General features: G+C 33.0%; 6 protein-coding genes and 1 long non-coding RNA gene across 12 annotated transcripts; 4 read left to right on the forward strand and 3 right to left on the reverse strand.

Moving 5' to 3' along the window:
* Positions 1 to 14,955: 14,955 nt before the first annotated feature.
* On the reverse strand, positions 14,956 to 17,054 carry LOC127724611 (E3 ubiquitin-protein ligase Midline-1-like). Its single transcript, XM_052231633.1, has one exon. The coding sequence runs from the start codon at positions 17,026 to 17,028 to the stop codon at positions 15,091 to 15,093; it is 1,938 nt and encodes a 645-aa protein (XP_052087593.1). The 5' UTR covers positions 17,029 to 17,054; the 3' UTR covers positions 14,956 to 15,090.
* A 7,682-nt stretch (positions 17,055 to 24,736) lies between these two features.
* On the reverse strand, positions 24,737 to 26,850 carry LOC127724583 (E3 ubiquitin-protein ligase Midline-1-like). Its single transcript, XM_052231594.1, has one exon. The coding sequence runs from the start codon at positions 26,843 to 26,845 to the stop codon at positions 24,908 to 24,910; it is 1,938 nt and encodes a 645-aa protein (XP_052087554.1). The 5' UTR covers positions 26,846 to 26,850; the 3' UTR covers positions 24,737 to 24,907.
* Positions 26,851 to 34,677: 7,827 nt separating this feature from the next.
* On the forward strand, positions 34,678 to 47,644 carry LOC127724598 (uncharacterized). Its single transcript, XM_052231617.1, has 3 exons — positions 34,678 to 35,104; positions 42,672 to 42,884; positions 46,669 to 47,644. The coding sequence occupies exons 1-3, from the start codon at positions 34,693 to 34,695 to the stop codon at positions 47,307 to 47,309; spliced, it is 1,266 nt and encodes a 421-aa protein (XP_052087577.1). The 5' UTR covers positions 34,678 to 34,692; the 3' UTR covers positions 47,310 to 47,644.
* A 5,389-nt stretch (positions 47,645 to 53,033) lies between these two features.
* On the forward strand, positions 53,034 to 60,660 carry LOC127724608 (uncharacterized). Its single transcript, XM_052231630.1, has 6 exons — positions 53,034 to 53,184; positions 53,557 to 53,664; positions 54,376 to 54,411; positions 56,735 to 56,811; positions 58,289 to 58,441; positions 59,518 to 60,660. The coding sequence occupies exons 2-6, from the start codon at positions 53,587 to 53,589 to the stop codon at positions 59,684 to 59,686; spliced, it is 513 nt and encodes a 170-aa protein (XP_052087590.1). The 5' UTR covers positions 53,034 to 53,184; positions 53,557 to 53,586; the 3' UTR covers positions 59,687 to 60,660.
* Positions 60,661 to 66,643: 5,983 nt separating this feature from the next.
* On the forward strand, positions 66,644 to 81,813 carry LOC127724610 (uncharacterized). The gene is made up of 7 exons (XM_052231632.1): positions 66,644 to 66,669; positions 73,537 to 73,563; positions 75,407 to 75,433; positions 79,134 to 79,160; positions 79,671 to 79,747; positions 79,924 to 80,076; positions 81,509 to 81,813. Exons 5-7 carry the CDS (start codon positions 79,683 to 79,685, stop codon positions 81,678 to 81,680), a joined length of 390 nt encoding a protein of 129 aa, XP_052087592.1. The 5' UTR covers positions 66,644 to 66,669; positions 73,537 to 73,563; positions 75,407 to 75,433; positions 79,134 to 79,160; positions 79,671 to 79,682; the 3' UTR covers positions 81,681 to 81,813.
* Positions 81,814 to 82,937: 1,124 nt separating this feature from the next.
* LOC127724616 (uncharacterized) lies at positions 82,938 to 86,216 on the reverse strand. The gene is made up of 3 exons (XR_007992604.1): positions 85,843 to 86,216; positions 84,898 to 85,161; positions 82,938 to 84,006 (listed from the first exon to the last, which is right to left on the reverse strand). It is a non-coding gene; the product is annotated as an uncharacterized LOC127724616 (long non-coding RNA).
* Positions 86,217 to 86,893: 677 nt separating this feature from the next.
* Positions 86,894 to 106,465, forward strand: LOC127724584 (actin-binding protein WASF2-like). 6 transcript variants are annotated; one of them, XM_052231599.1, is made up of 9 exons: positions 87,052 to 87,085; positions 88,022 to 88,119; positions 93,526 to 93,623; positions 98,194 to 98,470; positions 98,910 to 99,057; positions 99,546 to 99,657; positions 101,012 to 101,278; positions 101,773 to 102,442; positions 103,228 to 106,465. In XM_052231599.1, the coding sequence occupies exons 3-9, from the start codon at positions 93,618 to 93,620 to the stop codon at positions 103,413 to 103,415; spliced, it is 1,668 nt and encodes a 555-aa protein (XP_052087559.1). In that variant the 5' UTR covers positions 87,052 to 87,085; positions 88,022 to 88,119; positions 93,526 to 93,617; the 3' UTR covers positions 103,416 to 106,465. The 6 variants fall into 6 exon arrangements, with proteins under 6 accessions (XP_052087556.1, XP_052087559.1, XP_052087560.1 ...); XM_052231600.1 differs by lacking the exon at positions 93,526 to 93,623; XM_052231596.1 differs by lacking the exons at positions 88,022 to 88,119; positions 93,526 to 93,623 and having other exon boundaries at positions 86,894 to 87,085.
* The last annotated feature ends 8,044 nt before the right edge of the window (positions 106,466 to 114,509 follow it).

Here is a 114,509-nt window from a genome sequence, read left to right on the forward strand (position 1 = left end):
TTTGGATAGTGCATACGATGTTAAAATGTTCTGGGTTAGAGATAGCAAGTACATAAGTATTTTTATATCCGTCCTTTTTATATGAGGACTTGTCTATCGGGTTCAGAATGTGCACTGTATGTTGGCTGAAATAAGCTACAATGACAATGTCTACTTGGGTTGTTAACAGCCGAAACCGGTTTTTATAGCGTGTTCCCATCCGAACTTCAAGTGCATATTTGTATTTTTCCTGCTTGTACTTATACCACCACTTTACCTCTTTGAGACATGCCCGAACCATTTAACACAAATATATTACCATTTCTGGTACTGATTATTCTGAAATGATATTTAAACAATGACTTATTATAATTGTCAACTTCAAAATATTAATACTGGTATCTATGATGAATTTATATACAACCACCGGTTGATGCCACTGCTGTTGGAGGTTTCCTTCTCGATGGTCTAACCAGCCCAGTATTCAGCCCGTCTTGTGTTGACATGAGCTATCATTGATATGGCCATTATATAAATTAACTGTCTATAAAACATTAAATTTTTCAAAATACAAAGGAGTTTCCAGGTAGAGATTACCTTATCTGTATTTGGCAAACCTTTCAGAATTTTTGGGTCCTCATTGTTCTTTAAATTCATACATTATTTGGCCTTTTTGATATTTTTATTCGATGATTCACTGATGAGTCTTTTAAAGACGACACGCGTGTATGGCCTACAAAATTACAATCCTGGTATATATGCTGAGTTAATCATATTCAGCCGTAGAGCTTACTTACATACCCAACACTGTTACGAAATGACTGACGTGGTTGTAACAAATGCTTATCCTGGAGACTTAGCGTTATAGCGGAAATAATAAAGGAGGTAGAAGGGAGTGTTTAACGTTCTTTGGAAGTCATGGTTAACCTTCTTTTTTTTAACGTTCAGTTTAAATCATGTTTTTTTTCTACTTTTGATATCATAATACTGTTTAACATTATCTAACAGAAAATTTCGTATGTAGTAAATCAGTACCTCAGACTATAACCATAGCTAATTTGGTCGTCTTAAATATATTTTTACTAATACTTATGTACGGTATTATAAAATTTTATCGCCAAAGAGAGGCGAAAGGGATATTTAAACTCATAAGTCGAAAACAAACCTACAATGCCATTGCAATAAGTTATCAAAGGTACTAGGATTATACTTTAATACGCCACACGCGCGTTTCGTCTACATAAGACTCATCAGTGACGCTCAGATCAAAATAGTTATAAAGCCAAACAAGTACAAAGTTGAAGAGCATTGAGGACCCAAAATTCCAAAAAATGTTTGGTAGGCAGATGGGGACCTACTGTAACCATCCTATTTCACTGTCGTTTCTTTATTATTCTGTTTAAGAATCAGAAATTGCAGAACATCATAAAGACCTAAACGAGGTAAAACATCTTGATAGGCATTTACAGGGCATTAGGTGTCACATTGATGTCAACCGAATTGATGAAAACTCATTTGATTTATTACATACAAAAGCGTATATCAGAATTACCAAAATTCCATAAGAAACAATAAGCAAAGAATAGAATCGATATATAGTATCATCAATTTTGATCTGTTTGCCAGCTATTTAACAATCGACATGACCTCCGACATTTATCGATGGCCATGTAACCTCGAAAAATATAAATAGTCAAATACAAACGGATACATATGATTAGAACTTGAAATAAAAAAATAACGATTGTTCTAGTTATCTTTTTTTCATATCATAAGATAACTCAACTAATCGGGTAACTCAGCGTTTTACCTGTTACCTGAATAGAAGCATTTTTGAAGGCCGAAACAGTCATCAAATTGGTTACATAGTTTCATTTTTTTTGCTGACATTTTTTTCAATAACTAAACATGTTGAGCACATATACAAGCAATCTCCAACTACGGCAAATCCTACCTCGCATGCACATAGATGCAAATAAGCTGGAATTATTGTCTTGCAAGTCAATAATTTACAACTGATTATTGTGAGGCTATGGGGATAAAATTTAATCACACTGACTGCTAGAAGCGTATTGTTATCTATAAGTTTTTGTTAAATTGCACTTTTCAAAAAATTGTGCAGAATTTATCTTTGTTTCAAATAAAGAAATACTTGGCATGAGTAAAGTCTTATCCTGTCCAGTACTATAGACAAAATTTAACATTTCATTGCATATAAGAAAAAAACATCACTGGAAGTTAACCAATCAAGTTTTCACCCATTTTTTCCTGCGTACAAGCTTTAGTAACCATGTAACCTCAACTTTCCAAAATATTCTATAGAAACACCAAATAAAAGAATAATGGTGTTTTGAAACACCCAAGATATAGGTTTATGACTCAGAAATTTTTTACTGCATTGAATTGTAATATTAATTTCCTATAACTGTCAAATTCAAGGGAATATTTTTTTCGACCCTTTTTTGTATGCAACTGGATGTGACGTACTATCATTTGGTGGTATTACACCTTTACACTAGTCATTTTGGGGCCCTTTATAGCTTGCTGTTCGGTGTGAGCCAAGGCTCCGTGTTGAAGGTCGTACTTTGACCTATAATTGTTCACTTTTAACACATTGTGACTTGGATGGAGAGTTGTCTCATTGGCACTCATACCACATCTTCTTATTTCTACTAAATAGAACAACCAAAATAATTCGAGGTTACATTTGCATACAGATTTTAAAAATGAACTTTGACCTATAATTGTAAAATTTTTATACATGGTGACTTGGATGGGGAGTTGTCTCATTGGCACTCATACCAGATCTTCTTATTTATATTTGCAATTATAAGGTAACTCATAAATATGTAACGAATAACAGCTAATGACATTCTGCTTTGAAAATTACTCACTTCTAATTTTAGATGTCCCTGTTTTATTTAGACACCGAGAAATTAGTCAAACGAAACAAACTGAAAACTCAATCTGTTAGTCCCTATTATACACAACATAAGTACCAAAACAGCAGCTCCAGAAATGTAGGGATTTTTTTTTAAATCAAGACAAGTACGATTTTTATGAAATATCTGAGTTCAAAGGACTGAAATGTAAATTCGATCTGTAAGTCATTCATCATTTATCACTCGTGTACCAACAAACAATCAATATATGCAGACATGACAGAAAAAAATTAAAGATTACAATAACGAAAAAAAGGTTATGAGTATACCGGGTCATTTAAATGCGAGGGCATATACATGCAAATACGCATTTGATAACAATTAAATCTATCACAAAAGTTTCTAATATCTATTTTTTGAAATTCATGTCAATTTATTTAGTTTTTTTTTCTTTTTATATATTTTCATAGTGTATGAATAAACCATTCAATTTCCAATTTTAAACTACTTGTAAATTAGCAAACGCATGCAAAATTTCTTATACATAAATCAATTAAAAAAAGTATTCTTAATATATATTTGGTCCTTAATATACGGATTATTAAAGTATCTAAATTGAACTACAATAAACAGAAACTGACACTATAAAAGGACGCAAAACAAAGGTGATATATCATCTTGTATATATATATATATATATAGGTTTGAACGTTGTTTTCAATTTAGACTTGTTTATATTTTTTCGTTTGGGCTTGTATTATATTTGCCTTCGGGTTTATATGATCCGTTCATCCTATTTTGACTCCTCAAAATTCAAGAGTCTATCCTAAATTGAGGTAAATTATATGGCCTTCCAAATACCGTTTCGATTCCTTACATCACTGAAGAGACATTAATTGTCGAAATCCGGATATGGTGTACAAAAATCTTTGCACCTTTTGTTTGCGGTATACCATCTTTGTCGCAAGTTTATTGTTTTCTGTTTGGTAATTATTTATAAATAAGATCCATTTATTACACCTGGTGATCCATTTATTTGGCAATCACCAATGGCAGTCGGCAGGGTTTAAGAACATTTGTTGTTCGACCTGTTAGTCAAATGCGTTTTGTTAAAATATACTTTTTCACTTTTTTGGTCTTTTGGAAAATGTTGTTTGTGCTGTATTTAGACCCCTCTAACAAGAAATTTGTTTTGCATGCACACAGTTCAGTGTGGATCCATAAGATACAATAAATGTGCTTCCTTCGACATAGGATAATCCATATACTGGTATACCCGATAAATCCAATGTTCGTAATAGCCTCATTTTCGCAATGTCAACAAACAAAATTTTGTTTTTACTGTTAATCGATAAGGCGACTTGAGTCACATCAACAAACGACAACTACTGAACATCAGATTTCTGACTTAGGACAGGTGCAAGCAATTGCAGCGGGTTTAAACGTTTTAATGGTACCAAACCATCACCCTTATCTGAAACAATAGTGTAACATCACAACATAGAAAGACACACTATAAAATATCAATTGAAATGGCTTACCTCAATCAAAAGACATATTAACATAAGTGAACATACACTGGACGAATAAATTTGATCTATGATACAATGTAAATACAAAATCAATAAAATAAGGGAAGAATAATTAAAGTAACAGTATTATACCGCTGTGAAATGTTAAACAATTTCAGAAAAACAACAATAACCTTAAACAAAAATCCGCCATTTACAATAATATTATACACAGGTAAATGAAAATAATTTTGTTGTTAGGTATACAGTTTAAAAGGAGAAAGGAAATATTTTCACAGAATAAATAATTTTGATGTTCATAGTTCGAAGAAGTGAAAGTTTATAGTCATACCAAACACTTATCAAAGCTGGTATATAGACCAAATATAACCCTGAATAAGTAAACATTAAATAACAAAAAAGCATTACAAATAGTATCAACATGTCAAATTAACAAGACAATACGATTTGAGAGTACTCGCAGTTACTGACAGTTATTTAAATGCTTAGCTGATTGATGATACATTTTGTTAATATGAAATACCATGCAATATTGATAATTTTATATTCTATTTATTATAACACTAGCAATCGTTTACAATTGAATTTTTTTGTCACTATGTTTATAACATTCATTCTGTCGTTTAAAATTGACAAAATAACATCCATGAAGCCAATTGCAAAACTAAATAGCTCCAACTCCAAGTTCTTCTCATAAGCTAACATTAATAATAAATATTCAACAAAACTGATTGCTACTGAGCATTCAGTTTGTTTGATAAAATCCAGCATACTGCATTTGCTTAAACATATTTTGGACTATATTTTGGAGTAGCGCATACTATGTTAAAATGTTCTGGGTTAGAGATAGCAAGTACATAAGTATTTTTATATCCGTCCTTTTTATATGAGGACTTGTCTATCGGGTTCAGAATGTACACTGTATGTTGGCTGAAATAAGCTACAACGACAATGTCTACTTCGGTTGTTAACAGCTGAAACCGGTTTTGATAGCGTGTTCCCATCCGAACTTCAAGTGCATATTTGTATTTTTCCTGCTTGTACTTATACCACCACTCTACCTCTTTGAGACATGCCCGAACCATTTAACACAAATATATTACCATTTCTGGTACTGATTATTCTGAAATGATATTTAAACAATGACTTATTATAATTGTCAACTTCAAAATATTAATACTGGTATCTATGATGAATTTATATACAACCACCGGTTGATGCCACTGCTGTTGGAGGTTTCCTTCTCGATGGTCTAACCAGCCCAGTATTCAGCCCGTCTTGTGTTGACATGAGCTATCATTGATATGGCCATTATATAAATTAACTCTCTATAAAACATGAAATTTTTCGCAATACTAAGGAGTTTCCAGGAAGAGATTACCTTATCTGTATTTGGCAAACCTTTCAGAATTTTTGGGTCCTCATTGTTCTTTAAATTCATACATTATTTGGCCTTTTTGATATTTTTATTCGATGATTCACTGATGAGTCTTTTAAAGACGACACGCGTGTATGGCCTACAAAATTACAATCCTGGTATATATGCTGAGTTAATCATATTCAGTCGTAGAGCTTACTTACATACCCAACACTATTACGAAATGACTGACGTGGTTGTAACAAATGCTTATCCTGGAGACTTAGCGTTATAGCGGAAATAATAAAGGAGGTAGAAGGGAGTGTTTAACGTTCTTTGGAAGTCATGGTTAACCTTCTTTTTTTTAACGTTCAGTTTAAATCATGTTTTTTTTCTACTTTTGATATCATAATACTGTTTAACATTATCTAACAGAAAATTTCGTATGTAGTAATTCAGTACCTCAGATTATAACCATAGCTAACTTGGTCGTCTTAAATATATTTTTACTAATACGTATGTACGGTATTATAAAGTTTTATCGTCAAAGTGAGGCGAAAGGGATATTCAAACTCATAAGTCGAAAACAAACTGACAATGCCATTGCAATAAGTTATCAAAGGTACCAGGATTTTAATTTGATACGCCAGACGCGCGTTTCGTCTACACAAGACTCATCAGTGACGCTCAGATCAAAATAGTTATAAAGCCAAACAAGTACAAAGTTGAAGAGCATTGAGGACCCAAAATTCCAAAAAATGTTTGGTAGGCAGATGGGGACCTACTGTAACCATCCTATTTCACTGTCGTTTCTTTATTATTCTGTTTAAGAATCAGAAATTGCAGAACATCATAAAGACCTAAACGAGGTAAAACATCTTGATAGGCATTTACAGGGCATTAGGTGTCACATTGATGTCAACCGAATTGATGAAAACTCATTTGATTTATTACATACAAAAGCGTATATCAGAATTACCAAAATTCCATAAGAAACAATAAGCAAAGAATATAATCGATATATAGTATCATCAATTTTGATCTGTTTGCCAGCTATTTAACAATCGACATGACCTCCGACATTTATCGATGGCCATGTAACCTCGAAAAATATAAATAGTCAAATACAAACGGATACATATGATTAGAACTTGAAATAGCAAGATAACGATTGTTCTAGTTATCTTTTTTTCAAATCATCGGGTAACTCAGCGTTTTACCTGTTACCTGAATAGAAGGATTTTTGAAGGCCGAAACAGTCATCAAATTGGTTACATAGTTTCATTTTTTTTGCTGACATTTTTTTCAATAACTAAACATGTTGAGCACATATACAAGCAATCTCCAACTACGGCAAATCCTACCTCGCATGCACATAGATGCAAATAAGCTGGAATTATTGTCTTGCAAGTCAATAATTTACAACTGATTATTGTGAGGCTATGGGGATAAAATTTAATCACACTGACTGCTAGAAGTGTATTGTTATCTAATTTTTGTGTCTTATAGTATTAAATAAGAGGATGCATCTTTGAGCAACAAGTGCACACTTATGGACATTTACTTCTTTCAAAATGATCGTTTCATTCTCAATGAGACAACTATCTACCAGAGACCAAATTACAAAAAAATAGCACATTTCATTTTTGTCGTCTGTACTTCCGGTATTTTAGAGATTAGTGTATTTTCGTAATTGATTTCATTGTTTATTCTACCGAGTATTATTGTTATTGTGCTGAATTAGATGAAAAAAGGTAGTTTAAGTATTAAAAAACCTCTTCACATGTTAATTTGCTTATTCAAAGTCAAGGACCATGTCAGTAAATAACTATATTTATATCCAAATGTTTTAATTCTTGTTTTTATAGTGGATGTTTTAATCTACACTAAATCTTTTCAAATTTCTTCTATATTAAGTACTTAACATATGAAACAGATACTTCGATTGATAACTACCATGTTTGACCTCTAGATGTATTGCACATGTTTTTTATGTTGTTTGGTTGCCGGCACCTTGCTTTATACCACACACGCATCTCCATTTAACCAGATATAAATATCTGCATGAGATACTATATCTTTACCCGGACGATTTCAAACTTTTATTAACAAACATATCACTTTTAAGCATCAGAAAAATGACTTGGCATTATAACAAAAAATGGTATATGCTAAAGAACATGGATATCTTTCTCTCACTAGCTATAACACTATATATAAATAGGTTGAATCCACCATTTTCTTCTGGAAATACCTGTCTGTCCAAGAAATATGAAAGCTGTTTTCCAGTCGTTCCATTGGTAGGTATAGGGCTTTCTAGGAACCCACTTCCGAAAGCCCGAATCTGACTTAAAAATTGCAACTAAAAACGCTTAATTCCCTTGTTGGAAAGTATGACGATAAATTTTCACTTCTGTCCTCGAATTATGAACGACAAATTCATTTTTTAAAAAATGTTTCGGTTCTCCTAACAACAAAATTATTATATTCAAATTTACCTGTGTACGTTACTTTATTTAACGCCATTTTGTCATTGGTTAAAGTTGTCTTTTTGGCATTGATATATCTTTTTTATTTGTATTGTGTCATAGATCAAACTTATTCGTTCAGTACATACTTACTTGTTTCTGTGAAAATGTCTTTTTGATCGAGTTAAGCCATTTCAATTGATATTTTATTGTGTGTATTTTTATGTTGTAATGTTACATTACTGTTTCGTGTTAGGGTGAAGGTTGGAGCCTGTTAAAACGTTTAAACCCGCTGCATTTTTATGCATCTGTCCTAAGTCAGGAGCCTGTTGTTCAGTGACTGTCGTATGTTGGTGTGGTTCATAAGTGTTTCTCGTTTCTCGTTTTTTATATAGATATATATAGACCGTTTGTTTTCCTGTTTGAATTGTTTTACACTAGTCATTTTGGGGCCTTTCATAGCTTGCTGTTCGGTGTGAGCCAAGGCTCCGTGTTGAATGCCGTACTTTGACATAAAATTATGACTTGGATGGATAGTTGTCTCATTAAAAAGAGAAATTCGAAAACGAGACCGTTTTAGAAAAAATGCCCTGAAATATAAAAGAGAATCGGATGTTGCGAAGTACAAGAAACAGAGAAACAAAGTTAACAATTTAAAAAAGATCGCTAAGGAAAGATTTGAAACTTATTTAGATAATATTATATTGAGTAATGCTCCAAATTCAAAAAACTATTGGAAAATAATGAAAATGTTAATTAAGTCGAACAAGAGTTCAAATAATATTCATCCTCTTCAAAACATAATAAACGATGAGGATTTCAATGACATAGTTTATGAGGATAGTGAGAAGTGCGACCTGTTGAACAAATATTGTGGTTTGATATCCAAACTCGAGGAAGAAAATGTTCCTGTTCCAGAATTTAAAGTAAAAACTAATACTAATATTCAAGATATATACATAAATCAAACTGAAATAATTGATATTATCAAAACTATTGATCCGAATAAGGCATCGGGACCAGATTTGATTAGTCACAGAATGCTGAAAATTTGCCCTAAGAAAGTGTCGGTTCCTTTACAAATAATATTAAATAAATCTCTTCAACAATGTAAGTATCTTTCTAGCTGGAAGATTGCAAATGTTATTGCTATTTTTAAAAAAGGTGATTCGTCATTACCTTCAAACTATAGGCCAATCTCTTTAATAAGCTGTGTAGGTAAAATCATGGAACGAATTGTTTTTAAACATGTATATAATCATCTACATATGAATAAGCTAATTTATGAATATCAGTCTGGATTTTTGCCAAAATACTCAACTGTACATCAGCTACTAGAAATGTATAATTGTATTCTTAACTCACTAGAAAAGAAGGAAATAAATTGTTTTGTCTTTTGCGATTTTTCTAGAGCTTATGACAAGGTATGGCATAGAGGGCTCTTACATAAAATGAAAGCTTACGGAATACATGGTAATTTACTTAACTGGTTTGAGAGTTATCTTTGTGATAGGAAACAAAAAGTTGTGATTAATAAATCATCATCCTCATTTTGCAGTCTTTCAGCTGGAGTACCTCAAGGACCAGTCCTTGGTCCCTTATTATTTATAATATATATAAATGACATTGCAGAGAAACTCACATCCCTGACCAGACTCTATGCGGATGACACTTCGTTTAATTACTCCGGGCACGACGAAGAACATATAAAAAATGTTATTGGTCGTGACCTCGAGGAGCTGAACGAATGGTCAAGAAGGTGGCTTATGTCTTTTAACCCAGACAAAACAGAAATAATGATTTTTCAAATAATGACGCTCCAGATCTAAAATTCTGCTTAAATAACAAAGAAATTCCTATTACAAAATGTCACAAACACCTTGGGGTAACGTTTTGCTCTGATGCTCGGTGGAAAAGCCATATAGACAATCTCATTATTAGTGTAACGAAACATTTAAATATACTGAGAAAACTCAAGTATCAACTTTGTAGGAAAAACTTAGAAAAACTCTATATAGTATTTATAAGACCAATTTTTGAATATGCAACTGAGGTTTGGGATAATTGTGGGATAGGATATGCAAATAAACTTGAAAGTCTGCAGCTAGAAGCTGCTAGAATAGTTACTGGTTTGCCTATATTTACAAAATCTGAAAATCTGTATGAGGAAGTTGGGTGGGAAACTTTAGCTGACAGGAGGAAAAGACGAAAATTACAAATGTTTTATAACATTCAATATAAACATGCTCCGGATTATCTATGTAATCTAGTTCCACCCAGTGTACAGAGCACAACTGTATATCCCTTGCGAAATCGCAATGATATCATTGTTCCTTTTTGTAGATTATCCCTTACTAAAGAATCTTTTATACAATCAACTATTAGACTATGGAATCATTCCGATTTGTCCCTTCGAAAATCAGACTCTATCTCAAAATTTAAAATCCAATTAAAAAGGCTAAATACATGTATTATAAATAAAGATGTACCGAAGCACTATTTATATGGACCGAGGAAACTAAATATAATTCTAACACAATTCAGATGCTATTCATCTTTCTTGAACTATGACTTGTTTAGAGTCAATATAATTGCTGACCCATCTTGTTTTTGTAAATGCAACATTGAGACTGTACACCATTTCCTTTTCGACTGTTCTTTATATACACACCAGAGAGAAATTCTGATGAACAATCTAAGATGGCTCCCTGGTGACCTTATATTAAATGTTAAGTTACTAACATCTGGTAATCCGAACCTTTCGTATGAACAAAACGTCAATATATTTAAACATGTATTCGAGTTTATTAAAAGGTCTGAAAGATTTCTTGTTATATGATACTAATAGTGTATTTGCGGTACATTCACGTCATCATCCTCATCATCATTACCAATGTTTCCGTTATTATTATTTTATCTTTTTTTTCAATAGATAGACTCTTATAGTATTGTATATTCTGAATTATTGCATGCTAACATTAATATTGTATTGTAATTTATTGTTATTCGGAGCGGACTTCATAAGTATGGTTTACTTGTGTCCAATCCATTTTACTTTGAGTAAATAAAATATGTTTAAACTAAACTAAATCTCATTGGCACTCATACCACATCTTCTTATTTATAGGTTTAAATACTGGTTCGCTGCAGTGCAGAGCAACGGTGAATAATCATCTTTATAATCGAGTTTGATTACGAGTATGCTGTATATAAGTATACCATTAATAATTTTTATACTTATATAAACCGAATATCATCTTTAAATCAACATGGATTTAAAACCGCTAATCATTGACTCTTCAATGAACCTCATTGCCGCGACCTGAAAAGGTACCAGGTATAACCAACTTCAAATTATAAATTTAGACACTTTGTGATGCCGGAAATGAGGTTCTGGAAAGGGCTATAGTAGAGCTTTTGATTTTGTCAGGTTTTATAGACTTCTCCTTTTTTTTAATTTACTTTGCAGTTCGTTTTTTTTGTTAAACCATTTCTATTTGATTTTTTGTTTGCTTACCCTGTGGTTATAAGGCTATTTTTTCATGAAATGATTCTTCCTTCATTTCACTGAGCTTGGTGAAGAAGCAATCAATGACAAGTATAAAGTCTTTGACCGGTTCGTGTATCAGATCCACGACATCCCCTACTCAAGGATAGCAAGCTACCACGATTCATAAAAAAATCTTTATTTTTATTTTAAAGTTGCTATGTCCTGTCTCATCGTATCATCTAAAAGGCGAACTTTATATAGTAATGGGTACTTGAAGTCCACTTCTCAGAATAAAAACTTAACCTCTTTTGAAACAACCAAAAATCAGCTTCTTTTAGAGTTTAACTACAACAAAATCCAGCTTAAAGCGCCTGCTATGCTTACAGTTCACGTTGCACATAAAAAAATACCAATATCTGATATCACTTGATATTTTATGTCAGATTGTCCAGACTTTAGTTATTTTTCAATACTTTCGCTGTGGTTGAGTGACTCCGTCTGTTTCGATCATAATCTTATCTTCCCAGCGACTTTTTGCACCAATCGCTTTAATTTGGCGGCTTCATGGAAACAATTTTACTTATAAACATGATAAATGTTTCACACTGATTTGAGCGTTCGAAATATGTTTCTAGATAGCCTTCATCAAGAATTATTAAGCCCAACATTTAGATATTGTTATTGGTACCAACATGAAAAAGTATAACAGAATGGCCAAAATTCCTTTAGGTCACTTTTGCATTATGATGATAATAGGTGAAAATCAATCATACACGAGAGCTCTGTAGTACGTTACGAATAACCGATAGTGACATTCTTTTGTGAAAATATCTGGCTTCCAACTTTCATTTATCAGTTATATTTAATCAACAAAAATCGACCAAACGAAACAAAACTCTTAACAAGTGCTTTTAACAAGTTCCTTAACTACTATCAAAGAGCTTATCATAAACTATTGTAATAAAATATATGAAAATAGTGGAATTAACTATTTTTGGAGTGTAAAAAAATCTTTGGATGTTTTAGATAAATTACGTGCTTTTGATGGTCCTTTTGATTCTGTTGACAGTTTTGACTTTTCCACTCTATACACTACACTTCCACACAATATCTTATCAAACACAAAATTGACTATTCAATTAAATGGTCGTTTGGTAAATTTGAATGCAAATATATTTGCTGCAACTCATTTAAAGCCTTCTTCTCTAATGAGAAAGGTAAATATGCTAGATATACTTACTGGAGGTGTGATGAGATGATTGAAGCTGTTAATTTTCTCCTTGATAATATGTATGTACGTTTCGGCAACAGTACAAAGTTTATCGACAGGTTGTAGGTATTCCTATTGGCACTAATTGCGCCCCTTTAATAGCAGACTTGTTTTTGTACTGTTATGAATCACAGTTTATGACCAAACTCAATAAAGACCCGTCTTAATTGCATTTAATTGATAAATTCAACAACACTAACCGTTATCTTAATGATATTTTTTCGTTAAATAATCAAGAATTTTCTCAATAAACTGCCGAAATTTAATCAAATGAACTTACTTTAAATAAATCGAATTTAAACGGTAACAACTGTCCTTTCCTAGATTTAGATATTTCGGTTTTACACGGGAAACTCCACACTAAAATTTACGACAAAAGGGACGATTTTTCGTTCCCTATTGTTAATTTTCCCTTTTTGGATGGTGATGTTCCTTTGGCACCATCTTACGGTATTTATATTTCACAACTCGTTCGCTATGCCCGTGTCTGTTGTGACGTTTTTGATTTTAACGAACGTAATCTATGTATTACTGGTAAATTATTAAGCCAGGGATTTCGTTACCACAAATTACTTAAAACCTTTACTAAATTCTTCCACAGATATAAAGATTTGGTTTTGAAGTTTGGTTGTTCCTGTAGAAAACTTATTTCAGACGGGATTGCACATCCTCATTTTCACGGCAATATTGTTAACCGTGCCCGGAAATTTAGAAACGACCCCGGTAAACTTATCGATCCTTTAAATAAACTTATTCTAAAAGGTTACCAATTCAACACTGTATTTAGATCATTAAATATTGTTTTTATTGGTACTAATATTCATTTTTTTATCAGTAAATTAAAAGCAAACTAAATATTATTGTTATTTACATATACACATTCATGGATCTACAATCTGTCGATACCTGTATCTTGACATTGCACAAGGTCATATTTTGCTCTGACTGTTTATGACGTTTTGACACTAAAACCATTGGATGTTGGATGTGAACGGTTTGATAATTTAGTCTTAGATGCATGATTTTTTTATTAGTTGTTAGTGGCTTTGAACTAGCTGTCAGTAACTGCGAGTACTCGCAGATCTGTACTTAGTGTCCTTTTGTTGTTTGGATGTACAAGTACCCGGCCACGTCCACTTGTATTTGTATTATTTGTATTTTTATCCATCTGATGAGTTAAGCCTCTTTCAACTGATTTTTATAGTTCGTTCTTATGTTGTACTGTTTCACCACTGTCCCAGGTTAGGAGGAGGGTTGGGATCCCGCTAACATGTTTAACCCCGCCACATTCTGTTTGTATGTGTCTGTCCCAAGTCAGGAGCCTGTAATTCAGTGGTTGTCGTTTGTTTATGAGTACATATTTGTTTTTCGTTTATTTTTTGTACATAAATTAGGCCGTTAGTTTTCTCGTTTGAATTGTTTTATATTGTCATTTCGGGACCTTTTTTAGCTGACTATGAGGAATGGGTTTTGCTCATTGTTGAAGGCCGTTCGGTGACCTATATTTGTTAATTTCTGTGTCATTTGGTCTCCTGTGGAGAGTTGTCTCATTGGCAATCATACCACATCTTCTTTTTTATATCTATCTGTAATCACCATTATACACATAGGTATCAAACATAGCTTCAAATATGTAGGAATTACAAAATTTTGCGATTTTTTAGGACATTTCTGTGTCCAAGTGGACGTAATTCCTTCCAAAGTCTAACAACCGAAACAAATTAAGACAGCAGTAGTTTACCAATGTTCAAATCTCGTAATGATTAAGAAGAGATAAATCAATGTAACAAACAAAAACTGAGGGAATTTCATAAACTCCAATAGGAGCGAGAACGGATACGTCTTCAGGCTAAGTGTCTCCTGCTAAGCTTGCATCACCTGCAATGCGAATCCACACTTAGTCAAAATGTTAAATCGGGGAAAGGACATAATCGGTAAAATAACAGATCAGTTATAAAACGGAAAGTCAATCTGTGTTTCATTTATTAGCATGTATTTCTTTTCATTCCAACTTGGACAACAAATCAAGGATTTTTATTTTATTTATAAGCCAGGAGAGGGTAAAATTGGTAGTAAAGCAATGTATATAAATATAACAGTAATATAGCGTTTTCAATCAATTTCACACAGTACAACTTGTCCTGAACCACCACATGTAACGACAAATTTATTGCTGTTGGGAGCAAACCGTATAGTCCATGGACTCAAAATTCCAAAAGTTTCGATCGGAATTACTCGTATTAATTTCCCATCATTCGTAATTTGGTGAATATTTTGTGACCAGTATCCAGCAATGTATATATTACCCTCAAAGTCTATTCCAATTCCTCTAGGGTGTTCAAGCTCTGTATTTGTGTACGTGAACTTGGTTGCGTCCCCTACTACACGTGATAATGACTTATCTCCATCTCCATATATATAATCTTTCATATCCGATGTCGAAACATAAAACGATTGGCCATCTGTTGTTTTCTGTTTCAATTTCTTTCCTGATGAGTTTACCCATGTCAATGTGGATCCATGAGATACAATAAATGTATTTCCTTCGACACAACATAGTCCACATACTGGTATACCTGATAGATTCAATGTTCGTAATAACTTCATTTCCGCAACGTCAACAAACAAAATTTTGTTTTTATTATCAATCGCAATAGCGACTTGAGTCTGATTAACTTGTGCTATATCCCGTGGATAATTTTCTACAGCTAATAATTGTACTAATTTACCATCAAGACTGTATTTTTCAACATTACTTTTGCTAAAGCTCACTATAACTAAGTAATCACCGGTGAATATTGCACTTGTGGCACCACTTTCGAAAGCATAAATTTTGTGCAAAATTTTAATGTCGCCGCTGCGAAAATTAACATTTTCTCTACAACCCTTCACAGACAGCGTCCCTGTATCCTCGTCTTCTGCTATATTAAGGCAACCAAATGATTCTGCACTCGTTTTAAAATTCGCAATGAATTCAGACGGGATGAAGTTTAAAGCTATTTTCTTCATCTTTTTCGTTTCTTCTTTCATTTCGTTTTCAAGAATTGTCATTTTAGGACAAATCTTGTTGACTTCCATTAAACACTGTTGGTCTGATCCTTGTTCTATAGACCCATTAAGGACTGACTGCCAGTTAGCCGATGTACTTTTATAACTCGAAAAAGTATTAACTTCATCAGTAAATTTCATGAGCACATGCCTCTTTGATGAGGCCACTTCGACCTTAATTTTCTCTTCTAATTTGTTTAAATGATCTATTACCACCCTTTTTAATGTTGACACTTCTTGAATAATGTTTTCTGATGTGGTTTCAAATTTAGTCATACTATCTTTCCGATTCTCAATTATTTCATTAAGTTCCTTATTCCTTTCGTAAAGTTTTTTAACCAAAGTAGTTGTAAGTTTGGATTTCTTTATACCTTTAGCGGCATTTTCGATTGAGGTCACGTTTTCACATTTGCGATGTGAAAGGGTTGCACATAAGGTACAACATGGCTTTGAATGGTCCACACAATAAACCTCCACAATCTTTGCAGGATGTTCTTCGCAACTGAGGACTTCAGAAATTTTCAAATCGGAATTCCCTGACTGAATTCCATTGATTGAAATAAGTTTATGCTTTGCTAAAAATTTGAAAGATTTGTGACATTTATCACACTGCTCACAAAACGCCTCTTCACAAATAGTACACCAAGATATAGCCGTTTTCATTTCATTGTTTATCTGACAGGAGTTGCACACTTTTTCAGACCTTTGAATTGCTCGCTTATCCAACATTGACATCACAAAGTGGTTCTTTGGTAGTGTGGATGCCCATGTTTCCGGTTTTTCTGGTGTTTTACTGCATGAAATAAATTTTCGACATACCGGACATTTGAATCCCTCGAACTCCTTTTCTTTTTTCGTAGATGTTATAATGTAAGTTTGTAAACAAGATTCACAAAAAGTATGAAGACATGGCAAGTATTTCGGAACTTTGAAAGTTTCCAGACAAATTGTACACGTTAATAAATCGTCAAAATGTTCCGTGTCCTTTGTAGATGTCGCCATTTTCAACATTAAACTTTTTATCCTTCCTTGTGATATCTTTATATTAGATACATGTATAAATAGGTTATAGATTGTGTCGATAACTTAAATTGTATTTTTAAATTGTCAAACGATAAGTGCGTAATGCTCCGTTCTATTTAATTTTCCATTACACTGTGTTGTTATCTGGGTGGCCACTGATGTAATATATGGTAGACCTTGACCTATAATGGTTTACTTTTATAACTTGTAACTTGGATGGAGAGTTGTCTCATTGGCACTCATACCACATCTTCCTATATCTAGATATATATTTTATGTTTTTAAAGTATCGAAAAACGGTTCAAGTGTACATTTATTCTTTAGCTCATTTACAGTAAATTTAAAATAAGGCCGAAATCTCAAATACAAAATATCACACCAAACTCCATAATTCAAGCTTTCGGAGAAGTATTAAGAGTTAAAACTCGAATTCTAGAATTCATTTTAATATGTTAAAGATTTTTTTACCCATGTTTAATACAATGTCAAATTAAAGGACTCGTTCATGGCTATCAGGATATCATTATCTGAAATCTATTCTTATTAAAATGATTGCAATGATTTGAAGTCAAGAATTCGAGGTTATAAACTGGTTCACGATATTTAAGAATGTTTTTACCACCCAGAAATTGACTTCATAAGAATGATCCTAAAATTCAATTTAGAAACCTGACCATGGTTAATGAAAACTAAAAACGTAGGTAAACAGACTGATTATCGTTCTGTCCTAGAATTAGGTGCGTGTTCACAGTGGGGAAAGATATAGATCAAAATATGAACTTCTGTTATAGTTTTTACTACTACTTACTTACTTTGACGGTCCCTCTGGTATCATTCGCCCCTCTTTTACAACTAAATCTGATCATTTTGTTTGAAACCCAACAGAAACGATCATGTACATCTGTTGTCATACAGTATAAGAAAAGCCATTGTGTATTTTCTTTTTATTTCTTCACTTCTTGAATGAAAAAGGCTGTTAGTTGTTTCAGTGTACTAAATTTCATCGAAATAACTAAACAGAATGTTATAATTAATTATAAGGTATAATTCCCCTTGTTTTAAGCTATTGATTTCAATTATAAGTCCATTTAGTCTCAAACAAGGTAAAACAGAACTCCAATTCATTAAGATAAAATCAGGAAATTAGATGAAATACATTCTGAATTCCTGACGCGTTCTTCAGGTATACAGGGTCCGTTTGGCTTTAGCGAAATGATACAGTCGATTGTACGGTGTATTTCAATTTCAAGGGATCAACCTTTCATATTTTTACAATAGTCTAACTGTTGTATATGATGTTTCAATGTAATGTTAAAATCGGATTCATGAAAGCTGTTTGCTGAATATGGTGATGGCGAAGTTTACTTATGACATAAGAGAGATTTGAAGAATATGTTATTGAGAGAGTAGACACAAAACACGAAATCAAATGACATGTAGAGGTGCATTTAAGGCCCTCAACAATTGACAGATGTCAAAATCTAAATCGCTCAGAGTTTAATATAAATTTGACCATCAAAGATTTTCCATCGACACAAACTTCCCAAGATAACAAAACATTTAACAAAAGCCACCAAACTACTACTAGGATGGCACGTTGAACTTGCGCGATCTTACATTAGAAGCAACCGTAGCTTACAGACGTATAAAACTAATCTTATTATCTCAAACCTCCTTATTCTCTATCAGCGAAATATCAAAAAGGACAAAAATAAACAATAAAAAGGTACAATTTTATATATTAAAACGCAATTACCAGTAAACAAATTAGAAACATGACCATTCCACAGAATGTTTGCAGTATCTGTAAGCAAGCTCAAAGTACTTAGCTTGCTGATATGAATCATGCGGTGCTAGATTCGAAGATTTTGGATCTTTTGTAGGCCCCCTTGGTAATATAGTTCTTAAAAAATAATCATTTGTTAATTGAAATCGACACTACCCATATATTTTTTCAAATTATTTTTTAATATTATTTACAAAATACCTGGAGGTTTCAATGGAGGGTTCATAAAATAGAGCATACTAAATATAGATATTTTGACGGTACAAATAGAAAAGCATAAGAAGAGATTTTGTAAAAAAAGGAATAGAAGAATAGAACTAAAGTGAAATGGACTTATTGTTTTTATATCAGTTTTATTTGTTCATATCATTTAGATAGGCAAATACTACTGGTAAATTATTAAGTCAGGAATTTTGTTGCAAAAAATTACTTAAAACTTTTACTAAACTCTTTCATAGATACACAGATTTGGTTTGCAAGTTTGCCTGTATCTGTAGAGAACTTATTTAAAACGGAATAGGACATCCTAATTTTTACGGTGATGTTGTTTACCTAGCTCGGAAATTTAGATACGATCTGGGTAAACTTATTAATCCTTTAAATAAACTTATTCTAAAAGGTTACCAATTCAACACTGTAATTAGATTTATAAATATTGTTTTTATTGGTATAGATATAGTTATTGATTTTGTTATCAGTAAATCTAAACCATACTTTATATTATTTTTATACACATATGCACATTCACGGTACTACGATCTGTCGATACCTATATTTTGGCATTGCTCGAGGTCATGTTTTTTTTTCTTACTGTAAATGACGTCTTTACACTAAATCCTTGTAATGTTGGATGTGTACTGATTGATATTTTAGTCTGAAATACATGATTTTTGGTTGTTATCGAGTAAACTCAGATCTGTCCTTTGTGTCCTTCCTGTTTTCAGGGATGTATAAATACCCTGACGTGTCCTATCTGTATTTTTTTGTATGATGTTTTTTCTGCTTTGTATCGATCTAATGAGTTAAGCATTTTTTTCAATTGATTTTAAGAGTTTGTTCTTGTGCTGTGCATGCAGTTGCACCATTGTCCTATGTAAGGGAAGGGTCGGCGCTTTCAAACATGTTTAACCCCGCCACATTCTATGCCTGTTCCAAGTCAGTAGCCTGTAATTGAGTACTTGGTGTTGGTTCATTTCTGTCATATTTGTTTTTCGTAAATTGTTTTGTTATAAATTTGGCGTTTAGTTTTCTCAAATGAATTCTTTCATATTTCTCATGTAGGGGCCTTTTTGGCGACTTTATGGTATGGTTTTTTTTTCATTGTTGAAGATTTTTTTGTTGCCTAGAATTGCTTGCATCCACCGCATTTTAACTTTGGTGGATAGTTGTCTTATTGGCAATCATACCACATCTTTAGCACTCAAAACTGATATAATCCATCAGTATGTGTGCCTATACCAAGTCAGGCTGTTTGTACCATTTGTTAATTATTATTATGAGCCTTTGTTTGTATCGCTATCTTTTTGGGTGTGTGTAATTGGTAGGGTCTGGTTTTTATAATCTCCTGGTATTCCTTAAATGTATTGATTAATAAAATTTAAATTTTACAGCAATATTGGTGTTCATTCATTTATGATTTTGTAATGTATTGCAAATTATCAAATGTACTTTCACTGGTTCATCTTTGAAAACCATACATCAAACACCATGATGAAGAACGGCGATAAAAGCGATGTTTTTTTTTATCATGAATTGGCTTTTGCCTTCACGTTCATTAGGTATTTTTCTCATTTGTATCCACTTACTATACTCTTTAGTGCTAAATAAACTATAAGAATATTTATTTTCCTTTGCTCAATACATACACATTATATATCAGGCAGCTATTGTAAATGTATATTCTTCCATACATATATTACTGTAGATCAAAGTACACAGATTGAATGATTTAGTGATTGTTGGTTGCTTAACGTCCAGTGGCAAAATAAAGGCAAACAATACTAGAGGGACATTCAAACTCATAAGTCGAAAATAAACTGACAACGCCATGGCAAAAAAGAAAAAGACCAAAAAGACAAACAACAGTATACAAAACACAACATAGATAACTAAAGACTGAGCAACACTAACCCCACCAAAAACCGGGGGTGATCTGCGATGCAAATATTTCATGCACGTTCAGGACGAGAACAAATTGACATTGAATACAGGTAGGTCCTGTAATAGAGGCCGTCCGGGATGAAGGTCAGGGAAATTTGGACTGACATTGGAAGATGTGGGTATATTCCATAGGGACAGAAATTTTGCCGTACAACAGGCCACCTACCGACTCCTCAAAGAGTTGTTTCAAGATTCTTAACGTGCAGAGAGCGTGGCACTCTCTCTACACGAGGCATCGGATTTAACATCCCTATTCTGACCAGACGTGGATGCGTTCTTGTACAGCCAAACGCACGCCCAACTTTGGCCAGGGTTTAACTGCCGGTCGGAAGAACACCAAGAGTAACGATATTTCTATTCCCAAGTCACCCTTGAGGGGGTTTTAGCTGGAGAAGAGAGTGGATATGAAGTATCAATCATATCATTGTTCCTGAAAGAATATGGTTTTTGAGAATGTAAAATTGTTGTCGGAAATTGTAAATGGAGACCTACGTGATTATATGCATCATGACAGCTAATAAGATCTGATAACGATGTATTTTAACAATTTAAGCACAAAAGAAAACTTTTATTTTTATTAAAATTTCGTCCATTTAGCTTCAATTAAGGTACTTGGTGAATTTCTTTGGTTAGTATTAATCGTTAATTGCCAGTCATAGCAGTACTTTTAGAGTTTATTTATGGCATTTTGTAGTCTTGTATGTGAAGTTGACAATACTACTAAATCATCTGCAAAACTTTAGCTAACATTTCAGATTTTTGAAGGACTAAAGGTTTAAAAGAACAACCAAAATTGTTTAAGGTCACTTTTGCATTAGGATGATAATAGCTGAAAATCAATGATATATGCGAGTTCTGTAATGTGTAACGAATAATAGCTAGTGACATTCTTTTGTGAAAATATCTCGCTTCCGACTTTTCATTTCTCAGTTCAATTTAGACACCGAAAATCGATCAAACGAATCAAAATGTAAACTCGACCTGTAATCCCCATTATATTCATAAGTATCAAAACTCTGTTCCAGATATGCAAGAATTATAAAACGTCCAGATGATTGCGATTTTTATGACATTTCTGTGCCTAACGGACGTAATTCCTCCAAAAGTATAACAACCAGAACAAATTAAGGCGGTAGTAGTTAACCGATGTTAAAACTTCGTGATGATTAAAAGAAGGGAAAAATCAATGTAACAAACACAAACTGAAGGTATCGAATGAACTCCAATAGCAAACTCCGAAACAGTGGTGACGTTGCTTCGCCAAACTATCACGTAGTCACATATATATCAAAAAATCAATACCTGCAGCCATTATAGGGAAAAGGTAAGTGGATAACACAGTATACCCCGGTCACTTAATTGCGAGAGCATAAACATGCAAATATGCATGTCATAAAAATCCAATCTAGTTCAAAGGTTCAAAGATATTTTTTACTTTTACATTCAAGTCAATTCATCAATCCCTAAATACATAATGTTATTTACCATAACTTTTATATTTTGCTTTGATAACCTGAAAAAAATTTCTGATACTGAACTTAATTTGATTTACAATAATATACAAATAAGGAGATTTGGTATGATTGCCAATGAGACAACTATCCACCAAAGGTCAAATAAAGTGGATGTAAGCAATTATAGGCAACCGTACGGCCTTGAACAATGCGAAAAACCCATACATTATAGTCGGCTGTACAAAAAACCGACATGAAAAATGTGAAACAATTAAATTGAGTCTGTTAATAATGAATAAACATAATAAATTGACACAAAGAGGACACAAAAAAGTAATATATACATGCTCTTGCAACTACAGTATTTTACAACTTACAAATTTTCAATTATTCATTTTGATGCAATTTTCCGATATATCAGTATCAACGAAACATTAAATAAAAGTAATTGTAAAGAACAGTTTTGATTCATTTTTCTTAATTGTTTGTTTTAGGGGCAAGGAGGGAGAGTCAGCGATTTCTTTTCATTGCAACTTTAAAAAACAAATTTTGGATTTGATTTTATTTGTAACCAGAAAAGGGTATAATTGGAAGTAAAGCAATGTATATAAATACTAAAGTGTTTCAATCTATTTCACAAAGTACAACTTTTCCTGAACTACTACATGTAATGCATTGCTGTTAGGATCAAAACGAATTGTCCATGGACTTTGAAACCCTAAAATTTCAACCGGAATTATTCGTATATATTTTCCATCATACCTAATTTGGTGAATCTTCTTAGAATAGCATCCATCAATGTATATATTGCCCTTCAAGTCTGTTCCAATTCCTCGAGGGCCGTTAAACTTTGCATTTGTATACGTAAATATGGTTTTGTTCCCTACTTCACGTGATACGGAATTATCTCCATCTCGATATATATAACCTTTCAGGTCTGATGTTGAAACATAACACGATTCGCCACGTGTTGATTTTTGTTTAAGTTGCTTCCCTCATGAGTTAACACAAGTCGTATCTAGTAATAGATCAAATTTACCACTTTAAACATGTTGAACCCGTTTTATAACCACTGTAGACATTGTGTGCTGTGTGAACATGATTTTTTTCTCTCGATGAAATGACCAGATTCTTTTCCCTACACCATGATGTTCTTCAACGGGATCTTAAAAAAGTTTATCGCGAACTTTATTGTTGTGAGAGGCATTTTCGAAATTTTCTAGACAAATTATTAGAATATGAACGTATATCGGACGCAATATTTACGTCTTCAAATCACTGATGCTTTTTTCACTATCCACATTGAAATCAATTTAACAACAGTAAAATGTAGCCACATGAGAGCAGCACAAATTGAAATCTTAATATTATAAATTTTGAATGTCCCTTTGGTATCCTTCGCCTTTCTTTTAAATTCATATTTATGACAAAACTTAACCATGATCTAGGTTATGAATTTGTTATAAAAAAAAATATATTTAAATTTGCCAAAAAGTATATGCAGAGACCTGGAGCATCACCTACCGATTATACGATTATTTTGAAAATAATTTGATTTTTAAAGAAATTTACTCATGCAAAGCTCTATTTTATTGTGCGGATTTGTCTACACTTTAAGACAGTTTTTTGTGTTTGATCAGCTCTAACTTCAACGTTTGTATGAATTTCGGTTTTTCAAATATTTTGGCCTCGAACATCACTGAATAGACATTTGTTGTCGAAATGCACATCTGATGCAATACAATTAGTACCGTTAATATAAATATAGATAAATAAGAACAAAACAATAAATGAAAATATAGAATAGTAAAATTGTATTTGATATTTTTGTATTCGGTATTAAATTTGATCGCTGTTTGTGTTATCCTACGTTTATCTAAGATAATAGATCTCACGTACAGGTGAATCAACATTTCTACATTTGAGGCATCAAATAGATATATCAATTAAATAGAAACTCATTAAAATACACACCAGTTTTGCTAAATTAGTATAAATAATAAACAGATGTAGATATTCATTCTAAAACCTAAGGGGTACTGTTTTATTATTCAAAAAACGAAAACACAATTGTATTTTCATACTAAGATAGTATGACTATTCTGATTCTTAGCTTTATATATTTATTCTGAAATCTTTCTATTTTCAAACGTTTCAAGCATTATAGATATATCAAACGATTGTCTGTCAATAAACTGTTATAGGAAAAGGATCGTCCTACAATTGAATGTCACAAGAAACAGCAATGCACTTTTTTTTAACTCAAGTTCATATTAAGAAAAACAAGTTTCGATTGTGCGTATTTATTGAATTAAAAATATAGTACTGGGTTATTCAAAATATATTTATGCTTATTTACAAAAAAATATGTGTACATGATGCTGCAAGCAGCAGTTATGTATAAATTAATTAATTATTATCTAATTAGATTTTTTTCCAGAAGATATTATACTGAACTTCAATCGATCTCGCACATTACAACTTGTCCTGAGCCACCACATGTAACGACAAATTTATTACTGTTAGGAGCAAAACGCATTGTCCATGGATATTGAATTCCAAATGTTTCGATCGGAATTACACGTATTAATTTTCCATCATTTGTAATTTGGTGAATGTTCTTAGAATGACATCCAGCAATGTATATATTGCCATCAAAGTCTATTCCGATTCCTCTAGGGCCGTTCAACTGTGCATTTGTATATGTAAACGTAGTTGTATCCCCTACTTCACGTGATACGGAATTTTCCCCAACTCCATATATATAATCCTTCAGATCTGATGTTGAAACATAAAACGAATGGCCACCTGTTGATTTCTGTTTCACTTTCTTCCCTGATGAGTCAACCCATGTCAGTGTGGATCCATATGGTAAAATAAATGTGCTCCCTTCCACACAGCATAATCCATGTACTGGTATACCTGATAAATCCAATGTTCGTAATAACTTCATTTCCGCAATGTCAACAAACGAAATTTTGTTTCTATTATAAATAGAAATAGCGACTTGAGTCCCGTCAACTTGTGTTATATCCAGTGGATACTTTTGTACAGATAAAGCTTCTAGAAATTTTCCATCGAGGCTGTATTTTGCAACATTACTTTTGTTATAGCTCGTTATAACAAGGTATTTAGCAATGAATATTGCACTAGTTTGACTATTATTAGCAGCATTAATTCTCTGTAAAATTTTAATGCCACCACTTCGAAAATTAACCTTTTCCCTAAGACTTTCAACAGACAGCGCACTTGGAAACTCTTCTTCTACTATATTTAGGCAACCAAACGATTCTGTGCTCGTTTTAAACTTCTCAATGAGTTCAGAAGGAACAAAATCAATATTCAGGTTCTTCATCATTTTCATTTCTTCTTTCATCTCCTTCTCCAGTATAGTGATTTTTGGACCAATCTTGTTGACTTCCATTAAACACTGTTGGTCTGATCCTTGTTCTATAGATCGATTAAGGACTGACTGCCAGTTAGTCGATGTACTTTTATAACTCGAAAAAGCGTTAACCTCATCGGTACATTTCATGAAAACACGCTTCTTTGATGAGGCCACTTCGACCTTTATTTTCTCTTCTAATTTGTCTAAATGATCTATTACTTCCCTTTTCAGTGTTGACACTTCTTGAATAATGTTCTCAGAGGTGGTTTCAAATTTAGTCATACTATCTTTCCGATTCTCAATTATTTTATTAAGTTCCTTATTCCTTTCGTCAAGTTTTTTAACCAAAGTAGTCGTAAGTTTGGATTGCTTTATACCTTTAGCGGCATTTACGATTGATGTCACGTTTTCACATTTGCGATGTGAAAGTGTTGCACAAAGGGTACAACATGGCTTCGAATGGTCCACACAATAAACCTCCACAATCTTCTCAGGATGTTCTTCACAACTCAAGACTTCAGATATTTTCAAATCGGAATTTCCTGACTGAATTTCATTGATTGAAATAAGCTTGTGTTTTGCTGAAACTTTGAAAGATTTATGACATTCATCGCACTGTTCACAAAATGCCTCTTCACAAGACGTACACCAAGATATTGCCTTGTTGGTCTTATCGTTAAACTGGCATGAGTTGCACAATTTTTCAGACCTTTGAATTGATCGCTTATCCAACATCGACATCACAAAATGGTTCATCGGTAATGAGGAAGCCAATGCTTCTGGTTTACTTGGTCTATTGTCGTATGATACAAATTGTCGACAAATTGGACACTTGAATCCCTCGGACTCATTTACCTTTTCAGTAGATAATATAATGTAAGTTTTAATACACGATTCACAAAAAGTATGGAGACATGGCAAATACTTCGGAATTTTGAAAGTTTCCAGACAGATTGTACACGTTAATAAATCGTCAAAATGGTCCATATCTTTTGTGGATGTCGACATTTTAAAAATTATAGACTTTATCCTTCCTGCTTACGTGTTTTTACATGTCAATTGATATCTGATTTAAATAGGCGTTCATAACCACTGTATGTATAGGGCCCTGCATGAAAATGATTTTTTACTAAGTAAATGTCCGGATTTTCCGTAGAATCTAGATTTTTTTACGAAGAGATCTTGAAAAAGTAATGGAAGCGGACATTGTCGCCTTTACAATTTAGTGCATGTTTTATAAACAGTTACACGTAATGACATTTAAAATTTATTAAATAATTTAGAAAGACTATGATAATCAACTACCGATTGAAAAATAGACTTTCAAATAGAGGGGAAAAAACGATAACGTTTAGGTCAAACAAAAAAGTATTGGAAATAAATACATCTTTTCATAGAGGCAAAATGTTATCCTATACTACAAGTAAATCAAGATTTCGAAATTTTATGAAGTAATGAATTAAAGTATCTAAATAATCTAAACATACATTTTTTTTTCATTGTATTTAAATATCAGTCTTTACAAGAAACAATGCAAAACTTTAAAATCAAAAAATCAAAAAATCAGGCACTATTATGTATATCAAGTTAAAAAGTATATGTGTGATAGCCCGATGAGCAAGTTAACAAACGACACAAACACCAAATACATCTAGAGGGCAACATGTACATTGTCATGCAGTTTTCAGCAATCATGACTGGTGTTGTGACTGTATATTTGTTCCGCATAATATAGTTCCACATGGAACAAAATAGTATATTTTACAAAAGTTCCTGACAACTAAAATTACATGATGTTTATTCCTTCTTCATAAAATAAATTCCTGCCGGAACATAAAGCCCTATAAAATTTGTTCCTAGAATGACTGAACATAATACAATAGAGCGTTGTTTAAAGGTCATAATAAAAGATGCATGTATATCATGTGATTGTTTACACCTGAGTGCATTAAAAAGTAATTAACCTTTAAACATTAATGATTCTGATAACTTATCCTATTTTTTTTATTAATATGTGTATTTTTGTGTATCAGTTAAAATAAATATTCTTGCAATTCTGTGACATAATAAAAATTATTATAATAACATAATTATTATTCCTGGACATTCGGTTACATATATAATCGTGATAATCATTATTCAAGGAACTTCTCTTATATAAAAATCACACCTGGAAGTTCTATTACATAATTATTATTTCAGGAACTTCTCTTACACAGAGATTATTCCTGGAATTTCTATTACATAATTATTATTCCAGCATTGCAAAATATCCTATAGTTATTTTCGGTTGCCTTACTGTGAAAAGTTGATGAGTGATGCATCTGTAGGCAGCATTTGCAGCGTTTTTCATCACACGAACGACATTCTCCAGAAGTACTTCTATTATCAGACACTTCAGCCCGCACCAGCAGGTTCCGCAGACCATTGGGTTGCCTAAAATCTATCATGGGAGGCTCGGGAAAAATCTTGGATAGTTTGGAATTCTTTTCAAATGTTTTCCAATGCTCACGAATGACACCGGAGCTGTTTTTGAGAGATGGGTGGTAAGTAAGAACACATGGAGTCCTTTTATCTTTCTTTTTATATTTGTATTCTAACAGTTTACTCCTTGGAATAGTTTCCGCTTTCTGAAAACCTTTTTGGATAGTTCTGTGTTTGTAGCCCCTTCTCTTCAAGCGGGTTTCGAGTTGACGTAGTTGTTTTTTAGTTGTTTCTGTGTTGGAACATATTCGCTTGACTCTGATTGCCTGACTGTACAGGATGCTCTTAGTACAATGAGCAGGATGGCAACTTTTAGGGGACAGATATTGGTGAGTGTCAGTAGGCTTAGAATATAGATCAGTGGATATGGTGCCATCTGTGAGCGAGCTGGAGGTATCGAGGAAGGTGATTTTGGATTTAGATTTCTCATGAATAAATTTGATACTTGGATGTATGTTGTAAGCATGAGTGATGAATGTTTCTAAATCCTCGTCACTTTTATTCCATTTCATATCCACATCATCTATCAATCTAAACCAGGAAAGCGGTTTTTCGATGGAAGATTCAAGGAATTGTTTTTCTAATGTGCCTATAAATATGTTGGCATATGATGGAGCCATATTGGTGCCATTAACTTGCAGATATTGATCTCCATCAAAAGTGAAGTTGTTGTTTTTTAGTACCAGCGTGAGCATTTTGACCAGGCATTCAGTAGGTGGATATTTCACTGGTCGGGAATTCCAAACTTCTTTACATGCATCAATGCCATCTGCATGTGGAATATTCGTGTAGAGGGAGGTGACGTCCATAGAAACAAGTGTCGTGTCGGAGGGGAGTGGATTTAAGGCCTGCAAATTTCTAAGATGATCGGTAGTATCTTTGATGTGAGATGGTAAGTCTTCAACATGTTGACGAAGATGGAAGTCAACAAATTCCGATATTGTTTCCGTCGGATGACCGTTCGCTGAAACTATAGGTCTTCCTAGGTTATTGGCCTTATGAATTTTAGGTAAAAGATAAAATCTGCCCGGTTTTGGATTTTCTGGTTTCAAATATTCAAGAGTCTTTTCATCGATGAAACCATCGTTGTGCAATTCTACCAAACTATCAGTTATTTCTCTGCTAAAAGATGTTGTAGGATCAGAGTCTAGTTTTTGGTAGAACCTTGCATCGCCAAGTCGTCGTTCAGCCTCTTGAATATAGGCAGATTTATCCATGACAACCACTGCACTGCCTTTGTCTGCAGGTTTAATGACGATATTGTCGTTAGATCGTAAGTTTTTCGGTGCAGTTAGTTCTTCATTGGTAAGATTGTCAAAAGGTTTAATGTTATTTCTAGTATTTCTAATAATGTCCGACTTAAAATTGTCAATAAATGATTCCAAGGTGGCATTTTTTGGTCGGTTTAGGGATCCAAGTACTCTTTTTTATAAATTTGTAGTTGTTCTCGTCTTCTGAAATTTCTGAGTCGCTATCCGAGCTTCTGTTGTTATTCTCCTTCGACGCGAAATATTCCTTAATGCGTAGACTTCTGGCAAAATTGTCAAGGTCTTCCGACAATTTAGTTTCATTGACAGGGGCAGGTAGAGGACAGAAATGTAAGCCTCTCGAGAGAAGAGATGTTTCAGCTTCCGTTAACTGGTGTTTGGAAAGATTGACCACAATGTTGGAGGGCGAATCAGTCTCTAGTGACCTACGTTTAAAGCGTCTTACTCGTTTTCTCTTTTTTCAGACGGTAAAGAAGGATGGATATGTTCGATGCCATCCCTACGGAATTTTCTTTTCTGCCTTTCACTCAAATTTTTAACGACAACTTGGCGATGCAAGGTTCTACCAAAAACTAGACTCTGATCCTACAACATCTTTTAGCAGAGAAATAACTGATAGTTTGGTAGAAATGCACAACGATGGTTTCATCGATGAAAAGACTCTTGAATATTTGAAACCAGAAAATCCAAAACCGGGCAGATTTTATCTTTTACCTAAAATTCATAAGGTTAATAACCCAGGAAGACCTATAGTTTCAGCGAACGGTCATCCGACGGAAAAAATATCGGAATTCGTTGACTTCCATCTTCGTCAACATGTTGAAGACTTACCATCTCACATCAAAGATACTACCGATTATCTTAGAAAATTGCAGGCCTTAAATCCACTCCCCTCCGACACGACACTTGTTTCTATGGACGTCACCTCCCTCTACACAAATATTCCACATGCAGATGGCATTGATGCATGTAAAGAAGTTTGGAATTCCCGACCAGTGAAATATCCACCTACTGAATGCCTGGTCAAAATGCTCACGCTGGTACTAAAAAACAACAACTTCACTTTTGATGGAGATCATTATCTGCAAGTTAATGGAACTGCTATGGGCACCAAAATGGCTCCATCATATGCCAACATATTTATGGGCAAATTAGAACAACAACTCCTTGAATCTTCCATCGAAAAACCGCTTTCCTGGTTTAGATTTATAGATGATGTGGATATGAAATGGAATAAAAGGGACGAGGATTTAGATACATTCATCACTCATGCCAACAACATACATCCAAGTATCAAATTTACTCATGAGAAATCTAAATCCAAAATCACCTTCCTCGATACCTCCAGCTCGCTCACAGATGGCATCATAACCACTGATCTATATTCTAAGCCTACTGACACTCACCAATATCTGTCCCCTAAAAGTTGCCATCCTGCTCATTGTACTAAGAGCATCCCGTACAGTCAGGCACTCAGAGTCAAGCGAATATGTTCCAACACAGAAACAACTAAAAAACAACTACGTCAACTCGAAACCCGCTTGAAGAGAAGGGGCTACAAACACAGAACTATCCAAAAAGGTTTTCAGAAAGCGGAAACTATTCCAAGGAGTAAACTGTTAGAATACAAATATAAAAAGAAAAATAAAAGGACTCAATGTGTTCTTACTTACCACCCATCTCTCAAAAACAGCTCCGGTGTCATTCGTGAGCATTGGAAAACAGTTGAAAAGAATTCCAAACTATCCAAGATTTTTCCCGAGCCTCCCATGATAGCTTTTAGGCAACCCAATAGTCTGCGGAACCTGCTGGTGCGGGCTGAAGTGTCTGATAATAGAAGTACTTCTGGAGAATGTCGTTCGTGTGATGAAAAACGCTGCAAATGCTGCCTACAGATGCATCACTCATCAACTTTTCACAGTAAGGCAACCAAAAATAACTATAGGATATTTTGCAATGTTAACTGCAAAAGTATGAATGTAATTTACATTCTAGAATGTTCGGTTTGTGGCCTCCAATATGTTGGTGAGTCAAAGCAGCCTTTCCACAAACGCCTCAATGGCCATAGGAGTGATATCTCTAAGAAGCCACTTCTCCCAGTTTCTCAGAATTTCAGACAGTCTGGTCACAAACTTGATGACTTTAACCGCATGAAGATCCTAGTGATTGAACAGAACATTCACTGGAGTGATGCCCAGCGACAAGTTCGGGAAAGCTTTTGGATAAAGGAACTAAATGTACATCATCCAAACCATTTTTTGCAAACGGCATCAATAAAAAATACTAAGTTTTATTTTTCACTCATTTTGGGATGTAAATATACACAGTCATGTATATTTGAGTATTGAGTTTTGTTTTATATTATGATGTTCAGGATTTTGGATTAAATCACTAGACCAAAACTTACCTGTATTACTGAGCTATTTTTATACATATAATCAGTATTGTTAAAATTATTGACACTGAAGAAGGCTATTTGTTAAGCCGAAATATTTGTCAACACGATTTAATAACAACATCTTCGTATAATACCATCTTATATTAGTTTCGTTGTGCAAATCTCTAGACTTATATAATTTTTTTTCTTATCTGCACAGTATCGTCTATTCTAGACGATCCGGTACATAGTAAATTTGCTGGTTGGTCCTTTTTATAGACTTCTATATATATATATATATATATCTGTGTGTTCCAAAGAACTTTTATTATATAACAAAAGTTCCAATAGGAACTATCATTATAGAATATTTTATCCAGACTGTAAGAAATTTTCTTATGGCAATGTATAAGATATTATATGGTGAAAGTTCCGATTGGAACTTTTGTTATGTAACAAAAGTTCTTTGGAACAAATATTATGGTGGAACTTAAATTCTGTCACAGTGTGAATAAAAAACAAAAACCAAGTCAAAATGTATTTGCATTACCTTGTGTCTTGTCTTCACGAATTTCACTCAATGTAATATTCGCAAGTCTCCTCAACTGCTAAACATTAGAGAAAACTTCGATTCCTAGATAGTATACGAAGTATCAAAAAACAAAACGAAGTCAGCAGCCGGCATGTTATCTTAATGCAATGCTTATTTATATTGAAAGATCCATAATTTATAAGAAACTTTAATAACTTACAGTGCTGTATATGATTTTTGTATTATTTTGTAACTGATTTTTTAACATATTTTTATATTGATGATTGTATATGTACACCTATGTGTGTCTTCGCGTTTCTTTGTAATAGCAATCTAGAAATCTATATACATGCCAGTCTGTCCCTATTTTATTCCTTCTTCAAAGCATGGAAGTAATATTGAAAGGAATAACAACAACGCCAGTTCAAAGGTTTCATCTGCGTTACCGCCTATCTTTCGATTACTCGTTAATCAGTTTACGATATGGAATGGTAGTTGCTTCTCCGCATGTGATCGATCAAATCACTGACACTTTTCGGTTGTTTTCGTGTTCACGGAAAATTACGAACAGACAAGTTGTTGTCGTATATACGTGCGAAGTAACCCGAATAGTCCACTCGTTACATTCCGCTGATGTACGCTGACGAATAGAGTAATTCGTTCAATGTTGATTTTAGTCTAATTTTCCTATTTCTGTTTATTTCGATCTTTTAAAATAGTTTAAGCCGACAGCTAGCACATATGAAATTGGAGAACATGGGTGGATCGTTTTCAATTTTAATATTTACAGACAGTTAAATATTTAAGAATATGAGTGTACAAAAAATATGTCCCCCTTTTATCAAATATGAATAATCCAAGTCATGCGTGTATACCAGTCAATTAAAATATTCACAAACGTTTCTATTCTTTAAACTAACTCGTATAAATGAATTTGCGGTTAGGCAGATAGGGTCCAGCTCATTTTGTCTGTTTTTTTTTGTTTTTTTTGTTGTAGCGTGTTATATTAACTGTATTAAAACACTTTTTTAAAATAGATATTAATTTATGAACTTATTATCCCGATTTTAGTTGTCCAGTTGCAATAATGTAATCAATGACATTTATTACATATACATAAATTTAAAATATTTGAAGGTAAATATCCTTTTTTAAATCTCGATAAACTTTGCACATTAATATTTCAACAGTAAAAAAATCTATGTCTTCATTTGTCTTCATTATTTTGTTATACATCATGTGAAACCTGATCGCATCATCGTTATTACCTGTTTTACTCGGGATCCGCTTTCAATCGGAAAATGCTTTTAGATCAGTTTAAAACGAAAGGTAAAAAGCAAAAATATGCAAAAATAAATACAATTTTCCATGTTTAATTGCTGTAGTGTAAACAATTCTCGTCCGTTTCTCAAGATTTTTACATCATTCGATTTCTTTTTGAAGGTAGAAGTTTTATATGATACAGCGCCACCTTGTTAATTAATAAACTAGGATTTCCCACAGGTGCTTTATAATTACCGTACTCGATAAAATCACATGACTGATAAGAAATTCCAGATGCCATTTTACAAACGCGGTATCACAGATAGTAACCAAAGGGGTCTTGCCGCTCAGACTATAATTGGATAAAATCATATGACTTTAGTACAGAGCTCTGCATGCCATTAATACATGCTAATAAGTCGTTGTTATTCCTTTTAAATATTCAAAGTTCAAAGTAAAGAAGAAAATGTGCTGACTACCGATTTGCTTTGATTTATTTTTTATCATTTTTGGCTTATGAATTCGAAATTATTGATCGCGAATGTTAACAAATGATAGGCAGTTCCTTAATTTGGGATTGCAGAGGAGTATTGATGAATCGAAACTGTTAAATCTTGATTTTGAACTAGACATTTTCTACTGAAACTTCGTACTACATAGTAGTCTCAGGTTTCCGACGTACTTAGTGTTTTTATTGTTCTTATTAAAATGATGATATAATAAGATTTACCCAACCCAGGGACATATAATATGTGTATTGAGATATTTTAGTATATTTGTCGTGTCTGAAATAGTCAGGAATGTTTCAATTTAGTTTTGTGATGCATATAAATATTGGAGGTGCACCAGTTCGATGCGGTGGAAATACTATACACGAATAAGAACAACAATACCCGTTTCTTTCCCTCTCATAAAACATACCTTTTCAAGAATGAGAATTTCTATACTACATAAAGTCTTTCTAGGATATCAGAGAAAGTATTCGACCTGTCAAGATAAACAAATATGGGAAATTATGAAGAATTCTTTGGATGGATACAGAGATATTTGGTTTATGCCTCTTCGCCTGCAAGATTTCATGTTAGGGGCGAATTTTTTACATGCATCTTTGGATGTTGATCAGTATTTTAGAGATTTATGTATCGAAGATTTTCGAGATCCACAAACAGTAACAAACAATGACACACATCCAAGAATTGTGAAACCATACCTAATTCCATTCAAATCATTGTTTCATAGCGGATTTGATGCTTTACAAAAGAAAATTGATAAAAGTCACATTGATTCATCCTTGCTCTCATATGCAACTGAAACACTTGTTTCTGGGTTTTTATATAGAAAAGGTAAGTATCACCTGGTAATTTCATTCATCCTGGCCAAACCTCCTCTTTGCATCAGTAATTCAATCCATGAACCCCTCATACCTGTCAACCTATGACAATGAAAATGCAGGTGATGACTGGTAGGTCTTTTCACCAACGAACACCGCCGAACACCACCGCACACCCCAAAAATTATTTTTTTTTATCTCTTATTGTTATAAATGTGACCTAAATATAATTTTTAAGTTATTAATTCAACCACCTGGTAAATTTTATAGGTCAGATCCGGCCTTTAAGAGAACAAATACATGTATCTACATCGAACAGAAAAGGAGAGTCTATAACACCACAACTCTGCAAACCACCACTGGACACCTCAAATAATGTTTTTCTTCATTTTTTTTCTTCTATTATTAAATAGTTGTACCAATAATAAGAAAAGAGACATGAACAAATATTAAATATTTCGGATAACTAATATCCTTCATCAGTAATTGATGTCAAATGATTCTCATACACACACAATGTAATCCGGAAAAATAGTCATGAATCCGGAGACGTTTTTCTTTATATTGATTATATTGATAATCGTCTTTAACAGAAAAATGATGCACATAAACATCTAAAAATTTGTTAAATTAGATGTAATTTAATTGATTTTACCGTCTTATTGTATAAAATCACTGATTTTCTTAGTGGTTGATGGTTTTTTTTGGGTGTTCGGCAGTGTTCGGTGGTGTGCCGTGGTGTTCGGTGGTGAAAAGACCCACCCGGTGATGACCTGCATAGAAGAATGAAACCTCAGGTCATAACGCGTACAAACTTTTTTGAGCAGAATTTTAGTATTTAGGGGACATTTTTCTTATAATTTATATCAAAGTTCGAAAACATGTCCACATGGTTAAGTAATTTAAAATTGTACATTTTATTATTTCATTGCACTTACATGTAGAGGCCATTGATAGATTTGTGTTTCTGTTTATATTCAGTCTATGACATACAATGTGCCGATTTGTGTTTTCTTTGCATACAGTTGTGCAGCTCTTAAACAGTAAAACATATCAGAGGTTGATATTAGAGTATAATAAAGTAAAGTTAAACAATTAAAGGAGGTATAGATGAAAAAAGTAATTTTCAAAAAAAATTTATTTTTTAATTGTTCTAAGGTAGAACAATAAGTAAAAGTATTATTCTGATATGTATTTGCATTCAATTCATATTAGATTTATTCTTTTTACAAAAAGTTAAAGGAGTATATTGTGAATTGACAAAAAAGGGGAAGTAACTCAAATTGTTTTTAAAAGAACTTTTAAATACACAAATTATTTACGACCTAAAGCTAAGGTAATTGGTGTTAATTAACAGTGTGTTTGACACCAAAGCTGTAAAGTGAATCCATGCACTGAAATGGGTCACTTGAGCTGAGTTTACACAGCTAGTTGAACTTCTTGTCCAGGAAGAATTACGAATTTGTGAAAATCTCGGGTCACACCTGCAGGATCCGGGTCAGTTGACAGGTATGACCCCTTTTTAGCGCTGAACAGGACTGAATTACTGCATACATGTATGTGCGTTTTCTATAAACAAAGAATATATCAATCAGATTGTTAATTAACTGTTGATTCATGATGTAAATCAATAATGATTGGATTTTAATTGCTATATTTTTCTGAAAGTTGCATTTTTTATGAATTGAAAAATTATTTTCAATATTTGTGGCAATATAAACATGATAAATATTTCCCGCCATGTGACAAGAAATGGTGCTATCCCACAATGCATCATTCTAACATCAAATAAACAAATACTTGTTTTGTATTCTACCTAGCTTATACATATAACAACACAAACATACTGAATCAAAATACATACCTCAAAACAGAGAGCATGAAGATAAAGGCCGGGTTTAAGTAGCTGCATATCATGCATATATAAAAATGCATAGATACATGTATATGGAGTCAAATTGAATTACATTCAAAGAATTACTGGAATTGTTAAGCACAACTATAAAACATGCTTCAATTGAAGTTCAACTAAAATATAGAGGATAATTCCAACCTAATTTTTGATGTTATATATAAACCAATTTGCACAATAATTATTACTTATCAATACAACAATATACGTACATGTAACAATATATTTTTTAAGTCGAAAATTAAAAGTTTCATAGACTTTATAACTGATCTTTCTATATCAAATTTGGTTCTGTAAATTGATTAACAAACTGAGGGAAATTATGCATAATTAAATGTAGATTTCTGAAATTTGATTTCACATTTCATTAGAAACTAGGGATATTTTTGATTAAAAACACACTGTGGAACTGATTTAAAAAATTACTCACTTTCCAGAATGTTTAGTTTGAATATTTTGATAATTTATAAACACATATTAATTTTACTTCATATTTTCCCTTTCATTCAAGAAACTTATACATGTAGCTGTCTGAATTGATAAAGTTGGATTTTGATATGAAAACTCTGTAAGTTTGGTTTTTTTTTTCACCCAAAAAAATGATTTTCATACAAAACTCTTCAATCAGTCAGAGCTCTGACATAAATGAGTCAGAATTTTTTATTATGGAATTTACATGATTTAGAATATTTGATGTCATGAGTTACCTCCCTTCATTTTAGAGAAAAACTGACTTCAGATGAGAAATTAAAGTCAAAAGATAGTCTATAATGTCTATTTTTTTGGTCCATATAAAAAAGGAGATGTGGTATGATTGCCAATGAGACAACTCTTCACAATTAAGCAGTCAGGGGTACTACTTGTACAAGTTATTTTTGTTTACATGAAGAAGTAAATATTAATATACTTGCATAAGTAAATTTGTAAGATACTTATATAATTATACAAGTGTATTTTATTTACTTGTATAGGTCAATTATATTAATGGCTTAGTTATGTCCCTTTGACATACAGATTTTTTATAAGACCAGCAAAAATTTGTGTTCGTATATTGCTATCACGTCGTCCTCGTCGTCCGAAAACATTTGCTCTCCGGACATTAATTTTAGTTTTAAGAGTATGGATCTCTATGAAATTTAAACAAAAGGTTCAATACCACAAAAGGAAGGTTGGGATTGTTTTTCGGGGTGATGGTCCCAACTGTTGAGGAATTAGGGGCCTTTTAAGGGGCCCAAAACAAACATTTTTCTAGTTTCAGGACAATAACTTGTGTATAAGTATTTTGATTGCTCTGAAATTGTACCACACGGTTCAATACCACAAGTAGAAGGTTGGGATTTATTTTGGGGGTAATTGCCCAACCGAAAAAGGAATGAGGGGCAAAAACAAGCATTTTTCTAGTTTTCAGACAATAACTTGTGTTTAAGTGTATGGATGTCTCTAAAATTGTACCACATTTTACAAAAAGAAAATTTCTTCAATATTGTTTTTTTTTGGAGGGGGGGGGTAAAAAAAATTTTGTTGGGGGGGTCAATTTTTTTTCCTTTTATTTTATTTTGCTAATACTTTGTATATAGTCTGAAAACAGATTTACTAAGTATTGCGCAACAGCACAGTGTATTGCACAACAGCACGAAATCTTCAATTGAATATAAATTCAAATCATATAACCAATTTCAAGTTTTTTGACTACATTTATTCTGTGTCAGAAACCTATAATGTGTCATATATTTAATTACAATCCAAATTCAGACCTGTATCAAGCTTGAATATTGTGTCCATTTTTGCCCCAACTGTTCAGGGTTGGACCTCTGTGGTCGTATCCAGCTGCGCCCGGCGAAGCACATTTTTTATTTATACAAGTAAAAAAGTCATTCTATCTTCTTTTCTTGAATTTCTAAGGACTTCTTTGCTCTAATAGAATTTTTAATTGGCGGTCCTTTGCAGATGTCTTTACTAATCATTTAAGTGTAATTTCATGGACAATGAAAATCTCAGTTGTCTGTTATCTTCAAAACACTGCTGATTTACAAGCCCCCAAGGGGCAATTTTTGAAGGCCTTGTGCAATTGCTTAAGATATTTGCGCAATTAGTTTCTTTGTTGAATTAATGAGATGAAACGTTGAACTCTTGTAAAAAATTATGAGCTAACCAGAGAAAAATTGTTTAAGGCATGTTTTTACATCCCAAAACTTGAGAATTTTAGGGAGTGTAAAAAAATTACTTATACAAGTAAATTTTTGGAGAAAATTAAGAGGAGATTATTCATACCTTATAAGAAAATACAAATATAACAAATTTTCTTATATAATTAAGTATATTATCATTTACTTCTTCAAGTAAATAAAAATAACTTATAATATATAATAAAAAAAAACTAACTTGTACAAGTAGTACCCCTGACTAACAAGAGACTAAATGACACAGAAATTAACAACTATAGGTCACCGTATGGCTTTCAACAATGAGCAAAGCCCATACCGCACAGCTATAAAAGGCCCCGAAATGACTAATGTAAAACAATTCAAACGAGAAAACTAACGGCCTAATTTATGTACAAAATAATGAACGAAAAACAAATTATGTAACATAGCAACAAACGACAACCACTTAGTTACAGGCTCCTGACTTGGGACAGGCACATAAATACAGAATGTGGCGGGGATAAACATGTTAGTGGGCGCCCAACCCTCCCGGGCCCTAATCCTGGGACAGTGGTGCAACAGAACAATGCAAGAACTGTACAAAACAGTAAACAAACAACACATTTGATCAACAGAAACAGACAACAACCATGTTCATATTTAAAAGCTGAATGTCTACATGCACATGACATCACAACTTCATTTTATCTCCCAAAAATATGAACAAAAGCTTAAAAAAACAGTCATGCATAGTTTACCTATTTATCATGATCATGTTTATGCAATTGTGTATTTGGGATCAATTGTGAAAAATGATTCATGCATGTAGATTTACATTAAAATAAGCATGTAAAGATGGATTTTTAGATTGCTAAACATCATACAAATATCAGAGCTGTCAAATCTCAAGCAATGTCATACAATGTGCATGAGACTCACGCACTTTCATGCTTATTTGACAGCGTTTTCCTTTGATCTATTGTTTTTTCTCTTTGATCATAACAATTTTTGCCAAATCTCACATATTTGCTTCATGAAACTTGACAGCCCTGCAAATATTCATGGTTATTTATTGAATACATATATGCATGTAGGTTAACAAATCTTAAAAAAATGAAAATTTCAAGATCCATTTGAACAAAATATGATCTATACAAGTCCAGCTTATTCTGATTTTATATTATTAGTAAGTCTGAAAATACTATTAACTCTATGTAAAAAGGCATAATCTGACTACTAGTAATGCAAATCAAATCAAATATTTTATTATAGTCTCACCTCTCTACATGTACAATACAAACATGAATACAATATCTACAGCATGTTTTGATTAAAAGTACAAAACAATCTTAAAAACATTCGAGAGCCACTCTCAAAAGAGTTATGAGAGACTTTTACATAAAAATGTCCAAATCGATAAAAATAAAAAACACTTTTTTTTTTATCTATATAAAACATTCTTCCTTTGAATTAAAATATCATGGCAGATTTTGGCAGAATAAAAGCACAAATTTTCATTTGTAAATAAGAATATAAATTTTTATACGACTGTCGTATATTGGTATCACATCGTTGTTGTTGTTGTCGTGTGAAGACATTTGGTTTCCGGACAATAACTTTAGTATTAGTAAATAGAAATCTATGAAATTTAAACATAAGGTTTATAATCACAAAAGGAAGGTTGGGATTGATTTTGGGGGTTATGTCCCAACAGTTTAGGAATTAGGGGCCAAAATAAGCATTTTTCTAGTTTCATTACAATAACTTGTGGAACTGTGTATGGATCTCTCTGAAATTATACCACAAGTTTCCATACCACAAAGGGATGGTTAGGATTGGCTTTGGGGGTTATGGCTCAAAACGTTTAGGAATTAGGGGCAAGAAATTGAGAAAAAACAAGGGTGTCCTGGTTAATGGACAATTACTTAAGTACAAATTACAGTGTAAGGGAGGTAATTCAAACACAACTTTGAATTACCTCCCTTACACTGCTTTTAAATTATGTATAAAGAATTTTTTTATTGTCTTGAGGTGATTAGCTGTCAATTCATTTTTAGAAGTTACTATTTTAATAATTTTAAAAATGCTGATTAAGGTAAATTAATTTTAGCTAAGATTATGTATGTCATTTTCTATTTTAAGACTTTTATGATGTATTTAAATGGGTTATTATGGTTGCAAACTCCATTGGAAATTTGAATTGAAATTATGTCCATGACTGAGGGAAAGATTTTTTTTTTTGAAAAGAGGAGGGGGTTAAAAAAAATTGGGGGGGGGGGGGTAAAAAAATTGGTGGTGGGGGTTGGCGGGGGGATAATTTTTTCTCAAGATTACAGAAATCAAAAAGAAAATCCTTCAAATTTTTTTTTTTTGAAAAAAAGGGGGGGGGGGAGGTCAATTCTCAACAACATACTGTTTGGCACAAAAGCAAAAAATTGAATATAAATTCAAATCATATAACCAATTCTAAGTTCTTTGACTACAGTTATTCTGTGTCAGAAACCTATTATGTGTCAAATATTGAATTACAATCCAAATTCAGGCCTGTATCAAGCGCGAATATTGTGTCCATTTTTGCCCCAACTGTTCAGGGTTTGACTTCTGCGGTTGTATCAGTTGCACTCGGCGAAGCAATTTATTCATTATCAATTAAGTCTAAAAAAACACTTTTAAAAGAAACTGCTCTAGTAAAAAGCTCTTGTCTTGCATGTGAATATAAAGGGCATTTTAGTAAAACATGGTTCTCATCTTCAATGAGTTTCTGTTGCATACATAAATCATTAAAACAAAATCTATTTTCACATGAAACCCCTTCATATCTGCCTGTTTCAATTCTAATTGGCGCCATAAGTCTTCCAAGATTTAAACTGGATTATGTCAGAATGTTAGAATATATAATGCAGTTTTGTTCATTGTAATCTTTCAAACTATTTCAACAGATCACCTTTTCATACCATCAATGAATTTTGATTATCAAACAGCCAACTCACAACATATGCACAATAGGGAGCCCTTCAATTACATTTGAACTCTCATAACTTAGTAGTATTAATTATAAAAAAAAACAGCAATTTTAAAAGTGTTTGATCGCAAGTAGAGGCTCAGATTTGGGGTACCCTTGATTCTAAATACTCCATTTTAGTATCATATGAAATTAAAGATTGTTCAGTGGTCATGGTTGATTTTTTTTTTTTTTGCAAACATGTGCAGGTACTTTTTTTTTTTTGCAAACATGTACAGGTACTTTTTTTTTTTGCAAACATATACAGGTACTTTTTTTTTTTTTTGCAAACATGTACAGGTACCACTTCCCTAGTATTGAGGGAAAAAAAATATTTCAGGGTTTTGACAAATCCTACATTTAACGATATTTATAATTTATTATACCTATGAAATCATACAAACAACAAATCCAAAATATAGACCATAATAGTGCTTACTGCTCATACTCCTTTATGTAATCTTAATATGTATAGACTTAAACAAGTAACAAAGTATGAGACAACCAATTATTTCTATTTCAGACTATCATGAAAGCTGTCTTCAAGCTGTTTTACGATTACAGAATGAAGGCCATATTAGTGTTATTATGTCGAATCACTTGTTCTCAAGATTGACTGCAAACTTTGGAAGAAATCATTTTGTGACAAATAAAAAACTGAGCAAATGGGATCTTGTTACTTGTCCTTGTTCTAGGAACTGTGGAGAGGAAATAGTTTATGATAATATTGGAATAGGTAAACTTATATTTTCTGATACTGTAAATTCAGAAGCGATTGTGAGGATTTTTATTAATGCAAAAAATGCAACTGGGTGAGTATCACAGTAATAAGAACTTGCATTCTCTGATAACTGAAACATAGATCTGTTTGCAGATTTTTTCGAAATCACAATACATTTTGTATTTAAACTCTCATTTTTATCCATTCTTGAAAAACACAATAGTCAATAATAAATGCACGCAATAAAATAGCTTACTGTAAATTCAGAAATTTCTAACATTAAGAAAGGCATCAATTCAATTTTAGAGGCAGACTTAGGAGAAGGAGGGGACCTGGACCCCCCCCCCCCCCCCCCCCCCCCCCCCTTCTCATAGAGCTACATATATGGTTAATTCATAAACTTTTAACAAGTTCTACTTCTGATAACAATGTCTTGTCAGTGTTGACTTTAAATTTTACTTGCATGAACACTCTGTAAAATTGAGAAACTTCTACATTTGATCTAATACTAGTATAAAATGCCAAGATGATTTTCTTGCATTATATAAAAAAAAAATCATGGTAAAAGAAATTTTTTAGAAAGTAATATTGTCCAAGACGTCTCACTATAAACATGATAAACATGATAAAAGGCATAATGAAAAAATTGTCTATTAAATTTTTTATTGTTTTGAACATGCATGAAATATTTGCCGCGGGACATAAAGCAAACAAAAGTCATCAATTTGCTAATTTTACTTTTAAGTATTGTTGATTCATATATTTTCATGGATATTTGATTTTGTTATTTTGTCTGAATACAAGTTTATAGAAAATTTGTACTTCGTTGTACATTTGATTTGTGGTTAGACTCTTCCAACCAAAATCCATGTAAACTGGTATCTCACAAATAATAAGGAATCCACAGTAACAGTTGAAATCCTGTGAAGACATTATCATTTATAATAGTTTTATTGGATCTTTGTTTTTTAACAAATCTTTGGTTTATTTACTGGTAGTAGGATACATACTTTTGTATCAAAATAAGAAAATTTGATGACATTTTGACAAGGCATGCATTACAAAAGCATGCTGCAGTTTAACAATGTATTGCAGCGAACTACTAGTATTTGTTAAACATGTTAAAAGGGATTTGTATTTGCATTAGCACCTCTGATTTCTGTGGAGATTATATTAGTTCTTTACCTGCCTTCTCATTTATAGAAAATTGATTTTGAAACTTATCCCTGGTTTGAATATGAATTTTGTGATTAGAGCTGATAAAGAGGAACTAGTAAGAAAAGTAAAATTAATAATAATAATTGGTTAGCAGTTGTATAACCATTGGCGCATCTCATTTCCATTGTCAAAGTGATGAATTGGATTAGTCTTCTCTGACATGGTCCATTGAATTTGAAACTTTTTATATAGTTTACATGCTAAAATTTGTGATAACCACAAATGGTTAGTCCATGATGTTTGTTGCATTGCCATTTAAAATAAAACAATAGCATCATTATCTATGGACATTACAAAGAGATCAAACATATCTGTTGCAACAGTTTATTTTTAGATTACCAATTACCACATGATACTCTTTTGTACAGGCGAAGAATACAACATAGATAGTAGTCTTGGTTTTTTTCAACATTGCTGAAGAATAGTGATCTTTTCAATTCAAACCACTGTAAAAATAGTCTCTTTTTTCAACAGTGATGAAGAATGATGATCTCCTTAAATCATTATCATACCACTGTAAAAAGTTTTACTGAAAAATAGAAATTCAAGAAAAAAGGGAAAATTGTCAGTTTTAAAGAATTTGATAATAAAGAAACACAATAAATAAAAGATGTGTGATATATAATTTATATGAAGAAAAGGAGATGTAGATTATGATAGGACATTGACCCAGTAACACAAAAAACAAAGAAGACATTGGGAAGTAAGCATATGGTCTTCGACAATAGACAGGTGTCAATACAATTTGTCCAGGTCCAAATTTTCTTCAGTCTAAAAATGCTGTGAATGAACTTAACAGAGACTAAAACTTTTGTTGGAAATTAGGGAGTTACCGGTACATGTATTTCAGTAACTTTAATTAATTTTAAATAATAATGACAACTGTGTTATTAAGAAGCATCAACATTGATTGTAGATATGATGGTGGCAAATGAAGATTTATTGGAGACTTTTGCTGATTTTCTGAGAAATTCTCTTTAAAATAATGCACACTATAATTGTCTAGAGCTAACTAATATAACTGATATAATGGAACTCCTTATCGAAATATTTGATTTTTGTCGAGCCTGCGACTTTTGTCGCAGAAAGCTCGACATAGGGATAGCGATCCGGCGGCGGCGGCGGCTACGGCGGCGGCGGCGGCGTTAGCTAACTTCTTAAAAGCTTTATATTTTAGAAGATGGAAGACCTGGATGCTTCATACTTTGTATATGGATGCCTCATGTTACGAAGTTTCCGTCAGTCACATGTCCAATGTCCTTGACCTCATTTTCATGGTTCAGTGACTACTTGAAAAAAAAGTTCAGATTTTTTGTAATGTTAAATTCTCTCTTATTATAAGTAATAGGATAACTGTATTTGGTATGTGCGTACCTTGCAAGGTCCTCATGCCCGTCAGACAGTTTTCACTTGACCTCGACCTCATTTCATGGATCAGTGAACAAGGTTAAGTTTTCGTGGTCAAGTCCATATCTCAGATACTATAAGCAATAGGTCTAGTATATTCGGTGTATGGAAGGACTGTAAGGTGTACATGTCCAACTGGCAGGTGTCATCTGACCTTGACCTCATTTTCATGGTTCAGTGGTTATAGTTAAGTTTTTGTGTTTTGGTCTGTTTTTCTTATATTGTATGCAATAGGTCTACTATATTTGGTGTATGGAATGATTGTAAGGTGTACATGTCTAGCTGGCAGGTGTCATCTGACCTTGACCTCATTTTCATGGTTCAGTGGTCAAAGTTAAGTTTTTGAGTTTTGGTCTTTCTTTCTAATACTGCATGCAATAGGTCAGCTATATTTGGTGTATGGAATGATTGTAAGGTGTACATGTCTAGCTGGCAGGTGTCATCTTACCTTGACCTCATTTTCATGGTTCAGTGGTCAAAGTTAAGTTTTTGAGTTTTGGTCTTTTTTTCTAATACTATATGCAATAGTTCAACTATATTTGGTGTATGGAAATATTTTATGATCTATATGTCAGTCACGCAGGTTTTATTTGACCTTGACCTCATTTTCAAGGTTCATTGCTCAGTGTTAAGTTTTTGTGTTTTCGTCTGTTTTTCTTAAACTATAAGCAATAGGTCAACTATATTTGTTGTATGGAAGAATTGTTAGCTGTACATGCCTGCCTAGCATGGTTCATCTGACCTTGACCTCATTTTCATGGTTCATTGGTCAATGTTTAGTTTACTTGGTTAATGTTAAGTTTATGTGACAGTTGTAATAAAGCTTTATATTTAGGACTATCAACATAATATCAATGATTAGTAAAGAAGGCGAGACATTTCAGCGTGTGCACTCTTGTTTGAAAATGGTGGGAAAAAGCTGACTGGGACTTTTACCTTATAATTGGCATTGGTATTATTTTGGTCTCAAATCATAAGAAAAGAAATCTAGAATCTGCTTAAATTTTGGTAAACAACCTTTTATGAGCTATCAAAGTCTTCTATGAAAAGAAAAGTGGGTGATATGGGGCAAACTGTATCGTAGGAAAACACAAAAAGTCCAAACATCTGACAAAAATTCCTAAAAATGACATAACTACATCCTTTATGAAGAAATATTCTATTTTATTTTCAGGAAGTGAGTATTTATGGTATGGATGTCCAGACATAATGATGCTTCCCTATGGTGGAGTATGTGGTATTGTAGTACCAGAAGATTCAAGTAGCGAGGACAATGAATTAAGTTCCAATCTTGAAACAAATCTGAAAACATTTGTAGAGTACAGAGACACTTCATCTCTTCGTGGAGAAAATACTGTAGAAAGGATAATATCTATGGCCATTACATTTTCTATGTTTCAAAAAATTTCAAAACCAATATTAAATCTTGAACAGACTCAATCAACTTCCATGGTTCCAATAATTGCTGCCAATGCAAGACATTTTGACATTTATTTGTACGATTCCAAGTATGATATTCTTTTGCGTAATAATGGACCACCTATTCCATTGTGGGAGGATGAAACAATAAGAAAAATTCCTGCAAAATTAAACCTATCGTCAGTTCTACAACTTTGGATGACCATTAATTATTTATCGATGCAAATGCAGCTTAGAAAAGAGGACACTGTGATTTTGTCTGGAAGTTGTGGCTTCCTCTCAAAATTGACAAAGGACAAATTAGAGGATATTGAAGCAACATTACAGATGGCAAAATGGTTTTATCCACCAGAGAAAAAAGAATTTGAATTGCACTTCCAAACTCTTTCCCCCTGAAATATATGCATCATCAATCAAAGTCAAACCAAATAATAAAATCATTAAATGCAATTTCAAACATCATTTCTTTTAAAGATGGAAGGATACTGTTTCATATCATTGGCACTTTATCTAAAAAGTAAAAACTGTTTTTAAAAATGCACATTATCAGACCAATACATACTGTTGATGCTCTAGATTTGAGTAAAGAGTGACAAATCTTTTGATGATGTTAATCATCCAGTTTAGATCAGTCATTGCTTTCTTATGACAAATATCAACTGATTATTGCATATTGAAATACTTGTAGATATATATGAATGTTGAATATAAAAATGTAATTCTTGGTTCAATGAGTGCTCATAAGAAAACTGTATAGTTTTTTGTCACGTTAATTTCTCACTTTTTAGCTCACCTTGCCCTAAGGGCTCCATGTGAGCTGATGCGATCACTTGGCGTCCATTGTCGTCTGTCGTCGTAGTCGTATTAAACTATTTCAAAAATCTCATGAATCTTCTCCTCTGAAATGTTCCTTAGGGTATCTAGTTTATAAAATGTATCCGAAGTTTTGATCCATCAACAAATATGGCTGCCATGGTTAAAAATAGAACATAGGGGTCGAATGCAGTTTTTGGCTTATATCTCAAAAACTACAGCAGTTAGACCAAAAGTGAAAGGAAGTCAAAGTGATATATGGGTCATGATCTATCTGTTACGAAATTTTCAGACAAGTTCAACAACCCATTGTTGGGTTACTGTTGGAAATAATTTATTTTTATTAAATTTTACTGCTTTTGGTTATTTTCTTTAATATTATAATAGATAGAAAGAAAGTATAAATGGCATTAAATGTTCAGCTAAATAAGATCTACAAATAAGTCAACATGATCAAAATAGTCAATTGACCCCTTAAGGAGTTATTGCCCTTAAAACTTTTTTTTAACATTTTTTGTGAAAGTTTATTTACTTTTTCAAAAATCTTCTTCTCTGAAACTACTAGGCCAGATACTTAAAATTTTACAGTTTTGGGTTATTTATTATCTTTCAATATTATTATAGAAAGAGAGAAAGTGTAAATGACAAAATTGTTCAGCAAAGTAAGATCTACAAATAAGTCAAATGACTGAAACTGAAATTACATGTGAGCAATATGAGGCTCTCATGAGCCTCTTGTTGTGAGAAATATGATAACTATATTTGGTATATATGGGATCCTTGCAAGTTCTACATGTATTTCATACAGGGTTTACCTGACCTTGACCTCATTTCAAAGATGATTGACCAAGTTTCAGCTTTCATGGTTGTCTGTATCTCAGATACTATAAGCAATAGGTCAACTAAATTTTTGTGTAAAGAACGATTGTAAGGTGTACATGTTTGACTTGCTGATTTTATCTGACATTGACATCATTTTCATAGTTTATTGGTCAATGTTGATTTTTAGTGCTTTGGTACATTTCACAGATACTATAATCAACAGTTCAACTATATATGGTATGTGGAATGTCAGATTGTAAAGTGTACAAGTTTGTCTGGCAGGTTTTATCTGACCTTGACCCCATTTTCAGGGTTTATTGGTCACTGTTCAGTTATCGTGATTAGGTCTGTTTCTAAGATGCTATAGTCAATAGGTCAACTAGATTTGATTTAAGGAAAGACTGTAAAGTGAACATGTCCGTCTTGCAAGGTTCAACTGAACTTGACCCCATTTTCAGGGTTTATTGGTCACTGTTAGTTATCCTGGTCAGGTTTGTTTCTATGATATTATAGTCAATAGTTCAACTAGATTTGGTATATGGAAAGACTGTAAAATGAACATGTCCTTCTGGCAAGGTTCAAATGACCTTGACCCCATTTTCAGGGTTTATTGGTCACTGTTTAGTTATCCTTGTTAGATCTGTGTCTAAGACACTATAGTCAATAGGTCAACAAGATTTGGTATATGGAAAGACTGTAAAGTGAACATATCCCTCTGGCAGGTTTCAACTGACCGTGAATTCATTTTCATTGTTCATTGGCAAATGTTACGTTTTTATGGTAAAGTCAGTTTTCAGATATTATAAGCAGTAGGTTTTTTGTATTGCATGATTGTATGGTGTACATGTTCGTCTGTCAGGGTCCATCTACCCTTGACCATATTTTCATGGTTCATTGGTCAACATATAATTGTCCTTGTTATGTTTGTTCCACAGATACTATAAGCAAAAGATTAACTGCATTTGGATTATGCAGATATAATTTAAAGAATGTTTTACCAAGTGTTTATACTTTGGTTACGATTAAAAGTCAAATATGACTTCAGTGTGCCAAAAAATAGGGTCTTTTGGTTCAGTTCTAACAATTGGAACACGAAGCTTCAACAGGGGTGTTTCCGTGCATGTCTGTAACAATTATTGTTACAAACATCGTATAAAAAATACTGGGAATTAATTTTGAATTCAGTCTATTTAACGGGAGATGAAATGAAATGAAATGAAAACAACCAATACCTAAATGTTTTTTAGAAGGAAATAATCATATGTGAGTACCCTGGTTCTAATTAAAAGTTAATAAGTCAATATTTTGCAAAGGAAAATCCCAAAAGTCATTAGAATTAAAATAGCTAAACAAAATATGCTGACTGATACGATTGCATCTGTGAAAATTCAATTGAATTCCAGTTAGTGGTACAGGAGAAGGTTCGGATAAAAAATGTCTGCCTCCTTACTACACATTTTTTCAAAATCAATGTCGGGGAAATCCAAAAGTCAATTCGGGATTAAACCTGCACAATGACATATAAACATATAAACATGCGTAATTATGTTATGCAACACGAACGTTCACTGGAATTTTGTTTGAGGTAACAAGTAACAAAAACAAATCAAGACATATAATAAATCATATTATAATAACATGTAATATCCATCAATCACTTCCTCATGACAATGATAATGTTTTGCTTGGCTACCACATAATTAAACAAATGTGGTGGTCCTCTGCATCCTTTGGTATTTACCTATTTGTAGAACGTAGAATGTACATGTAACAATGATTGGATCATCCTTTATTGTAACACTCATTATTTTGACAAGGAAGGTCCTTTCTTTTAGATATATTTATATAAACAAATTACTTGGAATTTGATTCGTTTACTAAGAATTATAGATATATAATATACATGTACGCTCATGAGAAAACAATTTACCCAATGACACAAAAATCAAAACAAAAGACACCTAGACGTTAACATTAAAATTTTGCTGAATTTTTTCAATGTGACATAGGATTTCTAGAGAAAACTTGTTAGAGACCACATAAATCGGGAACAATTAAATAAATAAAATAAATACTAGGCTTTTTTGGACGGTGATATGCACCGTCTTACGGTGTTTATATATATCCCAACTTATTCGCTATGCTCGTAGTGACGTTTTGGATTTCAATGAGCGTAATCTATGTATTGATAGTAAATTATTAAGTCAGGGATTTCGTTACCACAAATTAATTAAAACTTTTACTAAATTATTCCATAGATACAAAGATTTGGTTTGCAAGTTTGGCTGTACCTGTTAAACTTTGTGATGTTGTTAACCGCCACGGAAATTTAAATACGATCCGGGTAAACTTATCAATCCTTTAAGTAAAATTATTCTAAAAGGTTACCTATTCAACGCAGTTATTAAATCTTTGAATATTGTTTTTTATTAGCATAAATATTGATTTTGTTATCAGCGATTTAAAACCATACTAAATATTACGCACATGTACTCTCACGGTTCTACAATCTGTTGATACCTATATTTTGGCATTTGGACGTCTTTTCACTAAATCCATTGGATGTTGGATGTGTACTGATTGATAATTTAGAATGAGATACATGATTTTTTTATAAGTTGTTATTAGCTATGAACTGGCTGTCAGTAACTGTGAGTACTCTCAGATCAGTACTAAGTGTCTTTTTTGTTGTTAGGCATGATGGATGGATATATAACCTGCCACGTCCTCTCTGTGTTTTTGTTTGAAGTTTTTCTATGTATCGATCTGATGAGTTGAGCCTTTTTCAATTGATTTTTAAAGTTTGTTCTTATGTTGTGCTGTTACACCACTGTCCCAAGTTAGGGGAGGGTTGAGCGCTCACAAACATGTTTGTGTGTCTTTCTATGTTGTGATGTTATACTATTGTTTCAGAAAAAGGGAGAAGGTTTGGTACCATTAAAACGTTTAATCCCGCTGCAAATGTTTGCACCTGTCCGAAGTCAGGAATCTGATGTACAGTAATTGTCGTCTGTTTATGTAGTTCATACGTGTTTCTCGTTTCTTGTTTTTATATAGATTAGACCGTTGGTTTACCCGTTTGAATGGGTTTATACTAGTAATATTTGGGGCCCTTTATAGCTTGCTGTTCGGTGTGAGCCAATGCTCCGTGTTGAAGGCCGTACCTTGACCTATAATGGTTTACTTTTATAAATTGTTACTTTGATGGAGAGTTGTCTCATTAGCACTCATACCACATCTTCCTATATCTATTAACCCCGCCACATTCATGTGAAGCGAACTCAAATAACAGATATACCTTTGTAACATATCTATTGAATATAAAACTTATTTCAATTCTATTACAAATGTTTTAGTGTGATCAAAGCCTTATATTAGCTGGCTCATAATTGTATCCTTCATCATATAAATGATAAAGATCTTTGCACCAAAGTAATTGGAAAATTCTGTTGCCGATTCGTCTAAGTAGTTCATCTACAGTATCAGCTCTGAGATTGTGATTTCGTACCCCGAATGTGGCATTTGCGTTCGACTCACATTTTGATAGTATAGGATTTTCAGTTTTCCTGTCGAAAGTCGATGTTTCTCTCCAGGCGCTCCTTCTTCCTACGCCAATTAAACCTGGCCACCACGATAAAGCCAAGTGTGCTAGAAGTGGCATTAAACACCAACTATCAATTATTAAAATTAGTTGATACGTATTTAGTTAAAATGACCATTTTGTAATGTAATTAATAATATTCATTTTCAATTTTGAACAGCAATTTTGCCTAATGCGATAGTTTGGGCTAGGGCACTGGGCATAGTTCAAGTAGTGTTGCCACGATGTCACAGAAGCATGGGAATATATGTCGTAAAGTTGTCACATATTTAGTCTTCAATAATAAAACAATATTGGTGTGACTGGATGATTGGTACTGCCATCCTTAACTACATACTGCAAAAACAGCCGATCTGCAAGGCATACCACCTGCTTGCTACAATACATCATGTACTGTGTTACAGCCCTAGATAAAGCCGACGAGAAAATGCATAACTTGACTATTAACGTAGGCTATATTTTCGGCTACATTTTTTTGTAATAAACCGAATGGTATATGGCACTGGGACAATATAGGCGGTGTTGCCACGATGCCACAGAAGCAGGGATTTGAATCCCGCTAAGGGAAGAACAAAAACTTGCTAACGCTTATTTGCAGATATGAATTTCAGATAATACACTATCAAACTTGTCTGATATAGTCAGTTTACATGATTTAAACAGAAAAGATAAAATATATAACGTTAACATGTATAACTTCGTTGTAAACTAAACGTGTGGAATTTTACCTTGTCTAAAAGACAGTCAATATTGTTAATATTCGACGCGAAATGTCTTTTTGGTCACACACATTTCATACATAGGGTGTTCCAGTCATGTGATATCAATCGTCATATTTAAAAAAAAAAAATGTTTACGTCATTATTTCGAATACAAAATCAACATAACTTAATTATGTCACTTGGGAGGTGAAGTTGAGTGATCTTTTGTAGTACATGTATCTTTTTTTTTTTGAGAGAGAGAGGTATATATACAAGGAAATTGTCATTTTTAGTATTATGCATATTACATCGAATAAGGAGTATTTACCTAAATGTAAGTTTTATTTATATATATCATGCATTATTATATGATTATATGTAGATATTTATAGAAACATGTTAATATAGTATATACATACAACATGCATATAATTCTAGAATCAAATTAGCATTAATTTTCAATGTTTTGCTTAAAAATTGTTACCAGAACTTGTAATGTATGATTATTCACATTATTTAATTTTTTTTTTTTTTTGCTTCTATTTAATGATTTAGAATGACTGCAGTTTGATAACAATAAAGACAGATTTTAAATTAGTAAAAAAATCTAAAATCATACTTCAGAAAAGTAGCAACATTGATTGAACGAGGTAAAACATACGAGTCTAGTTTTCTGTTCTCATCATGTTTTTTATTTATTTTTCAGAATTCAGAAATTTTGCCATAAGAACTTATCATGCGCTGCAGTATTATTTTAGTTATTCTGACACTGGTTTCTATCAGCGATGCATGGTTTTTCCGTCGTAGTAAAAGTGTATGTAATAATTAAACTGTAAAAGGGTTAAACATTTAAACTGTAAAAGTGTTTTACACTAGTAATTTTTGGGGCCCTTTATATCTTGCTGTTTGGTGTTGAAGACCGTACTTTGACCTATGATGGTTTACTTTTATAAATTTTGACTTGGATGGAGGGTTGTGTCATTGGCACTCATACCACATCTTCTTATATCTAATTAAAGAATGTATGCAGTAGTCACTTTAAGATTAAACAGCACCACAATAAAAGAAAGACTACGTGAAAGGCATCTGGAGTGTCTTTTGTGGCCTACTTGACGAAATAATTAACGCCTTTTTTTATAATATATATTTTCGTTTTGGCAGTTGATAGTTACTCTGTATACTACAATACCATGCAGACAATCTTGTCAAAGAGAATATTTCCTATTTAGGTAAATCTGGATGTAACAATATCTGGAGCAGACGTTGTTATTCTTTTTTTCATTAAAAAAAATTACAAAAATATACTTAATGGGACATCTTGGTGGGGTTCTTGTTGCTCGGTCTTTAGTTTTGTATGTTGTGTTTTGTGTACTGTTGTTTGTCTGGTTTTGTTTTTTTTTCTATTCATAGCGTTGTCAGTTTATTTTCGACTTATGAGTTTGAATGTCCCTTTGGTATCTTTCGCCTCTCTTTTAAGAAATTATATTAATTTCTGTTATAACAATTCATACAATCTTATTTTTAGAAATCTAGTGGATCAGGAGGATCGATTAATAGAAGGGTAAGTAAATGCCAATAATGTTACAAGATAAATTTTCAAATAATGGAAGCTAAATACAATCTATATGTAATGAGGGTACAAAGTATCCAACGTTAATGACCTGTTATCGCTAAGAGTATTTAACTTTAGGCACTGGCTACGGTTACCTGCAAAAAGTCAAAATAAGAGATCATTATTGGTTCTTCCGAGACTAATTGCCGAAATGTATTTCCGGAGAGGGACCCAATTTCATACGGAAATTGCAGGTAACAATAATATAATCTTTTATTGTTACCTGTAGTTATTGTTGCCCGCAAAATATATCAAAAATGTTTGATTTGCGAGAAATCTGTGAAATAGATTTAAACAATTAAATTATGATGTAAACACATTAACATGGTTAAACTTCCAGATATATTGACCAATATGACGTTCGATTTTGCTATAGGGGGTCGATTAAAACAACTAACTATTCTTAAGTATGGATTCAAATGAGCAAGATGTCCAATTTGTGGTCGGTGAAAAGTTTATATCTTTTCAAAATTTTAATGCTAAACTTCAACAATTCCAAGATGCAAATTTTATTCAATTGTATAGAAGAAGTTCTTGTGAAATAGAAGCACAGTCCAAAATAAAAAAAAAAGAGATCAGAAATACAGATTTAATTTATTCTGAATTAAAATATTCATGCATTCATGGTGGCAGAAATTTGTCCTCCATATTTTACTCCGCAGAAACGTGTGCATTCATTTAATGTATACAATATTTTGCAATCGTTTGTAAGTTTTCTATTCCTGAATTCATAGCAAATATTTTTCTTTATTCTATTTCAACCATGCTAGGTTGAATACTGTGCTGGATGGTTTGCTTATCATTACCTCATAGGAACAATTTCTTTCATTTGAGAAATTCCCTATGAAATTGCTTGACGAGAACATTAATCTTAATTGAATCATAAAATATTTTTCCAATGAGTCATGGGAAATGCTAAAAAACCAAATGTCGCAGAAGAAGGACATAGCAGAGTGGAACTGCTTAGTGTGTGGTATTGACGTTCATACATATGAATTTATAGTTTGCGACGAATGTCTGGAGTGTATACCACCTAAAGTGTGTTGGCCCCAAAATGTCACATAAGGCTACATACTGGATGTGCAGGAAGTGCCACCGAAATTAATAGCTATAATACTTCTTATTATATATAAATGTTTAAGTTTTCATTGCTATGTCCATTAAATAATTTTCTGTTCATAAACATTTTTTTTAAATATGTAAACCGAAGTACAATGACACGAAGACAGTGCAAAATTTCCCGATGCTACACACAAAAAAGACGTGTTTGCAAATATAAGATTTTGCGGGTAATAATAATTGCGGGTAACAATAAAAATAATATTATTGTTACCTGCAATTTCCGTATGAAATTGGGTCTCACTCCGGAAACATATTTCGGCAATTAGTCTCGGAAGTAACAATAATTATTTCTTATTGTTACTTTTTGCGGGTAACCGTAGCCAGTGCCTTAACTTTACCAGTACGGTATTGATTTACGGCCTCGGTTTCATTAATTTCTGAAACATATAAACTCAGAATTTTGTCTGTTTCTTATGAAAAGATTATTTGTTGTGATCACCCTTTAAGCCAATTTCGAAATCAATCGACAAGGCAAGACTTAACCACAAGAGTTGAACTGATACTCCCAAATTAAACTGACTCTCACGGGGTCTAAAACTGACTACAGGTAGTTCACATATTTTATATGTTTATATATGAACTGATATGCAAATACCCACATTTAAATTAGTAAATACGTCTATTAATATACGTTTTGATAACACGAATTTCGCTTTCGTACTTTTTTATGGTGCAAAGTCTGTTCCCAAGGGGAATGTCCACACAGTAGTCTCAGTGCTAGCTTTCTTTAATAGATGAACTATGTCTGTAAATTTTCAGTCCAGTAATTGTTCTTCATTGCTAAAACCTCAATCAGGTTGACCTTGAACAGTTTATGTCGTTCTGTTAAGGCAATTTTGGTTAAATGCTCTCGAACGATGTATTTTTGTAACTCTCTGAATTTTTGGTATCTGGAGTGCCTGATTAGAATTATTTCAGAGACAATTTTCGTGCGCACGAAAATCTGTTTCTTTCTGCTCCGCGCAAATACATGTAAAACTTCAAAGGCCATATAAAGGCGAACCAAAGTTAAACAGCACGTTAAACATCTTGAACCCCAGTTTTCAGTACCACGATATGGAACTGTTTGTTTATCATTTTGCATGCCGGTATTGTTTTATATATCAATTTCATATAATACTTTTCATGCAAATTAAATTTTTTTGTACAGCTTCCCCATGATATGAACAAGAAAGGTCTTACAAAACTGTACAACAGCAAAGTCACGAAAGTTGAAAGTTATTCAAGGTATGTCATCTACTAAGACAAAGAAAAGGATATGATATGTACCAACTTGGGAAAAAGAGATATCCTTATACATGTAATACCTTTTGCTGTAATTGTCACTTAGTGTTCTGGTTGTGAAGTGTAATAAATAGTTTTCCATTGATGTAAATTTAGATAGAGTTATTTTCCTTGGCCGCCATATTGGAGGTCAAACAGGTTGATTTTCTTATTTGACTAAACATGTGATACAAGCAAGTCAAATTTAAGATCCATTCCAGATCGTAGTAATGGATTGATATAAGAATAGACAAATGTAATAACAAAATTACCGACGAACAGATTGTAAATTCAGAAAGTTGGAAGTCCATGAAAAATTATAAACCTCACTCTCAACTATACCAAAGAACGGAATGAAACTAATAAGTCAGATTGTTTTGAAACAACCCTTTCTTACGTCTAACGTCTGCCTAAAAGCCTTATATTGAGGGGTTGGGCTTTTTGACTGTACAGGATGTATGAATAAGTACCTACGTCATTACCGAACCCCTTGGCCTGTGCTGCTAGATTACTTCGAATCTACCTTCAGCCAATATAATAATAAGGAGATGTAGTATGATTGCCAATGAGACAACAACTATCCATCAAAGGTCGAATGAAGTGGATGTAAGCAATTATAGGCAACCGTGCGAACTTCGACAGTGAGAAAAACCCTGACAGGTCTATTTGTTTTTATTTGCAATGCAGGCAAAATTTGCTTTCTATGGACATTACTACGGTATGGAATGGATCTTGAATCTGTCTTGCTTATATCACATGTGTAATCAATAAGAAAATAAACCTCTTTGACCTCCGATATGGCGGCCAAGGAAAATAAAATGGATGTAAGCATTTATAGGCAACCGTACGGCCTTCAACAATGAGATCATTCATTTTTCTTCCTATCGGGCATCCATTTTTCAGTTGCATACCAAATTTATAACCGGTCGTCTTGATCGAAACTAATGATTTTCTCTCTGTGTTGAAGACCCATTGGTGGCCTTCGGCTGTTTTCTGCTCTTTGGTCGGGTTGTCTCTTTGACATATTCCCCATGTCCATTTATGTGGTTTTTTTTTATTTTGCTCATAATAAATATGCTAAGATAACGATAACATTGTTCACAAAACAACGTTTTGATCGGTTACAGCAACCATCTTCCATGTAGCCACAATAAAAAAATAATATCAACGATTCAGAGTTTTGTTAAAAAAAAATAAATGGGTGAGACAAAGGACAAATTCAGAATTTTTTTCGTTTTATGAACGCCATGTGTTTGAAGCATAACTGATTATCTGAACCCTAGAATGTGTAACCCCCTTTGCTGAAAGTTGAATCGTTACAGAGATAACACTGAAAACTGATTCTTTGTTCAATATAAGTTCCATTTATTGACTATTCGTTAACTAAGTTATACGACTTATATATATTTACAGATAAACTAATGGAATCATTTTTTTCCAGACCACTTAACGGATTTCTAGGGAAAATTGGAATAAAACATACTGGAGTTGTAGCTACTACTAAAAATGGTGGCAAGTTTCTAGTCCACAAAGGCCCTGGTTATGGGAAGTCTTCCAGTACAGTCGTTGTCAATGCCAAACATATGTCTAACAAGTAAGAAATATACAGTACCATTAAGATTAACATGCTTATTAAAGTGAACTAAAATCTTAACACTTAAAATTTATAAATCGTTTTTATTAATTATCTTATATCATTTAAGAGATTTTCAAGGAACGTGCTTTGCTATCACCGTAGTTTGTTTTTATTACATTATCAATTTGTGTTTCTGGATATCTGTCCATGCAATTGTCATTTAGCAATTTGACTTATCACCGTTCGTTTGCATGCAAAAGGGTCTTGATGGAGGAGTCCCTTAAATCTATAAACTTTATTTTTTTAAGCATTTTTTTCTCTATTTTTTATATTTCAGCACCCCATTTTCTCTAGTCATTATTTTTTGGCCTATATTTTTGGCCCTTTATTCTGCACATTTTGTCCACTATTCTCTCTTCTGTAAACACATCCAGACCCTCATGCAATGAGTAACACGACGGTTGTCATTAGTAGATCAGGACCTACTTACCCCATTCGAAACACTTGAGTGAAACATGGTTTTTTGGTAAAGGTCTTGTTGCTCAATCTTTAGTGTTTGATTGATTGCCTTAGCACAAACGTCTATTTCGCGCCGTGGGTTCTTTTGTATAATGATTTTTTATTGATGTTAATTGTCGTTTTTCTTCTTGATCGTGATGTTGTCTATTTTATAAGTTATGATATGAATATCAGTTTAGAGTTTGCATAAGCAGAATATGTCTGAACTAAATGCATGATAAAGCGAAGTATCGTAAAGAAATATGCTATTCCCTTCATTTAAGTATTTACAGATATTGTAAATATAGCGTCCTGAATGCTGGTTCAACATTGTCCTCTCACTCAACAGAATCAAAGGGAAAATGCTTAAGCATGAATGAAAGATTACACCTCTTAAAATATTATTACCCGCTCAATCTCTTGCAATATTGTACACTCGTTGACTGGTTATGATGAAAATGATATGTTGTTGTTCCCGATTTGATACCAACTATTTTTGTTAATCGTGATATCTTTAAAGTTTATGGGGGAGAGTTTCATCTGCTAATGCATCAAGTTTACTGCATCACTTTGAAAAATAATGTTTTGTATTTCAGATGGACAAAAACAGGAGAAAAAACAGCATCTGGTCGAAAAACAATTTCTGATGTCATGAAGGATGGCTATGTCAACAAAAAGTATGGCTTTGGTCTAAACCAAAAAATATGCTGGGGTGCCTCTAAGAATATAATGAAAAATGCGGATCGGCACAAGCGAAGTTGTTAGAATATACTCTGAGTTGTTTCTTTTTTGTATGCATGCTAAATATTTTATATTAAAATCTATTTATGAATGTTAAAAACTGCCAAAATATGATTATCTTGTACTTGATTTTTAGATATGTACTCAAAAATATTTTTTGCCTAAAATATGTTTTAAAGAAAGATGTAGAAGTAACTAAAATATCTGTTGAGGTAAATTCAATGGTCATATACAGTTTTGCCAAAAACTATTTTTTTAAATACCAGGTCAGGTCACATAAGAGTATTACAATATCTGAAGATGGTGAATTAAAGTACACGTTTGAAAAACAGTACAAAAACGTCAGATGTAATGTTATTGTATTATCATAAACACGTCGATATTCAAACTACTAAATATTTTTATTTCCATGCCAAAACATTCTTATATCTTGAAGACTTTTCTCTTTGTAACCGTTTTCTAACAAACTGATCTGAACGAGCTATGCAAACAATAGTGACAGTTATAGAATATGATCTTGTATTTTGCAAAATATAGGGAATTTTGGGTCCTCAATACTTTATGCATACTTTATTTGAGCTTTTAACTCTTTTGATTCTAGAATCTTTAGTAGACGAAAGTGCGTTTCTGGCGTTCATCATTTTAATCGTAGTATATATGATGAATTTATTGAATATTTAACATTACTTTGACTTTAAAGCAAGATATTTGAGCAAACTTAATATCGTACATGTATTATGCGAGCTATTTTGTTTTTCCAAAGTTTATCGACAAAAAGTCAGCATTTCGAAATCCATCCCTTGGTCCCTAATGGTCTTATTTCTTTTTGCAGTACATTGCCGTTATTTTTTTGCTGTGTGCAAATTGTGCATGCAAACCATGCAGTTATTGTAATAATTGTTATGTTGTGTTTATATTTTCATTCGTGTCTCATTAGAGCTTGTTTTGCATAATTTTCTAAAAAGAGTGCCAAATCAAAATAAAACTCTTGTATCTTATCTGATGTTATCTTATCTATTCTTATCAATACTTTCTTACTTCTAATTGATTTCACGTTATCGGCAAAATGCTTCAAAGACCTATCAATCCCCACCTCGCAAAACGTCTCTGAAGACAACGTAGTCTATTGGATAATAGACTGAAAACCTTATCACCTAAGTTTAGTATTAACAAAATTAATTGTATAATTTATTATGCAATCTAATCCCTTCCTGTAGCTAGGTTAATTTAATGAATATTTGCTATTCTGACCCAGGGCGAATGTCATGATTACACATTACCTGCACTTCATTGTCTTAAATAAATGGTTTCTTATAAAGAATCTGTTAGATTGACGTTTACCTGAAAATTTTAACTCGATACCCAAATGTCACAACTGTCAAAGTTTCGATCAGCATGCAACATTGTCCAAACATATGACGCTACATCAGGTATTCTCATTCTTAACTTAAATGTCAAATTGAAAAAGTTAGTGAAACGCTGTTCATAAAAATGTCCCGTCAATGTAGTTAGAATGCACTACACCGAAGATGTTTTGAATAATTTAAAAGCATTCACTTTTGTTTTGTTCACACATTGTTGTCAATATAATGGAAATCTATGCGACTGTCATACAAGTGAGAGGTTAAGCTAGCTATAAAACCAGGTTTATTCCACCATTTTCTACATCAGGAAATGCCTGCACAAAGTCAGGAATATGACAGTTGTTTGCCATTCGTGTGACGTGTTTGAGCTTTTGATTTTGCCATTTTATAAGGAACTTTACATTTTGAATTTTCTTTGGAGTTTGGTATTTTTGTTATTTTACTTTTTGAAATTTTGTTTCATTGCTTTTCTAATTTATACCTATATTAGATAGCACACGCACGATAGAAGTAAAACAAACAGTTTTGTTTCTGAGATATGCCGCTTGGTCCGATAAAAACTAATGGAGAATTGATATTCTGACAATTTTTAATTTTTCGTCGTCTCCAGCAGTCTCAAGCTGCCTTAACATAATTATCTTTACAAGATAAATCATGAAGAACGTTTCGTATTGCGAACAAAATAGGAAAACAATAACAAAACAAAGGAACAAAACACACACACACCATTAAAAAACAGCTAGATACAATTTTCTAAAAATTTTAAAATGACAATGCAATTCCTATATTTGACTAGGTAAAGCTGTGTTAATCCACATGTCTGGACATTTTATTAATTAATGTGATGCTAACAGCACAAGTAATAAAAACAACTACTTCCAGTGAAACATATAGTTCTAAACAAGGAAAACGAAACAGTGTAATTTGGTTGATGTCTCATTTTCGTACATCCGCATCTCTTTTCATATCTCTGGGCTACATAATTACTAATGATGGTCGTTCGAATCATGATGACACAACTTTATATAATGGTAAACATTTTTAGACTGAAATGTAAAAACAAAATAAAGTATGATCGATATCACTGCGCTTTCGTCAACATCTAGCTATTCCGTCTCAATAACTGATTTGTTGTACTCTGTTGTACTTAATTGTGAAAATACACTGGTTCTACTAGACGCCGTTACGACTAGATTTACCCCTAGAAAACTAATGTTTTATTGAATAATCACCTATATGTTCCATTTGTTCTTTTGCCCCTTTCTGGCGTCTAGCGTACACAATTTAAATCCTGGTATCTATGATGAGTTTATTCCTTATGTATTGATATTACTTACTTGCCCAGTGTACTTTGCTTCCTTCACCATAATAACACACTTCCAAACATTGCCTTGGTGTTGCGTTAGGGATTGTCTATGGTGGTTGGTCGTATATAAGTTAGTGACACATCTCCATTAATCCTCTGTACACTAGCAGTTCTCGAGGGGCGATTCGCCGAACGGAGGAATTTACGTTCATACATTATATATACATACAGGTTGCATTTTTGTAAATATTGACAATGCAATTTCCCATAGGAACTCCTGTTACGGTTAAAACTGTACCACTTTTACTATGAAGTTTTGAAAAAAATCATATCCTAGAATGGAAAGTTCATATGCACTACAATTTTTTTCAAAGGTCAAAATATAGGGCTGTGCGGCATATTTTCAACGTTTATATGCCCCGAACTTCTAAGAGTTTAAACTAACACTAAATTTCTTAACTATCCCTACCTTGACTGTAGGATTACCACAGATTTCAGTATAAACAATATGCATATGTATATTTATTGGTAACATTCCCAAGTTATGTCTCTATGAGATGAAACATAGAGATCATAACTGGGAACCAGTATGTAAACAAAATTAATTATCTATGAATATACTATATCTCCCCAAAAGAGGCGTGGTTTGAGAAACAGCTGTATTTACAAAGTGCAACCTACAAGGCACCCCATGATTCAAATTATTGAACGCATACTTTTGTTTATATAATCAACATATATATTTTTTCATAAACATATATTTTTATTTTATGTACAAATATTTTATTTTTTGAATACATATTTCGTTTTTTGAATACATATTTTGTTTTTATTAATACATATTTAATTTTTATGAACAATTATTTTTTTAAACAATATTTTGTTTGTGAACATTATATTATATTTATCTGCTACGCATATATATTTCATTTAATGAAAATTTATGTATTTTTATGTATTTTTATGCATATATATATTGTATTTTATGAACACATATTTTGAATTTTTAAATAGATGTTTTTTTTTATGAATATATATTTAATAATATGAACAATTGTTTATTTTCATGAACATATATTTTATTTTTCGTGAATATTGCAACGTTTGACACCCCCATAGGTATGCGTAGGAACAATTGTGTTCTACTTTCTTGTATGTTCTTCCAGATCGGGCCCGAAATAGTGGTTCTATACCTATAAAGTCATATGTACAGGCTACCGAGAAATTGATTGAGCGAAATATTTACTTATAATGAACTGATGTACTGTTTTAAAGCAGATTAATAGAGTGTCTGTGCCGAAACTCACAGAACCCATTTTTTCCGGTCTTGAATCTTTAAAGTACTAGAGCAGTCATCTTATCTTCGATTTGTCCGAAGTTTTATTATTCCCTTTCGATACAGTATGATAGATTTTGGATTCGCATTTATAGTTCATGTGAAGCAATAGACGCTTGACCTATCGACGCGCCCGGTACTGCACTGCTCGGTGGTCATAAGATTCCATATGTTTGAAATCTTGATTTGTATATTAAAAATGGATTCACGAGTTTTGAATATCGGTATACTACTGTTCCTTCTTACTTGTAACTGTAATGTGTGCGTTTTGCTAAATACATGTTAAGTAATACTTCTCAGTTACTAGATACATTTGCAATTGTACATATTTTATTAGTAGCCAGTAATCTGAATCACGTGTCTAGGTAGATTAGGTTGTAATTTGTCACCAGCAGTCGTATTTAATTTTTTCACAGATTTTGTCACTCTTTTGTTTAAACTCTTAGAAGACAAGATTATTTGTAATTTTTCATCTGATTTTGTTTGCAGTCACATTTAGGTAAACATGGTTCTTTTGGATCGGAATGACCTTTCAGTATCTGCGAGTAGTCAGTGAGTTGTACTTAAAGATTTTGTCATGTTTGTAAGTTATTTTTCTGCTTATTACAAAGATGATGAGCCAAGCTCTTTTCAACTGAAATTTCAGTTCGTTTAAAAAGTTGTGTGCTGCGAGACCAGAACCACAGGTTAAGGGAGGGTTCAGTGCTCATGATCATAATCACGTTTCACCATGCCACATTCATGTTCTTTGTGTGAATGTCAGTTTAAAGGAGCTTCTTGTCCGGTGGTTGTCGTTAGTTGCCTTCTACAAAAAATTCTCGTGCAATATTATCCGCTCAAATCAGACTGTTGTTTCTATCATTCGTTATCCTGGTTCTATTAATGAATAACTATACGGTATAATTTTTCTTTTTCTTCAAGGACTTACGGTGACCTATAGTTTTCTACATCCTTATTGATTTTTCAAATAAACATCTTTAAATCAATTACAAATCATGATGTTACTTGATATGTATACTTTAAAGTTATTGAGATTTCTTTACAAGTATAACATGCAAAAAGAGAGAATTTAAGTATTTGAAAATGTTTTTAAGATAAGCAATATTCCACTACTTAAGGTTCTCAACTAACCACTTTAATCAAGTATCTTATCTTGAAGTTGAGGATAATGTAGATAGAAACAAATTTACAGAATGGTACAAACATCCTGGTTTCTTATGTACTTATTAAATTAGTGCAGGGTCATCTTGAAATAACATTGGACCTCTGAAGGTCGGATTAATATGCACAAATTGCACTTTTCACAATTCATTTATTGTTAACTTTGTTCTGGCTTTCAAAGCAGAAATTCAAAAACCGTAAAATGATATAAACTAGAGGCTCAAAGGATCCTGAAATATAAAACAAAATAAAAGCATTTTGGATTGTAATTTATGATTTTGTTGCTTCCATTTACAGTAAACTCATCATAGATACCAATATTAAAAGTGTGTACGCCAGACATGCGTATTTTTAATTAAAGACTCACCAATGACGCTCGAATCAAAAAAGTAAAAAATGTCAAGTAAAGTACGAATTTGAAGAGTATAGAGGACTTCTGCTATAGGTCCCCGGGCGTATCACCAGTCCATATCACCAGCCCAGTGGCTGTTTTTTTTTTGTCCTGGCACGAATACAGGGATACTTAAGCTTGCTGTTATGAAATTTTGTAAAATATTATGAATTAAGGAATGAACATTCCTCGTGTATAGCTCTGATTCCCGTCTCTGGAATTATTATACTTTTGTTAATGGTTTTTTTTTTTTGCTTCAAATGCTCTTCAGCGTTTCTATCAGGATTTGAATTTTTAAATATCTTTGACTCAAGCATTACGCAAGAGACATTATTTGTCGAAACGCGCATCTAGTACAGCAAAATTGGTATCGTTAATGTTATTTTGATCCCTGTTTTTCCTTTAAAAAAAGCAGTGTTTCAACACGGAACATAATCTCACAACTCACTGCATATATCATATTTGTGTTTAGGTTATTGTTTTGTACATAAATCAGATGGTTGGTTTTTCTTGTTTGAATTGTTTATATTTTGTCTTGTACATTTTCCTCGTGATTAAAGGCTGCACTGCTGACATCTACGTCGTTTGGTCTCTGGTTGGTAATTGTTTCTAGGTAACCATATCCATCTTCGTATCGTGTGAATAATTCGGATGAACTGCATACATGTAACTATTTCCATAAATATAGGAATGAAAAGTAGTACACTCAGAAGTTATATCAGTAATTGCAGCAAATGTACTATGTTGTTCAGAAATCTGTAAACAACTTGCTTACTTTTAAACTATCGTATTTCTAAACTCTCTAGAAGTGAACATGTTTGGAAACTTCACTTCACTGCAATGATCAGCGAATGCATTTTTCAACTTTTTTCTTTGGTGGCGGAATCTATATAGATATTAAAACAAAACATTTTCCTATGGAATAATACCGGATAAAAAGTTCGCTCATTTTTATTTTTTATTTTTTTTTACCATGATTTGTATTTTCTAAATGAATTTGTGAGAAATGGACATCAGGAAACTACTGATAACTCAAATTGATAAAAATTACAATCCATTCTATAAATAACAAAATTATAGATAAGAAGAGCAGATGCATATGGTAGATTAAAAAAATATTGTTTCTCGTAAAAGATCTGAACAAACGACAAATTATACAAAAAAAAGTAAAATTACAAAAATACCGAACTCCGAGTAAAATTCAAAACGGCAAGTCCCTAATCAAATAGCTAAATCTTAATGAGTACACTGGTATTGAAATAATGTCCGTTTTACTGAACTTCCTCATTGTAAACGTCGAATTCCCTCCCAAAGTTGAACAATTTACCATAAATGGTTTCTAAAATCATATTGGCACTTGTATTTGAAGTGGTTTTTCCCCTGGTGTATATATAAAGATAAGTTTTTCAAAGACGCTTCAAAAACCGACACATCATATATGAGTTGAAGGTAAGTGCATGAATATGAATTATATACATATATACATATTTGTGTGTATTGTTTGGTTTTATTTTTATGTATTTGGTCGTGGTTGCTTTATTTGTTTATTTTTTCCTGTTTTTTGCAGTTTTTGTTTGTTTTTGTAATAATTACAGCACATTAAGTTCGTCGACTGTTTTCGCAACCTTACAACTTTTGATCAGTTTTTACTTAATTTCTTATAATTGTTTTTAGTAAAGACAGTCACAAACCAATGAAGAGAAAGGGAAATATGACCCGAACGATAACGTTGTATGGAGTTTGTAGGGACCAATAAGTCAAAGTTAAAGCTCATGCATTTAAAGCTCTTGTCTGACAAAAATTAAAGTACTGCTCAACCATTTGGGATCCACATAAAAAACAGCAAATTTCACAAATTGAAAAAGTTCAGTGAAGAGCAGCCCGCTTCACATGCAACCGCTCCAATAACACCAGCTCAGTTACTGAAATGATGACAGACTTAATTTGGTACCCACTTGAAATTAGGCGTTTAAGATACAGAATTGTTTTCTTCTACAAAATTATACACGAAATTGGTGCAGTCCCTACATTTAACCTTTTCATCCTACTAGACAATAGAACCAGACATAGCAATCCACGTTCATTTAAGCAAATACAAACATCTAAAGACAGTTAAAAATATTCTTTTTATCCACGTACAGTTATAGATTGGAATAATTTGCAACAACAAATAGTTTCATGCAGTACAGTACAGGGATTCAAGAGTATGATCTCAGAATCTGCTCTAATCCCTATTTTCTACCTGTTATCAAATGTATATAGTTTTATCTAAATGTAACTTTTCAAATGTACATACACTATTTTGATTTGTGATTTGTCATTTTGTTTCTATTTTTTTCTGCTTACCTTGTAAATTATATATAAATTTTACAGTCAATCTTCAATAAATGAAGGATAGATAGAAACTTAAAGAAGTTTTTTTTTGGCTCAAGACAACTTAAGGGGGTGGGGATAATATCATGTTTAGAGCAAACAAACGATGGTGGCGAAGTAATTTGTTAGGTTGAATAAATATGTCGTTAAGTTTTACAATCGAAGAAAATTTTTTTTTCCAGTTTTGTTATCCTTTCGATCGAGGTCTCACGTCCAACTATTATATTTAAAGCATCGCTCTCAATCAATACATGCAAATGCCTAATTCTTATACACCGTTTTGTTTGATATTTATTAACTATAATACAAAACAAGTTAAATTAGATTATTTTGATTTTTAGAAACAAGCAGTTCAAACAAAGCAAAAAGTTATGTGGTGCACGTTCCTTTTAATTTTACTTGTGATGGTTTGTAAAACTGATGCCTGTGGAAGAAGCGGCGTATGTATATTTTAATGTATGACACAATTGACTTATAAAATAAAATTGAGAATGGAAATGGGGAATGTGTCAAAGAGACAACAACCCGACCATAGAGCAGACAACAGCCGAATGCCACCAATCGGTCTTCAATGCAGCGAGAAACTCCCGCACCCGGATAGTCTACTATCACACCTTATAACCAGCAATCAGTACGACAAATGCAATCGGTAACACAGATCTTCAAGGGACTGTTTTTCGGCATGGCAGATAGATAAATATATTCGCATTTTCTACTGTTTGCAAAGGCTTTATTGTAAGACTTTTTTATTTCACGTTTTGGCCATGTAATAGGTCACGTTACTGTCAAAAATTAAATGGAACTTCACTTATTTACAAAAATATCAATAAATCAAGTCGTGTTTTCAAGGTGTTTTCCATAAAAATTGTCAATACTTACAAATTTCTTAAAAACTACAATGTGCAAGGTATAGTGAAATATATGTAGAACCAGTATGACCTTCTTGTGAAGGAAAACCCCTTTATTTTATTTAACTACTGTATTATAAACGATTGCATTGTTCAATCAACTTTTTTAGGCTTTTGTGTACAGCTGTCGGAGACAAATTTCCAAACGTGTTTGCATATAAAGATACGCAATTGTGGTACCATTGCATATTCTGGAAAAAAAAAACTTTTGTGTAGCAGCACTATAAACTTCTATTGAAAATGTCCATAAGTTAGGAAAGCTACAGATTGATTAAGCATTTTTAAATTGATTAATGACAAGCGTATGGTGGAGGATTCGCGGTTATCGGAAGATTTTTTTAGTCTCAAAACAACAGCAATAAATAATAATGAATATTAGCATCTATTTTTTTACCATTGCCATCTGTCGTCATTGCTTGACGGATCTGATATACATGATAGCCACAACATGATGATTGACCAAATTCAATTAATCAAATAAAAGAAATTCTTCTTTTTGGGAAGGAGGTCGTACACGCCCTAACTTTAATTTCTTATATTTATATTGCGATTTGCTAGTTGAATTCTAAAAGAAATTTGCCATTATTAATGGCAGTTCTTGAAAACGAGAGAACGTTCAACTTGATGCATTGCTATTTTTGTAAGTAAAAAGTGGGTTCCTTTCTCCCTATATGAAAAACAACACGACCTCTTATATTAGCAATAAGTAAAACATAACATATTACCATAGAAGTGCTGTAAACACAAGACAATTGGAATATAGCTGACAAAGTAGTATTTAAATTCCAGGATTTAGGTTGCTCTTTTTTGTACCAAGGACAATGTGTCTGACACTGTGATTGGACAAAAAATACAGTATTTACTGAACACAATTTCTCAAGCTGAGGGATGAATCAAGACAAATATGTAATAATTTTACATGCAGGTGAAAATGAATTTTTGAGGTCTTTTTTAAGTTTTGTATTCACTGCATGATAAAAGACCTAAACATGCCAAAGGCACTATTGGCCTTGGGTTTATTAAGATAGCAGAAAAAGTAAACGGTCAAAAAATGTCCAAAACATTTCAATTTATCTTTAATTGTGAACTTACTGAAGCAGAAAATATATCTCATCATATTAATCAGAGGTGACGCCCCCATCTACAACAAAAAAAATTAAACAACAAATAGAAATTAAGTGTGAATAAAAGAGGGACGAAAGATACCAGAGGGACAGTCAAACTCATAGATCGAAAACAAACTGACAATGCCATGGCCAAAAATAAAAAGACAAACAGACAAATAATAGTACAGATGATACAACATAGAAAACTAAAGACTAAGCAACACGAACCCCACCAAAAACTGGGGGTGAAGTGAAGATAATCAAATACTGACAGTGCACCCTTGTAATCTTATTCGTTAAGACGAAAAAAGATTTAATTCTTGATATTCTTGTGGTTTGGAACAAAACTCAAATTTATAATTTTACAGATTCAACTGTAACCGGAGAGCATGTTACTACAAAATACTAAGAGCCGGTTTGTTTCTGGCATCCGGTGTAGGTGTCAGACCACCAATTCACTCCCTTCAATTTAGAACGTATGTAAAAGAAGTCCTACTCTGACACAAAATAGTGCTTTTGATGTCATTGTTTACTTAACTAACCAACAAATTTGCAGAAATGAAACTTTTGGTGAAAGAGAAACATATTTAAACCATTTTGTGTCAAAAATTACTTGTTTATGAGTTTGCATTAAAATTGAGGATTGATGCGCTCAATAGTAAACTAATTTAAGATTTCCAGAATACCAGGGATTATTTTTAGTAGTGCTTGTCTTCCGAAAGGCAGTTCTTTCTTAGAAGACTTTAAACATGGGTTGAAAATTGGCACGTAGAAAGGTGATACATTTACAATTCAGAACATACCTGGTTTTTATGAAGTTAAACTTTAGGTAAAATATTAAGAAAGCTGTGAAAATTGCAAAATTTGGTTGAATAGACAGGATTTTGAAATAATGGTCTGACACCCTTAAAGAGAAAAGCGGTGAACCCAAAAAATCAGAGAACAATTGATTTTTTTTTTGTCTTAACTGATCATTTGAAATGCAAGTAGCTACATTTCAACCTTTTTGTTGTCAAAAAATCACATACTGCAAAATTAGAGCCTTAAACCTGAATCTGTGCTATTTTAAGCTTTTCCCATCCTGACAATATGTATTCATATAAAAAATGTCCTAAATTGTCATGAATGCACAGTAAGTTGTTTCTGTGGTATTAAACATTAAACATATGTTGTTTACAACCAAAAAAATTTTGTCGGCATGAAGATCTTATGAATTTATTTGATTTTTACCCGTTAAATCATTGCGTCATTCCAGGTATTTGACAGATAGAATAACCTAATGTAAACACTGCATGAACTCATCACAATCCAATTGATTGTCTCAAATGAATGGTTTCTACCTTAAATTTTATTGACTGATAGTAAATAAAAATTGTTTCATGACCATAACTGCATTATTGTCAATTAACCGTCCATTACTGACACCTGGTAAAAAAAGACAGATCAAAATTCCTTGACACTTCCAATACCTTTGATTTTCTACTAAACTCATTGTAACAGTTGTGGGAAGTCTTTAAAGCTGTAGCACAAACAAGGAAAAATCAACCAAAATTGAGCTTGATATTGAAAATTTATGTTCCTGTAGTCTGAAATTAAATTTTCAAGTATTTTCTATTAAAGTCATACATTACAGTCAGTTTAAATTGAGCTGTGGATTTTGCAATATAAGTCGTATTATGCTCAGATAGGATTTTATTTGACTACAAATTGACCAAGGATTAAGAATAAAGCAAAACAAAAAAATTCTGATAAACTTTTATGTCTCTTTAGGCGTCAGAACACCAATTCACTCCCTCCAATTTAGAACGTATGTAAAAGTAGCCCTACTCTGACACAAAATAGTGCTTTTCATGTCATTGTTAACTAAACTAACCAACAAATTTTCAGAAAAGAAACTTTTGGGGAAAGAGAAATATATTTAGACCATTTTGAGCAAAATTTCCTTGTCTATGAGTTTGCATTAACAATTGAGGATTAATGCGCTCCATAGTATACCAATTTAAGATTTCCTGAAAACCAGGGATTATTTTTAGTAGTACTTGTCTTCCGAAAGGCAGTTCTTTCTTAGAAGACTTATACATGGGTTGAAAATTGGCATGCAGAAAAGTGATACATGTAAAATTTAGGATATAACTGGTTTTTATGAAGTTAAACTTAAGGTAAAATATTACGAAAGCTGTGAAAATTGCATAATTTGGTTGAATAGATGGGATTTTGAATTGGTGGTCTGGCACCTTTAAAGTGAAAAGCGATGAACCAAAAAATCAGAAAACAATTGATTTTTTGTCTTAACTGATCATTTGAAATGCAAGTAGCCAAATTTCAACCTTTTTTTGGCAAAAAAGTCACATATTGCAAAATTAGAACCTTAAACCTAAATATGTGCTATTTTGAGCTTTTCCCATCCTTACAATATGCATTCATATAAAAAAATGTCCTAAATTGTTATGAATGCACAGTAAGTTCTTTCTGTGGTATTTAAAAACATTAAAACATAGGTTGTTTACTACCAAAAAAAATTGTCGGCATGAAGATTTTATAAAAATTATTTGATTTTTACCCGTTATATCATTGCGTCATTCCAGGTATTTGGCAGATAGAATAGCCTAATGTAAACACTGCATGAACTCATCATAATCCCATTAATTGTCTCAAATGAACGTTTTCCACCTTAAATTTTATTGTATGATAGTAAATAAAAATTGTTTCATGACCATAACTGAACTATTGATCAATCAATAGTCCATTACTGACACTTGGTGAAAAAAAGGGGGGGCAATATTCCTTGACACTACCTTTGATTTGCAACTAAACTCATTGTGAAAGTTGTGGAAAGTCTTTAAAGCTGTAGCACAAACAAGGAAAAATCCACCAAAATTGATCCTGATATTGAAAATTTATATTCCTGAAGTCTGAAATTAAATTTCAAGTATTTTCTATCAAAGTCATACATTACAGTCAGTTTAAATTGAGCTGTGAATTTTGCAATATAAGTCGTATTATGATCAGATAGGATTTTATTTTACTACAAATTGACCGAGGATTAAGAATAAAGCAAAAAAAAGATTTCTGATAACTTTTATGTCTCTTTAGGCGTCAGACCACCAATTCACTCCCTTCAATTTAGAACGTATGTAAATGTAGCCCTACTCTGACACAAAATAGTGCTTTTGATGTCATTGTTTACTTAAACTAACCAACAAACTTGCAGAAATGAAACTTTTGGAGAAAGAGAAATATATTTAGACCATTTTGAGCCAAAATGTACTTGTCTGTGAGTTTTCATTAAAAATTGAGGATTAATGCGCTCCATAGTATACTTATTTAAGATTTCCAGAAAACCAGGGGTTATTTTTAGTAGTACTTGTCTTCCGAAAGGCAGTTTTTTCTAAGAAGTCTTCGAACACGGGTTGAAAATTGGCATGTAGATAGGTGATATATGTATAATTTAGGATATACATGTACCTGGTTTCTATGAAGTTAAACTTAAGGTAAAACAAAAAGAAAGTTGTGAAAATTGCAAAATTTGGTTGAATAGATATAGGGATTTTGAATTGGTGGTCTGACACCTGTATACCCGATGCACCCGGAGCAACAGGTTTTTCGTTTAAATTCATATATACTTTTAATTGGAAATTATAGAGTGAGGCTAGAGATACGAAAGGGACAATCACAATAAATAAGTCGAAGAGAAACGACAAAAAGACTAACGACAGTCTACAAAACGGTATAGGAAACTAAAGTGATCTCAGGTGTATCGGAACGGTAAACAGATCCTGTTCCATCTGGGGCACAAGTCATGTTATTCATGGTTGGCGAAAAAAGTTGAGCAGTGAAATTGTGTGATTTCATAATCGAGAAAAATAGGATGTGTTTGTGGCTACGATAATTGGAACATATTACTTACATATGCTAACATTTCATTTCAGGGGTCATCAAGCTCAAGGTCAGGATCGGTAGGTAGTACAATATATCATAAGTTTTGACAATAAAAACTCAAATTTATAATTAACCGATTTAACAGCATGTTACTAAAATATCATAAGAGCTGGTTCTTTTCTGGCATCCGGTGTATACCCGATGCATCCGGAGCAACAGGTTTTTCGTTTGTTTCAAAAAAAAAAATAACACCGGATTATAGGGGAATGCACCGTTTTAATTTGACCGACGATTCGTTTCCAAGATAGCGGAAAAGTTGTACGTGTGGTTAAATATGACTGAGAAAACTAAAATTTTCTGATTTTTGGGATACGGGATTTTAATATTTTGATAAAAAAGCTCATAAATGACATATATATCAAAGACCTACAATTTTAACACACACAATCATTTTCACAGAATCAGTACTGCGATTATATGTAACGAAATAAAATCCACATAAAACTAGCTAGCCGGCTACATGAAATAAATATGAATGGGTTTTACCTTTTTAATCTGCAATAGAAATGAATAGGTTGGGTATACATGTACTTTCGGGGTAACACCCCCACCCCTGGTTTGCATATACATATAGAAAATATGTTATACTTATGTAACTCGAGGTACTATATTTCTTTAAAAAAAAACGGCAAATCCACTGAAACACAAGTTGCCGCACAAATAGCGCTACAATCGGTCGGTTCGTTCTTTTTACAGTTGATCCGGTGTAGATCGACCACGTGGTCGGTTTACACCGAATAGGTAAAAAAACGGACCTACCCTTTGTTTCTACGGGACTCGAATTTCCGGGACCTCTGCAATACAAGGCAGCGCCCTAACCGACTGAGTTTAAAAAGTACTTCCTTAGCTCAACCGCTTACGACCTGTTAAGTATTTACCACTGAAGGGAGGCAATTCTTTCACACGTCCACCAACTCAAGAGTCTTCATAGTCATACCTTTGTAACTCTAACAACACATACCCTGGCTAGAAATCCTCTCTATCAACCATGGGTGTTCAAGTTGGGCGTCAAATGTAACTGGAGAGCATGATTTTTATTGGAGAATCACATTGTGTCGACCGGGACTCGAATCCGGCAGGGACATCTGTGTTTCAAGTCAGCGCTTTAGGCGAATGAGCTAAAGAAATACTTCCTTATCTCAGCCCAACGGCTTACATCTGGCTAAGTATTTAATTCTGATTTGAAGGAAAGTAATCACGTCACATAATTTATTAAACAGATGAGTAAAAAAAATGAGATGATATGTTGAAGGTTAACATTCTGAAAATTCATATCATGTTGTGCATGTTCGTTATCGATTCGTATCGTAATTTTGTTTAGGGGCCAGCTGAAGCCCGACTCCGGGTGAAGGATTTGCTCGCTGTGTTGAAGACCCATTGATGGCCTTCAGCTGTTTTCTGTCCTTTGGTCGGGTTGTTGTCTCTTTGACACATTCCCCATTTCCATTCTCAATTTTGTTTTATTGAAGCCTTGTGCTATATGAGGAGGTTGACCACTTTCCCGGAAATCAACGAGAAACAATAAATTCATATATACTTTTAATTGAAAATTCTAAAGAGAGGCTAGAGATACGAAAGGGACAATCACAATAAATAAGTCAAAGAGAAACTACAAAATTGAAAAAACGATCAAAAGACTAACGACAGTGTACAAAACGGTATAGGAAACTAAAGTGATCTCAGGTGTACCGGAAGGGTAAACAGATCCTGTTCCATCTGGGGCACAAGTCATGTAATTCATGGTTGGTGAAAAAAAGTTGAGCAGTGAAATTTTGTAATTTCACAATCGAGAAAAAAGGATGTGATTGTAGCTACGATAATTGGAACACATTACTTACATATGCTACCATTTTATTTCAGGGGTCATCAAGCTCATGGTCAGGATCGGTAGGTAGTACAATATATATAATGAGTTTTGACAATAAAAACTCAAATTTATAATTAACCGATTTAACTGTAACCGGAGAGTATGTTACTACAAAATCATAAGAGCCGGTTCGTTTCTGGCATACGGTGTATACCCGATGCATCCGGAGCAACAGGTTTTTCGTTTGTTTCTGAAAATATAACACCGGAATATAGAAGAATGCATCGTTTTAATTTGACCGACGATTCATTTCCAAGATGGGTGGAAATGTTGTACGTGTGGTTAAATTTGACTGACAAAACTAAAATTTTCTGAATTTTGGGATACGGGATTTTAATATTCTGATAAAAAAGCTCACTAATAACGTATATATCAAAAACCTACAATTTTAACACACACAATCACTTTCACAGAATCAGTACTGCGAATATATGTAACGAAATAAAATCCTCACTAATCTAGCTAGCCGGCTACATGAGATAAATATGAATGGGTATTACCTTTGTAATCTACAATAGAAATGAATAGGTTAGGTATACATGTACTTTCGAGGTAACACACCCACCCCTGGTTTGCATATACATATATAAAATATGCAATAAAGTAACTCGAGGTACTATATTTCTTTTAAAAAATACGGCAAATCCACTGAAACACAAGTTGCCGCACAAATAGCGCTACAATCGGTCGGTTCGTTCTTTTTACAGTTGATTCGGTGTAGATCGACCACGTGGTCAGTGTACACCGAATAGGTAAAAAACGAACCGACCCTTTGTCTCCACGGGACTCCAATTTCCGGGACCTCTGCGATACAAGGCAGCGTTCTTACCTACTGATGTTAAAAAGTACTTCCTTAGCTCAACCGCTTACGGCTGGCTAAGTATTTACCACTGAAGGGAGGCAATTCATTCACACGTCCACTACCTCAAGAGTCATCATAGTCATACCATTGTAACTCTAACACCACATACCCTGGCTAAGAATTCTCTCTATCAACCATGGGTGTTCAAGTTCGGCGTCAATTGTACTTGGAGAGCATCATTTTTATTGAAGAATCACATTGTTGCCACCGGGACTCGAATCCGGCAGGGACATCTGTGTTTCAAGTCAGCGCTTTAGGCGAATGAGCTAAAGAAATACTTCCTTATCTCAGCCCAACCGCTTACAGCTGGCTAAGTATCTAATTATGATTTGAAGGAAAGTAATCACGTCACATAATTTATTAAACAGATGAGTAAAAAAATGAGATGATATGTTGAGGGTTAACATTCTGAAAATTCATATCCAGTTTTGCATGTTCGTTATCGATTCGTATCGTAATTTTGTTTAGGGGCCAGCTTAAGCCCGACTCCGGTGAGGGATTTTCTCGCTGTGTTGAAGACCCATTGGTGGACTTCGTCTGTTTTCTGTCCTTTGTTCGGGTTGTTGTCTCTTTGACACATTCCCCATTTCCATTCTCAATTTTGTTTTATTGAAGCCTTGTGCTATATGAGGAGGTTGACAACTTTCCCGGAAATCAATGAGAAACAATAAATTCATATATACTTTTAATTGGAAATTATAAAGTGCGGCTAGATATACGAAAAGGCAATTACAATAAATAAGTCAAAGAGAAACAACAAAATTGAAAAAAACGACCAAAAGACTAAAGACAGTCTACAAAATGGTATAGGAAACTAAAGTGATCTCAGGTGTACCGGAAGGGTAAACAGATCCTGTTGCATCTGGGGCAAATGTCATGTAATTCATGGTTGGCAAAAAAAAGTTGAGCAGTGAAATTTTGTGATTTCACAATCGAGAAAAAAAGGATGTGATTGTGGCTACGATAATTGAAATATATTCCTTACATATGCTACCATTTTATTTCTGCGGTCATCAAGTTCAAGGTCAGGATCGGTAGGTAGTACAATATATATAATGAGTTTTGACAATAAAAACTCAAATTTATAATTAACCGATTAAATGTAACCAGAGAGCATGTTACTACAAAATCATAAAAGCCGGTTAGTTTCTGGCATCCGGTGTATACCCCATGCTTCGGAGCAACAGGTTTTTCGTTCGTTTCTAAAAAAATTAACACCGGAATATAGCGGATTGCACCGTTTTAATTTGACCGACGGTTCATTTTCAAGATGGCGGAAATGTTGTACGAATGGTTAAATTTGACTAAGAAAACTAAAATTTTCTGATTTTTGGGATACAAGATTTTAATATTCTTATAAAAAAAAACTCACAAATGACGTATATATCAAAAACCTACAATTTTAACACACACAATCATTTTCACAGAATCAGTACTGCGATTATATGTAACGAAATAAAATCCACACTAAACTAGCTAGCCGGCTTAATGAGATAAATATGAATGGATATTACCTTTGTAATCTACAATAGAAATGAATAGGTTGGGTATACATGTACTTTCGAGGTAACACACCCACCCCTGGTTTGCATATACATATAGAAAATATGTTATACTTATGTAACTCGAGGTACTATATTTCTTTTTAAAAATAAGGCAAAACCACTGAAACACAAGTTGCCGCACAAATAGCGCTACAATCGGTCGGTTCGTTCTTTTTACAGTTGATTCGGTGTAGATCGACCACGTGGTCGGTGTACACCGAATAGGTAAAAAACGAACCGACCCTTTGTCTCCACGGGACTCGAATTTCCGGGACCTCTCCTCAAAGTACTTTCTTAGCTCAACCGCTTACGGCTGGCTAAGTATTTACCACTGAAGGGAGACAATTCTTTCACACTTCCAGTGACCACCACCTCATGAGTCATCATAGTCATACCATTGTAACTTTAATAACACATACCCTGGCTAGAAATCCTCTCTATCAACCATGGGTGTTCAAGTTGGGCGTCAAATGTTACTGGAGAGCATGATTTTTATTGGAGAATCACATTGTCTCCACCGGGAAACGAATCTGGCAGGGACATCTGTGTTTCAAGGCAACGCTCTATGCAAATGAGCTAAAGAAATACTTCCTTATCTCAACCCAACCGCTTACAGCTGGCTAAGTGTCTAATTCTAATCTGAAGGAAAGTAATCACGTCACATAATTTATTAAACAGATGAGTAAAAAAAATGAGATGATATGTTGGAGGTTAACATTCTGAAAATTCATATCCTGTTGTGCATGTTCGTTATCGATTCGTATCGTAATTTTGTTTAGGGGCCAGCTGAAGCCCGACTCCGGGTGAAGGATTTTCTCGCTGTGTTGAAGACCCATTGATGGCCTTCAGCTGTCTTCTCTCCTGTGGTCGGGTTGTTGTCTCTTTGACACATTCCCCATTTCCATTCTCAATTTTGTTTTATTGAAGCCTTGTGCTATATGGGGAGGTTGACCACTTTCCCGGAAATCAATGAGAAACAATAAATTCATATATACTTTTAATTGGAAATTATAAAGTGAGGCTAGAGATACGAAAGGGACAATCATAATCAATAAGTCAAAGAGAAACGACAAAATTGAAAAAAACGACCAAAAGACTTACGACTAAAAATGGTATAGTAAACTAAAGTGATCACAGGTGTACAGGAACGGTAAACAGATCCTGTTCCATCTGGGGCACAAGTCATGTAATTCATGGTTGGCGAAAAAAAGTTGAGCAGTGAAATTTTCTGATTTCACAATCGAGAAAAAAGGATGTGATTGTGGCTACGATAATTGGAACATATTACTTACATATGATACTATTTTATTTCAGGGCTCATCAAGCTCAAGGTCAGGATCGGTAGGTAGTACAATATATATAATGAGTTTTGACTAGAATAAAAGAAAAGAATGAAAAAGGGGAGGGGTGTCGCAGTTATGTTAAAAAAAGACTTGTCATAGCAAGAGTAAGCCTGAATAAGTCATTCAGCATGATTACTAAGCATTCTAGCGATAAAATCATTCAAGAATTAGGTTGAAAACAATCGTTTTCTTGATTTTTCATATTTTTGGGGGGATGTCTTTGATGAATGGTGAGGATTTAACAACATTTTGCAAGGAAGAAGTTTAAGTTGTTGTTAATGGAGATAACGGTTGTTATCTTCAACTAAAAGAAGTTATTTAAAAAATATTAAAAAACAAGGTGGTCGACATGACAGTAATCACGACAAGCGACTCATGTAATACGTACATGTAGCATAGTTTATGTTTTGTAGAAAGGTTAAGGCGATAAAAATATAAATATTACACATTCTTGGAACAGCATTAATTTTGCGGTTTCGGTATAATTTGTTTTTATATAACATTTCAGTTTTCCTATGACATGAACAAAAAAGGTTTGAGGAGACTTTACAACAGTCCAGTTACGAAAGTTGAAAGTTACTCCAGGTAAATCTTACAACATTACAACTTCTTTCCTAGAAAATGGCGCAAAGCTGATAAAGCACTGAAAGCTAATTCTTGTTCAATCTAAACTCAAAATATTGATTATTGATAAGTTACCTTAGATCTACCGCTTTTAAATATTGCAGTTTAATAATGAAGTATTTTTTTTCAATTTTCAGACCACTTGGAGGATTCCTTGGGAAAGCTGGACTAGACCATACTGGAGTTGTAGCTACAACTAAAGATGGCGGCAGATATCTGGTACACAAAGGAAGTGGTTATGGGAAATCTTCCAGTACAGTCGTAGTTGATGCTAAGCATATGTCTAACAAGTAAGGAATACTATCATCACTCAGTGGGCAAACATGGCATAGGATCTGTATATTGGAAATTTTACAAACTCTCAGTACTTACTCATTCGGAAAATTAATCAAATATCTTTTTATACGCCCGTCAAAATTTTGACTGGACGTATTATGGTATACAAATGTCGTCTATCCGTCTGTACGTCTGTCTGTCCGGCGTAAACATGTCGCACCATAACTTGACAACGACTTATCCAAATTTCATGAAACTTATTACAGTTGTTTCTTATAATAGTCAAACGATCTGTATACTTTTTGGTGAAAATAAGATTAAAACATTTTGAGTTACAGGACTGAGTAACTAAAACAGGTGTGTGTTTTTTCACATGTCGCGCCGTATCTCAAGAACAATTTATGATTATTGCTTAAAACTTTACACACTTCTTAGTTATATTAATCTTAAGATCTGTATACTTTTTGGTGATGATTCAGAATTTTATTTTTGAGTTATTGAATATTTTGTAAAAAAAAAAGGGGGAGGGGTTTTTCACATGTCGCGCCGTATCTCAAAAACGATTTATGATTATTGCTTAAAATTTTACACTCTTCTTAGTTATATTAATCCAAAGATCTGTATACTTTTTGGTTTTGATTAAAATTTTATTTTAGAGATATTGATTTTTTTTTTTAAAAAGGGGGGTTTTCACATGTCGCGCCGTATCTCAAAAACGATTTATGATTATTGCTTAAAATTTTACACACTTCTTAGATATATTAATCTTAAGATCTGTATACTTTTTGGTTTTGATTCAAAAATTTATTTAAGAGATATTGAGTTTTTTGTAAAAAAAAAGGGAGGGGGGGTTTCGTATGTCGCGCCGTATGTCAGAAACTATTTATGATTATTGCATAAAAGTTCACACACAAGACGACGGGCGTATCATGCGCTCATGGCGCAGCTGTTTATTTATTATCACATAGTTTTGTTAATATATATATAAACATATACTGAACTCTTTATTTCTTTTGTTAACTCGTAGTTATGATTCTCTGTCAAGTTGTTGTTTATCGCTTTGTTAAAAAGGATTGTCGAAAGCAAATTCTAGTAACCGTCTCGGTGATCTCTTTCACTTTTACGTGTTGGAATCAGAACACTTATCTTATAAAGCATCATTACCGATTATTCTAACAGTAATTTTATAATTAAGTTGCACATTATATGTGAATAAAAAGGAAATTTGAGGAAAACCTAAATGAAACTGCATGAAACAACCATACAAAAAAATGATCAACATTTTTTGTATCTTTTCCATGTGTTTTGTTGGAAGTTTGCTGTTATTCGGGGGGAAATCCCTAGATTCCACATCATATCCGAAATAATTCAAATCAGATATGCTCTGAGGACATTGGCTGTATTTAAATCTTTCGATTTCAATATTGTAACGGAATCTTTTTTCAGATGGTCAAAGACTGGAGAAAAATATACAAGTGGAAAAACAATATCTGATCTCATGAAGGATGGTTATGTCAACCAAAAATATGGAGTAGGACCAAACAGGAAAATATGCTGGCAGTCTTCCAACAACATAATGTACAAGTCGGGTCGCAAAAAGAGGCGAGCATGTCGTTAACCAGTAAAACATTCTAAAGTATATATTAAATAAATAGATTCCAGCTGTCGATTTGAGATTTCATTAAATGTTTTAAATTGTTTGTAAATATTGTAAAGAAACATGCAGAGAATAAAATTTACACACTGTTAAACTTGACTTCCTATCAACAAGAGGTACCTTGTCGGTCTTTGAGTAAAATACGTTTTTAGTGATATTTGTCGATATTTTCATCGACCTAAGCGGCTAAGCGGCATTCTGTTTTAATCAATATATATAAAGGTCAAAGCTACACAAACATATATATATCTCCTGAGTCACATTGTATCAGCAGCAGATTTGGCCTACCTATGTGACAGTTTACTTAACGGGAAATTATCAGTATTTTGATTGTTCTCAAAGTTCAATGATAGGGAGGTATGGCCATTTCCCCCGGAATGTATTTCATTTAATTTCGGTGTATCATAGTCAGAATATATTTCCTTTTTTATGAATAATTCTTGGTGATTTCTATAAAAAAAAAAGTGACGAGGTCTGATGATAATACACACTAAGAAAACATTTTTGATGTTTCAACCGGAAAATATGTGAAAAAAAATATTAGGAGGATACGTGAATGAGACAGCAACCTAAATACGCAAACAATCCCAAATAAATACATCAAGAAGTCAATAACGGGCGCCGTGTTGAAGACCGTACTTTGACCTATAATTGTTAACTTTTTATACATTGTGACTTGGATGGAGAGTTGTCTCATTGGCACTCAAACCACATATTCTTATTTATATTTACCAATAGACGTGTCTAAACAATAGCTCTCAGACTGAATCACTCCGAATTTAATAAGAATGGCGAATAAATTAAATCAAAGATCAGTCATTAACATCACACTTTCTAAATGATAAAAAAAACATTACATTATAACAATAGATAACCAGTGATGAATTTCCTGGCTTGTGACATGTACATAAAAATGTAGCAGAGCTGGAGGAGAAAAAAAAACAACTAGCAGCAAAGGAATCGCGCTTTTATTGCTGTTCTTCATCTCAAAGTCACAGCGAGGCTTTTAAGAGTGCATTCCTTATACGTAAACAAGATGTACCCTCTAAACTACGTCTATTTCCTTATGAGTCACGCGTTTTTCTGAACAAAATCAAAAACTCGTTTCTTTAGTATCATAGGTTGTTGGTAAATGTAAAAAAAAAAAAAACATTATCACATACGACAAAATTATGAGTATTTTGCTAATTGTCAGAAATACATAAACAGAGACATTGATTTGCAACAAATCTTGTTTATTCAATGACCATAACATACAAAACCTTATACCTACTTATATTGATAATATATAGAACATAGTGTACGCATGGCGAGAATAGAAACAATTAAAATTCGTAATAAGTTTACCAGATGTAAATGTTGAACATAATTGACCTTCGTCGAAGGTTAGATACCATTCCAATAACCATAGAGGTTTAGTTAGCTATAAAACCAGGCTTTATCCACAACTTTCTACATGAGGAAATGCCTGTACCAAGTCGGGAATATGACAGTTGTTTTCCATTCGTTTGATGCGTTTGAGCTTTCAATTTTGCCATTTGACAAAGGCCTTTCTGTTTTGAATTTTCCTTGAAGTTCGGTATGTTTGCTATTTTACTTTTTACCTACGTATTGTAAATCTCAACACCATTTAAAACCGAGGGTTTATAAACTTTATGAAATTGCTGAATCATAGTCCTCCACTGGGCATATAAGGAAAAGTTTTGCTAGTTAATTAAAACTATAAACAAATGTACGCTTGACTGAGATATCTAATAAAAAATATTGTAGGTATAGATATTCAGTATAAAATTGTGAAAAACAAGCGTACAGTTAGCCTTACTTCAAAACTCACCCTTAACAAATTCAGACTGTAAAAGTTCGCATTTGTGCCCCATCGCCCTCAATTCAATACATTTTCATTTTATGTTCTTTATATTAACCATTTAATGATATTTGCCCCAATATGACTTTTTGTTTTGCTGGTGTTGAAAATACCAACTATACATGAACCAAAATATACGAAGTGAAAAAAATGTAAAATTCACAATTCATGGTTTTTTAAAATACAAGAGTATTCAATAAAAATAAAATACTCTGACAGTTATCTTGCAGTACTGATTTATTTTTGGTTGTTTATTTCAGCTTTTAACAGTATCTTTCAATCATGTTCCACATTCCGTTAGCTGCTGTTTGACAGTTTGGGCCTAACAACCTATAATCATAATGTATCCTTGCTGCCCTGAGGAAGTCATTCACTGATTTTTTACAAGCGCCAACACCTCTTGATTTTGTTCGAGTCCATGTTCTGTTTAAACATAAATTATGAATTAACAAAAATACAAAAAGACTGTCATAGCTTCTAAATCATTTTGAAACGCAAAACACTTCCAAGAATTCGCATGCCCCTCAAAAATGTAAATACTGGTAGATCACATTGAAGAGTTATCCTCTTTTTTTTTTTCTTAATCGAAAATCGATACAATTTGAAAATTTATAAATGATGATAATGCCTTAAGTATAATGTGCTTCTTGCCTCCGGGTTCGGGATTTTCTTGATGTGTAGAAGACCCATTTGTGGCATCGGGTCGTTTTTCCTCTTTGGTCGGGTTGTTGTCTCTTTGACACATCCCCAGTTTCCATTCTCAATGTTATTCTGTTCTGGTTTTACTGAGTTGATGAGATGCTTTCTCACTGACGTCCATACAACGTCTCTTTTTATTAACGTGTAAACATTTTTGTTTTGGAGTCAGTTATTCGTACAGTATTCAGTACTAATAAAATGACACGTTTATGTTTCATGCGTGCGAAGCGCTTTTCTGGATATACCTTCATTAGGAACGCTCAAAGGCGAATATTTGAAAACCAAGGATGTATAAGAACCTAGTAAACAGTTGAAGAGCTATATTACCAAAAAAGACATAAAAAATAGCCAAATCCATCTAAGGTCAACTTTGCCTGAGGGAGTTGAAACATTGGTTTCTAATAATTTCAAAATTTATCAACGGACAATTCTTTTTAGAAAGGTTTGCTATAAATCATGTCAGTACCGAAGTACTGGTGTTGTGCAATTTTTGTTTTCACGTTTAATTTGGCTATGAATAAGCATGCAAGATAAAGCATCATTCTTCTACTAAAAAAGTTAAGCGTCTGATTAACACCACATTTGCGTTAAAAATATGTTATAAATAACACTCACCTGTTGTCCATATTTTGTGCGTCTGTGATAACGGTGTCCCATTTATCGCCATAGTCACTTCCTTTATGTATTAGCCAACGATTTCTTCCAACAACATACCGATCGATAGTGACAACCACACCTGCATGATGGAGATGGTAATCCAAGTCTCTCTTCCCAAACCACCTGCTAGATCTGGACGAAGACCGTCGTCGCCAGAACCACCCTCCACTAGAAGAACCAGATGGCTTTTTAGACAAACCCGAAGAACTGGAACCAAGTGGTCTACAGTAAACACAGAAATAAGCTATAACTGCACTGAATTACATAAATTATTGAATTCAGATAAGTGATTATTTGATTTGCTTTATGTCGCCTAAATCCTATATATTATATACTGGTGTTACATGTGGAGCAGGATCTGCTTACCCTCCCGGAGCACCTGAGACCCCCCCCCCCCCCCCCCTTTTACAGTTTTGGTGGTGTTCGTGATGTTAAGTCTTTAGTTTTCTATATTGTGGTTTGTGTACTGTTGTTTTGTCTGTTTGTCTTTTTTATTTTTTAGCCATGATGTTTTCAGTTTATTTTCGAATTACGAGTTTGAATGTCCAAATTGGTATCTTTCGCCTCTCTTTTGTGACGAGATCTTATAGATATCACAAAAAAAGTGTTGTTTAAGAAAAATCAAAATATTAGTAATATTTGAGTTTAATACGAAATGTCAGACTTGTAAACAAAAAAATCTTAATTGGACTATGGTTATAAAAAAGCAACATAGCACATATTTAGACTGAAACATTTTCCAATTTATCCTAAAACAGAAACAATTTCCAGTTGATTAGTCTGTAACGAAATTAAGTTTAGATTTTATATGAAGTTGTTCAGTAATTAATGACCAAGTAAAAATATTATTTGTTTTCTTAAGCATTTCTAAATTTTACAATCAAATAATAAAAAAAAACATACCTTGTATAATATTCAGCACTTAGTACTTTTGAATTGTACAATCGAGTTAAACAAGCCTGAGTAGGACAATCTGCACTATCTACAACAGAATGGAGACAATGGACAAACAGCAAGAGAAACAATTCTTTCAAAACCATTGCATGTATCGGCCCAGAATGATCGGTTAATATGCAATGGATTTGTTTTTATTAGGAACTGGATGTGTTGGATAATGTATTGAAAAAATAATGTTTCCAAGAATATGTTTTCTTTTAGCCAACCGTTTCAAAGTTTTCAATGTCATTTTCATGAAAAAATCCAATACTCACAATCTAGTACCAATATTCGAAAACATCTAAAATTACATAAAATATCAATAAACATATCACTATAAATTCATAATAAGACGCAAAAAAATTGATGAAAAAGGTAAAATTCATTTGTATAATTATTGAAAAAAGTTTATATTTTGAACATTATTTAAATACACCAAACTTTACATATAGAAAATTAATAACAAAACTAAGAATTAGTGACCTTTATTACAGCTCTTCTATGAAAGCATGCAAAGCAAACCTTTGATCAACTTGCTTGCTATGTTTGTTTGGATGTTTGTAAACAAAAGATAAAAAAAAATTCTGCTGAAAAAAGAATGGTGTTTTAAATTAAACTAAATCCGTCAACACCAATCACAGGTAAATAAATTATATATATATTTAGTGCATTTGTGTTTTTAAACGTTGTCCTTTCCAAAATGTTACAACAAAGGTATATATTTACAGTATTGAAGTGTAGTATTAATGACAAGAGACTTCAAGTAACCTGTTAAGGGTTTTGTTTCCGTTGGGTTTATTTTCCGGCAGTATAGATACCTTAGGGAGCTTCCTGTAGTAGCAAGCACATTGTGATCCTGCTTTCCAACTTATGTACCGGAATTTATTTCTCTGTTTAAGTAAGCGGTCACCGTGTCGATAACTGAACTGTTTAGATTGTTTGTATGTGTGTGTGTTACAAAAAATAGTATAGACGAGCAAAAAAGGGGGTTACACACGTAACAGTGGTTTAACTCCACATAATTTTGTGTCTGTACCAAGTTAGGCTATCTATAGGCATTGTGTTGAACGTTGTTATTTGTCTTATAAAAATGAGAAGATGTGGTATGATTGCCAATGAGACAAATCTCCACCAGAGACCAAATGACATAATAATTTGTTTTGCATGCCTGTTTTTTGTAGGAGTCGGATGTTGGTGGTTGCATGATGTGGTATGTCGTACTGTGCTGTATTATTGTCGATTCTTGTCATACCTTGTTAATGTTTTATTTATGTTATTGTTTGTAAATCCACGATAATGTGATATTAAACAGTTACCAGAAATGTTTATATATGCTTATGTCAGCCCTTTTTAACCATAACTAAGACAAAGGATATCAAATTGTTCCCATGATAATTACTGAAGAGACCCTGTCAATCCTCTACCCGAAAGACCAGGTGTATATTTTGTAACAACTTGAACGTTAAGTGCATGTGTTATTCGACATTCTTTTACATGTAAGAGGGTCTGGATCGTATTTTAGAACAAAGAATAATCGGCCAAATCTACAGAAAATGGACCCAAAAAAATAAAGAATAGAGAAAGACAGGGCATTAAAATAAGGAATAGAAATGATTGACATAACAAATTGAGAAAAATAACTTTTTTTTTATTAAATACAGAAATGAAGGACCCCCAGCCAGACCCTCATGTAACCAATAATACAAAATATTAAACTTTATTCAGTATTTACACATAATTACTAGATAAATCTTAATATAACATGTCCCATCTTTCTTTTGAAGTGCCTTATTTTATCTTAACTTTTTCCGTATAATATGTATCGAATATTATTTTAAGTTAGATTTTCAAGGAAAAATTTTGATGAATGACTTTAAAAAATAACGTACGTGACGGCCAACATTACCGACTTTGTACCAGGTCAGCTGACAAGATGTAAAATGTGGTAAATGCTAAAACAGTGTTGATCGGTATTTAAATTGCAGTCTTAAATAAAGAAATAGTTTGACGAATAATTGACGTACAAATGTTTAAAAGAATTTTTACACAGGTATTAAAGGATCATTGATCCTGACCGTTAAACAGGTTATTTACAAAACAAATGAGATGCATAAAATGTGTAATATATATCCGGTTACTGTTTAAGATGTTTAACAAAGACGTGGAAATTGGTACTCGAAACTAACATTTCACAGAAAGTTCATTTTCCTTGTCATATTGGTAAACCAGGGGTTGGAAATGGATGTAAGTATTTATAATTCAGTTTTATCATTTTAATCAGTTACTGTATGTTATAAATATTATGTAAACCGTTATACATACAGACGAGAGTCTGTCAGATTGACAGCAAACCGGATTTTCCTGCATGAAAATGATATTTGCAAATCTGGACCCCAAAACAGGATCAAGTAAAAAAAAATTAATGAATTGTTGTAGGTTTTGGAAATGGTAAGGCCAAAATCAATCTTAAGTATCACACATTGTTGTCAATATAATGGAATTTTATGCGACTGTCATACAATTGAGAGGTTAAGCTAGCTATAAAACCAGGTTTAATCAACCATTTTTCTACATAAGGAAATGCCTGTACCAAGTCAGGAATATGACAGTTGTTTTCCATTCGTTTGATGTGTTTGAGCTTTTGATTTTGCCATTTGATAAGGGACTTTCCGTTTTGAATTTTCCTTGAAGTTCGGTATTTTTGTTTTTTTCACTTTTCGCTACTTAAAGGTCTACAACTCAACAACGATAAAAGCCAATATCATGACAATCAAACTTGACCTTCATAACGTCACAGGAAACAACATATCTAACTTTGAAAAGGTTTCGTCAAAGCGTTTTCAAGTTATTGCACGGACAACGCTCTAAGCATCACTGTTCTCTACTTAAAGGTCTACAACTCAACAATGATGGAAGCTAAAATCGTGAAAATCGAACTTGATCTTTATCTTGTCACAGGAAACAACATATTTAAATTTGAAAAGACTTTTTTAAAGTGTTTTTTTTTTAAGTATTGCACGGACAACGCTCTAAGTATCACTTTTCGCTACTTAAAAGTCTACAACCCAATAACAATTAAAGCTAAAACCTTGAAAATCGAATTTGACCATCATTTAGTGACAGGAAACAAAGTATTTAAATTTGAAAAGATTTCCGCTAAGCGTTTTCAAGTAATTACACGGACACAGTTAGGCAGCTGCCCGCCGTACATCACCAAATTAATAACCGATATTTTCATTTGGAAATTCGGTTAAAAATCTGACAGGACCAAACGTCCATTTAAACCAAAACTTTATAAAAGTTATTGCCCTAAAATGAGGATTTTTCTCTTTTTTTTCGTTCGTGCTTATAATCCTTTAAAATTATAATAAAATAAATATCAGCAAGACAAGATCTACAAATAATGCAAGGTGGAAGAATTCTTCAGTGAACTCCTTATAGTAGTTATTGTCCTTAAATGACGATGTTTAAGGACGATCTATAAATAGGCCAACAAGACCAAAATTGTCAGTAGACTCCTTAAAGGATTTATTGCCCTTAAATGACAATTTTGAACAACTGTTTTGTGGGTTTTTAATTTGTCTATAATCTTGAAAACAATAATAAATAGAGAGAAACTTTTAATGGCAATAATGATCAGGTGACAAGGTCACGGTTAGGATTAACATATTAATATATTTCATGAAAATCAATCATGAAATTATTTAACTTTGTTCATTTTGAAAATTGTTGAAAACAAAATTTTATGACTTAACTGTTGCATAAAATACTTTATATCGATAAGCCCTTTTTAATCGTTGACGATCGTTATTCAATATGCTAGGAGAAACGGGTAAATGATTTACCCGTTTCTCCTAGCATATTGAATATTAATGGGTATAAGTTAAGATGGTACCAAAAACCTTGACTAAAATTAATTTGGCTCGTTTAATTTTGACAAAATATTTACTTTGACCCTTTCATTGACAAAAATATAAAAAAAGACTTGAACCGCACACTTTATCGGAAAAATTTCATTGGCTATATAGCAGTTTGACAAACGTTAATTTTGATCATTGAGAAGCTTATAAATAATATCTCCTTAACAATAGAACGTGATTAAAACGTTCAGCTGATTTTTACAGAGTTATCTCCATGTAGTGTTATGTACCACCTTAAGAAATCTACATTACATAACTACTCAATAGTTGGTAAAAATATGGAAATGCACAATTGATTTAGATCTAAGAACTGAAACTGTAAAATCTCACGGATGTTAATCTTCCCTTATCATTTCGATAAACCAGATTTGATTTTTTTACCACAAATGTCCATATAGTGATCACATTTCAAGAGGAAGCAACACACTGAATAACATTTAAAATAAAACAAATAACACATCTCTTCTTTTCGATATCAAGTAAAATTCAACTTACATCATATTGATTGATTGGTTGATTGATTGATTGATGTTAAACGCCACTCTCAGCACTATAATACGCTATTTCGTGGCGGTCTGTTTTTATTTGTAGAGGAAGACAAAAAGAATCATCGACCTTCTGTAGTCAAAATAACAATCCTAGTCAATTAAGATTGGAGTCAAACTCGACTAACCTCAGTGTTGACAGGCCATTCTAATGCAACATCGTTTGTAACGTTCATTTTGATTGGATAACGTCACCAAATTTCATGGCATCAATTCACAATTGATATGCCCGTGTCTGTAGTGATGCTTTGGATTTCAATGAACATAATCTATGTATTACTGGTAAATTATTAAGTCAGGGATTTAGTTACCACAAATTACTTAAAACATTTACTGAATTATTCCATAGATTTGGTTTTCAAGTTTGGCCGTGTACCTGTAGAAAACTTTTTTCACACGGAATAACACATTCTAACTTTTACGGTGATGTTGTTTACTGAGCACGGGAATTTAGATACGATCCGGGTAAACTTATCAATCCTTTAAATAAACTTATTCTAAAAGTTTACCAATTCAGCACTGTAGTTAGATCTTTGAATATTGTTTTTATTGGTATAAATATTGATTTTGTTATCAGTAAATTAAAACCATACTAAATATATTATTGTTATATGCATATGCACTTTCACGGTACTACAATCTGTGGATACCTATATTTTGGCATTGCACAAGGTCATGTTTCTCTCTGACTGTTAATGACGTCTTTACAGTAAATCCATTGGATGTTGGGTGTGTACTGATTGATTTTTTAGTCTTATATACATGATTTTATTTCTTTAGTTGTTATTGGCTTTGAACTAGCTCTCAGTAACTGCGAGTACACTCAGATCTGTACTTTATTTCTTTTTTGTTGTTAGGGATGTATAAATACCCTGCCACGTCCGGTTTGTATTTTCGTTAGATGTTGTTCTGCTTTGTATCGATCTGATGAGTTAAGCCCTTTTCAACTGATTTTTATGGTTTATTCTTATGTTGTGCTGTAACTCCACTGTCCCAGGTTTGGGGATGGTTGAGCGCTCACAAACATGATTAACTCCGCCACTTTCTGTATGTGCCTGTCTTACGTCAGGAGCCTGTAGTTTAGTGGTTGCTGTTGGTTTATGTCTGTCATAATTGTTTTTCGTAAAATGTTTTGTTATAAATTAGGCCGTTAATTTTCTCAATTGAATTGTTTCATATTTTTCATGTCGGGGCATTTTATAGCCGACTATACGGTATGGGTTTTTCTCATTGTTGAAGGCCTTACGGTTGCCTATAATTGCTTACATCAACTTCATTTGAACTTTGGTAGATAGTTATCTTATTAGGAATCATTCAAAATCTCTTTATTTTTATACGAAAAGCCAACTTTAACAAAAACGAATTGGAAACAATGCTGACAGCTATTCAGCAGAAAGAAATGCTGCTACTCGGGACATTTCCGCTTCTATAATCATGGAAAATCCCACGATCGTCCAGGAAATCCAATGGCTTTGTTCGATCTCTGAAGATCCTTTTCGATATCCTATTTTGTTCTTTTGAACGCACATGCAAGAACATTGCAAGCGCCATTTTGTCAACTAAGAGAGAGATAGGGGTGCCCCTGACCACTCTTAGAATTTTCTGTTAAGTTTTCAGTAAAAAAAGAATGCTGATACACTTAAAATTTGCTAAGAGTAATCAATGACGATCTTAAGTGGATTATCGACGTTCGAGATACCCAGTCGATAAGATTGAAACTAAGAGTGCGTTCCGAGAAGGATAAAGAGTATTCTTAGGGTTGCGAGTGCAACATGAATTTTAAGGGCTGTCAATCATTCTAAGATTACTTCAAGATACACTCTTAGCAGATAAGATGATCTTAAGATGATCTTAAGCACTAAGATTGCTTCATGATACCGGCCCCTGCTTTCCAACTTATGTACCGGAATTTATTTTTCTGTTCATGAAAGTTAGCGGTCCCCATGTCGATAACTGCACTGTTTAGACTGTTGTGTGTGTGTGTGTTACAACAAATAGTATAGATGAGCAAAAAGGGGGGGTTGCACACGTAACAGTGGTTTCACTCCACTTTATTTTGTGTCTGTACCAAAGTTAGGCTATCTATAGGCATTGTGTTGAACGTTGTCATTTGTCATTTGTCTTATAAAAATGAGAACATTCGGTATGATTGCAAATGAGACAACTCTCCACCAGAGACCAAATGACATAATAATTTGTTTTGCATGCCTGTTTTTTGTAAGAGTCGGATGTTGGTGGTTGCATGATGTGGTATGTCATACTGTGCTGTATTATTGTCGATTCTTGTCATACCTTGTTAATGTTTTATTTATGTTATTGTTTGTAAATCCACGATAATGTGATATTAAACAGTTACCAGAAATGTTTATATATGCTTATGTCAGCCCTTTTTAACCATAACTAAGACAGAGGATATCAAAGTGTTCCCATGATAATTATTGAAGAGACCCTGTCAATCCTCTACCCGAAAGACCAGGTGTATATTTTGTAACAACTTAAACGTTAAGTGCATGTGTTATTCGACATTATTTTATATGTAAGAGGGTCTGGATCGTATTTTAGAACAGAGAATAATCGGCCAAATCTACAGAAAATGGACCCAAAAAACAATGAATAGAGAAAGACAGGGCTTTAAAATAAGGAATAGAAAATAATGGACGAAAAATATAACAAATTGAGAAAAATACCCTTTTTTTAAATACAGAAATGAAGGACCCCCACCCAGACCCTCATGTAACCAATAATACAAAATATTAAACTTTATTCAGTATTTACACATAATTACTCTATATCTAAATATAACATGTCCCATCTTTCTTTTGAAGTGCCTTATTTTATCTTAACTTTTTCCGTATAATATGTATCGAATATTATTTTAAGTTAGATTTTCAAAGAAAAATTTTGATGAATGACTTTAAAAAATAACGTACGTGAGGCCAACATTACCGACTTTGGACCAGGTCAGCTGACAAGATGTAAAATGTGGTAAATACTAAAACAGTGTTGATCGGTATTGAATTGCAGTCTTAAATAAAGACATAGTTTGACGAATAATTGACGTACAAATGTTTAAAAAAAAATTTACACAGGTATTAATGGATCATTGATCCTGACCGTTAAACAGGTTATTTACAAAACAAATGAGATGCATAAAATGTGATATATATATCCGGTTACTGTTTAAGATGTTTAACAAAGACGTGGAAATTGTTACTCGAAACTAACATTTCACAGAAAATTCATTTTCCTTGTCATATTGGTAAACCAGGGGTTGGAAATGGATGTAAGTATTTATAATTCAGTTTTATCATTTTAATCAGTTACTGTATGTTATAAATATTATGTAAACCGTTATACATAGAGACAAGAGGCTGTCAGATTGACAGCAAACCGGATTTTCCTGCATGAAAATGATATTTGCAAATCTGGACCCCAAAACAGGATCAAGTAAAAAAAAATAAATGAATTGTTGTAGGTTTTGGAAATGGTAAGGCCAAAATCAATCTTAAGTATCACACATTGTTTCCAATATAATGGAATTTTATGCGACTGTCATACAAGTGAGAGGTTTAGCTAGCTATAAAACCAGGTTTAGTCAACCATTTTCCTACATAAGGAAATGCCTGTACCAAGTCAGGAATATGACAGTTGTTTTCCATTCGTTTGATGTGTTTGAGCTTTTGATTTTGCCATTTGATAAGGGACTTTCCGTTTTGAATTTTCCTTGAAGTTCGGTATTTTTGTTTTTTCACTTTTCGCTACTTAAAGGTCTACAACTCAACAACGATAAAAGCCAATATCATGACAATCAAACTTGACCTTCATAACGTCACAGGAAACAACATATCTAACTTTGAAAAGGTTTCGTCAAAGCGTTTTCAAGTTATTGCACGGACAACGCTCTAAGCATCACTGTTCTCTACTTAAAGGTCTACAACTCAACAACGATGGAAGCTAAAATCGTGAAAATCGAACTTGATCTTTATCTTGTCACAGGAAACAACATATTTAAATTTGAAAAGACTTTTTTAAAGAGTTTTTTTTTATTACGTATTGCACGGACAACGCTCTAAGTATCACTTTTTGCTACTTAAAAGTCTACAACCCAATAACAATTAAAGCTAAAATCTTGAAAATTGAATTTGACCTTCATTTAGTGACAGGAAACAACGTATTTAAATTTGAAAAGATTTCCGCAAAGCGTTTTCAAGTAATTACACGGACACAGTTAGGCAGCTGCCCGCCGTACATCACCAAATTAATAACCGATATTTTCATTTGGAAATTCGGTTAAAAATCTGACAGGACCAAACGTCCATTTAAACCAAAACTTTATAGAAGTTATTGCCCTAAAATGAGGATTTTTCTCTTTTTTTTTTCGTTCGTTCTTATAATCCTTTAAAATTATAATACACTAAATATCAGCAAGACAAGATCTACAAATATCGCATGGTGGAAGAATTCTTCAGTGAACTCCTTATAGGAGTTATTGTCCTTAAATGACGATGTTTAAGGACGATCTATAAATAGGCCAACAAGACCAAAATTGTCAGTAGACTCCTTAAAGGATTTATTGCCCTTAAATGACAATTTTGTACAACTGTTTTGTGGGTTTTTAATTTGTCTATAATCTTGAAAACAATAATATATAGAGAGAAACTTTAAATGCCAAAAATGATCAGGTGACAAGTACACGGTTAGGATTAACATATTTATATATTTCATGAAAATCAATCATGAAATTATTTAACTTTATTCATTTTGAAAATTGTTGAAAAAAAAAATTTTATGACTTAACTGTTGCATAAAATACTTAATATCGATACGCCCTTTTTAATCGTTGACGATCGTTATTCAATATGCTAGGAGAAACGGGTAAATTGGTATAAGTTAAGGTGTACCAAACCCCTTGACTAAAAATAATTTGGCTCCTTTAATTTTCATAAAATGTTGACAAAATATTTACTTTGACCCTTTGACAAAAATATAAAAAAACACTTGAACCACACATTTTATCGGAAAAATTTCATTGGCTATATAGCAGTTTGATAAACGATAATTTTGATCATTGAGAAGCTTATTAATAATATCTCCTTAACAATAGAACGTGATTAAAACGTTCAGTTGATTTTTAGAGTTATCTCCCTGTAGTGTTATGTACCACCAGTAGAAATCTACATTACATAACTACTTAATAGTTGGTAAAAATATGGAAATGCACAATTGATTTAGACTTAATAACTGAAACTGTAAAATCTCACGGATTTTAATCTTAAGTTTCCTTATAGTTTTGATAAACCAGATTTGATATTTTTACCACAAATGTCCATATAGTGATCATATTTCAAGAGGAAGCAACAAACTGAATAACATTTATAAAAAAAAACAAATATCTCATCTCTTCTTTTCTATATCAAGTAAAATTCACCTAACATCATATTGATTGATTGATTGATGTTTAACGCCACTTTCAGCACTATTGCGCTTTTTCGTGGCGGTCAGTTTTTATTTGTAGAGGAAGACAAAGAGAACCATCGACCTTCGGTAGGCAAACTGACAATCCTAGTCATTTAAGATTGGGGTCAAACTCACTTAACCTCAGTGTTGACAGGCCAGTGATACAGTAGTTCTACTACTTAGACCACTCGGCCACCGAAGCCCTACCTAACATCATAAAGGGATTCCGTTTAAATGTAATATTACGTTTAATCACCACCCATTAATTTTGCTTAATATCTTTCAAAACTGATATTTTTAAATTAAAAATCCGAAAATCAATTTACTTTACGTATTTCAACTGACCACGACATTCTTAATCTGTTTGATATTTAGGTTTCCCAGCTTTGCATACATTAGACAAATGCTGCGTGTGAAAAATTTGAGCATTTATCCTTGTTATATCTCATCTGATTTTTCACTGAATAAACTGATTTCAACACTCTGCATGTTAATCGTGTATACATATCAAATACTGTTACTGTTTTAATATTTATTATATCATACATGTACGATGAAAAAATCATCAAGCCAATAAATATTTTCACACACACCATCAGGCCTAATTGATCGCTAGCTTTCTGGTCCTTATCGTGATCCGTGTTGGTCTCTAGAATTGGTCGCTAGCTTGGGTGTTCGCTAGACAGTGGCAGATTCAGAGGAGGCTGGTGAGGGCGTACGTCTCCTTTGATTGGAAAAAAATCTATTTTTTAGCATAAAATCGTCTAAATGATTATCGCCTCGCTAGGCTCGGCGGTATCGGCGGTATTCCTTCATTTTAATGATATCAATAACATGACATTACAATTGTACTTGATCTTCACTACTTTTGGCATACCTCAGTAGATTATGCAGAAGGGTAACGAAATCTTCCGAGGATTGTCTAATGTATCTTAACTGATCAAAATCGGACCTTGCTTATGATGCCATATTTAATTCATAAACTGTACATAACTTTTGACACTTCGTTTCATTCGGATTGTGAACGCACCAGTTCGATGATGTCCGGAATTAAGAAAAATTTAACATGAAATTAATTTAAAACCCGAGCAAAATAGTACATGTATGCAACGTGTCCTGTTCTCAAATAATATAAATAAAAGGAGATTTCGTGATATTAGCTCAACGGACTTTTTCACAAGTTATTGTCATGTAAGTATTAACCTATACATACAAGTCGAAATTTTTTAAATAACTTTTTTGTGTTTACAAATACTTCCCTTTAATTCAAATAGTTCATCGATAATTGAATATAGTGTGGTATATATTCAATAGCCAAGGTAGATGTAAACGAGGAAGAAATATACACACTAACTAACCTACTTTAGTTGTCGTATTCATTGAAATTTGTATATGTATTGGTGATTAAATTACACTGAGTAAGTTACCTACTAATTTGTTAAAAACTTCACAAACGATAGTAAATAATACTTAATTTATTTTTCGTTTTCCATATTTTCACAAATTTGAAGAAAATTCATGTTATAACTGGCAAAAAGTCATACTAATAAACATTTCAAATCTATATCTGATGACACTAATGGGTGGCGAGTGTACGATTTTCTTAAGTTTATTGGATTCTTCTAATAAGTTTATCAAAACATTTTCAAAGCAAAGAAAATAAAAACTTTTAAAACGGTTTGATTAAATTCGACCTCTATGCACGATAGAGTACAGTGGCGGAACCAGGAGGGAGGGGGGTTCCGGGGGTTGGAACCCCCCCTTTTTTGACGATCAATGCTTTTGAATGGGGACATATGGTTGGAACCCCCCTCCCCCCTTTTTAAAAATGGCTGGATCCGCCCCTGGAGTAAGAAACATTCATACCATTCCTTCGCATCCGAACCTGAATGATTTTCAATTAACTTTTTTATTTGTGTATATATTAATAATTGTTATGGTATTTGAAATGATTCTTTATCTTCCTAAAATACAATGTAACGATGCTGTGCAATGCTGTGTTTCTATTACAAAGCAAGCATATGAAAACGGATATGTGAGGTATTACTCATCTAGACAGCATACTAACGACACAAAAAGACATCTAAGTTCTTTGCCGCCAAGCATGTTGTCTACACTTACCGATGTGTGGACTTCATATTTAAAAATATATTTGTTTGTGTTACTTCTCGTTTTATTATATTACATTTTTTTATGATTGTTTTTTTTTTATTGGTTCCTTGGGTTTCTGTTACTTTGTGCGTCCAAATAAATTTGCTACAGTCCGTTTGTGTCGTTCATGTGTAGTTCCTTAGGCGTATAAATGTCATCTCCAGAGCATTTAAGTTGATTAGGTAATAAAAAGCTAAATAATACAGCAATTCAATATAATTAATAAGAAAATAACTTATTTTCAGTCTATGCCTTTTGTCAAACGGAAGTCGGATCCGGTCCGAATAAGCCAGGTGGAGCTTCATAAAGATAACAACATCCGGGATGAACTCGAATGCATATCTAACCACACCCTCTGTGGAATAATACAACAGCTTAGTAACCTTAACCATCATGCCTCGGACATGTTCGACGACCTGTTTACAGAGACTTTAAATGTTGTCAATAGATCAAACAAACTTAAAGACAAACTCAACGAAATGAGAGAAAAATATAAGAAATGGAACAAGAAAAAGATTGGAGGTAAGAAAAAGTAGATACAAAAATATCGATTGCATATTGAATTGCTAGGACATTCCTGTTTCATTTCAAATATAGTGTTTTTATTTATGTATATATCTTATTTACTATTTGCATGATTATTCTTTAAAATTTAGGACCTGTTTTCACATGAAAAATAGTTAGACAAAATAAATTGGAAATAAATTCAATTGTTTTATTAGTTTATTTTTCTAAGAATCACGTACCATGTTTTATCTATTAATTGATTTTATCGTTTTCATTTTAGTTTAAACATTTTTACGTCCTTGTCTCGTTTTTTTAATATGTACATTTCATTTAAAGATCTAATTTGTAAACTTTAACACACTATAAAAAATATCTCTCAATTATATATTACTTTTATTATATATTACTTTTGTATATTTATATATTACTTTTGTATAATTTTTCTTGACTACAGGTTCTTTGAATGACATTGAAAATGAAAAAGCGCTTTCGCAGCATTTTGATCAGCAAATCTTCAGTGTGAAAAGCAGACCCAATGCCATAGTGTACATGTACAAGGCTGCTAACTTTCCTCCGGCTATATCAAAGACTGATCAATTCAGGTATATTAGAATTGAAGGAATATGCTTAGTTATAATGTTCATAAGATGGATCGGGAACTTCCACTGCAGCAATTTTAAGAAGGCACAATTCAACATAGACAGAAGATAGAGTAATGAAAGAGGGTCTTGATGGGGTTAACAGAATAGAGAATATATAAACATAAAGAATAAAGAATAATGAGGTGCTAGAATATAAAGAATAGAAAATAATGGGCAAAACATAAAGAATTGGGGAAAATGGCGTAAAAAATAAAGATTAAAGAAATGAAGGAACCACCATCCAGACTCTCGTAAAATGTCACTATTTTTACAGGACAAATCATTGAATAAATAAAACAAAAGTTACTTTTTCATACACCAAACAATCTTTCAAAAGTTGGTGTCTAGCACTTTATAAACTGTTTTTTTTTTCTCTACAAATTTAAATAACTTCTGAATCACTTGTTACATGTATTGCTTTAATTCATTTTTCATAATTTGAACTGTAGAGAAGATGGGAAAAGTGGATTAAAACTGTATACCAACCCAGACTTTTTCTTTGCGCATTGGTCTTCACAGATGGAGAAAAAGGAAACAGATTATTCCCACCGGAAGACAAAGGTATACATATGATTTTGTTTCAGTAATTTTGCAGCAGTCCTTTTGCGCCAATTGTTATTTTTGAGATATATGATTTTGCATCAAATATTATTTTTCAAAGGTATCAATTGCACCAATATACGGAATTAATTTGCGCCAATTCACCGGTACACATAATTATTTAACCAAATAATCATAAATAAATTATGATTATTATAAGATAAATAAGATATGTCAAGTCAATGCACTATTATTGTCTATTTATACTAACATAAGTAACACGACGGGTGTCACATGTGGAGCAGGACCTGGTTACCATTCCGGAGCACCTGAGATCTCTGTCAATGTTTGGTGGGGTTCGTCCTGCTTAGTATTTAGTTTTATATGCTGTGTTGTGTGTACTATTGTTTGTCTGTTGGTTTTTTTTAACCATGGCGTTGTCAGTTAATTTTCGACTTATGAGTTTGAATGTCCCTTTGGTATCTTTCGCCTCTCTTCTGAAATGAATATATAACTATTTGTTTACATCTAAGTCTATACAGTTTTAAGATGAATAATACCAAACTATAATTTGTATAGTCAACTATTTTTTCGTACAGTTCTTAACGCGATGATGTGTTTGCATGGAAATGAACATAATTTTAGAATTGATGCATAAATTCGAACGTACTCTTCCTCTACGGGGTATGAATACTAGTACGTGAAAGATGTCCTTCTAAAGTACATTAAAATGAGGAAGGATCAAGACGATTGCATTTGTCTTTCCAGAGAAAAACAATATACAGTACACATACAAATATAAATATTTATATGATTATCAATAGAATAGTATTGGTTATAATTAAATGTACTCATTCGCAATTTGATAGATGCATAAGGCTTATGTTACTCTCTTTTCATATTGTACTTTTTTGTACTTTCTTTTTTTAAGAACTGAAAATACGCTTTTGTTTTTACTGTATTATGTATACAAAAGCTAAAAGGGACTGGGTGTGTACTTTCTCTCAGTGCTAGAATCTTTTTTTAAACTTAACATTTAAGTTAATTTATGATTTTAAGATATTTAACAAGAAGATTTTTTTTTATATATTGCACAACACAATGAAGGCAGGAAACTGATTCTTTTGCATTTCTGTGCAATGCTAGTACTGTAAAATTTTGTTTGTATTATATATAATATATTACTGTTATAGTTTTAAAAAAGTAGCTGTGTACTGAACTATAATACATCTTAACGAAAAAATGGGTATCACCTCAAAATGAAAAATTCAAGCGCACAAGTGAAACAAGGCCCTCCAATAAGAATAGGTTATGCTCTCTATATTATATGCATACCAATCTTGGCTGTCACTAAGATGTTGACATTTTATTATAGAGAGCAGAAAGAAAAACTCGGCGACAGGATAAAGGAGAAGGTCCGAGACAAGTTAGGAGAATACAAGATAAAATGAGAGACAAAGCAAAAGGTGCAGAATTTAGCACACAGTTTGTTCAACAGAGTCACGGGAAAAGTAAGAAGGAGAAAAAGAAAAAAATGGAAGGAATTTCTAGTAAACAATGGGCAAAACAGCATCCTAACGAGAAACTTGAAAACGTAGAAGAAAAAGACGAAATGGAAGAATCAGAAAAAATACATGATAAGGTATTTTTTTATTGATGGTTTTTGGCGTACGCAATAACACATTCTTTACATTGGTTCGAGGCAAATGTTGATTCTTTAACCCAATCGGAGGGGGAAGGGAGGGGGGGGGGGATGAACAAATCATAAGATCAAGTAAGACCCACAACATGGACAAAAATGAGAAAAAAAGCAGAAAAACAACAGTCCATAAAACACTACACAGAAAACATAAGATTGGGTGAGCAACACGAATTCCACCGAAACCGATGGTGATTTCATGTGTTTAGTAAAGGTAGGCAGTTACTTGCTGCATCAGTTGCTCATGTCAAGAATAAATCTGATTACAGTGACGTCCTGAGGAGGAAAAGAGAACGGTTTTGACAATTTATACATTAAATTACATATTATTATTACCGGATTTTCGTATAACGTTGGTAATTTAAAAAAAAATCCATCAATCTAAGACAAAATATGACGTAACTTTATCTTCTGGTATAAAATTCTGTAACTTGTAGGACGAAAATGAAAAGGTTGACCCAGCTTGCAGTATACATGCAGGATTGCCTGAAGAAAATGATGCGCCGCCACCTGTACCTATGCGTAAACACAGCTTCATTTCAAATCACACTAATTCGGCATTACCACCACCGCCTGACGATCGATACAGTAATTTACCGCCACCACCTCCCGATCCGCCTGTTGCCATGACGAATGGACCTAGCCAAAGTGTTGCATTGCCGCCTGCTCCTCACGATTTTTATCATTATGAAATAGAAAACTCGGCAATGGACGAGCGTGATTCTTTTTTCCCATTGCCTCCACCACCCGATGATCCAGACAATAACGAAGGAAGGGACAGCATAATCGAACCTCCTCCTCCACTTGAAATAAATCCAAATCTGCTGAGAACCTCTCAAAAGCTCAAAGCCAATAGAATTAGTACATTTGTCTTTCCATCAGCCATGGAAAATGGCGACAATATTAACAGCAGAAAACATATTCCACCTCCTCCTGTTTTCCCAAACACTGAAAAAGCTTCCGCTCCAAATGCACCGCCACCACCACCGCCTCCACCACCTCCGGGAATAGCTCCTGCACCAAATACGTTGACGACAGCGTCTGCATCTGTTAGTGTTGAAACTCCATCTGCAACAGGGATGTTTTCAGAAAATTCATTACTTGCAAGTAAGTATTTTACACAGTTTCAGTAAATAGATATAAGAAGATGTGGTATAAGTGCCAATGAGACAACTCTACATCCAAGTCACAATTTGTAAAAGTAAACCATTATAGGTCAAATTACGACCTTCAACACTGAGCGTTGGCTCACACAGAACAGCAAGCTATAAAGGGCCCCAAAATGACTAGTGTAAAACCATTCAAACAGGAAAACCTACGGTCTAATCTATATAAAAAACGAAAAACGAGAAACAGTTATGAACCACATCAGCAAACGACAACCACTGAACACCAGGTTCCTAAATAGGACAGGTGAAAACAAATGCAGCGTGTTTAAACGTTTTAATAGGCACCAACCTTCACCCTACCTGAAACAATAGTGTATCATCCCAACATAGAAAGACACACTATAAAATATCAATTGAAATGGTTTAACTCAATCAAAAGACATATTAACAAAAACAAGTGAGTATACACCGAACGAATAAATTTGATCTATGACACAATGTAAATACAAAATTAATAAAACAAGGGGGTTAGATGTAAAACAATATCAGAAAGACAACCATAACCTTAGACAAAATAACTTTAATCTTTTTAAGGGGTGGGAAAGTGAAATTGGCAAATAATGCCAATCATACAATTTGCTAGTCCTTGAAAAGAAATTTCGTGTACTTTTAAATGTAAAGCTGTTTGAAGTCTACAACTTTTTTTAGTAGAGACTTTGTACTTTGTACTTAATCAGTCAATTATTCAATATACCAAATATCAATTGCATTTCACAATTTCAGTGAAAAAGAATTTAAAACAGTCAAAAGACAGAAAAACACCAACACAGCCAGTCAAATCTAATTCGAATCATATGGATGTTACAACCATAATGAACAGAGCATTAGAGAGTCGCCGAAAGTTCACAGAAGACAGTTCCAGTGATGACGATGATTCCGAATATTCTGACAGCGATTGTGAATGGGATTGATAAAAACAATTATAATTGAAACTAGTGTAAATGCTTCGACCCTGCTATAGAGTTTGAAACATGGGTTGATATAGTCTTTTCAAAAAGGGAAGATGGACATTTTTCTTTAAAACTCAAGAAGCCCTCCCAAAATTTAGTGTAGTTACAACTTTGTATTGGTCCAGTGGGAAGGGGGAACTAATTCCTCATAAATAGAAATAAGTGACTTTGTTGCACCCGTAGATAATCAGCATGCCGTCGAAATACCAGGTGCGGGCCAATTTGTTTGAAATTTCAATATAAGATTCGATTTTTTCAATGTTTAAATGATTTATATAATTGAACTGTGTATATCAGCTTTTTTGTTTGTTTTTCATCTAGAATTTATAATTTTATGATGTTATAGTTTTGAAAATTTTTAGGGAATTAATAGGATTATTCCTGCATGGAAAAAGAAATATTTCCTAGATTCGGGGAATATAAAACTTGACATACTGCTCGTGTTTATTGTTGAAGACTGCATGTTGACCTTTATATGTTTTTGATTTTTGTTTGTTGTTAAGATCGAACAAAAAAAAAGTACTAAATATTCTTTCATATAGGCAAAATTAAACCCTATATTACAAGTAAATCAAGATTTCGAAATTTCAGGCGGAAAAAGATGAATTATTGAATCAAAGTATCTAAATAATCTAAACATACATTTTTTTTTATTCAAATACATGATTAATGAAACGTATTATATCAGTCTTTTCAATAAACTTAAAAATAAAAAAATAAAAATACAGGTACTATGTTCCGATTATCAGGTTGTCTGCATACTGCTATTGTAAAATATTAGCTGCAAGTCACAATATGGAGCTTTTTGTAGAGTGAGCGCAGTGAATGAGTTCAAAAGTTCAAAAAGTCTTCATATTGTGTCGAGCAGCTGATATTTTACACTATCAATACGAAGAAACGGGTCAATTAAGGTCCGGGTCAACGTCAGCCGTGCTATGCAATATTATGAAGAGCTGATCAGAATGCTATAGATTGATTGATTGTTGGTTGCTTAACGTCCAGTGGTAGAGTTATATAGACAGTGGGAACACCGATAAATATGTATATCAAATTAAAAAGTATATGCGTGTAAAACGTTTTATTTCGAAACTGTACTTTAATCTTATAAAATACAAATCTTAAACTATTATCTTTTTATTTGACTCGTTATAATATTGCTGATTCTATATAAGAACCTTTATTCCACTTCATTTTGAATGGTCATTAATTTTCAGTTACAGTGAATTATTTAGTCGGGACATGGAAAGAAAACATAGACCTGTACGTAATATGTATGCATAAAAGGAGAATCGGGTAAAACCCCGATGAGCAAGAAAAAAAAACGACAAAAACAATAAATAAATCTGGAGGGCAACATGTGCATGCAGTATTCAACAATAGATATGTGCAACTGTATATATATATGTTCCGGACCATATGAGTATCATGACCATGTGCGTATACTCATATGGTCCGACCATACGCTTATAGTTGGACCATATGAGTAATATACTCGTATGGTTATTAACGGACCGGACCATATGAGTATTTAGACCATGAATGGTATTTTTCGAATAAATTGTAGCTTCATTCGGAGAAACACACAACTCATTCTCCGAACTTAAAACAACACAAGTTACTAACTGAATTCCTTTATCTTTTACATATTGTTTGAAACTATGAATATACTGTTATCTGGCCTTCGCTAGAGTCATTTGTGTGCGACTTTTTCTTGTGGGATATTTCGTCTGTAATGAAATTACAGGCGTTTGAGATTTTGACCTTGTTTTCTTTTTTAGTAGTGTTTAAATTATTATATCAGGGAAAAAATGTCTTCTTATTTCTACTTATATTCATTTAATTATTGTAAGATCGTATGAGTAGGAGCAAGAACTCATTAGATATATAAAACAATTAAAAAAAAATAAGAAATCTTAATTTAATGAAAACAAATTTAAACACCAAAATAATTTCCAAAAAAGAAAAGAAAGACGGTTAAATGCCCAGAGTACCTGTGAGTCAAACAATTGACTCTTTGTTTAAAAGTTTCTTTAGATATTTCTTTGAAGTCATTTTCCCAAGTCGACATATTGTGTTTCGTATATAGAAACTCTTAACTATGCGACACCTTTTCAATGTTCATCATCAGTTAATTACCCGGACCATACGCGTATGTTCCAAATACTCATATGGTCGGGAACATATACACTACATCAACATTTAAATCATCCCAAGGTCATAGACATCGGTCTAATGATGGAGACTGAATGTTGCCCTCTACAATCCCTTGAATAAAAAACAAAAACCAAGGCAAAATGTACTTGCATTACATTGTCTTCACGAATTAAATTATTTTTTGTAAGTCTCCTCAACTGGTAAACATTAGAGAAAAAACCACGTCCGGACTGGTTTTGTTACTATTACTTGTTTTTCTGCTTTGTATCACTCTGATGAGTAAAGCCCTTTTTAACTGATTTTTATAGTTTGTTCATTTTTTGTGCTGTTATACCACTGTCCCAGTTTAGGGAGAGGGTTGGGAGCCCGCAAACATGTTTAACCCCGCAACATTCTGTATGTGCCTGTCCCAAGTCAGGAGCCTGTAATTCGGTGGTTGCCGTTTGTTGTTGTATCATATTTGTTTTTCGATCGTTGTATTGTACATAAATCATGCCGTTCGTTTTCTCGTTTGAATTGTCTTACATTTGTTATTTCGGGGTCAACCAAATTACCTTGGTCGTTGAATTAATTTCTTTTATTTTGGGGTATATATTGATGTATATTATGACATTTTTTTACGATCTTTATTTCATATTTAAATTCTTCCTTGACCGCCGAGAAGGCCAAATGGTTGTTCCGGTTATGATAATATGATAAGGGTTTTGTGTATATTCATTACATGTTAATCAAACATGTTTCAAGTGTTCATTTCCCATATAACTTAATTAGATTATATAGTTCTTTATGATGTCTACAGTGTCTATTATGCGGAGAGTTCTTATAACTTAGTTAATTACATACAGTGTATATTATAAGGATTGTTATATTTATTTACTAAAAATTGAAATATAAGAAATTATAATGTCAATTTGTCAGAGTTGATGTAGATATGGAATATACGTGTATTTTATATACCATTGATTTAACTAGGTGCCACTAGTGGAGCAGAATCTGGTACCCCCTCCGAAGCACATGAGACCCCCTCGCCCGGTTTTTGGTGGCGTTCGAGTTGCTCAGTCAAGTTTTCTATGTGGTGTTTTATGAATGTTTTTGTCTTTCAGAGTTCTTTTTTGTGCCCCACCTAGGGGCATTATGGTTTTCGGTCTGTGCGTCCGTCCGTCCGTCTGTCCCGCTTCAGGTTAAAGTTTTTGGTCAAAGTATTTTTGGATGAAGTTGAAATCCAATCAACTTGAAACTTAGTACACATGTTCCCTATGATATTATCTTTCTAATTTTAATGCCAAATTAGAGTTTTAACCCCAATTTCACGGTCCACTGAACATAGAAAATGATAGTGTGCTTGGGGCATCCATGTACTATGGACACATTCTTGTTTTATCATGCCGTTGTCAGGTGCTCTCGAATTCGCGTTTTGAATGTTCCTTTGGTAACTTCGGCCTCTATCTTTCAAGTTTCAAGTTCAAATTTATAACATCATGGAAGTACAAATAAATTAAGGTTAATACTTATTTCCTCGTTGTATAGATTATTATAGATTACAGGGAACAGCACAAACTAATATCATTAGGGTGTGCAAGTGCAGTATGCTATTTTCTCAGATGTGAACACAAATTCAAGTTCATAGGGGCAAAACTATTATTATTATATATAAAGAAAGGAGATGTGCCAATGAGACAATTTTCAAACAGAGAATAAGTGACTTTGATATTAGCAAGTACAGATCGACGAACAACCTTCAACAATGAGGAAAATCCATACAGCATAGCAAGCTATACAATATAGCTTATTTCACCATGATAAACAACAGCACAAACATGATACACGTAAAGAATATAAACACAGAAAATCACATGCATACTATAGTTATACAGTATTACTCGGGGACAAAAATAACTGAAATCCGTCAGGAAATCTACAAACACATTATATCTATATTTATGTCACCAGGCCCACAGTACAAACATAACTACCAGAGTTACCTATTTTTAGGTTATTTCCCCATAAAATAAAACCTTAGTTCGAGATTGATTTGACGTCTGGTGTCCTTTTCTGACTTGTTTGATATAGGTCGTGGGACGTCAGAGCAATCCGGCACTAAAAGAACCATGTTTGGTATATTTATAGATTATTTCCTCGGGGAACAACACAAAGGTATAACATCAGAGAACTTATAGATTCAATAACTCTTTATCTATAGCTGTGTTCCGTTTGTAACATGCTTTTAATAACAAGGACACTACAGGCACAAAATATCTATCGACTATTTCCTTACGAACTTCTAATCCCAAGGACCTACAATAGCGTATTTCCTCAGTGAGCAAGACAAATAACAAGCTCAGGGAGCTACACCTGTGCGATGTTTATAGATAATGTTCCGGTTCTTATTACATACCGGTATACCTGAGCCTATGAACCTAAAACCATGGATTATTTTCTGAGGAAACTGCACAAACGCATTAACAAACATCATGTAGATGCATTTATAGAAATTTTTTATTGAGAACAACACACCTTTATAGTCTTATGAAACAACAAGCATATATTGTACATTTCATATGAGTTTCCATTGTTTCCTGATGTTTTTGTTGTTTACCGGGCGAAGTTAATACGGTTTTCATTTGTCTTCCTAGTTTTTTGGTTTTATAAAGGAATGTGGTACATGTATATACCAGCGTGTTTCTGTTCTTGTTATCTTAGGAAATAATTGAAAGATATATCAGTTTCCGCTGTGTAGGTCCGTATGTTTGTTTTACTTCCCCGAGATATGATAGATATCTAAGTTTGCATTGTTCCATAGGGAAATAATGTTCACAACCCGGAGTTTGCATTTGTTTCTATGGAAGTTAAGTTCACGAAATTGCTTTCTTAGGAAATTTTTTCTCTGTTCAAACACGTCTTTTTCCGTTTTTCTGAATACCCATCTTGTTACTTTAGATTTGTCCCTCTCGTCCTCTGAATTTTTTATCTTATTTTTTTACCTATCCACTGAATTGGTTCTTTATTCTCTAGTTATTTATCAAATTAAAAAAAATGAACAACAATATAGATTTAATATGTCCAAGCCCCAATAAAAGGCAAATCAGGGGCGAAGGAGACCCCCCACCCCCCCCCCCCTCTTCCCCCCAAAAAGAAACAACTCTGTGGCAAACAAAATATTGAAAAATGAGAGAAACAGTGACTAACTTCTAGACTATAAGTTGTTACTTTTTTGGTCTGTCATTTTCAAAAATTTACCCTCTCCCACTTTTCAGTCTACTCCTACGCCACTGCAAATTTATTCTTTCCGAGTTTTGTAGAGAAATGTTGATTATTTCCGACATAATTTTTGATCACTGAAAATAGAATAAGATTTCAATTGGTTATTTTTCTTTCGTAGATTCGTATTTTTTATTTTTAGTTTGCATCGTGATCTAGACAGGCAAATGGGGAGGGGGTGTGCGCCGTGATATAAAACTGGTTTAACCTAAGTACATTTTACCGTTCAAGCTATCTGCACAAAGTGTTGTTTGTACATTTTGTCGGAGGAGCCGGTTGTTAGTGGTTGATGTCGTCTGTTGTACTGTCTAATATTTTTTGTTTTGCTTTTCGTGGTATCTTTTTTACGTACTATTTCAAAATGAAAATGCTTTCTAAACACACAATTTCTCCAAAAATGTCATAGAATTTCCGTATAGGTGTCATCAAAATGTTTGAAATTATTCTCATGACAAAAAAACTAATTAAGAAATGAAAAACAAAACTTTTTTTTTTCGATATCATACACAGGAACAAGAATTTTTTGTAATCAATGTTGGTATATTTTTTTTACTGATTTTCCAATGGAAACAAACTTTTTTCATTCAATTTCCTTCTGAAATATTTTTTTCCAAGAACATTTAGAATAAAAAAAAATGATTAAACAAAAACATGATGTCCACCCCAAAAATAAACCATTTAATTGAACATCATTCGTGGCACATAATTTATTATTTTAGATGCAAAATGAAACCTCAATATCAGAACCACGTGACATTTACAAAAATGAAGATGTTACAATGTCGCCGGTTCCTTTGCGTCATGACAATGAAATATGCCATAATACACAGTCTGTCTTACCGGCACCACCTTATGATAGATATAGACAATTACCACCACCGCCGCCAGACGACAGATATAGCCAATTGCCACTTCAACTACCACCACCACCACCGCCACCTATTCTCACAGACAATGACCAACAAACTTATCTCAGAAAAAGCGTGGCTTTGCCGCCCGATTCTCACGATTTTTATCAAAATGACAAAGAAAACTCTGTTATTTAAGATCGAGACTCTATGTTCCCTTTACCGCCGCCACCAGATCTTTAGAATTGGATAATGATGAAGAAATTGTCAGTTTAATGGAGCCACCTCCACCACTTGAAATAATTTCAAACATGATTAGAATATTAAATAAGCTCAAAGTAAAGAGGATAAGTACATTTGTCATGACATCCGGAATGGAAAAGTGCGACAATATAGATGGGCGGCAATGTACCAAACTCATAGATTATCCGGGAGCTTCTAATGCACCGCCACCACCACTGCCACCTCCGGTACCAGGATTACCTCAACCAAATGGATCGGTTACGAATAATACGCCTATTACTAATGAATCTCTAACTGCAGCAGGAGTGTTTACAGAAAATTCTCTACTCGCAAGTTTTTAATGGTATCCGCAATTTCATTTGCAAAGGTTATAAAAAATGTGTTTATCATTACTGAATCAGGATGTCTGAAGTTGTCTTTTTATAGATATTTCTTATGCCAAGTTATTGGTCCCTCCAAATTCACCTTGATATCAAATTTCCTCTTTGACAATGTTTTTTTTTTTTTTTTTTTTTTTTTTCTGTTATGAGTGTGCCTTACCACGCGCAGATATATATCTATTTTTATTCCGTCAACAGGAGAGGATTCAAACAGAAAGTCTTTCCGATTCAAATTTCGGGATAAAATTAAAAAGACACTAGTTTCTATGAAATAAGGCTTTCCTAAAGGTTCCATATCCAATCACAGAATAATGCACTATAAAACAGCCATCGTTTCCATGGAAACAATTCACCCAGGTGTAATATCAAACAAAAAAGTACATGTGCTGAAATTCATATTTGAGCTGCCAAAATAAAACAATTTCAGTTAAAAAGAACCTAAAACAGGCGAAAGAGAGAAAGACACCAGCACAGACAATAAAAACACAGACAAACCAACCTGATGTTAACACGATAATGAACCGAGCGCTAGAAGGCCACAGAAGGGTCAACGAGTACAGTTCAAGTGACGAGGACGATAGTGACTTTTCTGATAGTGATAGTGACTGTGATTAAAACTGGAACGTAGCGAAGAAACTGAAATCAGTAAAAACTGAAGACTTAATTCGGTTTAGTGGCCATTTTAAATATAAGTGTTTGGGATAAAATGCTATTATAGACGGATTACGAATCTAAAGAAGTTTAGTGTTTACATTTTCAAAATACTGCACATGCTTTTGAATAAAAAGAGAATTATATCATCTGGTTTTTACCAATACAGGAGGGTCTTACTGGGGTTACATAACTAACTTAACATAAACAATAGAGAATGACGGGTGCTGAATCAAAAATAAAGAGAATAATGGACGAAAAAGAAGAGAACAATGGAGTGTTAAAATAAAACCAAAGGAGAACAATGTACAAAAAAGATACGAGAAATGGCCTAAAATATTAATGAATACAAAAGTAAAGAATCCACCCTTTGCAGACCCTTATACTATCATATACTATAAAAAGTTGTCATATGATTGAGGGTCTGAATTGTTTTGGGGGGAGGGGGTGTTCATTTCTTTATTCTTAAATTTCTAGACCATTTTTTCCCTATTTTAAAAACTTTTTAAAGATAAAAAATGAAAATGAAAAAGAACACTGACTAACTTCTAGATTTTTTTGCTGGTCACTGTCAGAAGTTTGCCCCCTTTTCATTCTACTCCTACACCATTGCAAATTTTATCATCCTCAGTTGCTCTGTATATTTGACAGAAGTGTTGAATATTTCCGACAATTGTTTGATCACTTAAAATAAATCAAGATTTCAATTGGTTATTTCCTACCTAGGTTAGTATTTGGAAATATTTGATTTATCTATTTCAATGCAGTTACACACACACATACATGAGTAAAATAAGATAGCATGTAACACACTCACATGTGAACAATAAAGTAAAATGTTACACACATACATGGAAACCCCTACCGGGAGGGATTGTGCTTCATTTTCATATGATTAAGACATAATTGTTTAAAAAAGTTTAATTGAGGTCTTCAGCTGGTATGTCAGTAACTGCTAGTAGTCCTTTGTTAATATGTATCATTGTCATTTTGCTTAGTTTTTTTTGTTACCTATTCTGACATCGGACTCGGACTTCTTTTAAACTGAGTTTTACTGTGCGTATTGCTGTGTGTTTGTTTATTCTACATTGGTTAGAGGTATAGGGGGAAGGTTGAGCTCTCACAAAACATGTTTAACCCCGCCTAAGTTTGCGCGTGTCCCAAGTCAGGAGCCTCTGGCCTTTGTTAGTTTTGTATGTTTTTTAATTTTAGTTCATTTATATGTTTTGGAGTTTAGTGTGACGTCCATTTTCACTGAACTAGTGCACATTTTTGTTTAGGGGCCAGCTGAAGTCCGACTCCGGGTGCGGGGTTTTCTCGCTATGTTGAAGACCCATTGGTGGCCGTGGCTGTTTTCTGCTCTTAGGTCGGGTTGTTGTCTCTTTGACACATTCCCTATTTCCATTCTCAATTTTAATGTTATAAGCATACAAAATGATACAAAGAATACACTAACAACTGCTTTTTAAAGTCCATACTGCTGGAAATAGTTCAAATTTACAGTTCGAAATTTCATGTCTTTTTTAATTGGGATAAACTGTAAAAATTTAATATTGTTTTTGGAAGTTTTAAAGAAATTATCTCCTAATTCTTTGCTTAGAGTGATAACGAATAAGGAAACTTGGTATTCATCTCCCACTATAAAAATTTTCTGTTTCCTTGAGATTTTCTTATATCGTCGAGATTCAATGTTAAAGTTATGGTCATTGATAAGAAATTTTGTGAGTAGTTGTCTTTGAATATACCAAGGGAATGAAATTGTGTCGTCAAATTCAACATTTGCTGAGGCAACTTCCAGATACTGAGTCCAGTATTTCTCCGTGTCTGTTGTATCGATATGTATCATATATAAATAAGAAGATGTGGTATGAGTGCCAATGAGACAACTCTTCTTCCAAGTCACAATGTGTAAAAAGTAAACAATTATAGGTCAAAGTACGGGCTTTAACACGGAGCCTTAGCTCACATCGAACAGCAAGCTATAAAGGGCCCCAAAATGACTAGTGTAAAACAATTCAAACAGGAAAACCAACGGTCTAATCTACATAAAAAACGAGAAACGAGAAACACTTATGAACCACACCAACAAACGACAACCACTGAATAACAGGATCCTGACTTAGGAGAGGTGTATACAAATGCAGTGGGTATAAACGTTTTAACAGGCGCCAACCTTCACCCTAACTTGAAATAGTAGTGTAACATTACAACATAAAAAAACACACTATAAAATATCAATTGAAATGGCTTAACCCAACCCAAAAGAAATATAATAAACAAAAACAAGTAAACATACACTGAACAATAAGTTTGATCTATGACACAATACATATATATTATTATTAAAAAAGATGTCGAAAATGTCAAAATGACCACATATGTTTATTTATGTATATAAAATAGACATCTAAATTGCAACCCATTGGTAGCCGAGAGGTTTCGTCGATATGGTGATGTCACACATAATAGATTATAGCTGACTATGTGGTATGGACTTTGCTCATTGTTGAAGGCCGTATGGTGACCTATAGTTGTTAATTTCTGTGTCATTTGGTCTATTGGTGAGAGTTGTCTCATTGGCAATCATACCACATCTTCTTTTTATATCAGAATGGGTTCGATTCCCAGTGAAGGCATATAAAAATTACAAAAGTTACGGGTAAGTTTTTTTTAATTAATTCCAATCAGTAAATTGGCCAATTCAAACTTAATGAAATTAGGCACACAAAGGAAAGAATTGAATATAATTTGGTGATTCCATTTCAGCAACAGATTTAGGAAGCGTTGATTCTAGAAAAATAATCCACGGTAAATGAATAGGCTGAAGTCACGGCAATGGTTTAAGTGATATAGATACAATGGATAAGCGTGGATTCTTGAAAAAGAAACTATGAGCCCGGAGGGCGAATGGTTTGTTTTTCATGAATCTACGCTTATCCATTGTATCTATAACTTAAACTATTGTGTTAATTTCTTTTCAAAATTAAAGCCTTTTCTTAATTAGAAGGTATTGTAAGTGAGTTTAAATAACCATGTTATCGTGTCCAACAATGCATTGATAAACCTCAGATCACAATTAATTGGTTAACAAAATACAAATATTACACTTCTACCTTTAAATATCTTTATATTACTAGGCATATGAATATTATCTGTTTATACAAAATAAGACATATTCGAAATTATTTCTAATAAAATTGAAAATGGAAATGGGGAACGTGTCAAAGAGACAACAACCCGACCAAAAAGCATATATTAAGTATATATAATAAGTATGTTATCGAAATTTTTCTAGCACTCTAGGCACATCACGATTTTCTCGCATAGGAATTTGCGAACAAACCTTTGTAAAATTATGTAGTAAAACAGATGAAATCATACTTTATTTATAAAACAAAAATTGACAAATAGAATGTAATCATTTTTGTTTCAAAATGTGAAATAGCCAATAATAATTAAAAAAAAAACCGGTAAAACTCGCTATTATTACAAAAATATCCACTATAACATGCGAAATTAGA

Source organism: Mytilus californianus, unplaced genomic scaffold (assembly GCF_021869535.1).
Source record: "Mytilus californianus isolate M0D057914Y unplaced genomic scaffold, xbMytCali1.0.p SCAF_14, whole genome shotgun sequence".
NCBI lineage: Eukaryota > Metazoa > Mollusca > Bivalvia > Mytilida > Mytilidae > Mytilus > Mytilus californianus.

Coding starts and splice junctions, on each gene's coding strand:
- LOC127724611 (XM_052231633.1), bottom strand. CDS start 17,028: ATGGCGACATCTACAAAGGACACGGAACATTTTGACGATTTATTAACG.
- LOC127724583 (XM_052231594.1), bottom strand. CDS start 26,845: ATGTCGACATCCACAAAAGATATGGACCATTTTGACGATTTATTAACG.
- LOC127724598 (XM_052231617.1), top strand. CDS start 34,693: ATGAGAATTTCTATACTACATAAAGTCTTTCTAGGATATCAGAGAAAG. Junction 35,105..42,671: donor TGGGTTTTTATATAGAAAAG/GTAAGTATCACC, acceptor TTTCTATTTCAG/ACTATCATGAAAGCTGTCTT. Junction 42,885..46,668: donor TTATGATAATATTGGAATAG/GTAAACTTATAT, acceptor TTTTATTTTCAG/GAAGTGAGTATTTATGGTAT.
- LOC127724608 (XM_052231630.1), top strand. CDS start 53,587: ATGCGCTGCAGTATTATTTTAGTTATTCTGACACTGGTTTCTATCAGC. Junction 53,665..54,375: donor TTTTCCGTCGTAGTAAAAGT/GTATGTAATAAT, acceptor TCTTATTTTTAG/AAATCTAGTGGATCAGGAGG. Junction 54,412..56,734: donor GAGGATCGATTAATAGAAGG/GTAAGTAAATGC, acceptor TTTTTTGTACAG/CTTCCCCATGATATGAACAA.
- LOC127724610 (XM_052231632.1), top strand. CDS start 79,683: ATGAACAAAAAAGGTTTGAGGAGACTTTACAACAGTCCAGTTACGAAA. Junction 79,748..79,923: donor AAAGTTGAAAGTTACTCCAG/GTAAATCTTACA, acceptor TTCAATTTTCAG/ACCACTTGGAGGATTCCTTG. Junction 80,077..81,508: donor GCTAAGCATATGTCTAACAA/GTAAGGAATACT, acceptor ATCTTTTTTCAG/ATGGTCAAAGACTGGAGAAA.
- LOC127724584 (XM_052231596.1), top strand. CDS start 86,966: ATGAGAAGATGTGGTATGATTGCCAATGAGACAAATCTCCACCAGAGA. Junction 98,471..98,909: donor GAACAAGAAAAAGATTGGAG/GTAAGAAAAAGT, acceptor TCTTGACTACAG/GTTCTTTGAATGACATTGAA. Junction 99,058..99,545: donor TCAAAGACTGATCAATTCAG/GTATATTAGAAT, acceptor TTTGAACTGTAG/AGAAGATGGGAAAAGTGGAT.